This window comes from Myxocyprinus asiaticus, chromosome 6, assembly GCF_019703515.2.
Source record: "Myxocyprinus asiaticus isolate MX2 ecotype Aquarium Trade chromosome 6, UBuf_Myxa_2, whole genome shotgun sequence".
NCBI lineage: Eukaryota > Metazoa > Chordata > Actinopteri > Cypriniformes > Catostomidae > Myxocyprinus > Myxocyprinus asiaticus.
The window spans coordinates 18,301,053-18,445,231 of NC_059349.1; the positions used below are offsets into that span (position 1 = coordinate 18,301,053).

The 144,179-nt window shown below is 38.0% G+C and overlaps 5 protein-coding genes and 2 pseudogenes across 11 annotated transcripts in view; 4 read left to right on the forward strand and 3 right to left on the reverse strand.

Moving 5' to 3' along the window:
• Positions 1-2,092: 2,092 nt before the first annotated feature.
• LOC127442013 (PEX5-related protein-like) lies at positions 2,093-50,482 on the forward strand. Of its 3 annotated transcripts, XM_051699669.1 has the most exons (14): positions 2,093-2,356; positions 12,282-12,374; positions 22,014-22,125; positions 23,001-23,213; positions 24,922-25,051; positions 26,054-26,144; positions 27,781-27,867; positions 35,161-35,280; positions 36,192-36,335; positions 37,552-37,622; positions 43,403-43,621; positions 44,722-44,887; positions 45,691-45,848; positions 48,201-50,482. In XM_051699669.1, the coding sequence occupies exons 1-14, from the start codon at positions 2,336-2,338 to the stop codon at positions 48,388-48,390; spliced, it is 1,815 nt and encodes a 604-aa protein (XP_051555629.1). In that variant the 5' UTR covers positions 2,093-2,335; the 3' UTR covers positions 48,391-50,482. The 3 variants fall into 3 exon arrangements, with proteins under 3 accessions (XP_051555629.1, XP_051555630.1, XP_051555632.1); XM_051699670.1 differs by lacking the exon at positions 27,781-27,867; XM_051699672.1 differs by lacking the exon at positions 12,282-12,374.
• Positions 50,483-54,163: 3,681 nt separating this feature from the next.
• On the forward strand, positions 54,164-86,419 carry LOC127442022 (guanine nucleotide-binding protein subunit beta-4-like). 3 transcript variants are annotated; one of them, XM_051699690.1, is made up of 10 exons: positions 54,164-54,306; positions 56,950-57,058; positions 58,833-58,871; positions 59,375-59,481; positions 77,254-77,317; positions 78,215-78,377; positions 78,534-78,600; positions 80,406-80,607; positions 80,733-80,949; positions 84,925-86,419. In XM_051699690.1, the coding sequence occupies exons 2-10, from the start codon at positions 57,002-57,004 to the stop codon at positions 85,029-85,031; spliced, it is 1,023 nt and encodes a 340-aa protein (XP_051555650.1). In that variant the 5' UTR covers positions 54,164-54,306; positions 56,950-57,001; the 3' UTR covers positions 85,032-86,419. The 3 variants fall into 3 exon arrangements, 2 of the variants coding, with proteins under 2 accessions (XP_051555650.1, XP_051555649.1); XM_051699689.1 differs by lacking the exon at positions 54,164-54,306 and adding an exon at positions 55,269-55,451; XR_007897423.1 differs by lacking the exons at positions 54,164-54,306; positions 56,950-57,058; positions 58,833-58,871; ... (4 more) ...; positions 80,733-80,949; positions 84,925-86,419 and adding an exon at positions 59,697-68,105 and having other exon boundaries at positions 59,387-59,481.
• A 3,470-nt stretch (positions 86,420-89,889) lies between these two features.
• Positions 89,890-113,260, reverse strand: LOC127442248 (mitofusin-1-like; annotated as a pseudogene).
• si:ch1073-184j22.1 (erythroferrone) lies at positions 112,321-126,431 on the forward strand. Its single transcript, XM_051701016.1, has 9 exons — positions 112,321-113,206; positions 113,309-113,543; positions 113,832-113,948; positions 114,557-114,671; positions 117,791-117,918; positions 118,154-118,265; positions 122,214-122,304; positions 122,440-122,518; positions 125,938-126,431. The coding sequence occupies exons 2-9, from the start codon at positions 113,406-113,408 to the stop codon at positions 126,034-126,036; spliced, it is 879 nt and encodes a 292-aa protein (XP_051556976.1). The 5' UTR covers positions 112,321-113,206; positions 113,309-113,405; the 3' UTR covers positions 126,037-126,431.
• Positions 126,432-129,113: 2,682 nt separating this feature from the next.
• On the reverse strand, positions 129,114-129,624 carry LOC127442694 (dual specificity protein phosphatase 14-like; annotated as a pseudogene).
• A 12,163-nt stretch (positions 129,625-141,787) lies between these two features.
• On the forward strand, positions 141,788-143,387 carry sft2d3 (SFT2 domain containing 3). The gene has a single exon (XM_051701026.1). It carries the CDS (start codon positions 141,856-141,858, stop codon positions 142,528-142,530), a length of 675 nt encoding a protein of 224 aa, XP_051556986.1. The 5' UTR covers positions 141,788-141,855; the 3' UTR covers positions 142,531-143,387.
• Positions 143,388-143,529: 142 nt separating this feature from the next.
• LOC127442792 (pre-mRNA 3' end processing protein WDR33-like) overlaps positions 143,530-144,179 on the reverse strand; it is a 24,065-nt gene continuing 23,415 nt past the window's right edge. For all 3 annotated transcript variants that reach the window (XM_051700984.1, XM_051700982.1, XM_051700983.1), the window contains one exon: positions 143,530-144,179. This exon is cut by the window's right edge and continues 500 nt beyond it. The gene's annotated coding sequence lies outside the window, so the exon portion shown is untranslated.

Sequence of the window (144,179 nt, forward strand, 5' to 3'; positions counted from 1 at the left end):
ATTAGGGTTTACAATGTATTCCGATATACACAAATTTATAAGTAGTTTGAGAGTGCAGGGAGACCAATTCGTTTGCATCATTAAGAGTGCGTCATGGGAGTGGGCGGTGGCTTCTGGTCTTATTTCGCGGGCTTTGTTGGCCGCAGTTCTCTGACTGGTGGATCTTTCTCTGCTGGACCATAGGTAATGTAGTTGTTCAACAGGAATTCCGCTATTGAAGATGATTTTTAATCCATGAAGTTGAAATAATGCAGATGGATGGCATCAATGGAAGCATATACCATCGATGAACTATCGTAGGTCTGTCTTTAAAGGTTTATAAGCTAGCACTGAAAATGAATTCGTCTATGGAAGAAATTAATGGGATTTTTACTTTCGGAAAAAGATTGTTGAGCTCTATAGGGAGCCCCTAACCATGTGTGGAATTGACGCCCCCTTTTGGAGTTGGCACAACCCCCTTTTGAAGTAACCACGCCCCTTTCAGAAGTAACCCCGAGATTCCGCCCCCATTTGGCGATATACGACCTGCAGTTATAACTTGAAATTGTATGAAACCATACAAGTTGAGTTTTAGGACAGCCAAACAGGTGACTAACTCGTCTCCTTCTAAAACCCTACACTTACTTTCTTCTGTCATACATAACATGCTCTTTCGGCTTCAAATCATGTTTGGGACTCTACTCTATGGTTAGGTTTATATATGGGTTTTGTTTGGGTAAGGGCATACAATTAAGAAGCATATACACAATGTCGGACACTCGGTACTTTCGCTTACTTTCCGCATTACACATCCGGGGTTTGCACGTCTACAATTCGTACGTAGTCATATGAACGAATTCATCTGACCAAACTCAAGACAGCCACAACAGATTTATTTGGGGTCAACTGCTGATCAAATGAAGGCATATTTTACATTTTTACGATGGGGCAGAGACATTAAACTGGTTAATGGGTTAGACATTTAGTGGATTAAGAAATTGGATAACTAAGTGACTATTTGCACTCCAATAGTCTGGTGGAAAGACAGGATTTTACAACAAACTGCGCCCACATGTGTAGTTGTAGTAGCTTTGGATGTAACGATGGTGTGTGTATGTGATGTCATGCTGGAGGTCTGGGTTCAAATCCCACCCCTTGACATACTTTTTCCCATGTCTCTAATCTTAATATTTCCTATAATACTTGTAGTAATAAATAAAAGAGATTCCTCACAGTGATTTGGTCACAGTGAAGGTCGGGGAGTTGAGAGAAATATTTGATCCAGATAAAATTAATCATGGTTTTACTGTAGTAATATTGTAGTTTGGGTGGAAACTATATAGTTTTGATGTACACCATGGTGTTACTACAGTATCATGTTGTTAATAGTAGATAGTAACCATGTTTAATTTTGTGGTTACTATGATTTTACTAGAAAAATACCATGGTGGTACTATGTTTACTGTAGTAAAACCATGGTTAATTTTATAAGGAAGGGTTAGAGGTAGGGGTTGGTGTAGGGTGTCTGTGGGACTCCAAATAAACACAATAAAAATGCTGCAGTGATGCCATTATACTGTATGTTAGTATTTAAACAGGGGTGTAAGAGTATCTGACACTATTTCCACTACAGTACAAATAGCATCTAATGCTTTTTGCGCTTAGTGCAATGAGGATGCTTTTTGTTGCTTTTTACACTTAATGTAAATAGCCTCTGCCTATTTTTTTTTTTATTATTTTTTTTCCCCCTTGGGTGAACATTAAGCAAGAAATGCGCAAAACAGAATTTATGGATCCCACATTAACCAATAACCCTATTTATTATGTGAATCTGCTTGCGACAAATATGCTTGGTTAGTATTATTACTATGCAATAGGCATATGATGTGAAGTGTAAACAATAATAAAACAGAACATGTCGACTCAGCAGTATTAAGTACATTAATAAAACTCTAGAGTAGCCTAATGACACCCTCCAACAGCAGCAGCAGCACATCTTGAGCGTTGATGTTTTTCATGGGAGGTGGCATTTTGCTCATTGAGGCGTTTCCGCCCTGAAGTGGGCTGGGACAGGAACATTTCCACTAAGGAGTGGAATAACCCGAGGAAAAAAGAAAAAAGACCACACAGCTTTGGCCATATCACACAGTGATCGCTCTGCCTCAACGCTCACGACATGATATGAACGTCAGAAACTCGTATGCGCGGTCTAGTGAAGAGGAATCCTCACGTGGACGCAGCTGGAGCATGAAAACATTTCAGTACCCGAGACTCAGGGACAGCTCCGCACCTCTATATCCCCCTCATTGACAATTTACCAACAGACGGAGGGTGTTTTCAATCACTTGGACTCAATATGTACCAGGGACATTCACAGGTAAGCTCGCGTGCTTCTTTGATCTATTATTGGGCAACGGCGCGTTAAGCATCTATATCGCAACGTGTGCAATGAAAACTAAATAGAGTTTTTACTATTCTCAACTGGAAAATCTCACTCCTTAAGCCGTGTTTTTAGCATATGTGCAAAGGGGGAAATATTAATGACACAAGCAAGAACTGTAAAAGGAGGAGGTGAACTTAAGCAAAGATCATGTTGCAATGCGTTGTTTGTCCCGTTTAAAGCTGTAACTGTCTGAACACTCTGTTCTAGTTGTTTTTGTAGATCTCGTGCATCGAATAAAAACATCGTGACTTATGAGTGGCCTCGAAAACTCAGTAAGTTTTCTAAGTTATGAGACTTGTTATAGCCTGTAATGGTTCTTGACAAAATATCAATATCTGCCTGTATAAATTGCTTTAACCAATAAACAGCTTGTGAAATTGTACTTGGATGTGTTCAGGCCTAAGATCAAGCATGCAATTTAGAATAGAATAGGTCCTAACACATGGTAGGAAACTGTTTTAAGATGCATTGATAACATATTTTTTTTTTTTTTTTTTTTGATGACCATGCATTTTTTCAAAATCATAAGATCTAATACTGGAGTATGGTTAAAACCAAATAAACATGGATGTCATGACCCCTACGTAACTGCCAGCTCAACATATCTCTTTTGCACTTGAAAGGAATTTGACCTTCATAGAGTCAGATGAACTTAGATGTTGCCTGCTGCTGTTCATGTGACTGATGATCCTGCACTTGCACTTCAGGGAACTGCCATCAAGTGTGGTTTGCTTCCAGTTCCTCAAGATAAATATGTCTTCAGTTTACCAAGCTGTAAATCTGAGTGGTACGATATTAGTCCAAAGGTCTGTGTCACATTTCCCATGACTGTACAATGTAAAATGCCTTCGCATTAGTGATTAGGGACCTTTAAAAAGTAATGTACTGTCCTCATGTTTGCTAGTAAGCACGATTTACGACTTTTCCCTTCAGTTCCTGTCTGATGTTCTTGATGCACAGGCAGGAGAAGGCACAGAGGGATATTGTAAAACATGTTTTTTAAGTTTAAAATTGTGTTGTAAAGCTTGCATGGCAATGTTTTATGGATGATACTGAAGCTCCAAACTAAGCACTGCCACTCACTGCACTGCAAGCTTTGAATCTACTCATAAGCCACTGAGAGTGAAGGGGTTCAATGCTTAGTTGATTTTTAGTGCATTTTAATCATTCGACTACTGTGAATTGGCTCTCAATTGTGATGGAAGTACTACATTTAATTCTCAGATGAGAGACGGTAATGCTTCTCACATGCTTTAATGCCCACTTGAAACATTGATGGCAGCAATGTGCAGGCATGCAATATAAGTTGAGGCCATTAGTTCAGCCTTGTGTGGGACTGTGGGAGACTAACAAAGAGAAGCATGAGAAAGCCCTTTGATGTGCTCTTGGCTCTTATCAGCTGAAATTTACCTCCACTAAATCATTATGTTGGGAGTTTTGCGCTTGGAATACTGCCTTTGTCCCATTTATGTCAGCAGACTGAGGTGTGTGAGCTTCAAAGGCAGTCTGTCCAAAAATGTGATCTTTTTTTTTTTTTTTTTTTTTTTAGTAATAGCTTTTGAGATTGGTAGAGATCAGATTCACTTTCATACTTTACCCTTAAATTTGATCTTCAAGAATTTAAGATATTCAAATTTTTCAGTTATATTCTCAGTTGATGCTGCTGTATTTTTCTTCACCCCCCCCCCCCCCAAAAAAAAGAATGAAGCAAATTAAGCACAGTAAAGATTAATTCTGCAAAATGTTAAATGAGTCATTATTAACTCAATAACAGTAATGAATTCTCAAGCAACCGCATACTGAACTTCACCAAACAGTGTCAGTGCAAAAGTTAAATTGAAACCAACTCCTTGTGTGATGCAAGTACATACTGCATATATTATCTATTTGCAGTATATTGTTAATTGTCTTGTTCATTTACATATCAAATATTGTCTCCATATGTAATAAAATAAAGCCCTATGGAATCTGTTTTTTTCTTCTCCAAATTCTGTTTTATTTTCCCCAAATACTGTGTTTTAAAGTTTAAACAAACTGAAACAAAACTGAGTCAAATTAAAACAAAACAATACTTTTCAACATACCATTGTATTATTTTTTTTATCAAATGAAGTGCTTCTATACAGATCCTCACATCACAAACCAAAACATAACATTGGAGTTATTTTGTTTTTGTCAAATACAGTGCTGCACAGCAGAGCATCACAGTATTAATGAAAGCATCAATGAACATTTTTATTGAGTAGAACAGCACTCTTGCTTGTGAGATATTGCTTAAATATAATGCAATTATTCTTTATAAGTATTAGGCCACTATATAGAATAATATATTTTATTATACAGTAGTAATATAATGCTGTTGCATGTTTTTCAATTTCACACGTCTAGTTAAATTGAGCTTTTATTTTGGAGGAAAACCGGATAAAGCACATTCAATTTGTATGTTTTTGATGACAGCTGCACACCTCCGGACAAGCAGTTCACTATATAGCCTAATGTGCTTTTTAAACCACAAGAGGCTGTGATTTCATTCTATATAGTCTGCATATGCTGGGCACTTCATAGTGAATTAGGACTGATTAAATTCTGCTTTCTGTCATTAATTACACAAACAGTATGCTTGATGCTCATGATGCTCAGTGTTTGTGTATGAGCGGCCAACTTCAAACATTTATTTAAAATGCGCAGCACATGCAGACTATTTATTACATTAAATCCCACGCTTTTGTGCTTTAATCATCACATTAGGACATACATTAATTTGATCCCAAATATGTCAAATTCTGTGACATTCTACATTTTATAGTTAATTCCATTTTTATGAATGGATTCTGTGATTCTGTACGTGTTTTCTGTATCGCGGAAATCATAGGGCCCTAGCTAAAGATCTCAGAAAAGGCAGTAATTTAGTGCTATTTAACCTGCCCAGGCACCCATGAAAGGAGGCATAGTCAATAAAAGAACACGTTGTATTTTTCATTCTTTCAAAAAGTCAATCACACTTTGATTGTTTTTTAAATGGAAAAACAAGAACATACTGTTTAGGACTTCATCATGGAAAACCAATGGAGGACTAATGATAATCCAATAAACAACATCAGAATTAAACAACAAGAGATTGAGAAAACATGTTGAAATAAAACTATATTTTGCAGCAATATATAATATATACAATATATTGCAATTGACCATTATAGGGCCTACTAATCCTGATGTTTTTAACCAACTATCAAATTGTCTTTTTCAGTACGTTTTCAGTTAACATAACATAGAAAGCCACACTTTAAATGTACAAAGGCTAGTTGATAGTTGATTAAAAGCATCTGGATTAGTAGATCTTACATTGGAACATTAAAAATCAGAGTACTGCTTTTGAAAGTCAATGAAAGTTAAACCACACGATAAACCACTGATCAACTGACATTGCTTATATGTTTATCTCACAATGTTCCAGAAACCTGAGAGAATTTCCAATTCTCACTCATACTGAGCTCTGTAGAGAACACTGAACATTGAGCTCAGCATATTATCAACATAAAATCAAAATTGACATTGTTTACTTTGTAAATGCATGTTCTAGTGCATCAAAATGTAAAATTCATTAATGCATTATTTGAAATAATAAAATTAATTTCAAGTTATAAATTGATTTGTCTCTGTAACAACTTTTATTTACAGCCGATATCATGAATCCCTATTACTTTTTAACCCCTCCACCATCCACCTGACTCCATTCTGGTATGTAATGGCCACTTTTCACGATCCAATCAATTCTTGATGGATAAAGTCCCACCTTATGCATTTTTCCTTTAAATATCTTCTTTCACTCAGAAATATGTAGGATTATGGAAGTCAAATGGGTTGCGAACTGCATTTCATTTTGACTTTAAATTGTGCTGAGCTCGCCAATTTCAATGTAAACTAATGGATTAGTCCCATTCATGAATTCAGCACAAGATATGTAAATGCCACTGACTCCTTGGAAGACTGAAGACAGGGCACATACGCTCCCTCTGGAATTCATCCCCTCCATGCCTTCAAAAAGTGGGTCAGATGCGAACCCTAAGGCAGGTTGCTCTTCACTGCAGCTTAAACTGCTAATCACTAAAAGCATCTGGATTTGCTCATGCCATTGCAGCTGTTGTGCCACTTTTCCTGAACCAGATCACGCTCCATAGACCACATACTGCCATCTGATACAACTGCCATGGTGGATGGCACAAATATTAAGTAGGTGCAAAATGTAGAGGATTATTGTAAATTGAAAAAAAAAAAAAAGAAAAAAAAAAGAAGCTTGGTGCAAATAGCACAGGCTTTTTTTGTTTGACCTATAAGCGTGCTTCACATGTGCGGATTATACTCACAGTGCCTTTCTCTGTAAAAGCAAATCTCATCGTGCATGGCCTTAAAATAATGTTGTCTCATGCTTTGTGTAATGCTCTAGCCAAACATTTTCCAGTTGTCACTGTGAAGGGATAATTGCTTGGATACTGTATGTATAAAACTGGGGTCTTTTAACTAACTTTGAATATACTGTGGTTGCTGAAGGTATGATTAATGCTAATAAGCCCCTGGTGGGCCTCAGAGGAGCCGACACTGACCTCAAACACAAGCAAAGATTGATGCAGCCTAGGCTGCCTCGCTTTCCAAGGTATTGCTTGGAAGATGTTCAAGGTAAAACAATGTTTTTGTTCCTACTAGAAGCTGCGCTTTGATCATTGCTTGGTATGTGCATAGTACTCTAATAGAAATGTGGAATTATCTTTCAGTGGATTTTTTTTACAGCAGTGGTGCTGTTGTGCATGCATCCATGAGCCTGAAACGCCAGACCCGTATTTACTCATGTCGGTGGAGGAATAGGTTAAAACAACCTTAGAATCATTAATCATAATCATGTTCGCCTTGTCATGTGTGTGTTTATTTACTGGGAGTTTTTGACACTTGAAAGGCTCTGGAAGCCCAGAAAGCTGTAGTAATAACTGTCTCGACTCAGAAAAAAATCAACTCAGAATGAAATGCCTCAACTCAGAAAATTACATGGAGTATTTTTAGTAAACATAAATACATAAATATACAGATAATAAAAACCAGGGGCGATTCTAAGATTTCAATCGTAGTGGGGCTCCCCAATGACACTATAAGATGTGCGCATTTAATGTATTCTACTTTGTTGCATAGATGGTGTTTTGTTTTTTAAACTGTATTTTTACATAATTTAGGCTAACCAGCTATTATTCATTCAGAATATTGTTATTTTCTATAATAAACATTTATAAAGATATAAACATAACCGAAATCGCTTGAAGAATACAGACAAACCATATATTATTGTAACTGACTATTTATTTATTTGTTTCATTTATCCTAATAATTCCTTTTTGTTCTCAATTTATTAACAAAATAATAGAACACGAACAACTTCTGTACTTTAAAGCTATATCAAACACCACAAAAACCCTATTGCTACAATAAATGTCACATTTATTTAGTGGAGTGAATTAACTTTAAATAGATGATGTTGTAATGTATGGTTGCTGAGATGAGACGGGAGACGGTGGATCTAAATGCAGGCTGTCAATGATGATAATAGTGAAACAAATCGACAGGAACTCATAAAAGCAACAAACAGGAACTGACAAAGAAATGCAAAACTAGAGGGTATATATATGTATACATACAAGGGCTAATGAGGGAATGGAAAACAGGTGAGAATGATGGGGAACAGATGGCAGTGATGAGGGCAGTGCATTATGGGAAATGTAGTCCAGGAAGACACTTCAAAATAAGAGTCCTAGGAAATATGAAGGAGACAGTCTGTGACATAACCCCCCCTTTAAGAGGCGACTCCTGGCACCCCAAAGATGGCTGAGGAGGGCAGGAAGATGACCAGGTGGCCAGGGAGGAGACCCCAGGGTAAGGATTGGGTCCGGAGGTCTGGGGGGTGGCCTCAGGGCTGGGATAGTGTCCGGAGGCCTGGGTGGTCGCCACAGGGCTGGGACTGGGTCGGGAGGCCTAGGAGGTGGCCACAGAGCGGGGACAGGGTCAGGAGGCCTGGGAGGTGGCCACAGAGCGTGGACCGGGTCAAGAGGCCTGGGAGGTGGCCACAGGGCCGGGACCGGGTCAGGAGGTGGCCACAGGACAGAGACAGGGTCAGGAGGCCTGGGAGGTTGCCACAGGGCCAAGACAGGGTCAGGAGAACTGGGAGGTGACCACAGAGCAGGGACAGGGTCAGGAGGCCTGGGAGGTGACCACAGAGCAGGGACAGGGTCAGGAGACCTGGGAGGTGGCCACAGAGCAGGGACAGGGTCAGGAGGCCTGGGAGGCGGCCACAGGGCAGGGACTGAGTCAGGTGGTGGAGCCCCTGGAGGGGTGGGTGGAGCCGCTGTAAGAGGAGTCTCTGGGGGAGTGGGCGGAGATGTTGGAGGAGGAGTCTCTGGGGGAGTGGGTGGAGACGCTGGATGAGGATTCTCTGGGGGAGCGGGTGGAGATGCTGGAGGAGGAGTCTCTGGGGAAGCGGGTGGAGCCGTGGAAGACTCTGAGGGCGGAGCCGTGGAAGACTCTGAGGGTGGAGCCATGGAAGGCGGAGCCAGGAGAGGCTCAACGGGCGGAACCGTGGGAGGCTCGAGGGGCGAAGCCGTGGAAGGCTCGACGAGAGCTGGCAGCGACTGGGGAACGACCTCCATGGTCATGAGCACTGGCAGCAACTGGGGACGACCTCCGTGGTCATGAGCACTGGCAGCGACTGGGGACGACCTCCGAGGTCATGAGCACTGGCAGAGACTGGGTAGAAGGTGTCCTAGTCCTTCTCCTTTTCCGGAACGCTGGGAGCGTAGTTATGGGGGCTACGTAACGGTCAAGTAACATTTGAGGCTACAGGCGTGGGCGCTGGCTCATTGGCCATGGGAGGCTTGGAGCTAGGAGCCGTGGGAGGCTTGGAGCTAGGAGCCGTGGGAGGCTCGGAGCTAGGAGCCGCAGGAGGCTTGCTCACCACTACTGGGCGGGTTACTGATGTGATTAAAGGTAAAGCAGGTGTTGTTGTGAATGCGGTCAGATGCAAATGTCTACCACAGTGTGACATCACAATGTGGATGAAGTAGAGAATGAGTCGTTATGACAGCTTGGTTCACCAAAAGCTCTTTTTGCAGTGAGGAGGAAGTTTTGAATTCTGAAACTTACAGTATGTTTTTTCAGTATAATAAAATGACCTCATATCAAAATATCAAGGAAAATTGTATTCCTCATGTCATGACCCCTTTTAATTATTATGAAACAAATTCACGTTTTTAAAAAAACGGCCCATTGCGTCTTACAACTTACAATTTTGACAGAGCGCTTCACATATGGTCCTAACCCTAAACCTAACCTTAACACTAAAATAACAGTTCTGAGACCAAAACAGCATTCTTTCACTTACTTCTTGGAAAATGTAGTATCTTGCTAGCTGGAGATCAAAAGGGATGTGATGTCAAAGGCACAGCATGACGATTTTCGAGAAGGATATAGCTGCAGGCAGAGCTCCAAAACGGGAGGGAGCTCCAAACCGACATTTAAAAATATAGAGAGCCCCTAACCCTTTCCCTAATCATAACCGTGTGTGGAAGTGACAACTTTTTTGGAGTTGGCACAACCCCTTTTAGAGTATCCTGCCCCTTTCTAGAGTAACTCTGCCCTCTTTTGGAGATTACGCCCCATTTGGAGATCTCCATCCTGCAGCTATACTTACTTGCGATTTTCGGGCATGAACATTCACCGCATGGTGGCTCTAGTCTGGAATTCAGCACATTGGGTCCGAATTTAAGTGGGAAAAAATCGGAACTAACACACCAATTTCCTGTGTGATCATTTTGTAAAAACATCTAAACTTCTGGAAAGCAACATTTTTGAAAGTTAATCTGTTTATTATACAGTATTTCTTTTTGAACGTTCTTCTGTTTATTATACAGTATTTCTTTAAAGTATTTCTCTGGTGTTGTGGTGTTGCTGGAACAAGGAGTACTGCATTTGCTGTTCACTTCATTGATCACTATATCACAACATCATTGTTAGATTATGTTTGATTGCTATATGGAGCCAACATGTAGCTGTTCACCTCAGCAACTACACTGGGGTTTAAATAGCAGTCTGCAGTGTTTTTTTTTTTTTTTTTTTTTTTTTTGTTATATACCTTAATTTATAGATAGTGTCAATAGCATCATACAACATACTCTACTGATCTAAAAACAATTGAGACTAAAATTAATAAAATCATGCCATTAAAGCTTTTTTTTTTAATAAAAAGCTATCGCATGAACATTGAACAGTTTTACACCAATTGCATATTTAAATGAACCATGTGAAAAAATACAGTAAATTGTAAATTAATATTTTTTGTTGTTGTTGTGGGAAAATCACTATTTGCACATTTGGACGAATCTCAGTTGCCTCCGTGTCTGAGATCGTCAACACGAGCATCTTATCACGTGGCTTGTTATGTGAAGACATAGCGCGTGTGGAGGCTTCACGCCATCCACTGCGGCATCCACGCACAACTCACCACGTGCCCCACCAAGAGTGAAGCACATTATAGTGACCACGAGGAGGCTACCCCATGTGACTCTACCCACCCTAGCAACCGGGCCAATTTGGTTGCTTAGGAGACCTGGCTGGAGTCACTCAACACACCCTGGATTCGAACTCACGACTCCAGGGTTGGTAGTCAGCGTCTTTACTCACTGAGCTTACCCTGGCCCCAAATTAATACGTTTTTAACATTGATAACACCAATGACATGAAAATTTATTATTTTGTTTAGCTTTTTTTGCACATATGTTAGGCCTTGCAGTAATGCTTTTTATTTTATTTATTTTTTTTATTGATTCCATATAGAAATTTAAACAAACAACACAAGAATACACAGAATCAATTTTTAACAATTATGTGCCCCCACCCCTTCCCACTCGCCACACAACATTCATCCCAGTGGTCAAACATTAAATAACAACAGACACACATATAAACAAACAGTCCAGAGAAAATACTCAATGACATAACAAAAACATATACAATTAACCAACATAAAAGAAAAAGGGTTCCACATATAATTTTAATTAAACTCATCCCTCTCCACTGCTACTCCCTGGCAACCTACTAAGAAGGCCAAATAAGTGCCCCACCTCTTCCCATGTGCTCCCAAACTGCCCAGCTGTCTATGTGACATCTCTTCAAACACCGCAACTCTGCCCAACTCGGTGCACCACTCATGAAATGAGGGCGCATCAGCCGACTTCCATCCCCTTAGCATTACATGCCTGCCAATCATCACGCTAGTAAGGACCCAGTTTTTTATGTTTGCAGTCTGCAGTGTTAAACATTGCCAGTGAATTGCTTCCACTCCAGCTCGCCGTGTCCCAGTGGTGGCTTAAGTGCTTAGATCTGTCTGAATGGGGTGGGGACTGTTAAAAGAACAGTTGTAAGGCCTGTGTTTATGGACAACGTCTATTCTATTGCATCCCTGAATAGAGCAATGCTAGTTTAAATGGTGTACTACTCAGTGTACTTTAGCATGTCCTTAGATCTGCATTGTTTTTGGCGACGATGAGTTGTTTTTGACAATTTATTTTTCTTATATCAAATATAATTTATTTATTTTGTGCTTTAGAACTGATAGATGATGAGCATATTAATTATGCACATTGTTTTGTGTCAGTTGGGTTAATTGCAGTTTTCTTTCAACAAAAATGGCTTTAAAAGTGAGAATTTTAAGCCTCTAAATAATCATGGCTTTATTTGAATTGGTAATATAGTAATATAGAACCCACACAATTCCTGCAAAAATCTGAACACAAACTGACACAATTCACTGTTGATTTCACTGTTGTAGGCGAAAGACTCTAGGGCGGTTGCTATGGTGCTGAAGGAGCTACCAAGTAAGGCATCCTCAGATGGAAAACCCCTGCTCACCGAGACAACCAAGGTGGGCTGAGCACATACACCCACCAACAGGGAGCACCAAGCATCTTTTAAGTGACCGTGTGAATAAGTGATGTAAACCCAAGAGCTTGGTGCACCCTGCTTTGAATATTCGTTAGTGTTACACACTTGAGCCATGTGTGTGGAAGTGCTTACTTGTTTCTAAAGCAAGCTGCTCTATGGGGTTCAGACTAGATGATGTCATAAAGACCCATGATAATGAGAAAGTCCATTGGGACCACTCAGTGTTTCACGACACAAACAAAAGTGGCATTTGCTTTACATGAGAGCTGCACTGTGCTGTCTAATTTACTCCCCATAAGCAGCTGCAGAATGTTTTGTTGCTTTACATTAATTTCTGTTTGTTGTTTTGCCTTTGAATCGCATGCACATGACCTGTTTTATACCAAAGCCAGAGATGCATGTTGATGTTATTTAGTGTTTGTTCTCACGTAGGGAATAATGTGATAGTAGGAAGCAAATTAAATTGGATTTTGTGGATGTTCTGAAATATGGCAATGTTTTCTATGAATGCTTATATATTGTGGCACCACCTTATCATCATAAAATGAAGTGTGGACATCATTTGGCTAATTATAAAAGGTTTAGCCCACTGTTTGAGGATTTTGTGATTTGGAAAGCTTGGTTCTATTCCATTGGGGTCGTGGCAGAGAGCCATGGATTTCTCAATACATAGTGATAAGCTGCTCAGTGGGGAATTTATGCCAGTTACTGCTGAGAGCATGCATTGTGAAAATGGGCTGACGAAGACTTGTTAGCTCATCCTGTACAAAGGAGGAAGTGTAAGTGAAAGTAATTGGTGAACTCTTGGACAATTCAAGCTGGAGTTAGAATACACAAAAGGCAAAATTGTAAGCAATCAACGACCTATTTAAAGGTGAAGTGTGTAATTTTTTCATTGTTAAAGATCCACTCTGTAGTTTTTTTAATTTGTCATCTTGGACTTCCACCAGAGACTATTTAGCAGAGACGGCCACTTCTATTAAAATGAATGGGAGAAATTGGAACATCCAATGGTCAATGGATGTAGAAAGGAAATCCCGCCTTACAGGTAAAAGAGCCAGTCACCTTTTAGATATAGACATCGCCTGTCAATTAACACGAGAACGCATATGCGCATTAGTAATGCAAGCAAACCTTTTTTTATCATAATTTGAGGTATAGAAGCACAATTTACGATTCCAGTGTTGTCAGATTTTACTGCTGATTTGAAACATGTTTTTTGATCGTAATCTTGACTAACCATTTTGGAGATTTCTGTCTTTCCCCGTTCAAGTAGATAGGAGATGCACTTTCATGACTGGAATTAGCTTCCTGTGAGCGTTCCAAAGATGGCTGCCAGTGGACTGACTTGCTTGAAAGACTTTGACTTCCACTGACACCTAGCGGGGTTGATGCAGCATCATTCAGATACAATAGTTTTCAGTTACCAATGCATTGTAGAAATTCAACAATTAATAAGCCATTCGTAGGTTTATTTCCCCCAAAAGTGTAATAACTGTGGCTCTTTTTTGGCATTTCTCTCTACCGAAAAGGAGACTTTCAAAAACGCTCTCCCTAACCGCATACTTTGGGACACGATGATGATGATAGGAAACAAAAAAATTGAGTTTTCAAACAACAACAAATAAGTGTGGTAGTGACCTAAACCAATGGTGTGAGATTGGGACAGGACTATCTGTTTGCTGACCAGTGGCAGAGAGTGGGAGTGTTCAGGAGACCTGTTTGAAAAACAGTCCTTATTTTTGCACATCCATTTGGTGATGTTAGAAATTACACACTTCAACTATAAAGCAATTAAGAGGTGACTTTCAGGTAGGAAAAATAAAATTAGCTGTGTTTCCACTATCGGGCAAAATGAGGGCATGCTAGTGTGTGCCAGTTGCATTCCCACTGTCACTTCCGGGGCTTCATTGTGCCTCCTCGGGGCTTCCTCTGGGCAAATGGCCTTTGTCCCACCAACTACCCTTGGGCCAAAGAAGGCCAACTGGGGATTGAGGCAGGGCCAATGTCAAAGGCAGAGTTTAGCCGAGTCAGGACAGAGGTTTCAGCACCAAGATACTCATTCCCCAATTTTTCATATCTAGCTATCAGCTTACCTCAACAGATCAATGGAGACTAGAGGATCATCGGTACTGGTCAGTAGACAAAATCAGGGCTCTTCTGAATATTTGGACCGATGAAAATGTGCAACATCAGATCGACGGCATTTGCCAAAGCGAAGATGTGATTAAATATATTACAAACAATAAAAAGTACAAATCCATGTTCATTTCGAGGGCTAGCTAGTCTTCAAAGTCTGATACCTCAGCTTGAGCTTCCCTCTTGATGGTAAAATAGGTGGGGTGTGTGACGTTGGCACTAGGGCGCGGATTAAGGATGGGTTTTAGGGCAACACTGTAGGGCTATTGGTCCGATGGTGGGAATGCAGATCGAATTTGGTCTCGCGGCTCGAGATCAGAGACTATTGGCCCCCGCTGACCAGTTGATAGACCTGGCTCACACTGGCCCGATAGTGGAAACGTGGCTATTGTTTATTGTTATTGTGTTTGGAGTGTTTAGATGGATTTGGTACCTACAAGACCTAAGCAAGATGAACCTCATGTGTTCTTTACACATTGCCTTGAGACTGTTACAAAACACATGGCTGATAGATTAATTCTCTTGTGTACCCTCTATTTATTGATGATTTATGACCTCCATTATGAAGTGAGGGGCACTCGCGGTGCTGACCTGAGTCAAAGGCAATTCTTTTCTAATTTTGCAATTCTTGACAGCCACATATTTTACCATTGTATTATTTCTTATTGCCAGATGCACAGAAATTTGTGTCATAACTTGCCAGACCACAGAGTGATTCATTATATATATTGGTATTTGAAATAATATCTGCAACAAGAGATCTTTCTGAGTCTTTCTGAGTCTTTGAATGCAGTAACTGAAATCAAAACAATATATTTATGGCAGTATATTTATCAGAAGTCAAAGAGTTACTGCATTACTGTATCACTTCACCTCGAGATAAGGATGGGTGGAGTTCTGATACTGATTTTGTATCAAGAATATCGATCCTCACATAAAAATATAGATTCAAATTTTTTTTTTTGTAATGCATATCATAAGCTTCGAAGTGAAAAAATAAATTTTATTAGCATATACACTACCGGTCAAAATTTTCAAACACTTATTCTTTATTATAATTTTTTTCTTCACATTTTAGAATAATAGTAAAGTCATCAAAAATGTGGAATAACATAAATGGAACTATGAGAATTATGTTGTGACTAAACAAAATCCGAAATAAATCCAAACTCTGTTATATTTTAGCATCTTCAAAGTAGTCACTCTTTGCCTAGAATTTGCAGAAATGTACTCTTGACATTTTCTCAACTAACTTCTTGAGGTATCACACTGGGATGCTTTTTAAACAGTATTGAAGGAGTTCCCATCTATGTTGGGCACTTATTGGCTGCTTTTCTTTATTATTTGGTCCAAGTCATCAATTTCCAAAAAAAAAAAAAAAATGTTAATTAAATTTTAGATTTATAATGAAATAAATTAATATGGTGGCACAATTATATTTTTGTCTTCAAACATTAAAGCATACGCCTTCAGATCAAAAGATTTTTAAGATCATGAGAAACATTTCAGTCAAGTGTTTCAAAACTTTTGACCGGTAGTGTAGTTACGTAGAATAGGAACAATTTCTTCTTTCTGATTTCTTCAAAAACTTAGAAATGCTGAAAGACACTAGCAGACATAGTCAGCTTTCACACCACTAAGTCACAAAGACAAAAAAACAGCGTCTTGAGTTAATTCACACTAAATGACAGATCTAAACATGGCATTTATTATAATGGGTTTGTGTGACATTTATGATGTGTCAAAACAATAACAATGTTCTATAATTGTTGTTAATAAATTATACCCTTTTACTATAGTAATATTGTTGTAACCATGACTGTAGTAACCATGTTTTTGGTGGAAACTATGGTTTTACTATAGTAAATTGTAGTATCCATATAGTAACCATGGTTTTACAATAATAATATTATAGTAAACATGACTGTAGTAACCATGGTTTTACTAAAAATACCAAGGTTAAACTATGGTTCTTGTAGTAAAACAATGGTTAATTTTTTATAAAGGTAAACAACACAAGTCTAAAATTAGTCTTTTTAGGCCTGTAAGTGTAAAAAAATGGCTTTTAAAAATAATTTAAAAAAAATTACCCATTACTGTATATCCCATGAATAAAATAAATAAATAAAAACATAAAAACATTTAAAGAGGTATTGGTATCTGCGATATTGGCCTTGATAGTACTTGGTTATGGCTCGAAAAGAAATAAGTGGTATCGCCCATTCCTACCTGGAGATGCATTACACCTGACTGTATACATCTTAAGTTTGTACATCTGAATCCATGGTTATTATTTTATCTACCACTACAATCCCTTCATACAGTGATGGTTCTCTGATTTTTAATCATGCTGTTCATGCATATGTCAATAAACATTTAAAAATGTTCATCTCAAAGAATAAATCCATAATGCAATAAATGTTCACAGGTTAAAGGACCATAGATGACTCTAGACCTTGGAAGGTTTACTTTAAAGAATAACAATCCCAGTGCCAATTGTTTCATATTCTCACTGGAATAGACATATAATATGATGTAGCTTTTGTGGAGATAATCATTTATAGCAAACAATGCTAGGCAAAACAAAGGAAACATAAAGTCTATAAATACATACAAACAGTACTGGGTAAGCTATTTTGAAACTGCAGTTTGCCAGGATACAAGCTGCTTATAATTAAAAATAATTCAACTACAGACAATCTAGTCTCACGTAGCCAGACCTTTGATTAAAATGGCTAAAGGTCTGGGGCGAATTGCTGCTTATTGTGGCCCAGAATCGCCCACTAATGAAGAAAGCATGAGTTGTCTAAATCAGTGGTTCTCAACCTTTTTGAATCCAAGGCCCCACATTGTCTAAGAAAATATTTGAAGGCCCCCCATGTAGGCTATTAGATATTTATATTATAAGATATATCTATTGTAAGATATTTCCTTAAAACTTGTGATTCCAGAAATGTCTAGAACTGTATATTCTTCATAAAAAGCAAGCTGTTGAAGGGAGTTATTACATTTTTTAGCATTTTCAGTAAGTTGAATTATAATAATTATATAAAAATTATAATAATCTATCATATTTTAAAGAATTTTAAGAGATCTTTAGACCCCCCCCTGGAAGTGTGCTGAGGCCCCTTAGTGGGTCCCAACCCCCTGGTTGAGAACCACTGGAATAAATGACATGTAAAGTGATCAATCACAGTTGGTTTTGTTATTATATGCCATGCCCATGTAGTGGTAGAATTATCTAAAATATATTATACCATATAAAAGACTGTTGTGGGAAAAATTTGTTTAATGATGTCGCTGCAGTCTCCGTAAGCGATTGCACAGAAAACAAATGGAAAAATTGCTGAAAGTGTGTAGAATGTCTAAGTACAGCACAGAAGACACAAGTACACACTATTTCAAAGACAAAACTAAATAAACAAAGAAGAATATGCAGAGGCATGTTGCACGAAGCTGGTTTCAGTAGCTACTAAGGTAAGTTTGAGTTTAGTTTGAGCAAACTCTGGTTTTTCGGGCTCAAGAAGAGTTTTTACCAGTGTTCATCGTCATAGCAACTTACGCCACATGGCTTATTCTGGGTTACAGATCACTAACTGATGCTGAACCAATCAGCTGTGAGTAAAGTGACATCTCTGACGCAAAAAGTCACTCCCCCTGAATCTCTTGCTCCAAATTAAAGAGTGCTTCACAGGGAAATATATACATTAAATGAATTTAGATTTACATATTATGATTTAATATATTATACCTACATATTAAAATATTATAAGATGGTTTATTTGAGAGATCGGACAACCTTCGTCACTCATTCATGTGCACGAGCTTCATTGTTAACCCCGAACTCGGGATCAATCTCTGAGTTGACAGAGAACGTTTGTACTGAGCTTCCTGAGATCAATTAACCCATTCTACAGTACTGTGCAAAAGTCTTAGGCACCTAAGATGCTTCACAAAAACATTTGTCTTAAGATGGTTATTTATATCTTCAGCTTTAGTGTTTCAATAGGAAATATACATTTTATACTCCCAAACATTACTTTTGTAAGTAGAATAGATTAGAATAGAAGAACAGGGAGCCCTACAACAGATGTCATGGTCCCCACAAAGCCCCCCACTGAATTTTGAATCACTCTTGGATTACAAGTAGAGACAGAAGCAATTGAGACAGCCGAAACAGATAGAAGAACTGTGGCGAATTCTCCAAGAAGCTTGGAACATCCTATCTGCCAACAACCAAGAAAAACTGTGTCCAGGTGTACCTAGGAGAATTGGGGCTATTTTGAAGGCAAAGGTGGTCACACCAAATATTGATTTAGCTTTTTTATGTTTACAGGACTTTGTATGATGTTAACTGATAAATGAAAACTATTTATGGCATTATTTTTGAAGACATCCTTACTATGCAGCATTTTTCCCAAGTGCCTAAAAGTACTAAAAGTACTGTAAACCGGTTTGGCTCTGTCTGATTTTGTCAACCTGAAACTCTATTCAACTAGCTGTGTAGCCTAAGCAGGGCCACAGCAAGGTAATCTGGGCCCCTTTCCTATTAAAACTTACAGTTTAGAATTTGTTGTGGGGCCCCCTGGACCTTTTGGCCCCTAGAATTGTTACCACCTTTCACCTCACTAGCTACAGCCCTGAGCGTAAGTTATTATGGCAATGAACACTGATAAAAATGAACCCGCCTTCTTGAGTTTGCTCAAACTAAACTCAAACTTACCCGGGTAGCCACTGAAACCAGCTTTGTGCAACAAGCCTCTGTACCATGAAGCTAGATTAGGAGGCTAGCTAAGTAAGTTTTAGTGTAGTTGCGTCAACTCTGGGTTTTAGGTACCATGGAAGTGGGTATTTTCTTTAAAAACACTTGTGTTGTTTTCATTTACCTACTCAAGCCATAACAAATATTAAAAAAAAAAAAAAATAAACATAACATAAAATTCTGCTATCTATAAAACAGCTAGAAAGATGGATTAATATAATACCTACAAATAATGATTGATTTTTTTTTTTTCCCCAATTTGGAATGCCCAATTCCCAATGCGCTCTAAGTCCTCGTGGTGGGGTAGTGACACGCCTCAATCTGGGTGGTAGAGGACAAACCTCAGTTGCCTCCACATCTGAGATGTCAATCCACACATCTTATCACATGGCTTGTTGAGCGCGTTACCACGGAGACGTAGCGTGTGTGGAGGCTTCACGCTATTCTCCGCGGCATCCACGCACAACTCACCACGTGCCCCACCGAGAGTGAGAACCACATTATAGCGACCACAAGGAGGTTACTCCATGTGACTCTACCATCCCTAGAAACCGGGCCAATTTGGTTGCTTAGGAGACCTGGCTGGAGTCAGTCAGCACGCAATAATGATCGATTCTTAAATATGAAAAGCTTAATCACTCCACAACATGGTTATAGGAAGGGACGAATGACTCCAAAACCACTTCTTTTATAGACTAGAAATGAACACTTCAAGTTCAATACAAGTAAAAAATAACAAATATGTCTTATTATTGCACACTAATTATTGCATACAGTATTCCTAGTGCTTACTTTTTTATTCAATAGTAGCGTATATTAATTTGTAATAGTATTCAATTATATTAAGCTTTCAATTTAAATGAATACAAAATCTTTTATATTTTAAATTAATAAGTCTGTTTTGTTTTCTTGCTGTAGGCCTATATGAATTGACTTACACATTGATATAACAGCTGTTTTATATTTTTATCACATTCAGAATTTTTGTTTCCAGCAGTCCTCTTGAGCTCACGCATCAGCTGTGGTGTTTCGTCTTGCTGTACTTTAATTTCTTCATATTTGTACATTGATCCCTTTTGCTGTGTAAATCATGTGTTTTAATTCTTCATGATTTCATGTTGATCTATTCTGCAGTGTAAATGCGTTTTAATTTTACATATTTTTATAAAAATCTCTTGTTGTGCTGTTTAAATGTATTTAAATTCTGCATTTTGATGAGCAGCACCAATTAAGCCTGATTGGATTTGTTTGGTTTTGTCAACTCGAAACTAATCCTCTAAGCCTGAGTTTGTTCAACTAGCTCATTGGTGTCCAAAGTCCAGCCTGTGGGCCATCTGCGGCCCTTAGACTGCTCTGATGCGGTGCATGAGAGATTCATTTAGAAATAGCACAAACTATGGCCCTCTATGGAGAAATTATATTCTGGACACTGGATGTTGCAATGACATATAACCACTATTAAAAAATGTAAATAAGTGAGTATAATAATTTGTAAAGACACATCACTGTTCCATTAAAAGTGTTTTTGGTTAGGGCCTGGGAAGCTCAGTGAGTAAAGATGCTGATTACCACCCCTGGAGTCGTGAGTTTGAATCCATGGCGTGCTGAGTGACTCCAGCCAGGTCTCCTAAGCAACCAAATTGGCCCGGTTGCTAGGGTGGGTAGAATCACATGAGGTAACCTCCTCGTTGTCGCTATAATGCGGTTCTCACTCTCAGTGGGGCGCCTGGTGTGTTGTGCGTGGATGCCGTGGAGAATAGCGTGAAGCCTCCACACGCACTATGTCTCCGCGGTAACGTGCTCAACAAGCCACGTGATAAGATGTGTGGATTGACGGTCTCAGACGCAGAGGCAACTGAGATTCCTCCTCTGCCACCCAGATTGAGGCGAGTCACTACGCCACCACGAGGACTTAGAGCACATTGGGAATTGGGCATTGCAAATTGGGGAGAAAAAGGGGAGAGAAAAAAAGTGTTTTTGGTCAGTGAAATAGCCTATCCTTTATTTACATGTAGGGCCTTTACAAGCATACCATAGAGCAAAAATTATGATTAAAATCTGCATTATATTAAGTGTACAACATAAAATGCATAGTGGCAATCTTGTAGCATCTAGCCCTTTTTTAATTATTACAGAGATGCGGCCTGCAGCACCTAATTTATTTCTGCATTTCGCCCCCAACTGAAAAAGTTTGGAGACCCCTGAACTAGCTTCATGTTACAGGCCCTAGGAAGCTGGAGCAATCCTGACAACTAAACTGGCAATCTTTACCAAATCCAGTCACTGTTTCATCCTCAAAAACCCAGAAGCTTGTGAATGCAACTCTGTTTCCAGGTGGACTGATAAAAAATCCTGTGTGCTTTTACCCACAGAAGTTCCATCAAACCAGCCAATCAGATTAGGACTTACTAATTTGAGAAAGCGTTTCCAGTTTTGTGTGCAAAATTCATCAGTGCACGGACTGTCAACCTACAAATTGCTTATAGTTGTCTCTGCATATTCAGCTAGAAAGGAGATTTTAACACCAAAAAAATGCCACACGTGAACTTAAACATTTTCTTAACTTCAAATCAGGGGACAGGGAACATGGACATGACAAGAACTAGAAACAAGAACTTCAACATAAAAAGAGATCTCCATAAATGTTAAAGCAGAGTAAGATGAATACAGTGTAATGGCTGTACTCTAAATGAAGTATGTTTGGTTTGTGTGTTATAGTTGTGTAGTGAGCAGCAAGAGAGCCGTCCTTTACTGAGTCCTTCCATTGATGACTTCCAGAGTGAGAACAAGAGTGATGGAGCAGCTCGGCCAGTCACCTCCAATACAGCAGGTTCCTCATTTCATTACTAATTTGTCATCTGTTCCTCCTCTCTTTCTCATTCATCTTCCCAATCATCTGCTTCTCTTCTGTCCCTTTGCTGTGAATGTGCTAAGCTTTCTATCCAAGAATGCAGGGCTACTTTCATCACATAATATAGTTATTAATTTATATTTGCTGAGTGTAAAAATGTAGATGCTCCTTAGAATTTCATTCAGTTCAAAACTATTATATGTAAAGTATCAATTTAAAGGGATACTTCATTCAAAAAATGAAAATTCTCTCATAATTTACTCACCCTCAGGCCATCCCAGATATGTAGGACTTTCTTTCTTCTACTGAACACAATTAAAGATTTTTAGAAGAATATCTCACCTCTGTTGTATGGACATACAATGCAAGTGAATGGTGACCAGACCTTTCATGCTCCAAAAAGCACATAAATGCAGCATAAAAGTAATGCATAAGACATAATGTCTTCATTATCTGAGCTGGCACCTAATGATGAGAGAATTTTAATTTTTGGGTGAACTATCCCTCTAATATTTGTGACTATTGCACATACTTGTGGTTAGGGGTTTGTTCCAAACTTTTCTAAGTGATCAGACATAAGATTTTTGCCTTGCGGATAATAAAACAGGTGAAACAAATCAAATAGTCTTACACTGAAGCAGGGACCTGAGCCAGATCTAGGGACCACAATAACATAGGTAGGCTCATTTGACTAATGCTTAGCAACATAAGCCCACTTAGCAACCATCCAGAACACCCTAGCAACCACAAAGCAACACCTTGACAACAAAAACAAGGGCTGGGTAAGCACCACTCACATTTTCCTCAGAAAATGTAAATGTCTAGTTGTTAATGCTTTGTTCCATGTCCTCTAGTCTTGTCAACAACACTAGACCTGGTGGACTTGAGTGAACCATGTGAGAGGAGGTGGAACTGGGACAGACGGAGCCCCCGTGGGTCTCTAAGGAATGGTTTCTCTAAGAGCAGCCTCCGCAGGAAGAAGACTGAAGAGACAGAGCTGATCCAAGTGGAGACAGAGCCATCATCTCCCAGCCCCTCCAACCCTGAAAGAGCTGATTTAGATTCAGGTATAGCTCTTTGTTAAATATATTCAGTTTAGTTGTACATTATAGCAAGGTACCCAGGACTTCTTTTCATTGTATACTCATAATTACAGAAAAACAAGTGTAAGTGGGGTAGATGTAAAGAGTAATGATAGCAGCAAACAGAAAAATAATATTTGTGCATTATCATGGTTATTGTATTTTGCAAAAATAATGACTATTCCTGCCCCAAACTCAATTGGCCCAGTTGCTCAAACAAAGAGATTGCAATTCTGTTTGGTTTGGAAGTTTCTTAAAGTTGTCATTTAACGGAAGTTGCGTTGTATTGTTATCTATTTTTGAGTGAAACGGCTTATCAAACAAGAAAAAATGTAAGGCAGGGACTTGATTTTATCTAGCGGTTGTTGATTTGATTGTGAAAAGTGGGCGTTGCATACCGGAATAGAGGCAGATCTGAATGCGAGTTTGCAGTTGACACAAACACACACCCCTTCCACCGTGCTGCTCGAGCCAGAGCCGGTTACTGGAGAAATTACCGGGAAAAGCAGCAATCTCAACATCAGTAATTTATTGAGATGCACCTGTATATACACTTAATTTTTAATCTTTGAATTAGCTGCTTTGACAGCAGGTTTGTGTACTCTTGATGGGCAGGGTTAAAACTGACCAACCCTTACATACATCAGCAGAGAAGAGTCAGTTATTTCACTGGAGGATCAAGTTATGACATTTTGATTAAAGATTCAATTTTTCAAAAAAAGTCAATTTATTTTTATAAAATAGCAAATATGCATAGATTAATCATTTAGACCAGTTACATGCATTAATAAAATATATAGGATCAATTTTGATTTCATACAGTGCTCTCAATGCTGACTCACTTGTTTCCCCATTTGATAGGATGGTATTTGCTTTAATATCTACCTACATTAACCTAGATACCCTCAATATCTGCTGTATTTCCCTACCACGAACAAAATGGGTAATTCATAAAACCCTGCAACCCATTTTAATAAATAATCTATGAAAAAGCCTTAATTTTTAAAATTGCTTCAAGTGTAGAGTTCTTTTAATCAATTTAAGAGGTGCATATGATTAAACTTACAGCTGATTTAATTCAGGCTCTCAGTGTAATTAGATTTTTATGCTTTGTTGTCTATTTTTTTCTATGTCATTGACCACTTAGTCAGGAAGCAGTTACTTTAGCATCAGCACTCAAGTTTAGCATATTATTTAATTAAATTTAGTGGATCTGAAATGTTGGAAAATTATGCAAATTGATAAATAATAGCACAAAACTGTGGCTTTCATGACACTGCTGCTCCACAGTAGAAATGTGTGCATTTTAGCTCTGTTGTTTGTCTGAAGCTTACACTAGAAGTGGTTTTAAATAAAACACTACGCTGGTTTATCTTAATCCTCTGGAAAGTATTAAACAACTTGAACTGTAAAGATAATTTCCAGTTGATTGCGCCTTAAACTACTGTAAGCTAAACTCATTGGCGTGTTTTCCCTGTTGAACTGAATTTATCATTGAGCAGCCCAACTGCTTTAATTACATGTGAGCTTCAGGCTGGTTGAGATAGGCTTGCCATATAAGCTATATCCTTATCTGCTGCTGGGTGGCTTTAATCTAACTTTTGAAATGTTGTTTCATTAAATAGCATAGAATTGATGACAGTCTGCCGATTTTATTTCCCGTCATGCTGCACGCTAACCGTACTGTCTTTAGAGAGCAGCTCACCCCTGGAGAAATGGGAGGAGGTTAACCTTCACCCAGACAGTGCCTTGAATGGAGGAAGGAAGTGGAGATCGGAAAAGAAGAGGTGCAATTCCAACCATTCATCCAGTGAGCTTCTGTGGTAAGTTCAGCTTTGTCCCAATATTACATTTGTGTTTCTATTGGATAAGGGCGCTAACGCACTACAGAAAGCTCTGGCAGAGCATGTGACAGATATGAATTTTGTGAATTGGAACTGGACCTGCCTTTCTGAAGTTGACTACATCAAATTGGTCAACCTGGTCAATCAGCATAATTTTTCTGGTAAAGTTGGTTGACCAAGGAGCTCTTGCGGGTTAAGCTAGTTAAGAAGCCTTTTGGGGTCGTGGGACAAACAGGATCCAAAAACCTTTTCAACGGGGTCTAGTGTGTAGGTGCCCTAAGATGTGGCCAGCCTAATTGCATAAGTCAACATATCACTTTTAACCACTTGTATGCCATCTGGTTAGGTAGGGTGCTTTCACACTTGGTTCAATTGCTTAGATCGAACCCGAGTTCGTTTCCTCTCCCCTCCCCGTACTTCCGCTGGTCTCTGTTTACATCATATTGCAAGAGATGTGACGAATGTGAGCTGCGATTTATTTGGACACAAGCAGGTATGAAAAATGCATTATACCACAATAATCGGTAGCCTGCAAAGATGCAAATCATACGTCATCACTAATGGTTCACTTCCGCGATTTGGTACGATTGCGCTCATATCAACAGCAAACCATACCAGAGTTTACATGAACCATACCCCAGACCATATTTTCAAGCACACCCGCAAACCGCACCCGAGTTTGGATAACAGCATTCACATCATCCAAATGAACTGAACTTTGATGTCATTCGAACCTGGGTGCGCATCAAAAGTGCTAGTGTGAAAGCACCCTAAGTTTAGGGGGGAATCTATGTGATTCCAGCAGTGGAGTTAACGCATACATTGCTATAACAGTCCAATTTTAAGAGCATCATAATTCATCATGGATGTCAGATTTGGATTATTTATTTCAGTTTATTAATTCAGTTTTCTATTGTGCATCAATGTCATTATTGCAGACATAACTAACATTGGCCATCCATGGCATCTCTCCCTCTTCAGGTCTGCAGATTTTAAGACAGGTTTCTCTAACAGACATAGTGCCCTGGAGCTGAGCATTAGCACAGAGTCAGACCCCGGACCCGCCCCTCAGGTACAGTAACACACTAATGATACTTAAATCTCATAAATCACGGTGAAAAAGACTACAGCAGTGTTCAATATTGATCAACATCTTCCTCACACTCTCAGAAAAATGTACCTGAGTATACTTAAAATGGCACAAACCCTTGTCACTGTGGTCTTTTGTGGGAACAGAATTGTTCCATTAGATAAAGAAACAAATACTTGGGACTCCAAATAGTTAGGAGAGGTAGGCTTCCTCTGGAGAGGCACATTTTTTGTAACCTGCCAGATACAGTGTTACTAAAAGGCCTTCCATGTTTCTAAGGTGCAGTTGGAAAGGTACAAATTTGTTCTTTGAAGTAGAATTCAAAGGATTTGTTCCCTTTTTGTGGGAGTGCACCAAAAATAAGTTTTTATTTGTCTGATTTCAGCATTAACTTTCTTTTTGTGCACGATGGGCTGGGCTTGTTTCTCAGATATATTAGTGAATATTAAAATGTAGCAATACTATATTAGTAATACAAAATATTTAATATTGCCCACAACTTTAAAGCTGCATATACTAGACAAAGTACTGTATCAAGTACAGGAATAATATGCATTGGCCCCAAAATGTAGCTATTTAGAAACCTATGCCACACCTAAAAATGTTGTGAATGCCATATTGCTGAACTACTGACAAATACCATCCCCCAGACATTTTTCGCATCAATTTGAACCTTTCCCTGTGGCGGTACTGATAATCACAGGCGTAATAGGAGTGGGACGGGTGGGACATGTTTTCCTTATTACTTCCTGAAACAAACATATAATATAGACAATGACATGTTGTAACTTACAGCAGACTATCTCGATTCAAATGAGCCCAAACACAACATAATATGATAAGGAGATCTTGAAATATTCCTCAAAGAGTGTACATGGAAAGACGATGCACTAAAGGGCACACAACACACGTAGTGTGTGTGTGTGTGTGTATGTGTGTGCGCGCACATGCACGAGGACTTTGGATGTGCAAACAGATATCCACATATGTACTCATCTAAAGGATTTGGATGGTCCTGAGCACTTAATATTTCTGTAATTTGTAGTCTAATCCATTCATTTCCATTGGCTGGTCACTTTAGCCTGGGAACACCACAGCTGTAACAAAGTGAAATAAAACCATTAACATTTTATGAAAATGATCTAAAAAATTTTTGAGTTCAAATGCCGTGTGAACAAAGTCATGGAATTTTATTCCAACTGGATGAAATAATCAGTCAATTTTGACTGGAACACAATATAAGGGTTAAAGTGAACTGACTTAATATGTCCACTAGCCTTGGGATCAGTTAGTTAAAAGTACTGGTAATTCCAAAATGGCTAAGAAAAGTGAAGTTATTTCTGAGAAAAGGTTTAGAATTATTTGTTTGCAGATGCCTCTTGTTTTGGTATTCTGCAATTAAATTCATACATTTAAAAAGTGACTAAATCAAAATACTTTTAGTAGGTACACATGCTAAAATTTTTTATTATTGCCCATAACTTTAAAGTTGCCAATTCAGCATGATCTGAGGACAAATCAGTGTTACCGAGTGGCTGTTTGACCTTGTCTGTGTGTGTGTGTGTGTGTGTGTGTGTGGGTGTGTGTTGTGTGTGTGTGTGGCCATCTGTGTGCACAGCGGCAAAGGCCCCAGCTGGGCAGCGCTTTACTGGGTAGACAACGATCATTAGAGGAGGAGTTTGTGCGAGCCAAGGCTGCTGTGGAGGTGAGAGTCCCTACAACACACACCCACACACAAACACACACACACAAACACACACACACACACACACACACACACACAAACACACACACACAAACACACACATATTGGTGCAGCTATCATTATGATGACTCTCCATAGACATAATAATTTATATACTGTACGAACTATAGATTCTATCCCCTAACCCTAACCCTACCCCTAAACCTAACCCTCACAAAAAACTTTCTGCATTTTTACATTTTCAATAAAACATTGCTTAGTATGTTTTTTTAAGCGATTTGAATTATGGGGTCACTAGAAATGTCCTCATAAACCACATTTATAGCATAATACCCTTGTAATTACCAGTTTGTAACCTAAAGTCCTCGTAAACCATTTAACCCCCCCCCCCCCCACACACACACACACAGACACACACATACACACAAACACAAGAAAATCTCAGTTATTTATTCATTTGAAAAGTTTGGAGAAAGCTTTCTCTGCTGTCAAACAAATCTTCCTACCTAAGGGCTTATTCACAATGTATCTGCCCACCTGGGAAGTGCAGTTTCTTGCATCTCATAAGGCCAGTCTCACCCTGTATGTTTAGACTGCATAATTGGTGTATTTTTAGCCAAAGAGTGCAGCATCAACACAAATGACATCTCAAAGAGGCTGCATTGTGATGATGTCAGCTCTCACCTCCCTAGCCTCACATCCAGAAATGCTTATTGGGCAGTAATATTCATAAGACATCCATTTTAAAGTGATTTGCTCAATAAAGGAAAGCGATAAAAGCCAGAGCAGCTTTTGGAGCTATATTTAACAGTGACACTGAGATCCAGTCAATATTCTGATGTAAACTGTCTGAAGTTTCCTACTATCAAATATTAGTTTGTTCTTCCAGCAACTATCAAAGTAACTGGTACAATGTAACTTTCATAACACGGCTTCTAAGGCATCAGATTCCTTAAAATAGTAAAGTTTAATATAAAAGAGGAATTCTTTATTTTATTTTGCATGTAGATGATGCAGTGGAAATTTGTCACCTGCGCCATGAGGGGGAGAAGTCATATATTTCTGATCTGCCCATGTCGCCCATGCCTAAATCTGCCACTGCCTGCAGTTGTTACTTTAAGGAGCTTTCTAGGAGATTTCTACTCAATCTTTCATTAAAATTAGTTTTGTCGGTGTAACCTAATGTATTCAGATTGATTCAGTGATGTTAAATAATATTTTTGTCTTTAATTTAAATGTTTGCACATGAAGCACATTTTTTGGGTTAACGTTTTTTTTCAGTGTATGCATGCATGCAGACATTTTTATTTGAACAGATGTAAATGTGCCACATAGTATCAATGATAATATAGATTAATTTATTGGTTACTGTAATAAATTGATTTTAATGACTTCTAATAAAGTAGGAATCCATACAAAGTACAAAAAGGAGGGATGCAGGTGGTGTAAAGTTTAACAGCAATATAATATTACACAAGCACACAACGTTTTTAATATTATATTGCAGTTAAACTTCAAGTAATTATTGATTTATTGCTTCCCCTTCTGAAACAGCTAAAAAACATCTTAAACCAGCCTTATCTGATTTGCTGGTTTCAACTTCTTTACGATTGTCTAGCTCTCCCATCCTGACCAGCTGAAAAGTACCTCAATCCCCTCTAAACCAGAAAGCAGACCAGTCTGACCAGGTTGGGAGACTAGCTAAAAGGGTGTTTGTGTGTGTGTGTGTATGTGTGTCTTTTTTTTTGTTTTTTGAATGAATAAAGCTTATGCCTGGTGCTTATTACAAACTGAAGCAAAGATAAGATACTTTCATTGAATAAGAAACAGATAATTTCACACATAATAATGTACAGTATGTATGTACAGTATGTTTGAATCTGTACAGTATGTATGTAGGCTGTCCGTGCTACTAGGTGATTATTAATGTATAGATGAATGAGGTCCCGTGTGGTGTTTCATCTGCACAGCTCCTCATCATCATGGTGACAGAAATGCTTGAAGGAAATGCAGACAATCTAGGAAAAGATTGCTCATCCATATTCTATTAGGCTGATAACAGAGCTGTGGCAGACAAGCCTCTTGTTAATCATAAAGGAAGAAGTGGGAACCAGGTTACCTAACAAAAAGACTTTTAATAATCAAAACACAACATAAAACTGCTTTTCATCATAACACAAAACATTGACGCACCCACACACAGTGGCTACGTATGCCTCTCTCTCTCTCGAACTGGCATCCCCAGCTCCGCTTTATCTCTTTCCCGGCTGATTGGGCTGCTTCAGCGACAGGGATCCATCGTTATGGCCCAGCCACGCCCTCCTCCTCATCACATATCCCCAAAGCCCGATTCTTACTCCCCCCCTCCCTTCCTGGAGGGGAGGTGTTGCCCTTTCAGCCGTCCTTCCGCTGGCTGGTCTTCCCCGCTTCTTGGGAATCTGAGTAGGATGAGGGGAGGGAGAGGGGGAGAGAGAGAGAGAGAGCGGGAGAGCCCGAGAGAGAGAGAGAGAGAAGGGAGAGAGGAAAAAGAAAAAAAAACTCCTCCACCTCCTGGCGGACGGCAGCGACTCAGCCGCCTCCTGACGGATGGCAACGAGCTCCTTCACCCCCTGGTGGATGGCAGCGGCTCCTCCACCCCCTGGTGAGGTTAATGTTGGGGTGTTCCTCCTAAAGTCCACTATCATCTCCACTGTTTTAAGCTTGTTCAGCTCCAGGTTGTTTTGACAGCACCAGATGGCCAGCTGTTCAACCTCCCTTCTGTATGCAGACTCATTGTCATCTTGGATGAGACCGATGACTGTAGTGTCATCTGCGAACTTCAGGAGCTTGACAGAGGGGTCCTTGGTGGTGCAGTCATTTGTGTAGAGGGAGAAGAGTAGTCTGAAGAGCACACATCCCTGGGGGGCACCAGTGTTGATTGTAAATGTGCTGGAGGTGAATTTCCCCATTCTCACTAGCTGCTGCCTGTCTGTCAGAAAGCTGGTGATCCACTGACAGATAGAGCCGGGACCAGAGAGCTGGGTTAATTTAGTCCATAGGAGAGCAGGGTTGATGGTGTTAAAAGCCGAACTGAAGTCAATAAATAGTATCCTTGCATATGTCCCTGGTCTGTCTAGATGTTGAAGTATGTAATGCAGACCCATATTGACTGCATAATCCACAGACCTCTTTGCTCTATAAGCAAATTGAAGGGGATCCAGAAAGGGTTCAGTGATGTCCTTCAGGTGGGCCAACACCAGTCTCACAAATGACTTCATGACCACAGACATCAGAGTGATAGGTCTGTAGTCATTAAGTCCTTTGAGACGGGGATGATTGTGGAGCATTTCAAGCAGTAGGGAACTTCACACTGCCCCAGTGATGTGTTGAAAATCTGTGTGAAGATGGGGACCAGCTGGTCAGCACAGGATTTTAGACAAGTGGGTGAAATACCATCTGGCCCTGTGCTTTTCTTGTCTTCTGTTTCCAGAAGACCTGGCACACATCATCTTCACAGATCTTAAGTGCATGTTGAGTAGCAGGAGAGGGGAGGAGGGTGGTGGCAGGAGGTGTAAATGTTTGTGTGCTGTGAAGGTTGGAGCGGGTGTGGGTTGTGTGACTGGGCTTTTCAAATCTACAGTAAAACACATTCAGGTCGTTAGCCAGTTGTTGATTCCCTTCAGTGTTGGGGTATCTTATAGTTGGTAAAATCTTTCAGGCCTCTCCATACTGATGCAGGGCCATTAGCTGAAAACTGTTTTTTCAGCTTTTCAGAATAGCTTCTTTTAGCCACTTTAATCTCCTTTGTCAGTCTGTATTTGGCCTGATTGTACAAGATTTTATCCCCAAGCATCCTCTTTGGCCTGACGAAGCTGCCTGAGTTTTGCTGTAAACCATGGTTTGTCATTGTTGTATGTTAAATAAGTCCTAGTAGGAATGCACATGTTGTCACAGAAACTGGTATATGATGTCACAGTATCTGTGAGCTCATCCAGGTCTGTGGCTGCAGCTTCAAAAACACTCCAGTCAGTGCAGTCAAAGCAGGCTTGTAGTTCCAGTTCTGCTTTATTGGTCTATCTTTTTACAGTCTTTACAGTTTTAGTTTCTGCCTGTAGGTTGGAAGAAGATGAACCAGACAGTGATCAAAAAGTCCTAAAGCTGCTCGTGGGACAGAGCAATATGCATCCTTTATTGTTGTGTGGCAATGATCCAGTGTATTTCTGTCTCTGGTGGGGAATGTAATGTGCTGTCTGTATTTGGGCAGTTCATGTGTGAGATTTGCCTTGTTAAAATCTCCAATAATAATAATAAGTGAGTCCGGGTGTTGTTGCTCCGTGTCTGTGAATACATGAGGAAAACACCCGTGGCAAGTAGAAAGACTTACAGTTTATGAATAGCACCTCTAAATTAGGACAGCACATCTTCTTCAGCGTTGTTACATCTGTACACCAACATTTGTTGATGTAAAAACACATTCCACCACCTCTTGGTTTCCCCTTTAACTCCTTGAAGCACAATGCAGCAGAATTTGCAAAGTCCTTATTTTTGTGGGTGAGGAAAAGTAATTTGTCCGTTTTGTTAGGAAGAGAGCGGAGATTCGCTAGATGGATGCTTGTCGGAGCTTGACCAGCACGCCGACTCCACGTTTGCGTCTTTTACCGCGCTTGTACAGCACCGCATCTCCTCCGACTAAAATATCCAACAGAACATCTGAATAATCAAAAAATGTTAAAAGATTGTCTGTCGTGTGCTGCCGAATATTCAGCTGCTCATCTCTGATAATACTGATTGGAAATAAATTACTAAACACAGGACAAACAAACAAAAACAGCAAAAGAACTGCAGAGCTCCATACCGAGGTGGCCATCCGTGGCACCATTTTAGATGTTAAACCTGATGTTATTCTGATAATGTAAAAATTTTGAGTGAAGAAAGCTGATTGCACTTGTTCATTCAGGTGATTTTTCATTTGTCAAGATCAGTGTAGCCTTTGAGGAATTTAGACAGTCTACAGATCTACTGACATTACTGGCCATTACTGTCTCCATGTCAGATTATATGAGATTATGGTGATTAATTTCACTCACATGGGAAACGGCTAACTGTTACTCATACTATACCTTTATTGCACGGCTCTCAGGAATACATGATTCTGATCAGTCAGTCGTGTCATTCTGTGATCATATATTTTCTATAATTGTCCGTTGCCTCAGACAGCTGCTTTCTTTCATAGCTATGCTAGTTTCATAACTCCTGTCCAGTGGCGGTTCTAGCTTGTATGGCGCCCTGGGCGAAACCACTGTGTGGGTGCCTCATGCCGCCCCACCGCAAGATGCCGCCCCCCCCCTCCACAAGATGCCGCCCTGGGTAACAGCACATGTCACCCATGGTTAAATCCGCTACCGATCCTGTCACTATTCGGTCTCTTTCTTCTTACATGATAAATCAATTTAACTCAAATGGACATTTCATCTCCATTTTTATTTATTTATTTTGTAAGTAGCTGTGTAAAAAGCAGGATAATTACAGTCAGTTGGTCAGTAAGCAAAATAACCTCTTTAGGATGATATCAGGGTGACCTCCTCTTCGCAGTGGGGTCCTTATCATTCTGTCAGGATTATTTTTAAACGATGACCTTCAGATAGCTTATTATACCTTATTTTACTATCTAAATTATCCAAACAAGTTTAAGACAAAACTACACACTGATATACACTGAGCACTTTAGGAGTACCTGTACACCTACTTATTCATGCTGTTATCTAATCATGTGGCAGCAGTGCATTGCATAAAATCAGCCAGATATGGGTCAAGAGCTTCAGTTAATGTTCACATCAACCATCAGAATGGGGAAAAAATGTGATCTCAGTTATTTTGACCGTGGCATGATGGTTGGTGCCAGACGGGCTGGTTTGAGTATTTCTGTAACTGCTGATCTCCTGGGATTTTCACACACAACAGTCTCTGGAGTTCAAAAAACATCCAGTGAGTGGCAGTTCTATGGATGGAAACAGCTTGTTGATGAGAGAGGTCAATGGAGAATGGCCAGACCAGTTCGAGCTGACAAAGTCTACGGTAACTCAGATAACCACTCTGTACAATTGTAGTGAGCAGAATAGTATCTCAGAATGCACAGCATGTTGAATCTTGAGGTGGATGTGCTACAACAGCAGAAGACCACATCGGGCACTTTATTAGACCATAGTGTTCCTAATAAAGTGCTCAGTGAATGTACATTTGTGTACATTTATGATAATACTTTCCCCTTGAGGTCTACTGTCAATGATGTACTGTAACTGGAATCTGCTTAGACTTAGAGCTATAATAAACATCTGATCTGACACGTAGAACTCAGTGAATAAATTCAGACACACACTATATACTGATAATGCTGACCTGTCAGATTGATATGTATTAGATACTGTATGAAATCTGAGAGGTGTGTCATTGTAATCCAATTATAAATGTGCATATGACATTCAAGTAGATCCATAACAAGTTAAATATGGCTCTGACCTTTTGATCTTGCGGCTCCATTGCAGCTTTTATAAATAAAAAAACAATATGTCCTCATAAAAATGGAGCACTTAATTAAAATGGAAAAACACAAATCCAGCAGTTTAAATGCTGTAAAGTGGATCCTCAGTTTTCCAAGCTGGGTGGGTTATGGTATTATTAAAGCAGCATTTTATAAATGTTTATACATTTATAAATCAAGCATCTCTTTATATTGGAAAAAAGAAAACTAAATGAAAACATTTTATTTAACTAACTAACTAAAAAAAACAAAAAAACAGTTCATTTCATTCAATTAATTTGCATGATTCCAAAATGAACTAAAATCAAATAAAAATGACTTTCAAATAACATTAGTTTAGAATACACAATATATTTTTTGAAAACTGGAAACTTTACAACATGCCTTCTTTAAACATAAAAATGCTACTAGTTAGCGATAACATTTAATGCTGTAAATATTTCAATGATATCTGTTGCCTACTCTTTGGCAGTCCTTAAAAAACTAAATTAAAACTAGAATAAAAAGTAAATATATTGAAAAAATCTGTATATTTATACTGAACCATATATATGATATAATAGACTATATATATATATATATATATATATATATATATATATATATATATATATATATATATATATATATATATATATATATAAACTGTATACACAACTAAATTGAAAGGACAAATTGCAAATAAAATAGAAATAAAAGCTAAATTGTGGGCCTCATTTTGTGTTATATGTCAATATTGTTTGTTTTCTAAAGGGCTGTGTAACTGTCTCCCACAGTCAGACACTGAGTTCTGGGATAAAATGCAGGCTGAGTGGGAGGAGCTAGTTAGACGGAACTGGCTGGACAACGCTGACAGTGAAGGACTGGTTCCACTTAACTTCTCACAGACTGAGAAGGTATCTTATCCAATCAGAACACTCTACATTATGCTGCGGTCAGTCAGAAGAATTAATGCTTTGACAGTATTATGTGAGTCAAGACACTATAATATGAAAAGAGATTATGTTAATCATTAAGGAGAGGGTTAGCAGAATGTCACCCAATCAGAAAACGCTCTGAATATTGTTAACCAATCAAAGGTTGAATATTGTTTCATAACGACTGCTTTCAGATTCTCAGTATTGCATTTTCTATGACGGCAGAAGTGATAAAGTGGTAGATTATCACTTCAAAGGTTATGGACTCCAGATTATGTGCTCTCATATTCCATAATTGTGTGGTTCCAAATGGATAGCAGAGAACATGCAGATAAAAATGACTTCTAAAGCCGATGATGTAGTTCTATCAGAAAAACAGCCTGATTAATCAAAACCTGTTAGCACTGACATTGATTAGCACATTTTTGTACATGCAGTTTGTTATGTGATCAATGTTTGGAACCACTCAAAAACTGCCCTCAGTCATTAATGCTCAGACTCTTCATTTGAGAACAGAGTGGGTGTTTATGTAGATTTTTACATTTTCACAAGAAAATGTAAGTGTTCCTTGCCTCCACAAGTTTTGCGGTGGTGTTCTGGATGGTTTCCAGGGCCTTGCTATGATTGCTAGGGTATTGCTAGGTAGTTTCTAGGATGTTCTGGGTGGTTGCTTGCTGGTTCAAGTAAAATGAGCTCACCTCTCTATGATATTCTGGTCCCTAGATATGTCTCAGATCTCTCCTTTAGTGCAAGTCTATGGGAGGTTTTCATTAGAAAGTCCCTCACTTAAGTACTCGCTTAAAAAATACATTATATTTACTCAGGGTTTTGATTGTCTTCTTTCAGCTTGACTCATGGCTGTGTTTGTTCTTTGGTTCTGTTGCTTGCAGGGTTACTACTTCCACACCAATAACCCCTATAAAGAGTCTGTCAATGCCTTTGAGGAGGGACTGCAGAGGTGCGGAGATGGGGATCTGAACAGCGCTGTATTGCTGCTGGAGGCAGCCATCTTACAGGACCCTCAGGATTCAGAGGTAAAAACCTCCACAACAAAACTCACACACACTCTTTCCTCCAGTTTCTTGCCAGCCCATTTATTGAGCATTTGTGTGTTCTTTGCTGCCTTACACTTTAGCTCTGTTCTAAAACCTAGTGAGCTGCCTATCTCAGGGTTCACATGGTCATGGAAAACCTGGAAATATCAAGGAATTTTAAAACTGTGATTTCCAGGCCTGGAAAAGTCATTGAAATTGAGTTGAATCTTAAGTAATCTAATTTTGTATTTTATTTTATTTTATTGCCATTTTTAAATGTATTAATCTTACTAATCATTAAATGTATTATTAAAAAAAAGGTTGGAGGTATCCTTTTGTGGGAATGGCAATGTAATAACAAATATTTTACCCAATATTTATGTGTGCTGTGTGTTTGTATATTTATTAAAGTATTGTGTTGTTAGCTTAGCAACATGCTAATGTTGCAATTGTGAGTAGAGCACTGAAATTTATGGATAAAAAAATGATCAATTTAATTACAAATTTACTATTTTATCCAATATTTATGTGTGCTATGTATTTGTGTACTTATTAGTATTTTGTTGTTTAAAATCTATTGGGTGGGACGTCATTTATTAGGGTTCCATCTCAATAAGGATGTTGCATTAGAAGACAGCTGCCTATGTAAGCAGTAGACAGCAAAGCATCTCACTAGGTTTTGGAAAAGAGCTATTAATTCCTGTTCAACTCAGTTTACTCAGTATCTTATATTTCCTCACCTCCTTATGATAGATAAGGAAACAGATTATATAAGTGACCGACTTATTTTCTTTATCGCTTAAAGCCATGGCAAATCAATTTTCTTCCTATCCAGCCTTCGCTATATCTCATTATTGTCCAGTCATCACTGTCGAAAATTTAATGAAATTTCCCATGTTTTATGAGCCAAGGTGGTGGCAGACAGATGGCGTACACCTCTGGGATGGCTTATGAATATGATCCTGTTTAACTCTAATCAAAACCATAGTAGAGTCCATTGTCAACATCCCCTGAGTGACATGCCATAAATCGCACTGGCCAAGCACATTAAGTGAGGGAACAACAATATGTTTCATACAGCTGGCAGCCCCAGTAATTGCAAGTCGTTTTTATGGGGCCCTTCGAGCTATTTATGCTCAGCCTTTTCATTTCTGTTTTGCTCTTATAACTCGAATGTTTGTTTCAAATTGTTGTATTTTTTTTTTCTTGTTCAAAGGCTTGGCTGGTTTTGGGGACCACACAGGCAGAGAATGAGAATGAGCAGGCAGCTATTGTTTGTCTTCAGAGGTGAGTAGACATTCATGAGGGTATTGTGATTTATGCTGGTGTCTGATGTTTGCCAGAGGAGCATTAATGCTCTGTTCTATGAGCGTGAATGATGTTGCAAATACAGCATTTTAATGCCCTTTCGTGGGGGGATTACACGTCTTACAGACTCTCAGATAAATCTGAAGCATCTTAACAAGGACAGCGCTTTTCTCACAAAATCCACTTATCAATGAAACATCTGCTGGTTGAAAGACCGTACAAATAGTCACATTGTGTTTAACACAAAAAAGTGTCTATATAATGAATGGATTCATTTTAGAAATAATAAATCCACTATGCTTGATTCTATACTGAAAACCATCCTGACGCAGTGACACAATTTCCAGTCTGCACAGTTGAAAAAGTATTCAGCCCCAACCCCTTTTCACAATGATTTCCAGATATTATTTTTTTCCAGAGAACCTGAGATTTTGACTAATTAACTTTTGCAAGGCGTGTTGCGAGTGCAAGCTGCAAGGCGATCGTCTGTGTTCTGCGACTGCTATCAGGTTGTTGAATAACGTTGAATAACTCCAGTGGAGTTTCTGGTGCCCCCCCCCCAGGGAGCTAGTGCCCTACACAGACTCCGTAATATGCGTATAGGAAGCGGTGACACAATGTGTAACCAACTTCGCAAAAAACTATTTCAGTTGCACTAAATATTTACACAATGAAAACCCTTAAGTTGACTTTACTCGATTGATTGAGTAAACTTGTTCCCTCAATTGAATTGAGTAATGGCATCACCAAAACTTGTGTAATTATGTTCACTAAACTTGGTGTTTATTCATTTACAATGAACTTATCTATTTAAGTTAAAGGAGCACTCTGTAATTTTTTCCTCATTAAAAAAGTTTAAGCCTTGCCATCCGTCTAAAAACCACCATGACCAGAGGTGAAGTAAAACAAGGATAAATATTAGAGATGCCTTTGGAAGATGGAGACAGCTTAAAGCCCAGAAATCCTTTAAAACGGATGCTGAGTTGGCTAATTTGCATGTCCTCATTCTGGCAAGCCGCATGAGCTTCTAGTCTGGGGTGAGGCTGACATCTCTCCAATATTTTGAATTTGGACTGCAGTACCCATTTCAAACACTTGTTGTCAGTCTTACATATAGCACTTTTAAGCTGTACCAGGTTAATTAAGTCAGTATACAGTATATATCATATATATATATATATATATATATATATATATATATATATATATATATATATATATATATATATATCGTTTTAAGTCTAAGTGCATAATACACATGTAATTGTTGTGCTTTTACTTTAAAATAAAACTGTGTATATAATTGTGAAGAAGCACAAATCTGGGGAAGTTTACAAGATAATTTCAATGGCACTGAACAAATCTCATATATATATATATATATATATATATATATATATATATATATATATATATATATATATATATATATATATATATATACTATTTAAATGTTTATGTATTACAGTGGAAAGAAAACCTCAATTAATCTTCAAAAAAGCTCAAGTTTTAGCTTTATTTCTTTTCTTTTTTTTATGTTTCTTTCAATTTGTCATAGTGTAAAATACAGCAGCTAGAAAACAGTAATATAATATAATATAATCAGGGTTGGGAGTGTTACTTTTGAAATGTATTCCACTACAGATTACAGAATAAATGCTATAAAATTTAATTTGTAACATATTCCATTAGATTACTCAAGGACAGTAACGTATTCAAAATACTTTGGATTACTTCTTCAGCACTGGTAGATTTTTTCACTTGTTTTGACTATAAAAACTCTGCCAGTACAGTACGACAAAATACATGTTAAAAATACATTCTCTGAAAAACCTAAATATCTTATGCAGTGTTGTTTCTCAAACAAGATTAATCTAATTGATCTTTTTTCAAGGATTTTTAGACATTTTTACAGGAAAACAATACAAAAATTATTATCAAGAATATGATTTTTGCCCTAATATCAAAGATCTTACTAGAAAAAAGAAATTATGATCCAACGTGAATTTTCTTGATAAAAAAAATATGATCGTGTCTGGTAACGTGCATGTAAAATAACTAGAAATAGCATTTTATCTTAGCGTAAAGCTGACAATTTACACAAGATTTATTTCTATTTCTTGTGCTCCAAATGTACTTCAAACTTACTTCTCTGTCTGCTCATATGAATGTAACACATCATAAGAAAGTGTTTCACCGCTGTTCAAATGCACTTTTGATCACATCATTTATATGTATAAATGTTTTCCATCTGAAAGGACTAAATATTAAATGAAACAAATGACAATAAAATGCAAAGTAATCTCTTCAGTAATCAAAATACTTTTTGAATGCAACTGTATTCTGATTACTAATGATTTAAACTGTAACTGTAGTGGAATACAGTTACTTATATTTTGTATTTTAAATACGTAATCCCGTTACATGTATTCCGTTACTCCCCAACCCTGAATATAATATAATATAATATAATATAATATATAAGTAAGGAATAATTGCTGACGCTGCGCATCGTGACCGTTACACCTTGGGTGTGCATCATTTTTCAATAATTCAATGGGCCAGAGTCAATTATCCGAATCAGAATCAGCTTTATTGCCAAGTGTTCACATGTACACAAGGAAAAACATTTTTGGTGATAGGAGAGACAAGTGCACACAGAACATTACAGTGAGACACAGAATAAAAAACAAGGTATGAGTATAAATAGACATACAAATAATAGGACAGATAACAGAATGGCGTAGGTACATGTGCAAGTGGTAATGTATGTGCAAGGTAGGGGTTCGTACACTTATTGAATTAAATATGTGAATTTACATATATACATGAGATATGTATTTACATTATTGCGCTTATACCATGGTTACCACACATTTAGACATCGTTCAGGGTTTTATCTCAAGACATTTTCTGGTTTTCGTCCCTAAAATGCTCTTTTGAGTGGAACTACTTTCTTCTGCCACGGATTCAGCATCTTGCTCTGATGCAGCTCAAGTCTTCGTTGCTAGTTCGAAAACGTCACTTTAGAACTAGCAACGGGGGATAGCGAGGCTCGCGCTGCTTTACTGGAGCACTTACTGGAGTAATAAGGTAGTGCGTTTGTGCGTGTGTGTATGTGTGTGTGTGTGTGTGTGTTTGTGTGAGTTTGTGTTTGAGAGATCGAAAGAGAGAAACTCAGAAACTGAGAGAGAGAAACTTTTTTGTTGCAGCTCTCGTCAGAAGTCACATCGCTTCAAAATCACCAAGATGTAAGTTTAAGCTCTTCTCAGCAGCAGCGAGTGTCGCCATATTTCCGTTGTAAAACTTAACAACTGTTTTCAACTCCATTGAGATGCAGTAGTGCGCTGACATGACGGCTCTGTTTTTCGCATTGTGCATTGATATGTATGTGTGTCCACGTGTGTGTGAGAGAGCTTAAGAGAGGGGGAGGTGGAGCATGAGGGTGTTTCCCACAGATATTTCAGATAATTAAGAAACTGTTGTATTGATCAAGTGTATCTAGCTTTGATACAGTTCAAGCCTTTGTTGCTAGTTCGAAAACATCACTTTAGAACTAGCAACGGAGGATGCACTGCTTTTCGGCATTGGAGTAACAAGGTAGTGTGTGTGTGTGTGTGTGTGTGTGTGTGTGTGTGTGTGTGTAAGTTTGGGTGAGACGAGGGCATTTTTCAACCGAAATTGAAATAAATGTAGGACATTATGGACATTTCTTGATATTCTTAACCGATTTACTTTAACCAATGTCTTTGTTTATATGGTTATTTTGCTGTGGTAGCATGTACGGTTTGTGTGTGTGTGTGTGGGTGAGACGAGAGCGAAAGAGAGAGAGAAAGAGAGGAAGCCAAAGGACACTTTTCAATCGAAATTGAAATAAATTTAGGGTATTATAGACATTGTTTGTCATTCTGATCTGATGTTCTTAACCACTGTCTTTGTTTTATTTGGTTATTTTATTGTGGTAGCCTGTAGGGCTCTTTGAAATAACTGAAATAGTTTGGCGAAGTGATATGGAATCGTTATTCAGTCAAGACCTGGAACTACTTTATAGCTGTGCGTTTCCTTGAAAAATAATTGCACACCTTAGAACGTCTGTCAACCAAATAGAAACAAGCATTCAACAGACCCGTGGAATAATATAATTTAATCTAAAATAATGTAATGTAGTGTAATATAATTATACTATAATAAATTTTCAATGTGGAATCTGAGATTGTGAAAACAATATTGGGTGTTGAATACTTTTTCAAGGCACTGTATTTCCTAACAATCAACACTGTCAGGCTCATTAAAGGAATATTCTGAGTTCAATACAAATTAAGCTTAACTTACAGCATTTGTGGCATAATGCTGATTACCACGAAAATTAATTCTGAATTCCCTCTTTTTCTTTAAAAATAGCGAAAATCTGGGCCCGTACTCACAAAGATTTTTATCTTACCACTAAGAGTTCTCCAAAGAGTTCCTAGTTAGGAGTTTTTGTTTAAAACCCATTCACAAAACTGCTAAGAGCAAGTCTTACTAAAGAAATCTTAAGATAAGAGTAAGGCGGAGTTGTTGCTATGGATGACGTCACGTTTTATTAGCAAGCTCTTTTAAATCGCCCTCAGTGATTGGTAGACAGGGAACTGCTATTTGTCAGCTAAGACAGACAACGATATAATACATTATTATAATATATTACTATAGTATATATACATACATTATACATTATAATGTTATATTATTAAAATACAATCTGGATTGATGGCAGCAGTCATGCTTTGGATTGTTTGTGAGTCACTCTTAGGGAGTTAGAAGTCCTCAGGATATTAGGAGTGACACGCCCCTAATTTTTAAGAGTTGCTCCTAAATTTCCATGTTAGGAGCTACTTTTAGCCATAAGATTTGTGAATACAGGCCCTGGTTTCCAGTGAGGCACTTACAATGGAAGTCAATGGGGGCCAATCTGTAAACTGTTTCAAAAGTATATCCACAAGCCGTTATCAATATGAGTGTTAGCATGATTTTAGTTATCCAATTTTACAACTTCGTTGGCATGACGGCATAATTCTTTAAACCCTAAAACCCTAAAAGGACCATAAAAACTATGATTTAAACAACTATACAGCTCAAATAATACACAAGTTTTAACAGAAGAATTAATGTAAGTGGTTTTATAAACATTTTAAGCTTCAGATTTCTGCCTTTAAACCCTCCAAAAATTGGCCCCATTTTCTTCCATTGTAAGTGCGTCACTGTAACCTCGTTTTTTGCATTTTTTTTTTTTTTTAATGTTTTTTTTTTTTTTGTGGTAATCAATATTATTCCACAAAATGCTGTCGATTGAGCTTAACTTGTATTGAACCCGGAATAGTCTTCATTAAAGCTGAAGTATGTAATTTCTGCAACACTAGCACCACCGAATAGAATTGCAAAAATAAACAGTGTTTTCAAAACAGTTTTCTGAATACACCCCTCATCTGCTGTTGTTCAACAGTCAGATAGCCAGATATAAGTGGGTTGCTCAAAAGAAAAACAGGAATTTTTATAGCGCAGTGTTTACAGTTTTTGAGAAAATGAATCTATGAATGGCTTACTTACTGTATAGTTGTCTCTGCATATTAATCTGGGATAGAAGAAAGTATTATATCACTGAAAAAGTGACATACTTCAGCTTTAACTGTCACTCATTCATTAATTGTCTTAGTCTCATTGTCCTTCACCTTTCTCGCTCACTTTGTTTTGCATGTTGTGTCCATCTGTCCTTGTTCAAACAGATGTTTGGAGCTGCACCCAAATAATCTGAAGGCACTGATGGCTCTGGCGGTGAGCCTGACCAACACAGGACAGCATCCTGAAGCCTGTGAGGCTCTCCACCGCTGGATCAGATACAACCCCAGATATAGACATCTGTTGCAAGACCGCAGCCCTCTAGACGGCTCCCCGCTACCCTGCCGTAGAGGCTCCTCCAACTCCCCTATCTCCACTCTCGGATGGTACAGTCCAATTTGCTTATATGAATCAATGTCCTCATCCAGCATATATAACGCAACAAAGTAAAAATGGCATCTATGTGGTTTTAACTAAGACGGTGGTATCTCGTATCGAAAGGTTGTAGTTTCAAACTCTGTAAGGGGTGATCCCTGATCTATCACCATTGTGTCCATAAGCCAAACACTTTGGGGCCTACACATTAGACAAACTTTTGACGGAGCGTTTGATAAATAGAAATACTTAAGATGCACCCAGTCAGCTTTTTACATCCTTAAATGCATCTTACGCATTTCTATCCGTCAAGCGCTCTGTCAAAATTTGGTCAAAAGTCAAGCGGGAATACAGTGAATGGGATTTCTGAAAGAACATCTGGACCTGTCTGTCTGAAACTCTCATTGATTTGTGGATGCCGAAGTCAGAATGCATTGCAGTAAAATGAACAATTTTCTCAACTTTTGGTCACTTGACACACAGTATTGTCCCTTTTGCAAAAATTTGTCTGTGATATACTATAAAGCAGGAGTTCTTGTTTTCTTGTCATTATTGCATAGAATCAGTAACACATTGCTCCACCTGTTGGTTGGTTTACACTTTTGTTTTTTGTACTTCTGACTTCTGAGTCAGGCAGAGCTGATATATATATAACCTTTCAGCCTCTGAGAGTTTTTTCTTTTTTTTTTTGGTGATTTTTTCCCCTTTTTCACCCAATTTGGAATGCCCAATTCCCAGTGCGCTTTTAAGTCCTCGTGGTTGCGTAGTGAATCGCCTCAATCCGGGTGGTGGAGGATGAATCCCAGTTGCCTCCACGTCTGAGACCATCAACCCGCACATCTTATCACGTGGCTTGTTGAGTGCGTTGCCACGGAGACATAGTGCGTGTGGAGGCTTCACGCCATCCACCGCGGCATCCGCGCTCAACTCACCACGCGCCCCACTGAGAACGAACCACATAATTATGCTGTTCTATGGCTCTCATGTTTCATGCTTGAAAAACTGCATCAGGACACAATCAGATAATCAAAGACAAGATATTATGTTCCTTGATGTTGTTTGGATGTTAACATAACATGTTGGGTGTTATCCTTATGGTGTTTGTGTGTAGCTCTCAGCTGGTAGAGGTGTTGGAACTGTATCAGGAAGCAGTGCTGCAGAACGCAGAGAGAGTGGACCCTGATCTTCAGACAGGTCTTGGTGTGCTCTTCAACCTCAGCTCAGAATTCGACAAAGCTGTAGACGCTTTCAACGCTGCACTGTCTGTCCGACCCGAGGTGAGAGAAAAGGTCATGTGAACACACTTCATCACACCTATTTTTAAACTAATTTACAGGCAGCCTAACAGCACTGTGTGCAATTGTATGCTTGTTCTGTAATGTGCATTGATTTTCTAATCTAGTTCATGCATATAAACGGCATTAGACTGAAACCAACCTTCAGGCCTTAATGATGTAAACTACGCTACCGGTCAAAAGTTTTGAAACATTTATTCTTTATTATAATTTTTTTCTTCACATTTTAGAATAATAGTAAAGTCATCAAAAATATGGAATAACATAAATGGATCTATGGGAATTATGTTGTGACTAAACAAAATCCGAAATAAATCCAAACTGTGTTGTATTTGAGCATCTTCAAAGTAGTCACACTTTACCTAGAATTTGCAGACATGTACTCTTGACATTTTCTCAACCAACTTCTTGAGGTATCACCCTGGGATGCTTTTTAAACAGTATTGAAGGAGTTCCCATCTATGTTGGGCACTTATTGGCTGCTTTTCTTTATCATTTGGTCCAAGTCATCAATTTAAAAAAAAAAAAATATTTTGTATTAAATTTTAGTTTTATAATGAAATAAATTAATATGGTAGCACAATTATATTTTTGTCTACAAAACTAATTTCAAACATTTAAGCATACGCCTTCAGATCAAAAGATTTTTAAGATCATGAGAAACATTTCAGTCAAGTGTTTCAAAACTTTTGACCGGTAGTGTATACTAGGATCTGAAAGATATCAGTGGTGCCCTACGCTGCCTTTAACTGTACTTATATGTGCTCATACGTGTGTTTCTGCAGGACTATCTGCTGTGGAACCGGCTCGGGGCGACGCTGGCTAATGGGGACCGCAGTGAGGAGGCGGTGGAGGCCTACACAAGAGCTCTGGAGCTTCAGCCAGGCTTCATCCGCTCCAGATACAACCTTGGCATCAGCTGCATCAACCTGGGGGCACATCGGTAAAGAACCCAAGCACTGAACAGGGTTATTGGGACATGGACCATGTTTCCTTACTGTATATTTTAATAGACTAAAGCAGAAGATAGCAGAGAATAATGCACATGCCAAATCTGATAATCTACGTGGAGATGGTTTAAGTTTGGATTTGTTATGTTATTTGTTATTACATTGTATTATAATTAATAAAAGCTATGTATGAATCTTTGATGCTATTAGAAGATAATAATAAATATTCCACAGGCATTTGGTGCATCACCACTTTCGCCAACCAGGTTGACACAAATAAAAAAAACATTCACACAGTCATACAGTATAAAAAGGACAATCATATAGAGTTATGAGGTAAAAGGGTTCAAGGCAATCTGCCATGGTGGTTTGGATGTAACATCACCCTAATGATTAAAACGGGCTTTTTAAAGATATGTCCATTGTAGTGGACACTATGCACCAAAGGGTTAACAGATAGGAGAGACCAGGGCAAGTTGTCACTGTGGCTATATCAGTAATTATAAGATTTGAAGTCAAAAGTCCAGTAGTGCAAATTGTTGTTTTGTCTAGCAGTGGTTTTGTATGTTGGTTTCAAACACCCAGTAAAAAACCCACTTACGTTCCAAATACATTTTTACTATCATCCTATTTGGTAACACTTTAAAATAAGGTTACATTTTTGTTTTACATTATTTAACAATATAAGTTAACATGAACTAACAAAGAACAATACTTTTACAGCATTTAATAAGCTTGGTTAATGTTCTTTTCAGCATATACTTGTACATTTTTCAAATCAAAAGTTGTATTTGTTAACATTCAATAATGCACTATGAATTAACATGAACTAACAATGAACAATTGTATTTTTATTAACTTACATTAAGAAAGATTAATAAATGCTGTAAAAACATTATTTTTCATTGTTTGTTCATGATACCTAATGCATTTATTTATGTTAATGAATGGAATGTTATTATAAAGTGTTACCTCATATTTTTGCTATAGCTCTTGAGTAAACAAGCAAACATAATCAAACCACACTGGCATACATTAAGGCAAGGATTAACTATAATATGAAGGCAGATTTTTATCGAAAGGTTTAAATTTGTTCCTAGGACAAATATATTATTTTTTATGAAAGTCAGGTCAAGGCATGTTGTAAAAATTTTTGAGGCAGGTTTAATGTAAGAAATATTTCAACTACAATATTTACTGGCCAAAATCTTTCCATCTTTGTCATTAATTGTTCTGTGCCTCATAATTGTTTTACTTTTCAAATTATGCTGAAAAGCCTTTAATAGGCTGTTTAATGCAGGCGTAGATTTAATGAGAGACACAGATTTTGTTTTGGTGGTGGGTAATGGGATAACGTAGGCCCCCATTCCAAATTTGTTCACATGAAACCTATGCCACTAGTTTAATGACAGGATCTTTTTTTTCAGGGCAGTAATGTTGAAAATATTTAATAGCTTTTTTCTGTAGCCAAGACTTTAAGGTTATACTAAAGACTTTAAGATATGTCTCTCCTATACTTTTGGGATAGTTCACCCAAAAATGAAAATTCTCTCATCATTTACTCACCCTCATGCTATCCCAGATGTGTATGACTTTCTTTCTTCTGCAGAACACAAACAAAGATTTTTAGAAGAATATTTCAGCTCTGTAGGTCCATACAATGCAAGTGAATGGTGGCCAGAATTTTGAAGCTCTAAAAATCACATAAAGGCAGCATAAAAGTAATCCATAAGACTCCAGTGGATAAATCCATATCTTAAGAAGGGATATAATAGTTGTGGGTGAAAAACAGATCAATATTTAAGTCCTTTTTTATTATAAATGATCCTCCATGCCCAGTAGGTGATGATATGGATAAAGAATCTGAATCACCAAAAACAAAAGTAGAATGTGAAAGTGGAGTTTATAGTAAAAAAGGACTTAAATGTTGATCATATTTCTTCTGAATATATAGATTTAACCACTGGAGCCATATTGACTACTTTTATGCTGCCTTTATGTGATTTTTGGAGCTTCAAAGTTCTGGCTACCATTCACTTGCATTGTATGGACCTACAGAGCTGAAATGTTCTTCTAAAAATCTTAATTTGTGTTCAGCAGAAGAAAGAAAGTCATACACATCTGGGATGGCATGAATAAATGAAGAGAGAATTTAAAATTTTGGGTGAACTATTCCTTTAAGAACAGAGCCATAAATTATTATTATTATGTTGTTTTTTTTTTTGTTGTTTTTTTTTTTATTGTTTTCAAATATATTTATTCATAACGTATATTGTATATAATATATATACTGTTTGTGGATTTGTTTTCAAATAATCACAGTGATCTCTTTTTTTCTCTCACAGGGAAGCAGTGAGCAACTTCCTGATGGCTCTGCACCAGCAGAGGAAGAGCAGAAGTCATCAAGTGATGTCTGGCAACATCTGGGCAGCTCTGCGCATCGCCCTCTCCCTCATGGACCAGCCAGAGCTTTTCCAGGCAGCCAGCGTGGAAGATCTGGACCTCCTAATGAGGGCCTTCAACATGGACATGTGATCACACTTTGAGCTGTGAAATCTGTCATTCACAAACAATAGGCACAAAGCTAGGCTTGAGTGAATGAGGGGTGTAATCTATTATGCAGTGTGTGCACAGATATTTATTACTGTATTTATGGGCTACTGGGCAGCCTTTACTAGGGCATTTATTCTGTAGAGCACAAACAAATAAAGAGAAATTAAGGGATTTGAGACTAGAGGAATAAAGGACAAAGAGGGAGAGCAAAAGCACTTTTCAAATTCTTGATGGTAGTTCTATTTTATTGAAAAATAATTTTTCAGCTTATTTGAAAACTTTGTATTCTTGTGAAAATGAACCAGACTTCTTTGGGAATGTAGGAAATATTTTTGTTTAGTTTATGGATTAGCAGTGAATATTAATCCTCTCAAAAATCCAATTCAAATAGTGAACAATTCCTTCTGTCAATTCCTCTTCATCACCACAACGTGGCACTGTTGTCCCAGAGAAAAAAAACAGAAAAAAAAAAAAAAAACCCACCCATTAATCCAGTCATTGCATCCTCTACTAAACACCCTGACACCATGTGCAGTGTGATGAATGACGTTAGCTGAATTTCACTTTAGGACACAACACACTCTCAGGGTGATCTGTGCCCAGGTGTGCGGGCAGGGTGTGTTCCCCAGGCCATCTGTCTTCCAGCAAGCTCCTTTTAATGCTGTGTGCTCCGGGGCACTCTGGATCAGGGCTCGGTGGGAAGCGACTTCAAAGACTTTGCATGAAAGGTCACAGCAAATGCAGTATCATGTTGAAAGTGAGCGACTTTATGTGAGATTATTTGCCCAAAATGTTTAAAATGAATGGAATAGATATATACTAAATGAACATCTTGGTCATACATTTCAGACGTTGGGACTGATAAGTTTAAGTGCATTTCCTGTGACTGAAAACCCTTTATTCTGTAGAAATATAACCGTTTATGGAGGTTAAATCAATGTGTTAGCACAGTTATGATTTCAGACCCTTTCTGTAGTATTAGGCTGGACATTTTTTTGAAGACAACTATGCAAACCAGAATAGTTGGTTGTTTTTGGCTTAACTTACCAAAAATCTTAGTGGGTCTTGACTTTATTCAGATTTTTCTTTAGAATTTTACCACTACGCATTATTAGTGAAGTCAATATAGCAGAAGCAAGTCTGCTGAGGAAATTGAACTGCACTGAATGAGACACACTGATATATAAACATATGTTGGCCAATGAGAGAAGAGACAGCTTCATTAGATGCACTCACAATTTAAATATTACAGATGATTTTGGAGAATTTGGGCAAATCTGAAATGATGATTGCATGTACAGCTTTTTCTCTCCATTTCACTATATTTTAACAATAGGATGAATGTAACTACTAGTGAATGTAACTACTAATGTACATTTTTTTAATTTAAAAACGCTGGAATTGCCATAGAGCAAAATTGAAATGCCAACAAAATATATACAACAATATTTAAAACCATATGCCATATCTATGGGCACAGTATGCGGGCATTAATGACACTTACAGTATCTAGTAGTGAATCACACTAGTTTTGCAATGACCAGAGCTGTTAACGATGTAACTATGAATATAATTAGAAATAACTGTAGTATAGCAGAATGAAATGCATTTTATTTTTTACTAATGTAAAATAGGTTATTCCATGGAATGAACTGCTATAAAATGTATGCATGTCTACCCATTATGTATCATCTTTCAGTCTCAACTACGTTAACAGGTAATCAACCCAAGATGCATTTATAACCAATTTATTAAAACTGTATTTTAGAAGAACTGGAATATGATGGCATCGCTTCTTTGTTTCATTTAAAACTAAGAGCACATGGTGATCCCTGACCTTTCAATGATTTTGAAATCATGATGCCGGAGCACCCCTAACAGGCACACACACAGCACTGCTTTCCTTCCTTCCAAAGTATTGAAATGGCACAAATAGCACTTTTAACCTCTCTGTCTTTGAATGGCATTGTTGCCAGATACAGGTGCATCTCAATAAATTAGAATGTCGTGGAAAAGTTCATTTATTTCAGTAATTCAACTCAAATTGTGAAACTCGTGTATTAAATAAATTCAATGCCCACAGACTGAAGTAGTTTAAGTCTTTGGTTCTTTTAATTGTGATGATTTTGGCTCACATTTAACAAAAACCCACCAATTCACTATCTCAAAAAATTAGAATACATCATAAGACCAATAAAAAAAAAAACATTTTTAGTGAATTGTTGGCCTTCTGGAAAGTATGTTCATTTACTGTATATGTACTCAATACTTGGTAGGGGCTCCTTTTGCTTTAATTACTGCCTCAATTCGGCGTGGCATGGAGGTGATCAGTTTGTGGCACTGCTGAGGTGGTATGGAAGCCCAGGTTTCTTTGACAGTGGCCTTCAGCTCATCTGCATTTTTTGGTCTCTCGTTTCTCATTTTCCTCTTCACAATACCCCATAGATTCTCTATGGGGTTCAGGTCTGGTGAGTTTGCTGGCCAGTCAAGCACACCAACACCATGGTCATTTAACCAACTTTTGGTGCTTTTGGCAGTGTGGGCAGGTACCAAATCCTGCTGGAAAATGAAATCAGCATCTTTAAAAAGCTGGTCAGCAGAAGGAAGCATGAAGTGCTCCAAAAATTCTTGGTAAATGGGTGCAGTGACTTTGGTTTTCAAAAAACACAATGGACCAACACCAGCAGATGACATTGCATCCCAAATCATCACAGACTGTGGAAACTTAACACTGGACTTCCAGCAACTTGGGCTATGAGCTTCTCCACCCTTCCTCCAGACTCTAGGACCTTGGTTTCCAAATGAAATACAAAACTTGCTCTCATCTGAAAAGAGGACTTTGGACCACTGGGCAACAGTCCAGTTCTTCTTCTCCTTAGCCCAGGTAAGACGCCTCTGACGTTGTCTGTGGTTCAGGAGTGGCTTAACAAGAGGAATATGACAACTGTAGCCAAATTCCTTGACACATCTGTGTGTGGTGGCTCTTGATGCCTTGACCCCAGCCTCAGTCCATTCCTTGTGAAGTTCACCCAAATTCTTGAATCGATTTTGCTTGACAATCCTCATAAGGCTGCGGTTCTCTCGGTTGGTTGTGCATCTTTTTCTTCCACAATTTTCCTTCCACTCAACTTTCTGTTAACATGCTTGGATACAGCACTCTGTGAACAGCCAGCTTCTTTGGCAATGAATGTTTGTGGCTTACCCTCCTTGTGAAGGGTGTCAATGATTGTCTTCTGGACAACTGTCAGATCAGCAGTCTTCCCCATGATTGTGTAGCCTAGTGAACCAAACTGAGAGACCACTTTGAAGGCTCAGGAAACCTTTGCAGGTGTTTTGAGTTGATTAGCTGATTGGCATGTCACCATATTCTAATTTTTTGAGATAGTGAATTGGTGGGTTTTTGTTAAATGTTAGCCAAAATCATCACAATTAAAAGAACCAAAGACTTAAACTACTTCAGTCTGTGGGCATTGAATTTATTTAATACACGAGTTTCACAATTTGAGTTGAATTACTGAAATAAATGAACTTTTCCACGACATTCTAATTTATTGAGATGCACCTGTAATTACTAGGAACTAGATGATCCATTATTAGTAATGCATTTAAGTCAAAAATGTATGATAGTGAATGACATAATCATCCACGCAGATGGTTACAGATTTCCATTTACAAAAGACCTTCCTAAACATTATGAAATGATTGAGTGTGCACTGCAAACTTTCAAGGAGATATGGTATTATGGAAATGTTTATTCTTTATTAATTTATCCACAAAAGGACCTCATGTTAAAGGGTCTTTAAGATACGTCTTCCCTATACTAAAAGGAATAGTTCAAATTCTCTCATGATTTACTCACCCTCATGCGATCTCAGATGTGTATGACTTTCTTTTTCAGTAGAACACAAACAAAGATTTTTAGAAGAATATTTCAGCTCTTTGGGTACATACAATGCAAGTGAATGGTGGACAGAACTCTGAAGCTTAGAAAGCACATAAAAGCAGCATAAAAGTAATCCATAAGACTCCAGTGATTTAATCCATGTCTTCTGAAGTGATACAATCCAATTTGGGTGAGAAACAGATAAATATTTAAGTCATTTTTTACTATAAATCTCCACTTTCACATTCTTCTTTTGTTTTTGGTGATTCAAATTCTCCATGCATATCGCCACCTACTGGGCAGAGAGGAGAATTTATAGGAAAAAGGGACTTAAGCTACACTATGTAACTTTTGGCCCTCTAGCGGTTGAAGCATAAAACTGCAAGTTTTGCAAGAGTCATGACGAGCTATTTTCATGTTGATATAATATTATTCGCTTAAAAATGTATTACCGATATATTACTTACTTTGAGGAAGGATTCTAAAAGGATAAAATGGCAAGTGTCCATACATGGATTTATTGCTCCAAAAATACTTTATTGGCTTACGCTTGCTAGGAAAGTTTAGACCAAAAAAATCTTACATAGTGCAGCTTTAAATATTGATCTGTTTCTCACCCACACTTATCATATCTCTTCTGAAGATATGGATTTAACCACTGGAATTTTATGATTACTTTTATGCTGCCTTTATGTGCTTTTTGGAGCTTTATAGTTCTGATCACCATTCACTAGCATTGTGAGGACCAACAGAGCTGAGATATTCTTCTAAAAATCTTAATTTGTGTTCAGCAGAAGAAAGAAAGTCATACACATCTGGGATGGAATGAGGGTGAGTGAATGATGAGAGAATTTTCATTTTTGGGTGAACTGTCCCTTTAAAGACTTTTTGTAATGACATAAATGTGTATTAATGGAGCACACCAAGCTCCTTAATCAAGCAAGAATCATGCACCTGCTAAACTCAATGAAATCAACACATAACCTTGGATGGACTTATATAAGCATTAGATTTGATATGGATTATACAGCCTCACTCTTTCCTTTCACAATGAGAAATTTTAGACAACTACATCAACAAGGACCTTAAAATATAGCTCCCTGGTTCAAAATGAGAATGGCTTAAATTAGCTTAGGTGGATGTCTCAGCAGGGTCATATTTCATGACCTACAGTATCGTATCATCCTCAGCTATATGGTGACTCAAAATACTTCCTTTGTAACTGGAATCACTTCAGTGCTGCCAGTTCATTTGGGTGGTTACATGAAAGAAAATGTACAGCCTGCAATTTGACAATGTGACTGTCAAGGTTGATTTGCTTTTTTTTAAGCTTTGCCGTTTTAAACCGATTTTGACTCTTTGGTATCAAATGATCAATTGTGATAAATTAATGTGAATGCGATGTTCATCCAGTGGAGCTGTGGTGTAAAATCAAGCTTAATTAAACAAGCTAGGGGGCATGGGCGCAAATTTGTCTGCGAATATTAACGTAATTAAAGGCAAGCAGTTCATTGAAGCACTTCGAATGAAAGTGTTGACAATGCACTACATAGAAAAGCTTTCCTTTTTAGTAAATTATTGAGAGCCTTTCATTACGTACTGATCTTATATTCTGGAATCCTTCTTACATTTTTAGAGCTGATAATCTTAACAAACAGTAACTAATTAAATGCACGGAACAATCCTTATTTATTTTGACATTTACTCAGTTGTTACACTGTTGGCATTTACTCAGCTGTGACACTGACAAAATGAACAGACAATGCCACAACTACTGTCTCTTTAAGACCTCATCTTCCCACTTTCACTAAACAACCTCCTCCATCCAGCCCCACCTTGTCACCACTATGAGCAGCTCTCAGTGTAGATGTGCTGGTCATTAACTAAAGTCCCCACTGCCTATCCTATAGTGACAGCACTCTGATCACCACGGGCACACACACTACTGAGGGAGCCTGTGGGATTATACTAACCAGCTTCTCACTCAAAGCTATAGGTGGACTTCAACACACTAGGTAAGACTTTAAGTCATTTAATAATGGTTTTGCTACTTCATTACACTGTTCTTTATCTGAATACTCTGGATATGGTTTATAGATCAGCAAGTGTGAGATGAAGTGTGATGGTGGTGTTTCTTAACCCGCTGCATGCCACAAATGCTTCAGTTATTGGTATATGTTTAATATTGATGCATTACTTGTATATTACCCATATAATCTTTCATAATAATTGACAAATGCAGAATAACTCTCAGTAGCAAAAGTAATAATTGCGTCTTAAATTATTGATGCATAGTAACAGTATATTGCCCATATGATCTTTCATAATAATTGATAAATGTAAAATAACTCTTTTTTTTTTTTTTTTTTTTTTACTGTTTTTTTAACCAGTTGCCACTGAAATTGAAAGTAAGAAATGGCAAGCTGGCAGCCTCTCATTATACAGGGGATGTGGCTTGAAATAGGTGGAAAAAAGTGAGTTTATGTTGTGACAGGTTCACCACCTCAAAATCAATTAATGAAACTTTGCTGTACAACTAACATCATAGGACCACCTGCCAGGGTGCATTACAAAGATGAAAACATTTCCACAGTTATGGAAAGTACCAAATTGTATCATATTAGTGTTTTTAAACTATATTCGTCCTTTAAAAACGGTAGAACGTGCAATTCTCGTGTATACTTTCCAAAGGCCTGTGAGACTGCATCCAAATGTATCAAACTACTTCAGTCATTTTGATAATTGAGGAAGCTGATAGCCAGAACCATTTCCAGCGCGGGTAGGACGTCGGGTTTTACTTAGTTATATATCAAACTCTTTTAATAAAGATGCCAGTGTGCCATTATAATATACAAAAACAGTCATTAAGAGACGCATTGTACTCATTTCTTAACAGCTACCCTCAGTATCTTCCTTTTAAAAACACAAGAATATTTCTACCCTCCCACCCCACCTCACCAATTGTTGCCATGCTCTCAATATCAGTATGGGTGTGGTAATCGCACTGTGAATTGACTTGAATCTTGTAAATTTGGCGCCCGAGGCTCTGTTTTGGATTAAAATAAGACGAAATGAGCGAAATAATATTTTGACATTTTTAGTCTGCACACTGAGGCACCTGTCCAGGCTGCAGGAGGAATTTGTAGTGTTGTTACAGCAGGTAATGTGTGCCAGTGTTTGTGTGGTGCTCTCGAGTATCTGTCATGATACATTCACAGCTCGCTAGCCACTCTGCTAACCAAAACTACCTTCATATAACTCGCTAATTAGCTTGACAGATGACAAATCTGCACGTAGATACTTTTGTATCTTTTATCGCGTTAATAGTGGGTTATATAGGGGTTTCTGTGTTGTGCAACATGTGGTATTGAACCTGTTGTCACAGTTTGGCTAGCCTCTGATAACACGGACTGTAACGTTAACATCAGCGTTAACGGCACATTTGTCTTATTTAAACTGTTGTCGACTAAATATATCCATTAACAGGCAAACTATTCCAGTCAGTGTGGGAATTTTTATTTTCTAGTGTATTTCCTCTTATTTATCGCGGCAGTTTTAACTTGCTGTAAATGTTATAGGTTAAATTAGGGATTAGCACATCGGGATTAAGGAGGTTTCAATCAGATTATAAAATCCCGGGTGTACAGATTAAATATTGGATTAGAAATGTATGTCATATGCTCGGACTAGCAGATTTGACATAAATTTTTCACAAGACGCTCTATTATTTAAGCAAATTTGAGTTTACTGAAATGACTTTTGTGTGTTATTATTATTAATATTATGCTTTCAGTGTGATTAAAAATGCACACTGGTCACTGCTTGCTTTTCCTGTAGTTTGGCTTGGTAGGGTTGGGGCCAACAGTCTTCCTGTTTTTACCAACATTGCTTGTGGTCATGCTACTGTGGTTCCCTAAAAATAAAAATAAAATTGTATTGAATTGCTGAAATGTACAGATTTCAAATATGCTTTACAAAAGTCAGGGTAGTCCTGAGCTATCTTTAGGGGTATTCCCATTTTGTGTCAAAGCTTTAATGTGTCAGTGCCAAGTCATTGCCCAACCTTTAGTAAAGTTGCTAAGATCACACAATATTTGCAGTCAAACTGCAATACCACTGAAGGTTATTGACCATGTAACTGAATTGGAGTAATTTAGATCTGCACATGTGCGTTGTTGTCTTTCTCTTGCTTTGCTGTTGTGTCAGACAGCATATAACATCTCACAGCTTTAATCATTTGAACTTTTCGAAGTAGTGATGGCTGTTTTTAGGGAAGTCAACTTTTAGGCAGTGCCAAGCAGTGCTGCCCCTCATTAAACAAAAGAGCCCAGCGTGCCCATCTCCTCAGTTGGCAGTGCTATAGCTGAAGTGTTTGGATGATCCTTGGTTCCATTCAACATAGTGAAAACATTGATGCTGATGCATACACTTATAACACTTTCTCTGTTCCCAACAAACTGTATCCAAAGGGCCTGTCATGTCTATGAGACCTCTGACAAAACCTTCAAATTAAAAAATGGAAATTGATCATTTTATGTATCATGATTTGTTATTTGAAAGGTTGCCTTAAATTATAAATTAATCATGAGTTCTCTGTTGTTCTACCTGTATTGATGACTGTAACATTATGTATGACTTTATGCTTGTGTGTTCTGCAGGACTTCATCAGTATTCTCAAATTTGAGAAGGGAGTGAAACGCTCAGAGGATCATGAGTGAGCTGGAGCAGTTGCGGCAGGAGGCCGAGCAGCTGCGCAATCAGATCAGAGTAAGATCCCATACCCTTTTTCTGCTCCACCAATCATATCAAAGGAACTCACTGCTCCTCTATTTAGATCAGATATCCTAGGTCATGGACTTGACATATTCACACTTCATCACCAAAATAATTCTAATCACATAGTTTGCTACATTCAGATTGGTGTATATGCATTACGAAACGGAAATGAAAGACCACTATATTACGGTTTTGAGATCGGTTTCGTTCCAATAACTGCACCCATTTGGCCCTTGTGCCTGTTCCAAAATCTACTAGCAGCCATGGATAATAAACTAAGGCTGGGTGAAGATATTGATATTCCTATAAATTGCGATCTTCGTTTGAACAATCCCAATATTGATTCTTAACATCCCAAAGTTGATCTTTTACTTTAAAGTTGACTTTGGTTTTGGTTGTGTTGATTCTTTGATCTGTTAAATAAATAGCAATTGAACTGTATAGCTTGGGCCCTGTTGTCAGTTTTTTTTAAATACAATTATTTGTAATGTACTAAGTTTGAAGATTTCCTGTGTAATTAACAATATTCGCTTAGAGGGAATAGAGCGCAACAGTCTGTTTCCGGAAGTAAAAATCCCATTCATTTTTTCCATAGACAAATTGATTTTCAACTATAACTGTTAAACCTTTAAAGACAGACCTACCGTGAGCTACGAGGTTGTTCATCAATGGTATATGCTTCCATTAAAGCCATCCGTCTGCATTCAACTTCATTGTTTAAAAATTGTGTTTGATAGCGGAATTCATGGTAAACAACTAATTACACATGGTACAGCAGAGCAAGATCCACCAATCAGAGAACCGCAGCCAACCAGCTCGTGAAACTTGCCATGGAGCGACTGCACTCTCCCGTGATGCACTGTGAATGATGTAATCGATTTGGTGTCTCTTCACCCTTAAACAACGTATCTGTTTGTACATATAAGAATATTTTGCAATAATCGTAACGTATATTGTTTCTATACTTACAAACAACTACCTAAAATCAATAGTTTTATATATTCCCATCGTTTTTTATTCAATGACACCATTCGCAATGCTTCATTGAATTGTAGTCTGTGCACAGTCTTGTACCATTGTTTTTTTGTCCGATTTTCAAATTGTTTTTTGCCTCAAAACAAAGTTTGTGATGTTGTTGTTCACCTCGGAGCTGGTGTGTTTGGTTCATGGCTTACAACTCTTTTATGAAGGATTATATAAAAAGTCTATGGGAAAAGTGAATGGGAAAACTACATCTGGAACAGAGATGGCTGAAAAAGTGGATGAGCACTGTTGCGCTCTATTTCTTTCATGTAATAAAAATGTGACATTATAACTGAAATATACCCAAATGAATTGGAATCAATTCATAATCAAATTAAGAGCTTGTGAGTTGGAATTGAATCAAATCAGGAAATCTGTATCAATACCCACCCTTTCTGTTTTCAGTTTGTTATATAATATTGTGTATAAAAAAAAAAAAAAAGTGTTCCACTAATTTTTTTAATTTTGTGTATGTCTCATTTACCATCATTAATTATGTACATATCTGGATTATATAAAATCTTTAGATATCTGCGTCCACATCAGTCATGGAAAAACGTTCACACAAACCTCATTCAGGTTTCAGCTTTGTAAAAATGTTTATTCAATACATACTTCATGTAAAACTGACTGCCAGGAAATAGATGTTCTCATTCAGCATACATGCACTCAAACGCTGCATTTTCCTTGGCTGTATTCAATAGAATGACTGCACTTTGACATGCTGCTGTTCCCATTGCAGGATGCCCGGAAAGCATGCAGCGACTCCAGCCTGTCCCAGGTAAGCCAGTCTGCAACCACCCCTGCTGTGTCTCCCTCCTCACAAGAGCCACGCTGGTCTAACCAAGCTTATGATGAGGAGCGTCTATGGAGGTTCCCACTCTCCTGTGCTCCGATCTCTGCACAGACATGCAAATCGGCCACTGACGTACATGCTGAACATGCTCTTTATTGCACTGAAATATTAAATACCCCCTTACATGCAAAGGCCTCCATCAAAATTTAAACATCAACCCACATCCTGGTGAATTTGTGACTTCTATGATTTCATAATTGGGGGTTTGGGAGTTGTTGTTTTTTTTTCTCTTTTTGCTCTTGTCACTTTTAAGCAGTTTAATTTAATACTTTTCTCTACTTTTAATTTTACGGTAGATGATCAGTTTAATTCATGGACCGTCCAATCAACTAATAGAACCCATTCTACACTTGAGTGTTCAACAGCATGAAATGTCTCCTGCTTGCTTTATAATGTCATTGTGTAAATTAAGACTTCTGTGTGCTTAGATTACAGCTGGTCTGGATTCAGTGGGAAGGATCCAGATGAGAACGAGGCGGACCCTCCGAGGCCATTTAGCCAAAATCTACGCCATGCACTGGGCCACAGATTCCAGGTCAGTTTTTAGAGAACGAGAGAGAGCAGGAGGGAGCTGGAGGATGGGCCCTCTCAGAGGAACCCTGCAGCTCTGTCAGTGTACACTCAATGAATAATACAGCAGGCCTCTCACAACTCAGGGGTGTGCTGGGATTATGCAGGCTACCTCCGGCTCCAGTGTCTCTTTTCCTCCCTCTATCATTCACTCTTTCTCCATCTGTGTATCCCATTTAGGGCTTGTGGGAGAAGACACAATTGTTTGATGGAGCGGGTGTACAGTGTGTTTGTGTAAATTGTGATTTAAATGAAGGATTTAAATGCTACAGTACATGCTGAACATATGCTGTTCAGTCACAACTGTTATCCACCCTCACCCTCTTTCAAACTTATTTGTTTAATCTGTTATAGGGCTTAGCGATATGGCTACAAAAATTACATTTTTATATTTTTAATCTTATTGATGACATTCTACAGTTGAAGTCAGAAGTTTACATACACCTTAACCAAATACATTTAAACTCCGTTTTTCATAATTCCTGACATTTAATCGTAGAAAACATTCTCTGTCTTAGGTCAGTTAGGATCACTACTTTATTTTAAGAATGTGAAATGTCAGAATAATAGTAGAGAGAATGATTTCAGCTTTTATTTATTTCATCACATTCCCAGTGGGTCAGAAGTTTACATACACTGTTAGTATTTGGTAGCATTGCCTTTAAATTGTTTAACTTGGGTCAAACCTTTTGGGTAGCCTTCCACAAGCTTCTCATAATAAGTTGCTGTAATTTTGGCCCATTCCTCCAGACAGAACAGGTGTAACTGAGTCAGGTTTGTAGGCCTCCTTGCTTGCACATGCTTTTTCAGTTCTGCCCACAAATTTTATATTTGATTGAGGTCAGGACTTTGTGATGGCCACTCCAGTGCCTTGACTTTGTTGTCCTTAAGCCATTTTGCCACAACTTTGGAGGTATGCTTGGGGGTCATTGTCCATTTGGAAGACCTATTTGCGACTGAGCTTTAACTTACTGGCTGATGTCTTGAGACGTTGCTTCAATATATCCACGTAATTTTCCGACCTCATGATGCCATCTGTTTTGTGAAGTGCACCAGTCCCTCCTGCAGCAAAGCACCCCCACAACATGATGCCGCCACCCCCATGCTTCACGGATGGGATGGTGTTCTTCGGCTTGCAAGCCTCACCCTTTTGGAGCAGTGGCTTCTTCCTTGCTGAGCAGCCTTTCAGGTTATTTTGATATAGGTCATGTTTTACTGTGGATATAGATACTTGTCTGCCTGTTTCCTCCAGCATCTTCACAAGGTCCTTTGCTGTTGTTCTGGGATTGATTTGCACTTTTCGCACCAAACTATGTTCATCTCTAGGAGACAGAATGTGTCTCCTTCCTGAGCGGTATGATGGCTGTGTGGTCCCATGGTGTTTGATGAGCGTGGTACCTGTTTAGGCGTTTGGAAATTGCTGAAGTCTTGGCTGATTCCTTTTGATTTTCCCATGATGTCAAGCAAAGAGGCACTGAGTTTGAAGGTAGGCCTTAAAATACATCCACAGGTACACCTCCAATTCAGTACACCTCCTATCAGAAGCTAATTGTCTAAAAGTTTGACATCATTTTCTTGAATTTTCCAAGCTGCTTAAAGGTGCAGTTAACTTAGTGTATGTAAACATCTGACCCACTGGAATTGTGATATAGTCAATTACAAGTGAAACAATCTGTCTGTAAACAATTGTTGGAAAAATGATTCGTGTCATGCACAAAGTAGATGTCCTAAATGACTTGCCGAAACTATAGTTTGCTAATATGAAATCTGTGGAGTGGTTAAAAAATGAGTTTTAATGACTTCAGCCTAAGTGTATGTAAACTTCAACTGTATATCTCGATAATTATGGATTTGCCCCGAAATGACATTAAAAGTGACTTTTTATTTTTAATCAGAGGAACCATCATTTTAACCAAATGGCCACTGTAGCCAAGTAGATTTTAATGCATGAAATAAAAATATAAAATTAATGAATGTTTTTCACAGATTTTCACTAAATTAACACAAGAATGATATTTAATCATTTTCATTTTAGATGAGCCAATACAACAATACAGATTTTCCTACATTTGTACTATGTAGTGCCACCTAGATAGGCATGTTCGGGGGGCTCTGTAGCACATCCCTTTTGAGCTACAGTCACCAAACTTTGAATATATATAGATCTCATCAAGCCGGATAACTTTCACGCTGACAGTCATAAGGTCAGGTCAACAGGAAGTTGGCCATTTTGGATTCTTTGAAAATGCATGCTCTGGAATTTGAGATACTCCTCCTAGGGATTTCATGTTACAGGTACCAAATGTGCGCAATATCATGCCAAGACATTGACGATGCTAAATTGTGAAATTATTTTTGATATATCGAATGGTGTTGCCATGGTGACACGATAAATTAACATCCAAAAATGGGAAAAAGGAAGTGTCTTATATCTTATGCATGCATCGTGTGATTTATATCAAAATTGAGTTGTATGTTTGGCCTTGCAGGCTGATCACATTGATGTGGCTACTGTGGGTCATGGTCAAGGAAGTGTGGCACGTTTAACAGACTTTGAAATATCCCTCTTATATTTACCTGAATTGCTTCATATTTTTTTACAATAATGTCAAGAGAGTGCAGATTTAAAATTCTGAAAGGATTCTTGATATCTTACACAGTGTTGCCATGGCAATGCATTAAAGTCATTTTTCCTTTTTATGTGTATTCACATGTTTTTGAGGTACTTGGAATGCTTGAATTTTCATAATATTTTGCACACACATCAGAGTTGTCAGCCATTAGCCCTGGGCAAAAGTTAACACATGGGCGTGGCTGGGGAGCTCTGTAGTGCCACCTTTTGAAAAAAGTGGTGGGGTCAGTTTCTTTTATGGTCACTAAACTTGCTACATGTTTTTCTCATCAAGCCGAACAACTTTCAAAATTACAGTCATTAGCTCCACCTAACAGGAAGTTGGCTATTTTGGATTGAATGTGTATTTTATTTAAAATTGCAGGCCCTGAACTTTTGAATACTCCATCTAGGGGATTCATGTGATTTGTCACCAAATTTAGGCAATATTATGCCCAGACATTGAAGATGCTAAGTTGCAAACTGTTTTTTTGATATATTGAACGGTGTTGCCATGGCAAGGCATTAAATTAAGGGCAAAAATGTGATAGCTCCTTATATCTGCTGTGTCCATTGTATGATTATGATGAAAATTCAGCTGTATGTTTGGTAATGGGGGCTGATCACATTTATATGGCTATTATGTGTCACATTATTACAATGTTGCATTTTCTTCTTTGTTCGGTTCGCTTTCACAAAGTTGTTTTGGTGCGGATCCGAGTGCGATTGCCGCGTTCATATGCCTAAACGAACCGAGCCAAGGTAGAAAATGCGGCAGTTTCCAAAACAAACGCTCCAAACGAGCCAGGTGTGAAAACGCCCTCACATGCGCGTGTGCTCCAAGATTGCACGTGCCTAAAAGGTCAAATACATGTCAAAAAATTCACCAAAATGCCGGTCTTGGCAAGGTGTTCATGTAAACACAGAGTGATGTCTAAAGGTAAACATTAGGAGAAAAGCTGATTTTTATAGAAATGTATGACTTGTAAGTTTAAATGTAATCTAATAGACTTGCCGCTGTCTAGTGTATCCTTAATGTTAATCAAACAACAACAAGAAAATGACAAAACCACTCACTGCTCTTGGCTGAATAACTTTACTAGTATAACTCTAGTATAAAAGTATTAAAGTATTATTCGCACAGGGAAGATCAGTAGTGATTTTATGTCAAGATCATTCTGAATGTTTAATTGAATACTTGATACTGTTTATTTTTTTAAAGCTGTTAAAAAGCTCTGTTTTCTTTTGTATTGTTGTTTGGTCTCTAGTGTTTTTTCATTTTTTTTTTCATTGCTTTTCTTTTGTTATTACTGAATAATAACTTGAGAGCTTTATTTTATAATTAAGTTAATTTTTATTAGGCTATTATTTGTTGTGGTATTGAAGCTGGTATAAAAAATCATCACATTTCACTAAAGACTACTGAAATTTTGGTATTTAGATAAATGTATATATTGTGTATGGTATCTTGCTGCAATAACATGATGGAAAAATAGATATCATTCCTTAGAAGTGTGAGTACACCTGCTGTTAATGATGGTGATGAAGGGTTTCCTTTATTTGACTACCGTGCGTACACATAACATAAAATAACCTCCTCTACCCAGAGCAGTTTACATTTCTGTCCCAGATAATCTAGTTGGTTGCATAGGTATAATACTATTAGGTTGGCCATGTAGTAATTTTAGAAAACATACAACAGAAACTCTGACATGATACTTGAGCATGAAACCAATACATGTCCTTTTTTTTTTTTTTTTTCTCTGGACAAGTAATGTTTTACTTGGACAAGTGAATGACCAATATACTTGTCCGAAGAACAAGCACATCACAATGCTTACTGTTGAGCCCTGCATGTCATCTGTACAGAATGCCATAAACAGGTTGCATTCAAAAATGGAAGTACTTCAGATCTCTTCCATTTACAACAGCGCCATAAACTGCAGTATGAAGAGTGTTAAACGTTGTGCTGCTGCAACCCGAAAAGTCTTCTGCCCCGAAACAAAGCGCGATGCAAGCTTCATTTACCATCTCACATGTGGCTTTGACTTACAACTGAACATTTAGCTCACTTTGTAGAAAAACCGAGATATATATCATGCATCACCATTCAGCCTAAAAATACAGAGATATGAATTTTGTCTATATCGCCCAGCCCTATTACAATGTAAGTGCTGTTAGCAGTTGGAGCCAGCAACTATTTTCATTTTCAACAAACATATTTGTAACAGTAAAAGGACGGGCAAGCAGGAGGCAGGAACTGGCTGAACGGTAAATGTAAGTTTAATGTAAAAACTCAAACTTAAAACAACATAAAACAAACACAGCCACACATGCAACTTGGCCACGTGTGTCTCTCTCTCTCTCTCTCTCTCGAACTGGAGCCTCCGGCTCCCCTTTATCAGCTGATTCAGCACCGGCCGTGAACCTTACTACACGAATGCATGCGCCCACCATTCTTTGTTTTCCTAGAGCCACCAGGTGGCAATGGCGCCGTAGTGCTTGGGCCCGTCATCACTGCTTGCAGCTATATTCTTGTTTTTCTTATTGGGGGCCAACCAGCAAAGATTACCCTATTGTAATTGTACTGATTTTCTTTTCTTTTTTTCTGCCCTAAAAGTGTCTGGGCGTCAGAGACCGTAAGTCGTGGAGACACCAAACTTGGCAGGATGATCCCAAATCCCCCACACTACTCAGGTGCACAAACGCACACGCATCTGACCCTAGGTGGTGCTATAATAAACACTTTTATTTTTTGGCTCATATCTCTGCAACCGTAAGGGCTAAAATAGAAATTCATTTTTCCTCCGATTCCTTGAGTCAAGCCCTACAAAATGTATATCTCTGATTTCATTTCCATGTATAATTTTTTTTCCGCCATTTTTGAATTTTTTTGAAAAACCTATTTTTTCGAACTTCTCCTAGACCGTTAGTCCAATCAGCATGCAATTTGGTATACATCTACAGACCCTCCTGACAAAAAGTTATCAAAAGAATTTCGATACGTGAAATCGTTCCAAAGATATTAACGATACAGTTCCTTTGGTTTAATGCAATTTGAGTAATTGATCACTGTCTACTCATCGCAAACTCCAAATGTAACCAAACTCGGTGCACATAGTCAACAGGACGTTTAGAAGATGTCAGCAAAGTTTCATACAATTCTGCCCCTAGGGGGCGCTACAAAACAAAAAAAAAACTGTCATAACTTTTCAGCCTTTTGAGCAACAAAGTTCAAATTAAATATGCATCTTCGCTGGTTCAAATGCTAGGATATTCTTAAAAAATCGATTTGACAAATTAACAAAAATAGCTGCCAACGGCCAATCACATTTTAGCACCTTATAACTCATATTGGGAATGGCTGAGGGTTATGGAAATTACTATACACAAGCAGGGTTTAGCCGCATATAAAATTGTGACAATCGGCCACACGGTGGCGGTATAATTAGCTAATTCACGTTTTTGCTCATAACTCCGGAACCGTATAGGCTACAATACAAATTTGTAGCTTCTCTGAATCCACCAGTGCCCCACAATGATATGGTCACTTATTTTCCATTTCTGCAAGAAATTTTTTTCACAATTTTAATTTATTCGAAAATATACTTTTTCGAACTCGTCATAGGCTGTTTGCCCGATTCTCATGAAACTTGGTATACATCTTCTACAGAACCTCCTGACAAAATTCATTCCAAAGATATAAGCAAATATGTTTTGGGCGTGGTTTGTAATGACTAATTAGCCTGTATATTGTGAGTGCAATTTTAAAACTTAGCAAAACTTAAAAATAAAAACATGGAAAAGGGACATTTCTGAGGTCACTCGCAAAATTACAGCAATTTGGCTAGAACAATAACAGAAGAAATAGCTATTTTTACAACTGCATTTTTAAATAATTAGAAATGTTGTGAAAGACAATCTGTTTTACTGTTTGTCCACCAGAGAGAGCCACACAACAAGAAATGTCTTGTTTTTGATTGCACTATTTTAAGCAACACATTAATCTCGCAGTAACACAGTAATGTAATTATTGATGTATTGCAGCTCGTTACAGATATAGGTGAGTCCAGGGGTTATGTTAACCGAAAAGTCTGTCATTTTTCACTGTACTGGTGAGTTTGTCAGGTTTGTTCTGTGTGTGTGTTCAGGTGTCACTTGTTGAGCAACTTGGTTGCTCGGTGATCAGCAATTCTTTGGAGAAGTTGAACACGCGGCTAATTGATTATCAGCGCACCTGTCTTTCATTTTCTCTCCCTATCCACAATATTCTCAGCGAGTCCACTATATTTCGCAAGGTGGGTGGAATTTCTGGATGGCTAGCAGAAGTGTGATTGGTTGCCGTTTTGTGTGTAGCCGGTCACTGCTTGCTTGCGTGTCATGCGGATAGATTCTTGCTTGTTGTAAGATGTCTTATAAATTTCCCGGATCATGTGTGCAGTTAATGATTATTCTGTTAATTAAGCGAAACTAAAGTTTAGTCTAAAACAGCAATGTTATTTTCAGAAACCACTCTCAAAACACAGCACTCCAGTTCCAGATACTGACTCTGTCATCGGCTGCCTACAGAAGGATTGACTTAGAAACATCTGTTTGAAAAAAGCTTGGAATAATTTGTTTGTGTGCTCTTTTCACTTTATTGGCAAGAAGTCAACAGTGGGGGTTACTTACATTATCCACTGTTACGGTCCGGCTACGATAGACGACCAGAAACGGAGCGCAATGAATTACATAAACTATAGCATTATTGTGCTAACAGATGTGTGTACATGTGCTGAAAGTTCATTAGAAATTTTGAGAGTTTGTTCATTTCTATTCAGTGTTTGCCTTTGTGAATGTTTCATGTGTTTTGAAATGGCATTATTTCGGAGTATAAAAAGGATTTTTTTTTTTACAGTGTTTTTCCTGACTTGTGACTATGTTTTCAACTGTTTTCATGCTGTGATGCTAAATGGATAAATTCTACAGGTGAAGAACATCATTATTAGATGAGACATGTACAGTAGTGAGATGTTTTATTACGTTTGAAATTAATTGCATTATGATTTTCCTTCTTCCTGCATTTTTCCTGCCTGCAGTTTACTTTCTTTTGAGTGTCTTTGCAGAATGTGCATGTCTTTGTGCATGCACATTAATTCATTATCAATTAAAGTTATTTGTACAGTGCTTTTAATAATACATACTCAAGTTGCTTTACAGTGAACATTGAACTTTTGTGTACAATGTTTATAGTGTATGTCCAAATAAATGTTTATTTGTATTGCATGTAGTTCTTTTTGTACAGTACAGTTTATTGTGTGACCGCTAAGACATTGTTATTTCCTACACAAGAACAATAAATTCAATCTATCAACAGGATCAGTTGTTTAGTCAACACTAAAACATTTCATGTAGGTTAAAGCATTTCGATACAGATATTATGTAAGTAAACTTAGAATTATAAAGCTAGATTGAGCTTACTACACAGTCATCTCCCACAAAATAATTGTATTTTATCTGAAAAACAGCAGCATGACAGTCTCATCGCTGTCCTGTAATACACGAGCATCCTGCTGTCTGGACCTCCCCTGATTTTTGAACTCATCCTAGGCTGTTTGCCCTATTCGCACAAAACTTTGTATACATTATCTACAGACATTTACTGACAAAATGTTATCAAAATAATTTTGATATAAGGTAAATCGTTCAGAAGATATTAGCCGATAGGTTTTTGGGTATGGCCTATTATGACTAATTGACACATTTAGTGAGCACATATTTTAAACTTAACAAAACTTAGTATACATGCACAAAACAACATTCTGAGGTAACATGCAAAATGTCATCAATCTGGCATGGCTGTAACATAAATACCTAATTTCTCAACTGTATTTAAAGCCTTCATAGGCATTAAAGGCAGTACTGTTTGTCCACCAGAGGGTGCCACATAAATATAAATCATTCAAAGAGTATTTAAAGATATACTAAGGGTGGGTTTCACCAACCAGGATTAATCTTAAACTAAACTGCAAAGAATTTCTTACTTGTTATATCCAACTATCCGTTTACAAGTCTAGTTTGTAATTGTCACTAGTCCAAAAGTGCTGAAGATATAGACAATATAAAGGGTATGAAAACACATTTATTTAAAGGGATGTGTTTGGCATGTTATTCACCCAAATAAATAGTTCTGTGTGCAGTATTCATGTACAAAAATATAAAACTTGTACCCAGTTGAGCAGTTAATGTAGTTTTGCTTGGTACTAGCTTCAGAGCTATAAACAACATTGCACATTAGAGATTAAACACAACAGTACAACACAACAAGTTAGAGGGTCACATATATTCAAAAAGGAAATACATGTTGATGTGTTTTAAAAAAAAAGTTATTCAGATACTTGAAGAGGTACTACTTTTTTAACTATAACTGATAGTCACATTCTTTGAAATAGACCATGACCTGCAAATGGCAGACTGCCATCTAAATATAAGTGTTTCACATGAGTCAACATATACTATGAAATTGTACAGGGAAAGTGTTCAATGATCATACATGTCATAATAGCAACATTTTTACAGAGTATATATATATATATATATATATATATATATATATAGATACACACACACACACACACACACATATATATATATATATATATATATATATATATATACAGGTGCATCTCAATAAATTAGAATGTCGTGGAAAAGTTCATTTATTTCAGTAATTCAACTCAAATTGTGAAACTTGTGTATTGAATAAATTTAATCCACACAGACTGAAGTAGTTTAAGTCTTTGGTTCTTTTAATTGTGATGATTTTGGCTCACATTTAACAAAAACCCACCAATTCACTATCTCAAAAAATTAGAATACATCATAAGACCAATAAAAAAAAACATTTTTAGTGAATTGTTGGCCTTCTGGAAAGTATGTTCATTTACTGTATATGTACTCAATACTTGGTAGGGGCTCCTTTTGCTTTAATTACTGCCTCAATTCGGCGTGGCATGGAGGTGATCAGTTTGTGGCACTGCTGAGGTGGTATGGAAGCCCAGGTTTCTTTGACAGTGGCCTTCAGCTCATCTGCATTTTTTGGTCTCTTGTTTCTCATTTTCCTCTTGACAATACCCCATAGATTCTCTATGGGGTTCAGGTCTGCTGGCCAGTCAAGCACACCAACACCATGGTCATTTAACCAACTTTTGGTGCTTTTGGCAGTGTGGGCAGGTGCCAAATCCTGCTGGAAAATGAAATCAGCATCTTTAAAAAGCTGGTCAGCAGAAGGAAGCATGAAGTGCTCCAAAATTTCTTGGTAAACGGGTGCAGTGACTTTGGTTTTCAAAAAACACAATGGACCAACACCAGCAGATGACATTGCACCCCAAATCATCACAGACTGTGGAAATTTAACACTGGACTTCAAGCAACTTGGGCTATGAGCTTCTCCACCCTTCCTCCAGACTCTAGGACCTTGGTTTCCAAATGAAATACAAAACTTGCTCTCATCTGAAAAGAGGACTTTGGAACACTGGGCAACATTCCAGTTCTTCTTCTCCTTAGCCCAGGTAAGACGCCTCTGACGTTGTCTGTGGTTCAGGAGTGGCTTAACAAGAGGAATACGACAACTGTAGCCAAATTCCTTGACATGTCTGTGTGTGGTGGCTCTTGATGCCTTGACCCCAGCCTCAGTCCATTCCTTGTGAAGTTCACCCAAATTCTTGAATCGATTTTGCTTGACAATCGTAAGGCTGCGGTTCTCTCGGTTGGTTGTGCATCTTTTTCTTCCACACTTTTTCCTTCCACTCAACTTTCTGTTAACATGCTTGGATACAGCACTCTGTGAACAGCCAGCTTCTTTGGCAATGAATGTTTGTGGCTTACCCTCCTTGTGAAGGGTGTCAATGATTGTCTTCTGGACAACTGTCAGATCAGCAGTCTTCCCCATGATTGTGTAGCCTAGTGAACCAAACTGAGAGACCATTTTGAAGGCTCAGGAAACCTTTGCAGGTGTTTTGAGTTGATTAGCTGATTGGCATGTCACCATATTCTAATTTTTTGAGATAGTGAATTGGTGGGTTTTTGTTAAATGTGAGCCAAAATCATCACAATTAAAAGAACCAAAGACTTAAACTACTTCAGTCTGTGTGCACTGAATTTATTTAATACACGAGTTTCACAATTTGAGTTGAATTACTGAAATAAATGAACTTTTCCATGACATTCTAATTTATTGAGATGCACCTGTATATATATATACACACACACACATATAAATAAATATTGGATCAGACATTTATTTCAGTCTTACAGGACAGCATGTTTTCTTTATGAAGTTAATTGTTTCTACTGAGAGCACCATGTATTTTTGTAAACTGTGTAAACTGAGTAAAGTGTTTGAGGGGAGCAGGTATACAGGATTTGTTTACTTCCAAGTCTTCTTGAACTAAGTCTTGTTGTAAGGAATTGAGTTTGGTAGGTGCCATGCAGGCCGGTTGTATGCTGGAAATAGGTTTATGTAGATATTATCTGGGGACACAGGAAAGAATAGTTAATAAGTATAAAATATTGTGTAATGTATGAGTTTTCTCAAGAGTCCAGGTAACATTGTTAGGCACATTGGCAAAAATTACCTGATTGCAATATAAATATTAGTCAATTAAGTGAAAATTTTGTTTAATGCGTAAACAGAGGACATATTGCGACATAGTGACTTCATGATCGGAATCGACAAGACAATCTGAATAAACAAGACACTTAATAATAATAATAATTATTAATATAATTATTATACAACTATTATTAACAATATTATTTTATTCTCTTTTTACCAGATCAAGCTGAATTTGTAGGCTACATTAATTGTGGAATATGTTGTTAACTGTGGTTTCTCCTGGTATTTCTTATTGTAATTGTACAGATTTTTAGGGGGCCAAGCAGCGAAGCTCCTGGAACCGTATTGTAATTGTACTGATTTTCTTTTTCTTAGCATCCATAGGATCTTTTCTGTCAAATTTGATTATTTTGGTCATCTCGCCATATGTGCTTGGCCCCCAACAATTGTGGCTTGTGGCTATATTTAGGGGCCAAGCACCAAAGGTGCATAGACACATTGTGTTTGTTAGTGTTCTTCTGTATATGGTTCCTATGGCAGCCCATATAACCGTTTGTGGGAAAGTTATGAACTTTTGCACACAGGTAGAGGACAGTCTGAAGTGAAACCATAGCAAATTTGGAGTCTTTATCTCAAACCTTATAGTGCCACCAACAGTTCAAAATTTCACTCATGTTTATGCTAATAACTTTTGAACCATAAGTCCTAGAGACAAAATCCTTTTTTCCCCTGATTTCTGAGCTCATGCCAAATTTCCAGAAAAAAAGCATACCATGGTTTCACATTCCCCCTGACAAGATTTTCCGCCATTTTGAATTTTCAGAAAAACCTACTTTTTCGAACTCGTCCCAGGTCGTACTTCCGATTTGCACGGAAATTGGCGTGTGTCATCTGGAGACACTAAGGACAAAAAGTTATTAAAATAATTTTGATAGACCAAACCGTTTTTGAATGGCGCTTCAACAAATTCAACAAAGAACACGCCAAATTGAATTTGAGGCTGTATCTTCACAACACTTTTACGGATTGTGACGAAACATGGTATGTATCATACCCATCATGCACTTCGGCACAGTGCCCCCTACGGGTCAGGAGATATAAAAAAATGGCTCTTTTTGCTTTTAACTTCTGAACGGTTTGTCCTAAAATCACGAAACTGGACTCTTTAGATTCTGTGGGGCATACCGTGTTGAATGATACCAATTGTATGACACTGGTCTTGATAGATTCCTTGGGTCAAGCTGAGTTTAACGATACCACATTTGTCATTGTCGGCCAAACTTCCTGTTGGCCATTAGTAATTGAAAACCTACTTTTTCTAACTCCTCCCACAGCGATAATTGAATTTTCACCAAATTTTGCTCAGATCATCTTCAGACCATGCTAATCAAATGTTTTGTGAGCTTGCAGTCTAAACTGAATGTAACACCAAAAAAACATGTGCCACCAAATAATACCAAAAAACACTTCTTTCTTGTTGTCATTTTCACTCATTCCACTAAATGTACTCAAATTTAAAGAATTACACTATAGCATCGCCTCTTTAAATAATTCACTCTTACTCACATACTTGCATGTTGATTCAGTCTGATAAATCATTCAACTGAACGAATGGAATCACCCAGGGCTGTGTTAAACAAAAGCATTGTTAGCCTAAGTTACTCGTAAAGACCATTGGTGCCTATGGTACCTACGATCAACTCACACTAATGATGCTTTTGAGAAACACAGCCCAAAACAGCTAATAAATGAACATCTGACTCGCTGCATTTTTTTTACTCTCATCTCTGATTTCAAAATAACAAATGTTCGGTATACTATCCCCTTAACTGGCACTTCCCTTTTTTAGCATTTACCAGAAAATTACATTTTCAACTTTAAATGGTTGTTACTCTTGAATGCTTGGGACTAGAGACCTAATTTTGGTCTCTTTTTAAAGAAGACACTTGGGAGATTATTGTGAAAGTGAAATCAGTTAAGTTAATTTTAAAAATGTTATAGTTTATTGAAATGAATATGCAATGCAGTAAAATTGTATTTAATTTATAAAAAAAAAATGTGTAAGAAATTTATGGTGGCCAAAAAATATATATAATAGTTTGTTTACACCACTAAATAAAATAATAAATGATCCAAAGAGCCCATTCATTCACACTGATCAGCACCTCTGCATTTAGCTTTAGCCCTATAGCTGCTATGAATCCAAACACAGAATATGCGCTCCTACTGGTTTGGTGTTTATTCCTCCTCAAAACTGTGTGGAATTTATTCCAAAGTACTCAAATCTAGCTAGATTGTAGTATTTTTGCATAGATCCATTGAAAGAAGTAGCAAAAATGTTAGATTTCAGCTCCGATCGGTCATCAGAAATGGAAGAAAGCTCAGAACTTAATGGTGGCCTTCGGTTCTCTATCCAAACAAACACTAGGATGACGTCACTGTTTTGGAATGAAAAAGGCCAACCCCTGTAACCATAGAAACATCATACCAATGGCTACATGACCTGTCAATCAAATCTTGACTAGCAATCCATTGGCTGGATCTATTCACTGAAACAGCCAATGCACATTTTGGAGAGGCAATGGAGCCTTTGATCTGGTTTGATTGACAGCTCCGCCTGTGAATCACAGAGAGACTCGTGGGTGGGCTCAAACAATGCAGAAGTTTCACCAGAATAGCGGAGACCTCAAGAACTCGATGCTGATTTATAAAATAAGTTTTATAATCAATATTTTATTAATGATAGACATTTTAATTTACATGATGATGCAAGCAAAGGATGATCAGTCATTTTTTTTCCTCAATTTTCGCTATAAGTAATACCGCTCACATGTTGCATGTTTCAAAATCCACTCTTTCAGTATTTTAATGCATTTCTGTAATGACGTCATTCAGATCGCAAAACAGTGGGCATATATTGAAGTTAGAGACTTGTAGCTTTCAAACGATATAAGGTTTGTCAAGATTAAAGTCGGATATGAAGGTAATATAGTCCAATAAACATAAAAATGCTAAAAAGCCAGTTAACATGCTAAACTAGCTCTTCGGTATACATACTGTCTGATTGTTCATATGACAACTAAAGAAGAAAACATTTGCAACATTTTTAAAAGTTTATTTAAATTTTAACTTATTGTATTTAAATGTTTTATCAATTTTATTATGAAATGAAAAAGGTCACATCTATTTTTGTATTTTGATAAAATAATTGAAATACAATAAGATTTATCATGTTGCATCAAGACTTTTTTATAATCAAATCATAATGATGATTCTAAAAATGCTAAAAGCTTTTGATACTTTTAGTCTATCGTCATTGATAGACTCCTTGGCTGATGCCAAGAACTATGTATATTACATTACAAGTGATTCTATTCATTGCTTTTCGAGCAGTTTGCCTAAAGTCTTCACAAAAATGATATTTTCACTCATTTTTGCCATTCCTGTGCTTGGTCCCAATAATTGCTGCTTACAGCTATATTTATTATTATTATTCTGTATGTAGTTCCTATGGCAGCCCATAGAACTGTTAGTGTGAAAATGAAATGTTGCACACATGTAGAGGACAGTCTGAAGTGATATCATAGCAAATTTGTCTTTATCTCAAACCCTCTAGCGCCACCAACAGTCCAAAGTTTCACTCATGTTTATGCTAATAACTTTTAAGCGGTAAGTTCTAGAGACAAAATAATTTTCCCCCCTGATTCCTGAGCTCATGCCGAGTCGAAAGCATACCATGGTTTCAAAAATGCCATTTTGAAAAACCTACTTTTCTTAACTCGTCCTAGGCTGTTTGTCTGATTTGCACGGAAATTGGCGTGTGTCGTCTGGGGACACTCAGGACTTAAATTTATTAAAAGAATTTTGATAGACCAAACAGTTTTTGAATGGCACTTCAACAAATTCAATGAAGAACGTGCCAAATTGGGTTTGAGGCTGTATCTCCACAACGCTTTGACAGATTGTGATGAAACTTGGTATGTGTCATAGCCATCATGCCCTGAGGTGACCTGCAGTGTTGATGGCACAGTGCCCCCTATGGGTCAGGAGATATAAAAAATGGTTATTTTTTCTTATAACTTTTGAACAGAGTGGCCGAAAATCACAAAACTTGTCTCTTTACATTCAGTGCTACGTACCGAGTCGAACTATACCCATTTTTCGGCCATTTTTGGCGTCGGCCATTTTGAATTTCATCGTAAAATGCTGTATTTTACAAACGCATTGGCCTATTGTTACGAAACTTTGCATGTGTCATCAGCACTATGCCCTGAAGGTGTCTAAGGAGTTTGGGTCCGGTGCCACCTAGTGGCCAAAAAATTAAATAATATAACTTTGTGAGCTTACAACTTTTAATGGTGCTGGTCTGTTTTCATGAGACTGGTCTCGTTATGTTCCTGAGGACTTGCTGAGCGCAACAATTCCAAATTTGGAATGGTTCACCTTATGGCCTGTTGCCATTTTAAAATTAGTTCCGAAACTATTTTAGCGAATTGCTTCTAGGCCGTTTGAACAGAATGAAACCACCACCAGTATGATAGCTGTAAGCAAGTTCTTTGATATAGGGAGGAGCATGGCAAAATGTAGATTCTAAGGGCCAAAAACAGGCCAACGATGTTAAAAGTTGTCTCCGCTTTTATGTAAATGGATATAACTCATAAACGGAATGAGAGATTTTCACCAAATTTGACACACTTCTGCTCAATCTGAGAACACAGAAAAAGTTGCAGGGCTTGGCCATTTGATGGCGCTATAACAGGAAACAACGTGACTAAGTGGCTGTAACTACGGAACCGTTGGTCCGATTGACTTCAAAATTTGCATGCCGTGTCTTTGTGGGAGTTGCCATCATTGACCATGAGGACAGTCGCATATATGCATATATATATATATATATATATATATATATATATATATATATATATACACACACACGAACTTGGCCGCCATTGGCCAATCATCAATGAATTTGATGGCAAGCACGCAAAACAAGGCTGTATCTTGGTTATGCTTTGGCCTATTAAGAAACTTGGTGCATGTGATAGCTATCATACCCTGATGGTACCTGAGCAGTTTCGGAACAATGCCACCTATTGGTCAAGAAATATGAAAAATTGCTTTCATTGCTCATAACTACTCAATAGTGTGGCCTAAAATCATGAATAGTTTGGCCTATAATCGAATAATTTGGCCTATGTTCATGAGACTGGTCTCATCCAGTTTCTTGTGTTATGGTTATGACAATGATGCCATATTTCCCATGGTCTGCCCTATTGCCTGTCCACCATTTTTAATTTCATTGAAATTATACTTTTTCTTACTCCTCCTACAGATTTCATCTGATCTTGAATTGAAACTTATCATCATGCTTCTTTGTTTGCTCAAGCTGCCGATGATGGACTTGACCCCGGTATTGCTGCTTGCGGAACATGGCTGCCATTGGCCACCAACATGGCCAATTCAGCTATTAGACAAGGTTAACAAAGGCCGATCGGAATGAAACGCGGTGGACATATTTGACTCTTTGCCCGAGAGGTTTATAAAAAATTTGACAATTAAATTGGCTACCGGTTGATGCAGTTACATTTTACGTGCATGTTAATGGTTTTGTATAGTGCAGTGTTTCACAAAAACACAAGTAATTCATATCTTATGATAGCTGTCCTCATTTTGAGCAACTTTGCCTCAAGAACCATTGGTGTCAGTCTAATCATTCATTAAATATTTGAGATTACTTAAAGTCTACATTTGCGAACTAGTCTTAGGCTGTTCATCAGACCTTTACCAAATGTGGCCTACTTCATCATTACACCATGCTTGCAAAAAGTTATCAAAAGCTTTCTGGTAGACCAAACAGTTCTCCTATAATGCAACAACAAATTTTAACACTTTGGTTAATCGACATGAAACTTTATATTGTGCCAATATAACCACTGCCTGACAATACCATATCAATTTGGACACAATACCACCTGTTGGTCAAAAGTAAAATGAAATTCTATTACATTACAAGTAATTTGGTTCATGGATTATAAAGCGCTTTGAATATAGCATTCAAATGTTGATTTTCGGCAGTCACATTTTCTGCCATTGGTCTGCTTGGCCCCGGAATTGCTGCTTGCAGCTATTTTTGAGGATTATATTTGTTTTGTACAATAATAATAAATTGTTTTGTCATATTAACTTTACCTTCCCCTGGAGCTTTGAATTAAATCGCAGCCTTTTGCGGTTTAATAATCTCACATAACAATACTGAGACTTTGATGTTATTTTGATTAATTGTGCAGCCCAGAAGGATCATGAAATTAGTCTCATGACATGCTCTTTTGGAAAACAGTGGCCAAATAAAAAGTGCACTACAATCATCGCAATATTCGCGATATTGCTTAATTTTATATCGCCAGAAAAACATTGTGATAACATTGTGAATATTCAATATATCACCCAGCCCTAATCTGTTTAAAAAAATGTTGTTTTCTATAGTGAACACTGCTTTGCTCTTTAACCTTTTTCTGTTTTCAAACATTTAGGTTACTAGTTAGTGCCTCACAAGATGGCAAACTCATCATTTGGGACAGCTACACCACAAACAAGGTGAGTCCAGCCCAACAAGTGACTATATACTGTATATGCCTGGTTATTATGATATCATAGTTTAAGTTTATTAATGGGTCTTTTAATACTTTATTTATAAAAAATAAACCTTTTTTAGGACTCGCACTATGGGACATTTAGTATCATGATTTCAACTTGCCATACATTATCTTATGCTTAAGGGTGTAATTCTTTCACTGTTAAAATGCTTTCTCCTTACCCAGCTTAATATGCAGAGACAGCTATAAAGCAGGATTCACACATACTTTGTGAGCAAGGCGTGAGCAACGCGTTGCGTTTGGGGTTTCACATTGGCTACGTCTCTTTTCTAGGTTCCTACGGCAATAGCGGGCAGTCACGTGCACTTATTTATCAGTGTACTTGGTCGTGATTGGTTAATATATCAAAGTCCCTTTCAAGGCAAGTCAGTCCACTCGGCAGTCATATTTGGAACACTTTCGGGCAGGCTGGGAAGCTTTTTCTTTGTAAACAAGCTACATAAAAGAACAGCTCCCATCTACTTGAATGGGGAAAGACTGAAATTTCAAAGAAGGTTGGACAAGTTGGTTCGGTTTAAATATTGTTTATTTGTTTTTGCGTCTTTTCTGGAATCTGGAGCTCATTGTGAGCCGTGCGGCAAAAATAGGCTCTGCGCCGAAACTATCCACCCACTGCAGCATCTGGAATGCTTCTGGGACGCTTCACCTCGTGACTCATGCTCGCAATATGAAGGGTGTAATCTGTTAACATGGGCGCCAAAACAAAAATGCGCTGCTCACGTTTTTTTGTCTCTTGAGGAACACAAATGGGAGACATTAAGCAGAATTTTAAAGCTGCTCTTCTTCATAACAAAAGTAAATAGTAACAGCAAACGTTTTCGGGTGGGGTTCTTTCCAGATTCACGCCATTCCTTTACGGTCATCATGGGTGATGACTTGTGCCTACGCTCCCTCAGGGAACTATGTAGCCTGTGGAGGCTTGGACAACATATGCTCCATCTACAGCCTTAAAACCCGTGAGGGCAATGTCAGAGTCACCAGAGAACTGCCTGGACACACAGGTAAATTCGGACTACAACAGGGCTATTGAGGTGATTGCACATACATTGCTGATCTGAACATCTTTGATTCTGGAAAAGCATCAGTAGGCGTTAGCCAGTTGGATGTAAGTGGAAGATGCAATCGGGTGAAGTCTTGTTTTCTTTCTCTCTCATCAGGTTATTTGTCATGTTGTCGCTTTTTTGACGATAGCCAGATTGTCACCAGCTCTGGAGATACCACATGGTGAGACCATCACAGCTTGATGGACTGTTTTAATCCATTGCCCCACATTACACAACATGAATGATTAAATCGTGCTGTAACGGTGAGCTAAAGACAATTAGAATTAAAGCGTTTTATAGATGGTCAGTAATTGACACTGTTTAACGATAGTTCAGGAGCTAATTTGTGATAATTTGCGCTAAGCTCTGCAAAGCATTGTGTTTTCTCAGCTGCTCGTCTTTTCCAGTATTTGCCAGTAATGTGATTTTGTGCACTGTATTTCAAGTCACTTTTTTACATTTAATCATTTGGCAGATGCTCTTATCCAAAGCAATATAGAGTTCATTGAAGAAATATATTTCATTAGTATGTGTGTTACATTGGAATCGAACCTTTGGTTTTGCTGGGGTCATGCCCGATCAGTCGAGCTACAAGAACATAAATATATTGTTAACTGCTATTAAATCAATATCACACAAGCAAGAGTGCTGTTATGGCTGTATATCAGCATGGCTGTGATTTGGTGGCAGGTAATCACACATCAGACCAAATCCCATGATTACGAGTGTGACATTGCTTTTATACAACAGTTACAGTGTACAGCGGCGCTGCTGAATTCTGTAGGAAACACCAACAGAGAAGTAAATTAAATAATTAAGGGAAAACCAAGAAGCATCCCAAAACTCTCTTGTGTGTGGAACTACTTTATTACGCCACGGATCAGGATCTGCCGTTGCTCATTGCTAGAAAGATGTGCCCAAGATACTTATTCGAAAGCGTAACTTTAGAACTTGTAACGACTGCTTGGGCTGTTTCTAACAAGTTATTGGAGTAACATGGACGTGTGTGTGAGAGAGCGACTGAGCATGTGATTACCTGTGTCTGTTATAGTGATGAACAGTAATGCCGATGTTGTGAGTTTAACTCTATTCCTCACCTGTGGTGTGGTAGTAATCTGCTCCCAGCGATTGTGAAGTGATGCTGCCATGAGAATTATCCTACTTCCCACTTCTGAAGCTCCAATAACGAGTACTGGATGTCTTGTTCAAGTGTTTTGTTGTCAGAGAGAAAACATGGAGGCCAGTTTTATTCTTGTATATTTCTTGGGACACTTATTTTGACACCATCACAGACACAGTACTCTCCTCCGCCATGTTGAAATTTATGGCTGAGTTTGGAAAGCCATACTACCCATACTACTCTAACTACTACTTCCATGTCTGTCTTTGGCAGAAATAGTAAGAGTAGTATAAAATGCAATTCCAAACTCAGCCTATGTCTCCTCACATCTGGCAAACACGGATATCAGATTGAACTCCTAATTAGTTTCCTAATTGCAATTATGAATTGAGGGGGCATTTATGTGTATCTTCCAAGTAAACTTGTATGATAATTCCGATAGCACATGAAGGCAGCATTAGAGAAAATGACGATGTTCTTACTGAGTAGATCCGCTCACTGACAGACAAGGCATCTCTCTCTCACTCTTAACACAAAAAATGATTATTTGTCGCCATCTCTTGGCATAATTGTGTAATTTCACAGGGATGACTCAAATTCTCTCTCATTATTCTGGTTTAAAATGTCACAAACGCAAGCGGAGTGATGCAAACACTAAAGCAACCTAGTACTGGTATGACTCCTTTTATCAGCACTCTTGTAACACCTCTTGTCCAATCAGAATTGAGGAATAGAACTGTAATATTTGTATAAAGTGGGTTAAACTTTATCCAGTTTAGCGTTTGTACTTAATGTGACTGAATTGTGCAGTAATATATATTTTTTTTATGTATTGAATGTGACCCAGCTCTCTTTCTTCCCTGCAGTGCTCTGTGGGACATTGAGACTGGTCAGCAAACCACCACGTTCACAGGGCACAGTGGAGACGTGATGAGCCTATCCCTCAGCCCAGACTCCAGGACCTTCGTGTCGGGTGCCTGTGATGCGTCCTCCAAACTGTGGGATGTCCGAGACGGAATGTGCAGACAGTCTTTTACCGGGCATGTGTCTGATATAAACGCTGTCTGTGTGAGTGTCACAGAGTAAAGTCATTATCACTGGCTTAGTATTTAGCCTGTGTTACGATTTCAATACACTTATTCAGAGTTGTGTTTGTTTGAAAACATGCATCAAATGTTGTAATTTTTCCTCAGTTCTTCCCTAACGGTAACGCGTTCACCACGGGATCTGACGATGCCACGTGTCGGCTGTTTGACCTTCGTGCGGACCAGGAGCTGATGATGTACTCTCATGACAACATCATCTGTGGCATCACCTCCGTGTCCTTTTCTAAGAGTGGCCGTCTGCTACTCGCTGGTTACGATGATTTCAACTGCAACGTATGGGACACACTAAAGGGAGAGCGTGCAGGTCTGTACCTTACACAACATAACTGTGACCATACCCAGCAATTTTTCTGTTTTTTTAAAAGTGAAATGTGTAATCTATGTGCCACTAGCATCACCAAGGAGAATAGTATAAATGGACCCACTTTATACTAGATGTCTTTAACTACCAAGTAATTAATTATTTGATACAGTGTACTTTTTATGTGCAAACGTGATGTTGCAGTGTACTTTTAATGTACCTGCATTTAATTACATATGTAGTTACACTGTTGACCTTACCCCAATTTCCTAAACCTAACCCTTTCCCAGCCCTTACCCTAAACCCTAGCCCTAATCTAAACCCTACCCCTAAACCTACCCATACCTCAAACTCCGTAGCAGCAAATGTAAATCTTGTGAGAATTTATCTGAACAACATGTAGTTACACAATAAATACATTTGTATTGTATGTATTTTAATGTTAGTACATAGTAGTTAAAGACACCTAAAATAAAATATAAAGTAAGGATAGTACCACCCCAAACTCTATTGCTATGTTGGGCTGAACAGGATGTTTAAACAAACAGAGCAATGTTTTGATAGTGCCACAGTGTTTTCACTTTTCTTTGAAATAAACAAATTAATGCCTTAAAGTTGTCTCTGAATATCAAGCCAGGATAGTAGAAAGTAATTTAACTAGTGCTGTCAGTCGATTAAAATGTGAAATCTCAATTAATCTGACAATTTTTTTTAGTTAATTGTGATTAATCGCAGATTTTGAAAATGCTGAAATTTGACACTATTCCCTGTCAAAATGCATGTATTTCAATCCTAGTGAAGAAAACTAAACAATATGTAACAATATAATGTTTTATTAACATTTCCAAACAAAGCCTTCCACAGTATAAAGATAGAAATGCCCTGAAATAGCACCAATTCAAGCAACATTTAACATTTCGCAAAGTCTAATTGGAAGGTTGACTAATTGAAAGAACTAGTCCCCACATACAGTTGAAGTCAGAAGTTTACATACACCTTAACCAAATACATTTAAACTCAGTTTTTCACAATTCTTAACATTTAATTGTAGAAAACATTCCCTGTCTTAGATCAGTTAGGATCACTTCTTTATTTTAAGAATGTGAAATGTCAGAATAATAGTAGAGAGAATGATTTCAGCTTTTATTTCTTTCATCGCATACCCAGTGGGTCAGAAGTTTACATACACTTTGTTAGTATTTGGTAGCATTGCCTTTAAATTGTTTAACTTGGGTCAAACATTTTGGGTAGCCTTCCACAAGCTTCTCACAATAAGTTGCTGTAATTTTGTCCCATTCCTCCAGACAGAACTGGTGTAACTGAGTCAGGTTTGTAGGCCTCCTTGCTCGCACACGTTTTTTCAGTTCTGCCCACAAATGTTCTATCAGATTGAGGTCAGGGCTTTGTGATGGCCACTCCAATACCTTGACTTTGTTGTCCTTAAGCCATTTTGCCACAACTTTGGAGGTATGCTTTGGGTCATTGTCCTTTTGGAAGACCCATTTGCAACCGAGCTTTAACTTCCTGGCTGATGTCTTGATGTTGCTTCAATATATCCACAAAATTTTCCTTCCTCATAATGCCATCTATTTTGTGAAGTGCACCAGTCCCCATGTGCACTTGTAAACTGTAGTCTGGCTTTTTTATGGTGGTTTTGGAGCAGTGGCTTCTTCCTTGCCAAGCAGCCTTTCAGGTTATGTCGATATAGGACTCATTTTACTGTGGATATAGATACTTGTCTACCTGTTTCCTCCAGCATCTTCACAAGGTCCTTTGCTGTTGTTCTGGGATTGATTTGCACTTGTCGCACCAAACTACGTTCATCTCTAGGAGACAGAATGCGTCTCCTTCCTGAGCGGTATGATGGCTGCGTGGTCCCATGGTGTTTATACTTGCATACTATTGTTTGTATAGATGAACGTTTTACCTTCAGGCATTTGGAAATTGCCAGACATGTAGAGGTCCACAATTTTTTTTTCTGAGGTCTTGGCTGATTTCTTTTGATTTTCCCATGATGTCAAGAAAAGAGGCACTGAGTTTGAAGGTAGGCTTTAAAATACATTCACAGGTACACCTCCAGTTCAGTACACCTCCTATTAGACGCTAATTGGTTAATTGTCTAAAGGCTTGACATAATTTTCTGGAATTTTCCAAGCTGCTTAAAGGCACAGTTAACTTAGTGTATGTAAACATCTGACCTACTGGAATTGTGATAGTCAATTAAAAGTGAAACAATCTGTAAACAATTGTTGGAAAATTTACTCATGTCATGCACAAAGTAGATGTCCTAAACGACTTGCCAAAACTATAGTTTGCTAATATGAAATCTGTGGAGTGGTTAAAAAATGAGTTTTAATGACTTCAGCCTAAGTGTATGTAAACTTCTGACTTCAACTGTAGGTGGCATTTTCATTGTAATAGGCATTTAATCTCTTAAACTCATCCACAATATTAATCTGCTGTTAGACTGTGGCTATCTGCTTTCCTACAGCAATCGTGAAGCCACGTTCATTATTCGCATCAGAATGTCAACACCAGTGTCAAGCATCGCTTTGATATGGTGGCCGATGTAGTTGATTTTTGAGCTGGAATGAAAACAGACCTCTTCTATGTGGATTGTGCACCGATTTTGCACCGATATGACTATGCAAAGGTGCTCAGAAGGCTGCTTTCTTAAATATTTTTACATAGAATATTTGACATTTATTATACATAGTCAGCAAGTTCTAGAAATGAACACTGAAAAAATAAAAAATAAATAAAAACACAATAAATAGCTTAAAACATCAGTACCGTATGTTCAGTATCAGTCATTTGCTGACCATTTAAATAAAGAATAAATAAAAATACAATAAATAGCTAAATAAAAATCAGTACTGTTTTAGTATCAATCAAATGCTGACCATTAAAATAAAGAATAAATTCAAATAAAATAAATAGCTTAAAAAACATCAGTACTGTATGTTTAGTATCAGTCAATTGCTGACCATTAAAATAAATAAATACAAATACAATAAGTAGTTAAATAAACATCAGTATTGTTTATTTAGTATCAGTCAAATGCTGACCATTAAAATAAAGAATACATTTAAATAAAATAAATAGCTTAAAAAACATCAGTACTGTATGTTTAGTATCAGTCAAATGCTGACTATTTTAATACTGCCAGTCAATTAGGGGCAGATTGTAAAAAAAAAAAAAAAAAGAAGCATTTAAACCTGCCGAGACGAGATAAACAGCGGTGTTACACCATATTCTGTGTGAAATCAACACTCAGCAGACACAATCCACCACCGCACCGTTGTCTGCTGAGCTGCAAAAAGATGCTCTGATGTTTACCTTTCAATCTGCTACATTACTTACTGCACTGACAAACTATAGCTGGCTAACAGCAAACAGATGTGTTAAACATGAGTGACATGGTTGTCAGGGACAGGGTTAATGTTATATTAGTTATATTGAAAAGGGAATATGATGGGGTCATTGTTTATTAACTTTCCAGTATGTATTTCACAAACTAGTTAGCAGCTTACCGAAAAGTCACCGCTCAACTCTACCCTGTCTGCAGAGCCACCGTCAGCTCAGAGTCAGCTCTGTAAACAATGGAGACGGCGCGTGCTCTGCTGGACAAACTGCGTAATGACACCAATTCTAAAGTATTGTTTTCTGCATTATATGTTGTGAAAAAAAGTTTTCATATCTGTTCATATTGATAAACATATATGCCGATACCAATATATTGGTCAGGCACTAATCCTTTTATAGAGCGGTTTTGTGAACCACCACGCAAATGCTTGGGGCCCTGGAGGTTTGGGGGCCCCCCTCCTGGCTGCAAGTGATTGAATTAATTAATGCATTCTACACATCTCAAACCTGCCCTTTCTTATGTACAGTGTTATTGAAGCCAATGCAAGTCAATGTTATTTATTCTGTATTGTCATGATATTTAGCTCTGCTACATTGTTGCTCTTTTTGCAGGTGTTTTAGCTGGGCATGACAACAGGGTCAGCTGTTTGGGGGTGACCATTGATGGCATGGCTGTAGCCACTGGTTCTTGGGACAGTTTCCTCAGGATATGGAACTGACCTCACTGGACGGGAGCCACTCCTTCCAATCACAGTCACTGTAGAGCACCACTGCCACACGCCCCCCCCCCCCCTTACGGATGACCACATTTTCTTCTCTTTCTTAGACCACACTATCCCTCCATCCTGCAGTCAGTCAAAGAGGCGAGGACCAGCAGTGAAGACCTTCCACTGAATCTCTGTCTGTCTCTAGGGCTTCATGTCTGACTAGAGTGGTGGGGGACAGACTGTGTTGTATATATCTGCCATTCTTTGTGCTTGTACATGTAACATATGCACTTCTGACAGTGTTTGGATGTTATAGTGTGTGGATACTTGTGGTGGTGTCTTGAGTGTCTCCATTTTCTTTTCTTGCTTATTTTCTTTTCTTGCTTAAAGATTTTTTTTCGTCCCCAATCACAGTGATTTTTGTCACACCCAAAGGCCAATATCATGAACTGAAGGATGATGTCATGAACTGAAGGTGGATGGATCACCATTCATTTCCATTGCATCTTTTTTCCATACAATGAAAGTGAATGGAGACTATCCTTCTGCTTAATATCTCTATTTTATTTTCCACTGAAGAACTCCAAGGTTTTGGAATTACATGAGTTGAGTCAATGACAGAATTTGTATTTTTGGGTGAACTGTCGCTTTAAGGTTAATTTAATTGCATTGGCTATGTTGATCTGTTCCATCATAAATGGTGCAGTCTCAGGTTGTTAGAGTGTAGTGTTGAGTTAAACACTGTTACAACTAAGCTCGTATTTGCTATCCTCTAAGCCTGACAACAGTATTTGGCTTAGAATGTATTACTGACTGCAGAGAAGGATTTACCGCCAGCCTGCCTGTCCCATCTGTCCTCAGTGGTTTCCACCTTTGTGATCTGTCTTTACTGTCACTAGACGTGGTCTCATATTGGCTGCTTTCCAGATTGATCCAGCTGAACATACTGTATGTATTACACATTTATAGCTAAGGTTCAGTTCAGCATTTTGTTTGAATCCAAAAACCAAGCCTGGCCTTGATGCTCTGTTACACTCTTGGCCATTAGTGAGCAGGCAGGAGGTGCCGCATAATATGTAACAAGAGGCTTTGGCCACTGCCAATCTGACTTTCAGCAGTGTTTGCCTTCCCACACATTCTATGAACACCTGCCCCTTTTGAGATGGAGGACGTAGCAAGGACTGTATGCTTTTGCACTAGAAGATCACGTAACTTGGCACACACTGATGTTTCTGCACATATTTGAATTCATGTAGTGCTTCAGCTCTGTGGCAAAAAAGCTGAAAAAAAAAAAAAAATCGTTTTATAAGACCACAAGCTATTTTTTTCATTTGCGTATTTTTCACAAATCTGTGTATTGAAGGTGTAGAGCCCTCTGCTTGTGTAAGACTCAAAAAAGCAAGCCTTAACTGTCATAGTTCACTGAAATTACCTTATTAACTTTGTGCCAATCGATATGAATGGAAAAACTGTATTAATTAATTGTTTTTGCTTTTAATCGTGGCCATTGGACTAAACCGTTTTGGGCATTGTTGTTGTTGTTGTTGTTGTTTTTTTAATATTCAGAATGCTTGCATAATTAACTTTTCATTTATTATTCCAGATTTCATTCTGTGTTTAAATGGATTTGTTTTATATCATGCATTTTGTTTTATGATATTTGTTTACTGTTCACCAGATAAATCTTTTCAGCACTCGTTTCAATACTTCAGTTGAATCATGCAGTTGGTTATGCTATGAATGGACATCCAAACAAATGTGAAAATTTAGTGATGTTCTTAAATTCTTCAAAGTCGTTTTAAGTGCTTACAACACTTAGAATGAAGTATTTAAGGGATAGTTCACCCAAAAATTGTAATTCTCTCATTTACTCACCCTCATGCCATCCCAGATATGAATGACTTTTCTGTCTTCTGCAGAACACAAAGATTTTTAGAAGAATATCTCAGCTCTGTAGGTCTTTACAGTGCAAGTGAATGATGGCTAGAACTTTGAAGGTCCAAAAATCATATAAAGGCAACATGAAAGTAATCCATAAGACTCCAGTGGTTAAATCCATATCTTCAGAAGTGATATGATAGGTGTGGGTGAGAAACATATATAAGTCATTAGATATGTCGTTTTTTACTATAAATCTCCACCTTCACTTTCATATTCTGAAAGTGAAAGTGAAGATTTATTGTAGAAAACAGGAAATATTGATCTGTTTCTCACTAAATGGATTGCATCACTTCAGAAGACATATATTAAACCACTGTAGTCTTATGGATTACTTTTATGCTGCCTTTATGTGATTTTTTGAAGCTTAAAAGGTCTGCTCACCATTCACTTGTATTGTACTGACCTACAGAACTGAAATATTCTTCTAAAAATCTTAGTTTGTGTTCAGCAGAAGAAAAAGTCATACACATCTGGGATGGCATGAGGGTGAGTAAATGAGTTTTCATTTTTGGGTGAACTATCCCTTTAAGGTACATGAAGTTGAATTTGCGTATTTTAACCTGAAATGATTCAGTATAAGCAACAAAGTATCATGTGATATTTTAGTAATCAAAAATAGCCTTTTATTTTGTAATTGACCAGTTAAACATTCTTTAAAGTTCAGCCTGAAGGAGCAAGCTACATACTATCCTATGGATATTTCAGCTAGCTAACTGAGCCTTATCCTATGGATAAGATCAAACACTGTGCTAGCGAGGCCAGAGTCCACTGACTTCGAAGAAATCAGCTTGCTCCCTTAATGCGGTTTACAAAAAAAAAAACACCCTCAATGCTTTTCATTTCACTGCAATTCACTATTTTTGGGATAGTTCACCCAAAAATGCAAATTCTGTTTTCATTTACTCATGTTTTTCCAAACCTGTATGACCGACTTTCTTCCATGGAACACAATAAGAGATGTTAGGCAGAATATTAGACTAACCATTCACTTATCATTGTGTCTTCTTTCCATAAAGTGACAGTTGTGTTCCACAGAAGAAAAAACATATGTGTTTGGAGTAACATGAGGGTGAGTAAATGATAGAAGTTTAATATTTTGGGTGAACTAAAGAACCCTCAAAGTATGAAAACTGCTCAGCAGCCTAGACTTTATGAAGCTAAATCTTAACAAGAAACTGAAATGATGTGAACAAATGTAACAACTGTGAAAAAGTGTTAGAATGATTATATTTCAATGATGATGCTTTGGGAATATCCAAATCTTTATCAATCAGCATTGTTTTTGTTTTGTTTTTTGTTGTTTTTTACAGTAGACACTCAGCATAATCTATGACATGAGCTCTGAAGATTAATATTTTCTAAAACTTTCATTTTCCAAAGGTGCAGGCCTCATTGTTAGAGGAAGTTGAGCGAAAGCTTCATTTTTCTGAATCAGAACTAGGCCATGGTTATTTTTGCTGAGGTGGTTATGCTTCCAAACATATTGAAATTAATGCAACTGAAACCTTGAGGCAGATTTCCTCATTGCAGTGAAACAATTCACATCAATCATGTGATCGCAATACTACAAAGACATGCCCATCCTTCAGCTCTAAAAATGAAAGTACACCAGAGATGTTATCCTATGTTGGCACTCAAAGCAAAGTACCACCTTAAATGTTGTTTGTGTGTTTGCATTGTTACAATTTGAGCACAGCAGGTACGGTTATCATTTTGGACTTAACATACATATGAACAGCACTCAGATAACCCAAGTGCAATCTTTCAATCATTTTAATGATTTTCACTCAACCCTCAACTACAATTGTGGTTTACCAAAAAGCAAGCGTGTGTAATTAATTGATCGTGGTTTTGATGTATTTTATATAGATTCCAGCGATAAACTCACTTTTAAAAGAATGGATATTTAGTTCAGTGTGCCTGTAAATTACAAAAATTATCTTTGCTGGTTTAACAATGGACAAAAGCATCTGGATGGTCCTACATATGCTGTAACTGTGATTAAAGACCAATGACTTTTTTTGATTCATGTATTCAGTATTTAGTTTTTTTGTTTTTGTTTTTTTGGTGGTTCTGTCCCACACTGAGATGTGGACTTGGACAAAATCAGAACACATAACTGCCTCTTGACTCTAACACACATTCCTTTTAATTTACTTTTTAAAAAAAGATTTGTATTATTTCATAATGTTGGTTCAGAAAACAATGATCACTTGCTTTGGGAAATTTTTAAGTCTTTTTTTAACACCAGAATTTATTTGTATTTGTACAGTGGCAGTGACACCTGTTACTATTTGTTCTCATAACCAATAAAGGCTTTTCAGCAGAGATTCTTTGCTTGAACAATACTAATTTCTGAAAATAGTCATAAGTTTTTAGTCCATGTAGTCTCCTATTAATATGAAGTCTTGGAAGCTGCACTAATTATAAAATAATTAGTAAAATGCTGTTTCAAATAGTTTAAGTCTACATCATGAGTCGCGAGTTCAAATCCAGGGTGTGCTGAGTGACTCCAGTCAGGTCTCCTAAGCAACCAAATTGGCCCGGTTGCTATGGAGGGTAGAGTCACATGGGGTAACCTCCTCATGGTCACAATAATGTGGTTCTCGCTCTCAGTGGGGCGCGTGGTGGGTTGTGCGTGGATGCCACCGAGAATAGTGTGAGCCTCCACACACGCTACGTCTCTGCAGTAACGCGCTCAACAAGCCACGTGATAAGATGTGTGGATTGACGGTCTCAGACGCAGAGGCAACTGAGATTCGTCCTCCATTACCCGGATTGAGGCGAGTCACTACGCCACCAAGAGGACTTAGAGTGCATTGGGAATTGGGCATTCCAAATTGGGGAGAAAAGAGGAGAAAAAAAAAAAACAGTATGGGACAGTCTTAATCCAGCGCTCAGTAAATTGTTTCTTTCAGCTCTCTTGTTGTTAATGTTGAATCTGTAGATACTGTGCTGAGAAATACTCCAGTTTTGACTCTAGATCTGTGGCATTGTGTCTGTGAATAAAACAAGACCCATATTATCAGCTGAGACCACTTAAAGTGTGCTATTTCTGTGCCATTAGTATAACCAAATGGAATAGGGAAAAAAAATAAAAATAATTCAAAGCACAAAGCATTTTAACACAACAAAATTGCCCATATTAACCCCCCCCCCCCACCCCCCAAAAAAATCTGATGAACTTTAATGCAATGAAGGTTTACTGTGTCGCCCAACCTTTCAAGTGCTTACCCTAGAAGAGAACTACTTAAGGATTTTCTTTCAATTAAGAGTAATCATCTCTAGTACGAGCTGTCAATTCATTAATTCTCAATATTTCTCTCTTAATCTCTCTCACGCACATGGCGACTGTTATAGCTGAGAGTTTTGGAGTGTCTCTGGACGCTCTCCAGCCGCTGGATTCTGGCACTGAGTCTGCGGATCTCCGTTTCAAGCTCCATCTCGCTCATGTCAACCTGTTGGCACATGCGGGTGAAGACGGCCACCATCTCCCTGCAAGAATGCAGAGACACATATCATTCACACTTCACCCGCACACCCTCATGCTATGGATCTTTCAATCCAATACTTCAAATGTCTTATTTTCATCAAATCCATGTTGTTTTTAGGTCATTCAAGTGCACCACGGTCTTTTCTCTTCAGTTGTCATCAGCTCATAGATTAAATAATGAGAGATTCATAATAATGCCTGCCATGATTATTAAAGGGATAGTTCACCCAAAAATGAAAATTCTCTCATCATTTATAGTAAAAAAGGATTGAAATATTAATCTGTTTCTCACCCACACCTATCGTATCACTTCTGAAGGTATAGATATAACCACTGGAGTCTTATGGATTACTTTTATGCTGCCTTTATGTGCTTTTGGATCTTTAAAATTTTGGTCACCATTCACTTGCATTGTATGGACCAACAGAGCTGAGATATTCTTCTTAAAATCTTTGTTTGTGTTCATGAAAGTCATACACATCTGGGATGGCATGAGGGTGAGTAAATAATGACAGCATTTTCATTTTTGGGTGAACTATCCCTTTAAGTATTGGGAAAGGCAGGTGATGTTTCACATAAACTACCCTTTTATTTAGTCCATGGGTCGTCTTTAGTTAGCTAGGACACAATCTAATTTTTGTCAGACTCTGTTAAGCAGATTTTAATTTGAAGAGCTGGACAACAGATCAAGTTCATTATTTTAAGCTAAACGTACAGTAAAAAAATGTAATAGTTTGTTGTTTAGTTTCCTTGGTGTGGATAACTTTTGATTCAATTGGAAAATCAAAATGGACAGATATGTACAGTATACATTATCTACTATCTAGTATATACAGGTGCATCTCAATAAATTAGAATGTCATGGAAAAGTTCATTTATTTCAGTAATTCAACTCAAATTGTGAAACTTGTGTATTAAATAAATTCAATGCACACAGACTGAAGTAGTTTAAGTCTTTGGTTCTTTTAATTGTGATGATTTTGGCTCACATTTAACAAAAACCCACCAATTCACTATCTCAAAAAATTAGAATATGGTGACATGCCATTCAGCTAATCAACTCAAAACACCTGCAAAGGTTTCCTGAGCCTTCAGAATGGTCTCTCAGTTTGGTTCACTAGGCTACACAATCATGGGGAAGACTGCTGATCTGACAGTTGTCCAGAAGACAATCATTGACACCCTTCACAAGGAGGGTAAGCCACAAATATTCATTGCCAAAGAAGCTGGCTGTTCACAGAGTGCTGTATCCAAGCATGTTAACAGAAAGTTGAGTGGAAGGAAAAAGTGTGGAAGAAAAAGATGCACAACCAACCGAGAGAACCGCAGCCTTATGATTGTCAAGCAAAATCGATTCAAGAATTTGGGTGAACTTCACAAGGAATGGACTGAGGCTGGGGTCAAGGCATCAAGAGCCACCACACACAGACTTGTCAAGGAATTTGGCTACAGTTGTCGTATTCCTCTTGTTAAGCCACTCCTGAACCACAGACAACGTCAGAGGCATCTTACCTGGGCTAAGGAGAAGAAGAACTGGACTGTTGCCCAGTGTTCCAAAGTCCTCTTTTCAGATGAGAGCAAGTTTTGTATTTCATTTGGAAACCAAGGTCCTAGAGTCTGGAGGAAGGGTGGAGAAGCTCATAGCCCAAGTTGCTGGAAGTCCAGTGTTAAGTTTCCACAGTCTGTGATGATTTGGGGTGCAATGTCATCTGCTGGTGTTGGTCCATTGTGTTTTTTGAAAACCAAAGTCACTGCACCCATTTACCAAGAAATTTTGGAGCACTTCATGCTTCCTTCTGCTGACCAGCTTTTTAAAGATGCTGATTTCATTTTCCAGCAGGATTTGGCACCTGCCCACACTGCCAAAAGCACCAAAAGTTGGTTAAATGACCATGGTGTTGGTGTGCTTGACTGGCCAGCAAACTCACCAGACCTGAACCCCATAGAGAATCTATGGGGTATTGTCAAGAGGAAAATGAGAAACAAGAGACCAAAAAATGCAGATGAGCTGAAGGCCACTGTCAAAGAAACCTGGGCTTCCATACCACCTCAGCAGTGCCACAAACTGATCACCTCCATGCCACGCCGAATTGAGGCAGTAATTAAAGCAAAAGGAGCCCCTACCAAGTATTGAGTACATATACAGTAAATGAACATACTTTCCAGAAGGCCAACAATTCACTAAAAATGTTTTTTTTATTGGTCTTATGATGTATTCTAATTTTTTGAGATAGTGAATTGGTGGGTTTTTGTTAAATGTGAGCCAAAATCATCACAGTTAAAAGAACCAAAGACTTAAACTACTTCAGTCTGTGTGCATTGAATTTATTTAATACACGAGTTTCACAATTTGAGTTGAATTACTGAAATAAATGAACTTTTCCACGACATTCTAATTTATTGAGATGCACCTGTATATATACACCGATCAGCCACAACATTAAAACCACCTGCCTAATATTGTGTAGGTCCCCCTCGTGCCGCCAAAACAGCACCAACCCGCATCTCAGAATAGCATTCAGATATGATATTCTTCTCACCACAATTGTACAGAGCGGTTATCTGAGTTACCATAGACTTTGTCAGTTCAAACCAATCTGGCCATTCTCTGCTGACCTCTCTCATCAACAAGGCGTTTCCGTCCACAGAACTGCCGCTCACTGGATGTTTTTGGCACCATTCGGAGTAAATTCTAGAGACTGTTGTGCGTGAAAATCCCAGGAGATCAGCAGTTACAGAAATACTCAAACCAGCCCGTCTGGCACCAACAATCATCCATGCGATTATAAGCCAATCAAGTGGCAGCAGTGCAGTGCATAAAATCATGCAGATACGGGTCAGGAGCTTCAGTTAATGTTCACATCAACCATCAGAATGGGGGAAAATGATCTCAGTGATTTGGACCGTGGCATGATTGTTTGTGCCAGATTGTGCATTTCAAGCACAACAGTCTCTAGAATTTACTCAGAATGGTGTCAAAAACAAAAAACATCCAGTGAGCAGCAGTTCTGTGGACGGAAACGCCTTGTTGATGAGAGAGGTCAACAGAGAATGGCCAGATTGGTTCAAACTGACAAAGTCTACGGTAACTCAGATAACCACTCTGTACAATTGTGGTGAAAAGAATATCATGCAGCTTGGTGCTGTTTTGGCGGCACGAGGGGGACCTACACAATATTAGTTAGGTGGTTTTAATGTTGTGGCTGATCGGTGTGTATATATACATATATGCATATAGACTCACCATCCACTTTATAAGGAATACCTATACATCTACTTATTCATGCGATTATCTAATCAGCCAATCGTGTAGCAGCAGTGCAGTGCATAAAATCATGCAGATACTGGTCAGGAGCTTCAGTTAATGTTCATATCAACCATCAGAAAGGGGAAAAAAAATTTATCTCAGTGATTTCGTCTGTGGCATGATTGTTGGTGCCAGATGGGCTGGTTTGAGTATTTCTGTAACTGTATTTCGGGAAGGATAAATAAATAAATAAAATATATTCAATGTAGGGATGCCGGGGTGTGAGTTTTTGACGGTGAGACTACCATATGATAAAAAATAATAAAAATTTGTTTTTTTTTATAAATCGCGGTTAACCGGTTTTACAATTATTTGCACATTTGCTTATTATGCAACAGTACTGATGCAAAAAACGCATATCACATAATTGTCTAAACGTCTAAGTGGACGTATTCCTGGGGGTTATGTGGATGCTAAGGGAAGCCCTATAATAAGAAACCTGGTAAACACACACACACACACACACACACAAAAAGAAAAAATTAGAGGTAATTAGAGACACTCCAATGTAGGGCATTATGTGCATCCTGAGCTCAATGATGTGCTTCAATGTAACCAGAGTGCTTCAAAAGAAGAAAAAATTAGTTCATGGGATCCAACAGTTTTTTCTTCTGCAACAGTTTATTAAAGCAATATGCTGTCTGTCAGAAACCCCAACATAAAGAATTGGCTACAGACTCCATAAAAATACTGAACTGAAGAATACATAAAAATGGCTGCCCTTAGCATCACAAATAAACCTGTGGACTACGCATAATAACCAGTGCATTGCTTACAGCAGGCGATTTAAAATCCAATCAATACTTAAATTGATATTTATTGTTGAATGCGGTGAATTTGTACAGAAGCAATGCTTTAAATAATGAGGACGATTTAAGATGCAATGCAAGCAATGCCTCACACGCTGTCAGCATGCTTAAACATTACAAAAAGTTGCATGTTTTAATTCATCACTTTAAAATCACCACAGCTAAAAATATAAAACTTACTAGTTTGTTGTTGGACGATTAGTAGAGCATCCTGTCCCATTTGTAGGATGTTTCTTTCTATGACTTCTGTCTGCTTGTTTTACATCTGTCATCTTCAGTCAGTCATTTAAATGCTCCTAAACAGCCAATTTATCTCGCTTTTTTGATGGATATGAGTCTGGTATATCGAATTCCTCTGTTATATTTTGGATTCATAGCAACAGCTCCAGTAGGCACAAGAGTTTTCACATTTAGTCTTACAAAATCTTATGAAAAACTCTTTTATAGTATATATTTATACATTATATCTAATATTTTGCCACGTGATTCTAAATTCTTACAGTTAAATTAACTGTATAATCGTGTTCCAGTGCATACTCTTAAATATTTATACACTGTATCATATCAAACATTCAGAAAAACCATTAGGGTTAAGGTTTCAGAAAATAATTTTCCTGTTCAGAAAATTTAAATTCTTACCTGCTCATCTGAAATGCCTGTCTGCGTTCCTCACCATGAAAAACGACTGATAATTACTATGGACATCTTTAACATCTTCACATACTCCACATATGACTTATGTGATGTATTTCATGTTTTCTAAATTTATACAAAAGTTTTGTGTGGGTTACAGAAATTGCACATTGTCAGCCACAGACTGTTTTGGTTGTTTTATTCCTGCAGGGGGCGCTTGACGTTTCAAAACTGAATCCTCCATTCAACTGCATTTAAATCTAAGAACGCTTTATATCCATTTGGAGACATTTTACACTGGATAGTTATTTTATTAAAAACTGACAGTTGCAAGGATTCATACCTGTGAATGAAAATCCACCTCAGCATTATCTATAAAAGCATTTTTAAAAATCCTCATCCAGTAATAATAAACGACTGAGTTTACGCATTCTGGCCAGCACTGAGAAAAGCAACAGGTACCAGGTGACTCCTCCGCCTAGTTGGGCGATACCAACTCGTTCAGCGGAGGGAGGACTTCAGTTTTTTTGTCTCAATATGACAGAATGACAAATCACCGCCCTCACAGCATTGGGGAGGACGTGTGCCCCCCGTCTCCCCCAATTCTATGCTTAAGGGCTTTCTTTTTAGAGCAGTTGGTCCAGGTGAGCCTTTCACACAGGTAGAGCAAACTTTACAGACTCACAGAGAGAACGATGACCCTCCATCCCACAGAACGCCATACCGGTCCACACATGGCACCACAAATATCTGTTTGACTCTCGTAAATGTATACGCAATATATTTTGAATGTTTTTATAACTCAAAGATGTTGGCATCTGAAGTGGTTCCTGGTATAAAGAGATTTTTAATTAGGTATTTCTTACCACTCCAGCAATGACCAACATGCCCATAGATGCTCTGGAAGTAAGAGAGACCAGCCATGTTGCCCTGGAGATGGCCAGATGCTTCTGGGCCTGGGTACCCCAAGGAGGAAGGGATGAGGTGGCCTGTGCACAGACACAAATCAAATCACTTCATTGTAGGACCAAAATCCTGACAATTTGTTTTTCTGGAGGTTCACTATTTAGAAATTAATTCATGACATAATTCTTGTCCCATTTGAGCAATTAAAGGAGCAATATGTAACATTGACATCAAGTGTTTAAAATGGGTACTGCAGTCCAAATTAAAAATATTGGAGAGAGTTGTCTCCCCCGCCCCCTCCTCCCCAGACTCCAAGCTCACGCCGGTTGCCAGGTTGAGGACACGCAACAGGAACGAGCAAACTGACAATGGCAAGCAACGAGCCTAACACTGTAAATTATAAACCAGCTCATGTGGATTTTTATAACTCTTGTCAATGTTAGCTAGATGTATTGCTGGCTTCCATGGCTGCAGCGCGCTGAGTTTGCCCGCTAACGTGTTTCAGATCTGGCAACCTGGGGTATCGAAATACTATTGGGAAATGGGCACTGGGCCGGATCACACAGGCCAAAACACAAACAGAAAATCCGGCCAGGAACGGACATTTCAAAGTAGAAAATACTGACTGTAGCATTGTTTTCAGAGAAGCCCGTATTTCAACTTAGCATGTTTCCTAAATCTCTGATAACATATTATGATCATTTTATGCTTTAGTACAGTAAATATATTATATATTGCTCCTTTAAAGTTAATTAAAAACAGACATACACAAAAGAATAACAGGCAAGTTACTTTCAAATTCTGGTCCAAAAGGCTCAAAGCGTGTCTTGCTTTAGCAGTCCCCAGGAAACAGTTCACCAAGGATGTAAGACCCAGTGAACTGAAACTTGATGTCCTCCTGGAAATCTGTGCAGAGGTTGGGAAAGTTCAGGTCATAGGTCATGTTAAACTTCCTGTTGTGGAGGTGGAGTTGACCTCGGGCAGCAGAGGGCAGCAGAGGACGTATGGTGTCTAGACATGGGAATGAAAGGATACAATACATACTGAAAACCGTTTTACTTTGGCCTGGGAAATCTTAGATACAGGGGGCTGTCTTAAGTGTTCCAGTAAGTAAAATTTTACATGAGATGTATGATTTTGTAAGGATTAGTGTGTAGTGTGTGACTGTGTGTGTACCAATGATGTCTCTCTGAGATGACAACACACAGCCGTTTATACTGCTTGAGCAGCAGCGGTTCAAATTCCTGGCCATTTGCTCCTCAATGTAGGCTATGAGTTTCTGCAAAATGCACACACATTATTATAGCATATTTGCCCAACTCTTCATAAATACAGCACTCTGCACCGCAAAAAACACCATTCTTGATCAGTATCTTTGTCTTACTGTTTGAGTACAAATATCTAAACATGCTAAAACAAGATAAATTAGGCTAATAACACAAGGTTGCAGAAAATATTACAACTGGTTTCAGCGAATGTGTCTTAAATATGTGTATTTTGAAATTTCAAAACACATTCATGTGAATTCACTAAATTTATCATTAGCTGAATAACTTAATGCAAGGCAGTGTCACAGTAAAGCTTTTAATTGTTGAACGTTTTTTTTTCTCATGTCTTTTGGTTTCTTTGGTATATGTTAGACTGTATTATATAATTCTCCATTATTCTTACTAAGCTGTTGATTTAAAAAAATATAAGAACTGGGATGTCAGTTACTGTTATTTGATAGAGAGCGTTATCAAAACGTACAGTTTTGTATAGGGCTAAAGCATACGGGCAGGGCTAAAATCAGAGCAGAATTCATCCGCAAGAACAGACAGGCCACGTATCTCTTCTGCCAGGGCACTAGACACCTAGAAGAGCAGCGCTGAGAAAGTCACTTAATTGAGCCTTTTCAAAACAGTATAGAAATCAAGGTTCAAATATCAGGAGACATTTTTTCCACATTCTGACTGTTGATATGAACAGTAACTGAAGCTCCTGACCCATATCTGCATGATTTTATGCATTGCACTGCTGCCATACGGTTGGATGATTAGCTGATTAGATAATCACATGAATAAGTAGGTTTGTGGGTGTTCCTAATAAAGTGGTCAGTGAGTGTATTTCCCTCTTATGCTACTGATAGCACTTTGCACGACAACCTCCGAGACATGGGTTTTGGTCCCATGAATAGGAATTCCTGTTGACTCTATTACATCATTTAGAACTAAAAATACAACTCATTTTTGGCGCCACTCTGTGGACATTTCACCTGGAAACTGGTCAACAACACTTCCAGCTTGTGCCACTGAGGGCAGTGATTCAGATTTCGGTAAGCACTGACCAATTTCTACAGCAGAACTTTGACCCAGTGTTGTCGAATAAACAGTGATGCTTGCCATCTGTTGATCACAATGATCTAATTTGCGATGCTAAAGCATTTTTGTAAGTCACTCTGGATCTGGAATGTCTGCAAAATCCATTATATGTAAAATGTATATGTATTTTGGTGGAAAATATGATTACCATGGTATATTTTTGTAAGGAGTGATGATGTACAGTAGGTTACCTTGGCAGCCACATTGTCGGTGATGGCCTTTATCTTGTCTTTGATGTACTCGGTCAGGAAGTTAAGCTGATTTTGTACAAACTCCAACCGGTCCATGAGAGCTTCTCGCTCTTCTATTTTGAACACTCTATGGATTTACAGATTCAAACAACAGAAAAGCCTCAGCTTTTTACTACAAAAAAGCATTTTGATACAACAATGGCTTTAATGTAGAATACTTTTTTTAATGGAATGGTTAAAAGAGCATCTCTTTTTGTGTTCCACAAAGTTAAAAAGTTTGAAACAAAATGAAGGTGAGTAAATGAGGACAGAAGGTTCATTTTTGGGTGAACTATCCTTTAAGAAACAAGTGGTTGTGATCAGACTGAGAGACTCTGAGAGTCTCGTTTCAATAGTGTCACCAAATACTGTGTTTGGGAGCTTGGAGAGAATAAAGCTGAGAAAGTTCGGGAACTCACTTCTTTTCTGCTGAAGAAATATTGATGGCATCCATGATAGCCTTGACTGACTCTGTGGTCTGCCAGGCTCTGATTGTGTACTGCTCAAACTTGGTCTTCACGGCAGACTGTGAGATAAATTCCTGTGGAATCCATGAAGCATGTTCTTGAGCCAGCATTGTGATACAATTATCAGCGATCTCATTACAGTTAAAACATTAAATCAAAACAAGATTTCAACAGTAAGATTGTATCAACAACTCATCAACAAGGGTGACATGTTTTGCTGCTTTCCACTCTCAAGTTGTTTAATCATTGGGTGTTTGCTAGACTGAATCACAACAGACCCATCTGTTGGTGGCATCATAGATTACTGTGAATTTTCATCCCAGGATCCAAAGAATGTGAGAGGACATAGGGATAGAGTGAGGTACACTCACCTATTCAAATCCACAAACTTGGCTCAGGGATGTTCCACTACGGGAAAAGCAGCCTGGAATCTATGAGGAAGGCCAAGTATCTCACACATCTACACTGCAAAAAATTATTTTCAACACAAGTATTTTTGTCTTGTTTTCCAGTAAAAATATCTAAACATTCTTAAAACGTGAAACGTGAACTTAAAAAAAAATGTTATGCTTAAAAAAAGAAAAAACTGTTTGCCATTGAGGTAATAAAAATCAACTTTTTTTTTCTTGTTTTAAGTCTAAAGTTCACTAAATTTTGTCAGATTTATCTTAAACCAAGACTTAATATCTTATCCGATTTTGCTTGACAAGTAAATAACTCACGTTTTAAAACTGTTTAGATAATTTTACAGGAAAACAAGACAAAAATACTTATCGTGAAAATCATTTTTTGCCAGCAGCAGTTTGCTTGAGAGGACCATCATCACGCCACACTGTTTTTGGGTAAAGCCGTCATAAATTCTCTTCTAGTCTAAACATAATACAGACAGAACTAAGACTCATTTTCCGAATTGCTACTTTTCCGAGCTCCGTTTAATCGTCATTGTTTTCTAGCCTCATTGTCAGACGATGATATTTCTGGAGCCAGTGACCACAGTTTGAGTGCATTCCCACCTCAAATGTTCTCTCAAAAGTCTGGAATTCTCTCAGTCTCTCCTGGAATCCTTCAGCCAAAGCGTGCCTGTAAATAAAAGCATATGCCCCATTTCGTTCCCATAATACCAGCCAATAGTATAGGAAATAAGAAATGAAGCATGTGCAATTGAGCATTGATTTTTCAACACTTTATGGCAATACCTTAAGCATCATTCTCAAAATGATTGTATCAACTCAAAAGGCCACTCTAAGATATATTAGCATCTGCCTCCGAGGGTTTTATGGTTGTTTTACCCTCATTTTTAACTTGGCTAGGCCTAGTTTTTTTTTGGTCTTCCTCCAGAACAATGTCAGAAACATAATGCATGGTGCTGTGCAACCCAAAGCAGAGGAGCCTACCAGTCTCTGGCATTCCCTGGGTGCACTGGATCCTGGCACTCAGCACCTCTTTGGCAGAGACAAAGAAGATGCAGTCAGGTGCTTTGTTATGATCCACTACCTTCAGAAACTGACGCAGCGGTCCATATGCTGCTTTCGCACCTGAAATACAATAAATTTAGTGAACATAATCAGTAATACTTCAGAATAACTTTCATTAATATCATTAACAAACACTATTACATGATATAATGCTTAACCAATCATTAGCTAATGTACATTTGTTTTAATTTATATTTGAAATATTTCTTTGTCATTCCTGTCTTAAAAATCTTTTTCAGATTTGTTGTTTATAAGGAAATGATTAAAAGTCATGAAACTACATGGTGCAAACTGATAGGTCCTTTGAACATGTAATTTGTTAGCCAATGGGCTTACATACTCCATAATCAAGCTGATAGGTCCTGTGTCATGTAAACTGTTAAAATATCAACGTGCATACTCTCTCTTTGTTTAACATTAACATTGCCTCTGTTGTTTGCAGGTAAGTCGGTTTGACCACAGCATGGTATGAGAGCTTTTTCTCTGAAAACCTCCTCCTCCCCAGCACCACTTGTCTAGATCTGCTTAAAAGGGATTGTATGTAGTTTGACTTTGGCAACACAAACTGGTACAATGTATACCCTGAATGCACTGTAAGTCAATTTTGATAAAAGCATAGATTTGCCAAATACATATTGTAAATGCTGAATCAACATGTAAATCAAAGAAGACTTATATAGGGATAGTTCACCCAAAAATGAAAATTCTCTCACCCTCATGCCATCCCAGATGTGTATGACTTTATTTCTTCTGCTGAACAAAAATGAAGATTTTTAGAAAAATATCTCAGCTCTGTAGGTCCATGCATTGCAAGTGAATGGGTACCAAAATTTTGAAACTCCACAAAAGCACATAAAGGCAGCGTAAAAGTAATCCATAATACTCAAGTGGTTAAATCCATATCTTCAGAAGTGATATGATAGTTGTGGCTGAGAAACAGACCAATATTTAATTCCTTTTTTTACTATAAATTCTCCTCCCTGCCCAGTAGGTGGCTATATGCTGAAGAATGCGAACTGCCAAAAACAGAAGATTTGAAAGTGAAGTTGAAGATTGATCGTAAAAAAGGGATTAAAATATTGATCTGTTTCTCATCCACACCTATCATATTGCTCTTGAAGACATGGATTTAACCACTGGAGTCATATGGATTACTTTTACTCTGCTTTTATGTGCTCTTTGGACCTTAAGAATGTTGGTACCCATTCACTTGCATTGTATGGACCTACAGAGCTGAAATATTCTTCTAAAAATCTTTGTTTGTGTTCTGCAGAAGAAAGAAAGTCATACACATCTGGGATGGCATGAGGGTGAGTAAATGATGAGAGAATTTTCATTTTTGGGTGAACTATCCCTTGAAAGACCTGTTACTGAAAATTATTATAAAGTGTTAGCAAATAATCTCATGTCCTTAAATCTATAAACAATACATTTTTGTTATTGACAAAGAAATGTGCAATATACAAAATCTCAATTTAAGAAGTTTATTTTTTTTAATTTTTTTTTATTTTTTAAAAAAAATTTATGGTGAATCACTAGTCATATGTTGTGTCATTTGTATTAAAACTTACAGTTTCTAGATACTCTGGCTCTAAGACAGATGCATCCCAGTAATTATTTAGGATGAAAATGTTTGGCTTTGATATGCACTCTTTCAGTTTGTGGAAGAAGTGCTTTTCTTTTCAAAGCAGAGTGAAACATTCAAGTAAACCAAGCAATAACATTAAGGAAAAAGATAAGAATGAGAATCTGCAGAAAAAATGAAAATTATACAGGTTTATATGTTTTGTCTAGTGAAAAAAAAAAAAAAAAGCAGTAAAACTGTGTTGTTTTTATATGGAGTGCATACTGTGATTAGTTACTTATCTTAACATTACATGATTTGCCTACTCACAGTGTTTATAATGGTCAACTCAGAGTTGGCCACAAGCACAAAGACATCTAAACAGAACATGTCAATCCAACTGTCCAGTTCTAATGTTACATCAGTGCCCGGGCTGAGAGGTGAAGAAGATATGGGCCATTTCTGTTTAATTAAAATACAGATCACATTTTGTTCATAATCAGTGATCTGAGACCAGATCTTTTCAGCAAACAGTAACCAGCAGAGTGGCAATTGTTATTGATTGTGATTTTGTAACTGGTAACATATGCACGTTTTTTTTTCATCAAGGCATTTTTTCATCCTGGTTAATGTCAGTTTATAGATCATATAAATATACTATTGTTCATTGTAGGTCATGTTAGTTCTTAATGCTGTAACATCACTTGATATTAATTTTGGCATTAAAAATATTTTAGTATATGTAGAAATTAACAAAAGCCAAGATTTTAAAATGCTGTAAAAGTATTGTTCATTCTTAATTCATGTTAACTATTGTGTTATGTTAATGTATACACAACATTATTGAAAAGTGTCATCAATACATTGAATAAACAGCAATCTTGCACTTTCTCAACTACTCCTAAACTAACTTTTGTTCACTGAATAATACAAATTGCATTCTTTGTTCTATTACACTGGCTCATGGTGTCTTCATTGATGATTGAAATCTAGGCAAAAAAGGACTAGTATTTGGTAGAATTATCACTCATGTTGTTTAATTTGCTATCATTATAGGGCTTATTTGAACTTCACTTTCTCATGGATCAAACATAGTGCTTTTATGACTAAGGGTGTTGTTTCTTACAACACTACCATCAGAAAATGTAACCCTCCTATTCTGATCAATTAGGGCTGCTTTGCTGTTTGTGGTCATTTTTGACAGGACACATTACGTGTAACTTTTTTTTTTTTTTTTTAAAGAAATGATATCATTTCTTCTTTCCTGAAGTAAAAACAATAAAATTATGCACTTATTTTGGGATTTTATGATTTTTTATTTTTTTATTTTATTTACATATACACTATATTGCCAAAAGTATTCGCTCACCCATCCAAATAATTGAATTCAGGTGTTCCAGTCACTTCCATGGCCACAGGTGTATAAAATGAAGCACCTAGGCATGCAGACTGCTTCTACAAACATTTGTGAAAGAATGGGCCGCTCTCAGGAGCTCAGTGAATTCCAGCGTGGTACTGTGATAGGATGCCACCTGAGCAACAAGTCCAGTCATGAAATTTCCTCGCTACTAAATATTCCACAGTCAACTGTCAGTGTTATCATAACAAAGTGGAAACGATTGGGAATGACAGCAACTCAGCCACGTAAAATGACAGAGCGGGGTCAGCGGATGCTGAGGCGCATAGTGCGCAGAGGTCGCCAACTTTCTGCAGAGTCAATCGCTACAGACCTCCAAAGTTCATGTGGCCTTCAGATTAGCTCAAGAACAGTGCGTAGAGAGCTTCATGGAATGGGTTTCCATGGCCGAGCAGCTGCATCCAAGCCATACATCACCAAGTGCAATGCAAAGCGTCGGATGCAGTGGTGTAAAGCACGCCGCCACTGGACTCTAGAGCAGTGGAGACGCGTTCTCTGGAGTGACGAATCACGCTTCTCCATCTGGCAATCTGATGGACGAGTCTGGGTTTGGCAGTTGCCAGGAGAATGGTATTTGTCTGACTGCATTGTGCCAACTGTGAAGTTTGGTGGAGGGGGGATTATGGTGTGGGGTTGTTTTTTAGGAGCTGGGCTTGGCCCCTTAGTTCCAGTGAAAGGAACTCTGAATGCTTCAGCATACCAAGAGATTTTGGACAATTCCATGCTCCCAACTTTGTGGGAACAGTTTGGGGATGGCCCCTTCCTGTTCCAACATGACTGTGCACCAGTGCACAAAGCAAGGTCCATAAAGACATGGATGAGCGAGTTTGGTGTGGAAGAACTTGACTGGCCTGCACAGAGTCCTGACCTCATCCCGATAGAGCACTTTTGGGATGAATTAGAGCGAAGACTGCGAGCCAGGCCTTCTCGTCCAACATCAGTGTCTGACCTCACAAATGCGCTTCTGGAAGAATGGTCAAAAATTCCCATAAACACACTCCTAAACCTTGTGGAAAGCCTTCCCAGAAGAGTTGAAGCTGTTATAGCTGCAAAGGGTGGGCCAACGTCATATTAAACCCTATGGATTAAGAATGGGATGTCACTTAAGTTCATATGCGTCTAAAGGCAGATGAGCGAATACTTTTGGCAATATAGTGTATATTTCTTGATTTATACTAGACATTATCAAACTATTATTTGTCAAAGTTTAGCATTTGTTTGAGTTTAGTTTTTGACTGGTTTGAAGTGTCAGTTTTTGCAATAATGTCACATTATGCGTACAATCGAACCAGTTCTGCACTATGCATGTACTAAAGTCTCCCCTTCATTTCTGTGTATGTTTTTTCTGCATTGTGGCTGATTTATTATTATTTATGTATTGTATTTGACAAATAAAAAAGCTCTTTTTTTTTTTTTTTTTTTTTTTTTTTTTTTTGTCTTTCCCATTCATGTTCGGTAAATTTTGACCTCGAACAGCAAAGGTGTCGCAACCCCAGTTCCGAAAAAGTTGGGACAGTATGAAAAATTATAATAAAAACAAAAAGGAGTGATTTGTAAATTATATTCACCCTTTGCTATATTGAAAGCTCTACAACTACATATTATATGATATTTTACCTTGTGAATTTCATAGTTTTTTTCAAGTTTTTCAAATCAGATGATTGCAACATGCTCCCAAAAATGTGAGACGGGCAATTTAAGACTAATAACAATTTGACGAGTTAAAATAAGGCAATGTGAAACAGGAGATGCTAAACAGGTGAGGCAATCGTGTCATAGTCCTTCAAGAGCAAGGATCATTCGAGACTTGTCAATTTACCAACAGATGACATATTGGAAGGATTTTGGCCATTTCACCCTCTACAGTGCACAATATAGGTAAAAGATTCAAGGAATCTGATCAAATCTTAGTGCATAAAGGGCAAGACGAAAACCCACTTCTGAATGCACGTAATCTCTGATCCCTCAGACGTCACTGTCTTAAAAAACATCATTCATCTGTATTCGTAATCATAATGAGCTTTATTGCCAAGTATGCTTACACATACAAGGAATATGTCTTGGTGACAGGAGCTTCCAGTACACAACAATACAAAACAGCAACAAGACAGAGATAATAAAACAAATAATAATAAAAAAATAAATAAATAGAATAAAAATAAAAATTTTATAGAAAATTAAGTATATATAGAATACAAAATAAGACAATATATATATATATACACATACACACACACACGCACACACACACACAGTGTTGGGGAGTAACGGAATACATGTAACGGGATTACGTATTTAAAATACAAAATATTAGTAACTGTATTCCACTACAGATACAATTTAAATCATTGGTATTTAGAATACAGTTACATTCAAAAAGTATTTTGATTACTGAAGAGATTACTTTGCATTTTATTATCATTTGTTTCATTTCATATTTAGTCCTTTCAGATGGAAAACATTTATACATATAAATGATGTGATCCAAAGTGCATTTGAACAGCAGTGAAACACCTTCTTATGATGTGTTACATTCATACAAGTTCATACTGTTGTGAGTGAAAAGGTCGATATGATGTCATTGAGGAGTTTTCCCTTGGGAGCGTAATAGAGGAGCTACATCACGTTTCTACAGCTTAATAAGAAAACAATTAGAAACGCTTTGACAGATGAAACATAAATTCCATAAAATACATGATTACATGCCTTGTCAATGTTTTTTATGAGGTTAGGGTATTTTTTACAAGAAATGTTAACCAATGTAGCCTTTAACATCATATAGAAAGCTACAACCAATATATCAATGATGAAAATGCACGTTGGAGCAAAACTTTTTTTCTCTAGTAAGACCTTTGATATTAGAGCAAAGATGTACTGCAAAAATCTTATTCTTAATGAGAATTTAAATATTGTTTTTCTGTAAAATATCAAAATATCCTTAAAGCAAGATAAATTTAAGTTAATTTTCTTACTTTATTTACTTGTTTATGGTCAAAACAAGTGAAAAAAATCTACCAGTGCTGAAGAAGTACTCCAAAGTATTTAGAATACATTACTGACCTTGTGTAATCTAATGGAATACATTACAAATTAAATTTTACAGCATGTATTCTGTAATCTGTAGTGGAATACATTTCAAAAGTAACCCTCACAACCCTGTATATATATATATATATACACATACACACACACATATTATAATTTTTTTTTCACATTTTAGAATAATAGTAAAGTCATCAAAACTATGGAATAACATAAATGGAAATATGGGAATTATGTTGTGACTAAACAAAATCCAAAATAAATCAAAACTGTGTTATATTTTAACATCTTCAAAGTAGTCACCCTTTGCCTAGAATTTGCAGACATGTACTCTTGACATTTTCTCAACTAACTTCTTGAGGTATCACCCTGGGATGCTTTTGAAACAGTATTGAAGGAGTTCCCATCTATGTTGGACACTTAGTGGCTGCTTTTCTTTATTATTTGGTCCAAGTCATCAATTTCAAAAACTTTATTTTTATAATGAAATAAATTAATATGGTAGCACAATTATATTTTTGTCTGCAAAACTCATTTCAAACATTTAAGCATACGCCTTCAGATCAAAAAATTTTTAAGATCATGAGAAACATTTCAGTCAAGTGTTTCAAAACTTTTGACCGGTAGTCAAAATATGTGTATATATATATATATATATATATATATATATATATATATATATATATATATATATATATATATATATATATATACACACACACACACACAGTATATATATAATATATTGTCTTATTGTGTATTCTATATATACTTTATTTTAATGGATATCATGAACATGGGCTTGGGATTACTTTAGTAACCACAGATGCAAGTTAAGACTTTGCTATGCAAAGCAGAAGCCCTACATCAACACTGTCCAGAAGCGCTGCTGACTTCTCTGGACTCGGTCTCATCTTAGATGGAAAGTAGATCAGTGGAACAGTGTTTTGTGGTCCGACGAGTCCACATTTCAAATAGTTTTTGAAAAACACAGCCGTCGTGTTCTCCGGGCCAAAGAGGAAAAGGACCATCCAAGCTGTTATCAGTGTCAGGTCCAACAGCCAGTGTCTGTATGGGCTAGGGGTGTGTCAGTGCCTTTAATGCAGACAGATATGTACAACTTTTGGAGCAACATATACTGCCATCCAGCTCTGTTTTTTCCAGGGACATCCCTACATTTTCCAGCAGGACAACTTCAGACCACATACTGCCTGGATTACAAGTGCATGGCTGTGTAAACAGAGATTATGGGTGCTGGACTGGCCTGCCTGCGGTCCTGACCTGCCTCCAATTGAGAATGTGTGCCGCATTATGAAGCACACAATATGGATATTGTGCAGCTGAAGACCTGTATAATGGTTGAATGGAGGTAAATTCCACTTTTTAAACTTAACAAACTTGTGTCTTCAGTGCCCAAATGCTTAATAAGTGTTATTAGAACAAATGGTGATGTTTCACAGTGGTAAACACTCAACTGTCCCAACTTTTTTGGAGTGTGTTGCAATGATCTGATTTGAAATTACTGCACATAAAAAACAATGAAATTCACAAGGTAAAACATCATATAATGTGTAGTTGTAGTGCTTTCAATATAGCAAAGGGTGAATATAATTTACAAATCACTCCTTTTTGTTTTTATTAGCATTTTTCATACTGTCCCAACTTTTTAAGAATTGGGGTTGTACCACTCAGATAAACAAAACCATTTTTATTACATCAGAAAAACGGATTTAGGTCCAAAATGACCAAACAGAATGGGAAGGTTAACAAAAAAAAATGTAATTCCTTAATACATTTTTATAATTTATTTATTTATGTCAAACATTTTATAACACACCTCTACATGACGTGAGGGTCTTTCTTTCTACTGGCCAAAGATGATTCTACTAGAAAACGCATTTGCGATCTATTATTGCTATAGTAACAAAAGCAACTTTCACACGCATCTGGTTAATAGCAAAAGGTGCTCTCTTATTTCAGTTTTGTTGTTAATTTTTTGGTTATTTTTAATTGTTTCAAGAGACACCATGCTTCATACATGTTGTTGACTCAAGTGATGTGAAACAAACTATCTTGGACTCCAGCTTTAGAAGATATGACTTTACTGACAACCATATACACCACACTTGAGGGCCAAGCTGTATAAACATACAAATACAATGATGTCACACATACTGATGTACCACACATGTGAAGTCAATACACTAAACAGGCTGCTAGCCTACCGCCATGATACATCTAGGGCAGCACAAATCCATTAGTGCTTTCACCCACCACCCCCCATTCATAACACGTCAAACCTTGTAAAGTTTCATGTAGAAGTCCATTTATCTGCCAAGGATGCAAAGAGTATGCCAGCAATTGTCCTTTAAGCCAGGTCTGTTGTTTCTGTGCCAAACCCTCCCCGACAGAACCTTAATCCAGCTCTGACAACTCTAGCTCGCCGTGGAGTGGTCTATACCTTTCCATCAAGACCAGATCATCTCTCAACAGGGCACACTTAGTTTTGGGCCAAAACACTCGGACTAAACAACCAGAATCTAGATTCCTGTCCATGTGCAGAGCGTGAGTCAACTAACTGACTGTCTGTATAGTGATCAAATAAAAAACGTGGAGCTTCAACAAAATAGAGGATGACACAAAGTATTCAAATCATGCCACAATACTGAAAGACCTGTACCTGATGTTATATATCTTTTAAAATACCACATACACTATATAAGGAGTTTTCCTGTGGAGCTTGGTGAAACTTTGTGTATTATGTGTTTAAAATAGAACTGTTCAATCTGTAGTGCTAAAAACTAGCATTTCTGAGCCATTATAACATATTATGTACCGTATTTAACATTAAAATTAGTGTTATAAAGCTGTTCAGTCAAAATGATCATACATGAAATCTGCGTGTTAGTTCCAGTTTTTTTTCACCTAAAGTGTGCCCAATGTGCCAAAAGCCATCACAATGCGATGAATATTCACGCCCTCAAAATCTCCTATGCTGTGCCTTTGATGTCATATCCCTTTTTTTTTTTTTTTTTTAGCCACCAAGATACTACATTTGCAAAGAAGTTAGTTAAAAGACTGCTGTTTTGGTCCCAGTACTGTTATGGTTAAGTTTAGGGTTTGGTTTAGAAGTAGATTAATGTAATTACTACTCAAATGTTACCAAAAATTGTTTCCTGTGCCTTTCATGTCACATCATTTACACGACTGTCGTTCCAGCTTCGGCCACTGGGGGCAGTTCAGAAATTTGGAAAGTAAGGACCAAGTTTAGCAGACAAAAAAAAAAAAATCGATTTATGTGGTAGGACAAAACGGTAAAGTCTTTTCTATTAATGTTAACCACAAACCTTATTTAACTTAGGCTATAAATTGAAAACTGCCATTCTAAAAACCCACTCGAAAATATTGTGGGAAACCATGGTAAATTAACCTTCTAAGTTGGCCTACAAATTGACGTCATGACTGAACAGCTCTATAATGCTAGTTATTATATCAAATATATCATAGTAATTATCTCAAACGCCAGTATATTTGCTTCATACTTCGATACTTTTCCTCTCTTCAGTCCTCAGTGGTAAGATAGGCATGTTCCCTGTCTGTGCCCTCCACACTCAGGAAGCAGTTGGTGGTGTGGCCGATTCCACTGGGCAGAACCCGCTCCCTTAGCATGGCATTAATTACTGTACTCTTTCCATTACTGGTCCTGAGAAATAACATTTAACATCCATAAACAGTCTATTTATCTTCTTTGATTTAATAGTAGCTCAAACATTGAATCAAAACATGCTTAGTTACAAAATGGCTGAAAAAAGATGCTGAAAAAAAGCCCCCCTCAGAGTAACGTTCAGTTTTCGCTGCCTCATTTATGGTTTATTGTCTTACAAAACAAAACATTTATTTATTTGGATTGAACACCAAAAGAACAAGAGCAAATACATTAATGACTCATCTTATTCTTCTGGCCTGTTGTCACCATATGGTTTACATACCAGTGAGCTTAGATCAGTCATTACTGTTGGTTTACCTGCCAAAGAAGGCCACCTTCATATGTCTGCGGGATTACACATCTTTGATGACGGTGAGTTTCCTGGAGCAGGCCTGGATCTGCAGACACTGGTCCTCCTCTGCAACACGCTCTAGATCTTTGCTCTTCCATGTCTCTGGCTACCACACACATATACACAGCTTACGTCAAATACCACCTCAGAGCAAAGAACACGACCAGCAGTTCTTCTCCAAAGACTTGCCTTAGGTGAGAGATATAGTCTTGAAGAAAGTAATAACAACTCTATCAAAAAAGTACTTTGGAGGTAACATGATACAGTAATGATATCAGATGGAATTAATATAGTAATTAGATATATACCATGGTAGTAAATGATAAAACCATATTCGTATACCATAGTATAAATCACAAAAATCACTATAAATCACATAGTATGTCACTTCTCTAAAAATAATGGAATTACCATGGTATATGGTACAAACAAAATAAAACATGTTAACACCATGGTCAGTTTCTGTAAGATAGACAAACTAAATACAGATAGTAAAACAACATACTGTCAAATATACTGCATGTATAACAATAACATAAACAATGAAAAAACAAAATATTTATTATAGTAATTAGAAATAGGACAATTGTGTTAGTTGATCCAACAAACCCTCTACAAAATCTGATCCTTCTCTAACAAACTCCACCATCTGGTCAAACAGCACTGATCGTCCTCTTTGCCACCACAAAGTGCTGCAGTGGTGAAATATTATCCTGGCAGTAAAATTCACAGTTTAGATGACTAAACACAGGGTGAGAAAAAGTTATATAATCCAAGCCTATATATTGGGTCATTGGTACTCTTTTTGCCAACAGAATGTGCAGTTTTTCAAATGAGGTCAAAAAGTATCTTCATTATAAGGGTATAAATCCTTTCCCAAAACACCTGTTTTAGGCTTGATTGTTACTTTGTGTATTCAAAACTCCTGTAACCATTAGAGAAGTCTGCCTGTGTACAGTATGTTGAGGCTGTCTGATCAGATTTATCAATACTGATCAAGTCTGTGCAGAGCCTCACTAGTGACCTCAAATCCTCTTATCCAGGACTTAATTAAGTGGACAGCTTCCTATCACCTGTTCTCTAACCACAAAATGCCATTTATAACATCAGTTAGAGTTTTAGTATTATCTCTGTGCCTCTGGGAAGGGGCTTCTCTCATGTACCTTTGGAAGCTCAGCAGATGTCAAGACTTGGAATATGACACACAAGCTGCATGGACTACTTTTTATGATACTTTGGGGTCCTTTTTTAAAGAGTCAGTACCAATTACCATTGTAGTAAAAGACAGACCAGGATATTAATTAAAACATCTCCTTTTGTGTTTCGCATAAGAAAGTCATATGGGTTTGGAATTACATAAGGATGAGTAAATAACAACATAATTTTTATTTTGGGGTACACAATTTCGATCAAATCTTGTAGATTTTTGTATTTAATCTGAAAGGAACATCTCAGACTCTGAGCAAAGTAAACCCCATTACTACTGTAGTTCCACTTTTTAAAACTACAAAGGCACTAGGACCCTGCAGCTGGTGATAATGGGGAGAGAGTAAGGGATGGCAGGAACAGAGGAATGAGCCAAACACAAGACAAACGAGGGAAGGGGACCCAGGAACACACTGTTAGAGACAGACAGGGGCTAATATAAGAGACAGGAGGCTGAAGAGAGACAGAGGAGTGGACAAACTAGAGGAGGAGGTGGAGTCTGGACTGAGAGGACGCTAAAAAGAGTGGATCACGAAAAGGAGCCTTCAAAACAGAGAAATCTTGCTGAGTGGGCCACTGACACAGAAGGTGAGACACAGGCTGGATGTGGAATAAACTGGAGCCTGGCAAGAGTTCAACTGGTGAACTAAATTATCATCACTGAAGGAATTACTAAAAACATAAACAGACAGAACTGTCAAAATGCACCGGGGAGAGCAGAAGACAATCCAACATTATTAAAAACCAAAAGAAGAAGGTGAGATACCACCCACAGAGAGAGAGACTGAGTATACCACACACAGGCTTTATCACAGCCAATCATACCGCAACTGAGCAACAAACACTAACAATTAACAAACACATTAACAAAGCCACACAGAGAGTATTTATAGAATACACACCTTCGCACAGTGCGTGACTATAACACATACGCTAAATGCCCATAACTCAAGCTTACAGTTTAGACTATGGTCAGGGAGCATAGAGAATCTTGGATGACACAGAAGGGCAGACTGACTGACTGAGAAGCAGAAGATTGGTGAGGCTTCACAGACAACTCTCACGGCACTTAACACTATGAACACTTCATGTGGAGGACAACAAAAACACTACAAACTGATCTGAACCAAATTTTGGATTGTCTTCTCCACTTCAAAAACCACCTTGGAAATCAAAGAAGACCATCTCCAAACCATTGACCAGAGCATCTTCTTCAAGTCAAGATCCTAAGAACCATCATCAGCCTAAGGTCAACCTGAAACTGTGGACTCTTCCAAAAGTAAGGTCACAACTGTCTTCACACTTTGAACCTGCATGGATTCCGCACCGCCATTCTTGGATCTCCTTCTTTATTAAGGAATAATTGCATTGTAACCCACAGGACGTCTGGTCACCTCCCCATGAAGGGATGGAAGCTGTGTACTGAGCTGCCTACAAGGAGTTGAGTGAAGTGGACGTTCACCTACTGAGACTGCAGCATGAAGCTCAGGCATGGGGCAAGAGGGGCACTGCTGTCCTTATTGATAAGCTTATTGCTGACTACATGCAAAACACATGAGAGTGACGAGAGTCTTGAGCTCCAGGAGGAGAACAATACTGTCAGCACTGAGAGCCCTGTAAGTAATATTCCATATACACACCTGCTGTTCACCTGTCAAGGCCTAAATGGAGCACACATTGCCACTGTGGGAAATCTCATAAATCAGGGTGAAATTGCTAGGGGTGTGTCTACCATTATACATGAGGGAAAGTATGGTAATGGCCACTGTAAACCTTGTGGAGAAAGTGATCTTATTCTTAATTGCTGATGCCTTTCTGCAGAAAGAATTTGCATATTTGCTGTAATGGTAGCTTTAAAGATCTTGCAGTATCCAAAGCCCTGAAATGCTTAATATCTTTTACAGGAGACTGTATCCTCTGACATAGCCTTCGTGAGCCCCCACAGGACATGGATAGTTTTTAGGGACAACTCCAACAAGGGTGGAAATAAGAAACCAAGAGGAAACAAAAGACTCTCCAAGGTAATCTGTGATTCAACATATAAGCCTAGAGAGAAAATGTTTGAATAATTGCACTGCTAAACAAGAATGATCTTGATACATAGAGTAAAAACTACATTGAATATTCAGTAAAGGTTTAAGGAAGTCTTCTAAAACTGAATTAAAATAGATTCACCGATCTGTCAAAAAATATGCCAAAAATGTACCTTTAGTGTTACAACAGCTTTCCACTGAGGCAGTACACTCAATATACACACACTGTACACACTTTTCACCCTTAGGTAATAGAAGACACTTAAGGTACTAAAATGTACCCTTTAAAGACAGATAATAAGACACTTAAAGTACTAATATGTACCAATATGTTACAAATACATTCCAACTGACATGTAAAGGGTGCAATGGGTGTACCTTTGTGGGTACTGCCCCAGTGACAAGCTGCAGTTCCCCTAAAGGTACAATGTTTGCAGTGTTTTCCTGACAGTGCACAGTATGCACAGAGAGCCCCAATGGGGCCGATACAACAACATGTCTACTCTGAGAAAGTGACTAATCCTTCACCTTTGGATGGATTTCCCTTTGGTTTTTATGTAATGTTAAGGTAACTTAAAAAATTTTTACACTTCCAGCATGGCCTTCCAGGTCCACCAGGCCCTCCTGGTCCCCAGGGGCCTCCTGGTCCTCCGGGCCCCCTACTGCCACATCATGAAGAATTGATACAGGACTTTCAAGTCAAACTGAAAGGTATACTGGAATTTTTGAATGCAGACCGTTCACACACCATTACCTATCATGCCAGAGTGAAAATAGAGACTGTATCTCATGATTGTATGAGGTAAGGTTTTCACAAAATGTGACTGTCGATTTATTTATAGTCCATCTGACAGACCTGAGCAACTATCGATTTATTTATAGTCCATCTGACAGACCTGAGCAAGACTTACTCTTTTAAAGTAAAGAACAAGCTGTTAAAGTGCCATTACACACTCTTGGGGCTTGTGTGAATTTGTAGGTTGCCATTTGGCTTACATTGTGCTCCATCTAAAGATTTAGTTTATTTGTGCTGAGGCAGTGATGGATGTACATTACACAAAGACACCAGATAAGCACACAATAGAGCTGGGTGATTACTCAAATTTTATTTTCAATTATGATTTTGGCTTCCAATGATTATGAAAACAAGATAATCGAGATAAAAGATTATTGTGTCGCATTTCGTTTCACAATGAAACACCCTGCCGTTATATCTTTAAAGCATCCTTTATTAAAGTTCAGATAATAATGAAACGGGATATGAAAATAAACTCAGAAACTAGCATTTCTCTGTGCAGTCAGCGCCACGTCTATGAGTTGCGTGAAGTGACCGGGGAAGAGATTGAATCTTCTACCGGCTGATGAACACTCTGGCGCGGGACGTGCGTTTGCCACAGCTAGATTATAACGTGACGTAGTGAATCATAATATATGTGTCACGTTCACTGTGTGTATCTTATCATGAAGAAAATCGGCAATACGAAGCTCTGTTAAGAAGAGAAAGTTTGTTTTTTGTGAGTAAAGATGGATCGAAGTGAACATAAATGTGAGCGAGTGTAGTCTTATCCCACTATACACTGGAACAAAATACGTTTTTGATTAGTCTTTTTTGGCTTGTTTTCCAAAATAATATCTAAAACTAATTTAAAACAATGTACATTTACTTTAGGAGCTATACTGCAGAAGAACAAATTGTTATTGGAGAATTTTGAATACAACATTTAATCAGGGCTCGACATTAACGCTTGTTAAAAGTGGATTTTTTAAGGGGCAAGTGAAAGAGAATTACTTGCCCGACCGGACAAACAGACTGATTAAAACGTCAATAATGAAAAAATAACTGGCTATATTTGTGATAGCCTAGGCCTGTGTCACTTATTAGAAAGTTAATATTCTTATTCTGCTGTTGAAAGTAATCCAGAGCACGTAATTTTATAATTCGCAAGCGATCTAGTAACAGCTGCGCCCTGTTTGATTGACAGGCGGCGTATGTGTGTGTGCTGAACATGCTCACGCTAATGCGCACCTGAACGGTCAAATACATTTCAAAATTCTCAAATTGGTGAGATATTCATATAAATACAGAGAGTGATGTCTAAAGTGAATGTAAACAACGGAGAAAACAGTAGATTTGTATAAATGTAAGCTAATAGACCTGCTGCTATCAAGTGTGCCATTATAATAATCAAACAATCACAACATGAAAACGAGAAAACACTCACTGCTCTTGACTGAGTAGCTTTAGTAGCTTTAAAAAGTATTAATGTATTATAATCATACAGAAAAGACCAGTTGTAGTTTTATGTTGCATTTCATTCTGAATGTTTACTTGAATACTTGATAGCCTAATGCTGTTCAAAAGTATTAAATCTGTTAAAAAAAGCACTGAATTTTCTTAATTTTTATTTTTTGTTCTATTATTTTTAATATATTTCTATTCTTTGCTGTTTTTTAATTTTATTTTATTACTGACTGTTTACTAGTCTTAAATAATTACTTAAGAACATGAAAACCTTCTTCCATAATTAACATAATAGTTATTATGTGTTATTATTTGTTGTGGTTTTGAAGCGGGTATTGAGAATCATCAAATTTCACGACCAACTCCTGAAAATTTGGTATTGTGATAATGTATAGCCTTTATTATACATGGTAGATCTTTCTGCAATAACATGATGAAAAAGTAGATCTCATTCCACAGAAGTATGAGCACCCCTGCTGTTAATGATGGCGATGGAGGCTTTCCTTTATTTCACTATCATACATAACATAATATAATTATCATATGACAAAAGCCTCCTCCCCTACCCAGTTCAGTTTACATTTCAAGTTCAAGGAAATTTTTTAATTTTTTAAAGTTCAATAAATGCATGATGTTTCCAAAGTCAATGAGTAATCGTGTTAAATAATCGTGATCTCAATATTGACCAAAATAATCGTGATTATGATTTTTGCCATAATTGAGCAGCCCTAGTGCACAATTTAGTTAAATTAGTGTTAAGTAACTGCATTGTCATTAAAACCTTTCAAAGAGTTTGTTAAATACAATTGAATATGCCATCAAAGGTGTAGCACAATCAAATTGTTATTAGTAACACTGTGTGGTTCTATGGCTGCATGTGTTTTTGTTTGGGCTAGGTCACTTTCAGCGTTGCTTGATGTTTGGGATGTGTGTTGTCACGCTCATTTGTTTAGGAGGCTGCCTGTCTGATTGTGGGCTGGGCTGATCTCTTAATAGGTGTAATTTTCCAGGACGTGGATTTCACTTGGCCTGTCTAAAGAATTCCATAGATTCCAGAATGCGTGTGTGTGTTTGTGTGAGTGTGTGTGTGTGTGTGTGTGAGTGTGTGTGAGCGTGATTGTGTGTTGGAGCATTTCCAGGAAAGCAGACACAGGTCTGTTTGTGCTCTGCTGCAGTGAGCTGCGGGCTGTTCTGACAGCAATATAAAACATAAAGGCTCTTATTCACACAGTGAAGTGCAGTGGCGCCGCACGCTCATACACTTCAGCATTCTCTTCCCCTCACACTTCCATCCACTCTGTCTGCTCATACACACACTCACACACTCCAAATATTTACATCTCCTATTCACTGTGAGATTGTTTAATGACTTTATATGCAGCCAAGTGTCAGTCAAAGACAATCCCAAACATTTTCCACTGGCTGTATTTGAGTGTTATTGAGTCTGAGAGGCTGCATAGTCTGCTGCATTCTGCCCATATGCCACGGCATTTAAAACAGTGCAGCCAGATGTAGTAAGATCAATGGACATTAACTTTTGGTAAGAAGTTAACTTCCTTTAAAATCCTGCCATTCTCTTTCCACTCAGAGATGGTAAGAACCCACTGTCTGCTCTGTGATCAGCCCCCTCGTGTGGCGACGGCTTTCCGCTGCCGACTGCACCACAACATGCTGGTCCATCGTCGCAGTCTGCAGGAGCTCCAGCCCTTCAACGCTGTGAGTGGAAAAACAATTCCATCCCAACTAGAAACTCCAGAGCTTTGAAATTAAAATTTAACTCTAGGCTTTGGCCTGTCAGAAGTAGCCCTAACTGCATTAGGTACATTGGTTTAGCAGCGATGTTAGCTTTGGCTGATGGTGAAACAGATTGGCAAGCAAAGGAGAAGTGGTGGTAATGGAATAGAGTGGCAGTGGCATGTTCAATAATTCAATTTTTCTGTGTTTTCCAAAGCCGTCAAACACAGAGCAGTTCCATCAGAGAGGACAGGGCTTCAACACCAGCAGTGGCCGATACACAGCTCCCATGTCTGGGTTCTACCAGCTCACAGCTAGTCTGCAACTGGGTACGTGGTTGAGAGTTGCTTGTTCCAGGGCCTGTGTCATTAATTGAGTCTCCCCGAATTCCATCTCGGGCGTTTCGCAGCTAAAATACGGGGCAATACAGGACGTACCGCTTAAAATATGGGACAGTTGGCAACTCTAGCATGATAGTAAATACTACAATAGACAGGGTTGTGAGGGTTACTTTTGAAATGTATACCACTACAGATTACAGAATACATGCTGTAAAATGTAATTTGTAACGTATTCTGTTAGATTACTCAAGGTCAGTAACGTATTCAAAATACTTTGGATTACTTCTTCAGCACTGGTAGATTTTTTCACTTGTTTTGTTACTATAAAAACTCTGCCAGTACAGTAAGACAAAATACACATGTTAAAAATACATTCTCTGAAAAACCGAAATATCTTATGCAGTGTTGTTTCTAAAACAAGATTAATCTAAATGATCTTGTTTTAAGGATTTTTAGATATTTTTACAGGAAAACAATACAAAAATTATTATCAAGAATATGATTTTTGCCCTAATATCAAAGGTCTTACTAGAAAAAAAGAAATTATGATCCAACGTGAATTTTCTTGATAAAAAAATATGATCGTGCCTGGTAACGTGCATGTAAAATGGCTAGAAATAGCATTTTAGCTTAGCGTAAAGATGACAATTTACACAAGGATTATTTCTATTTCTTCTACTCCAAACTTACTTCAAACTTACTTCTCTGTCTGCTCGTATGAATGTAACACATCATAAGAAAGTGTTTCACTGCTGTTCAAATGCACTTTGGATCGCATCATTTATATGTATAAATGTTTTCCATCTGAAAGGACTAAATATTAAATGAAACAAATGAAAATAAAATGCAAAGTAATCTCTTCAGTAATCAAAATACTTTTTGAATGTAACTGTATTCTAATTACCAATGATTTAAATTGTAACTGTAGTGGAATACAGTTACTTATATTTTGTATTTTAAATACGATTTCCCGTTACATGTATTCCAATAGATAGTACTCCGATGATGTCACGACATAGCGCCATCACCATATTGTGGGGAGACAGATCTAAACAGTTCATCTGGTGGGACAGTGAGAGAAAGAATATTACCAAATACCATATAAAGTTTAATACTGGACATAAACTGGACAGTTTTGATTTTGAAATTGTAACCACTTGTTTTGTATATTTGCTATAATCTGATCAGCGTGTGAAGGAACACAAAGGAGTGAAAATCAGAGCACTCAGGCTACATAGTTAGCCAGGATGAATGGAAGAAAAAAAAAAACTTTCAGCGTGTATTCTGATCATGTCTTTTAAGGTAAATCTAGGAGAGGTAAGGATATATCTCCTGTTTTTACTGGAGTAATGCAGATGCCAGCTAAAGGCTACAGTACAGTCTTATGGTAGACTATAGTTTACCTGGCTGTTTTTGGCTCTGTTGTAAGTGTTCTGTTGAAGTCTTGGCCCTTTAGACAAAAATTTTAAGATAAATACTTGTTCACCTGTATACAGGGCTGGACAAATTGATGCCCTACGCTGACGTTCGCAATTGTCGGATGGATTGGGGGATGGTGCGGAAGTATGAGCGTGAGGCAATTGTCTGTGTTACGCGACTGCTATTGGGACATGAATAACGTATATCGTTCGAGTAAGGGCAGCCAGTGGAGTTTCTGGTGTGGGGAGCACCAGAAACTCCAGACCCTAGGGGGTAGTGTAAGATGGTGCCCCCCTAGAGAGTTGATGCCCTACGCAGACTGCATAATATGCAAATAGGGAGCTGCGTAACTGCCTATAAAAATGCTGAATGATGATAAATTGAACATTGAACCCACAAAACTAGATTCTATGCCATGTTTACATAAAGCAGTCAGGACTCGCAACAGTTAGCATTAGCATGCAAGCTTGCTTTCATATCTTGTTGTGTGTAGGCTCTTATTTATTAAGTATTCCTGTATTAATGTTTGACTGCGTCTAATTTATTCATTTATTTTCAAGTAGACAATGCAATACAAGGTAATACAAAACTTGGCTGGGTCTCGTCTCTAAAGTCGGGAGTAAACACTCTCATTGTACATGCAGCAGGTATCAGTGAGTCTAATTGAACTAATAGACTTTGAATAAAGAGACCCTTTTTGATTTATGAATATGATATGCTTTGAATGCGTAAAATGACAAACAGAAAAGCAATAATTACACAAGAAGCCTGTTTTACTTATATTGTTTGAACACAGTTAATGAAGTGAGCTAACAGTGGACAGAAGAGCTAAATCTATACATAATAAAAAAATAAAAATATAGCACATTACAATGGAGGGGAATCCCATGGCAGACGTTGAATTTGACAAACAGATAAGTGATATTTCAATAGAAATATTCGACCAATATTTTGATCTCAATGACTTCTGGTAAACAAATACATAGGCCAGACCCAATAACATCTTCTGTGTCTTTATTTGTACAAAGTATAATTTGCATATATAAAGCTTTATTATTTAATACTTGTGTTACAATGTGTTTTTATTAAATTACCCTTGTGGTGGCAATAATGTGGTCATCATCTCGATTGTTCTTTACCACTGGTAAACTTGTAATGTCCAGTGCCTATCCATAGATGAAATAATACATGATTTTAGAGACTTAAATATCTTTCCTGACTCATGTAAGCACTATCAGTGTGCATTTAGCATTTAGGATTTCACAGCACGTGGGTACTTTGAGAACCAGAAGCATTTTTTCTTACAATTTGGAAGGATCCAATCCAGCAATTATGTTTCTTCATATTCATCTTCTCATAACACCTTCATGAAATATTATACAACGTTTTTATATACACTTTCATGGTTTTCACGATCGCACTGTTTCGAATTTCTTCGAATATCTTGTTTGTACTGGAGAAACGCAGTGCTTTGTTTACCACTGTTTCCACCCATTATGGGGCGGGGGCGTGTTTGATGGCGTAATCGAATACTATCCACATCGCTTGAATATTTATTGTCTTAATAAGGAAAATCAATATATTGGGTAAACTTTATGACATATCACATATAACTAAAGCAAGAAATGTTCAAATTAAATGTTTCTCTTTGTGTTTTAAATGAGCATGCTTACTGATTAGTTTGCTATGCTACCATTGCATCATGAATTCCCTACAGTTCCCTTATCCTACTAAGCTAACATATTCAGCGCAAGTACTTTACGTAATAATATCAAAATGTTGAATTTAGTGCTATAAGTCAAAATAAATGTTTGTAGTAATTAACATTATGCTACAAATGCTGCTAATAGAGTTTAACTTGTATTAACCCAAAATATTCCTTTAATCATAACATACAGTCTGCATTAATATTGTGCTCCAAGTGTTCTGGGATAGGGAACTCACCCTCTCCAGCACCACTTCAGCTTCAGTGAGTCTTGAGACTATGGATATACATGTACTGTATCTGTATATTGGAATACCAACCAAAGCAACTATATATGCACTAGCAGGTAATTGAGCTGTTAGATCAAGGCTTTTCAACTCCCTTCCTGGTGAGCCTATATGTCCTAGTACGTTTAACTCCAGCCGTAATCAAACACACCTGAACAAGCAAATCAAGGTCTTACTTGAAAATTAAGGCAGGTGTGTAAGAGCACGTTTCTCAATAAACTCTGCAAGATGGTGGTCTATCAGGATTGGAGTTGAAGAACCCTGGCTTAAACTATTAAAACCCTGAAAGATATGTTTTATTGCATCATGCTGCAAGTTGAAGCACATGCAATGCCTTATTCCTGATTGCATCATGTCATTTTTCAGAGAGTTTGGGGCAGAATGGGCCTATCCTACATTCTGTCCCTCAGATAAAGCTCAGTGGAACAGGGGTGGGGTCATTGTACAGAACACTGTCTCTGCCTACCACAATCCTTCTAACTTGTGAAAACACTTGTGTATCTGTGTTTGTGTGTTTTCTCTCAGAATCCAATGAGCCTCAGAAGAAGCCTCAGGCCAGGCAGAGGGACAGTGTCAAGGCGTCCATATGTATAGAGTCTCTTTGTCAGAGTAATGTGTAAGTGGTAACGATCCATGTTCATGTCCAGTAACTTCTTAATTGCACTGACTGTCTAAACTGTTTTTCTAACACCACACAGTCAGTCAAGTATATGAGTTCCAAACCATAATTAATGTGTTTATAATAATGCAGGTCTCTGGAGACAGTGACTGGAGTAAGTGCTACAGGGGGAGTATTCAGTATTCTCCTCACAGGAACTCTTTACCTACAGGTACGACCAACTGACAAGCAGAACACAAGCAAATATAAAACGTATTTTAAATATAAATTTGCAGTGAAGTGCCTTGACGAGCACAGTTCTATTTGGTATTCTGACATACTTTCTACTGAAACAGGAAGTAGGCTAGGGACATGTCGAATGGCTCGTCCCTTTTTAAAACAATATCCAGTAGGCTTTAGGGTACATCACAGCACACACACAGCAATTTTGCAGATTTTAAACAAACACAAACTGCAATCCTCTGTGCCAACATTGATGAGAGAAATCTACGGCCTGGGAAAGACTGCAAAAATCCAGTTTCTATTATTTTGGTCTTGTTTTACAGTACAAATATCTAAACACCATGAAACAAGATAAATTTACTATATTTAAGATATTTTGACTGGTATTGTTTCTTATTTTTTCATAAACAAGTGGCAAAAAAATTAAAACAAAGTAAATTTGTCTTATTTTAATGGTTTTTAGATGTTTTTTATTGGAAAACAAGTACAAAAATGTTTATATATATATATATATATATATATATATATATATATATATATATATATATATATATATACACACACACACACACACACACACACAGTTGAAGTTAGAAATTTACATACACTTAGGTTGAAGTCATTAAAACTCATTTTTTTAAACACCACAGATTTAATATTAGCAAACAATAGTTTTGGCAAGTCGTTTAGGACATCTACTTTGTGCATGACATGAGTAATTTTTCCAACAATTGTTTATAGACAGATTGTTTAACTTTTAATTGACTATATCACAATTCCAGAAGTTTACATACACTAAGTTAACTGTGCCTTTAAACAGCTTGGAAAATTCCAGAAAATGATGTCAAGCCTTTAAATAATTAGCCAATTAGCTTCTAATAGGAGGTGTACTGAATTGGAGGTGTACCTGTAGATGTATTTTAAAGCCTACCTTCAAACTCAGTGCCTCTTTTCTTGACATCATGGGAAAATCAAAATAAATCAGCCAAGACCTCAGAAAAAAAAATTGTGGACCTCCACAAGTCTGGTTCATCCTTGGGAGAAATTTCCAAATGCCTGAAGGTAAAACGTTCATCTATACAAACAATAGTATGCAAGTATAAACACCATGGGACCACGCAGCCATCATACCGCTCAGGAAGGAGACACATTCTGTCTCCTAGAGATGAACGTAGTTTGGTGTGAAAAGTGCAAATCAATCCCAGAACAACAGCAAATGACCTTATGAAGATGCTGGAGGAAACAGGTAGACAAGTATCTATATCCACAGTAAAATGAGTCCTATATCGACATAACCTGAAAGACTGCTCAGCAAGAAAGAAGTCACTGCTCCAAAACTGCCAGTGGCGATTTCTCAGGGCCAGCAAAGCCTTCTCTGCTGGTGTAAGATGCCTAATAAATACATATTTTTTCATCCTTTCATTCTCATTGATCTTTTTGCTTATGTATTTATTCCTTGATGCTTACAAGCAAAGTGTGACAACTGGTTCACAAATCGCATGCCCGAAGCAGCACGTGAGTTTGTGCTCCACCCCGTCAGGCCTTCAGAATTTCCACAGAATCCCTCAACAGTGTAAGTGAATAGACATCTAAAGTTAGATTGTCAGATTCAACAGCCAATCAGATTGATTTATTTGTTGTTGGTAGGTGTGGTCTTTAGGATATGTTCCAGTCCAGGCCTTCTAGCTGGCCTTGAGTGACGCAATCATGCTTTAAATGATGTACGTAATTTGAAAACGAAGAGCGCGAGATCTCTGTCATCGCTGTCTCATCTTGAGAAAGAGATCCTTATGGATTTAAAAACCTAAGATGTTCTACATGATCATGCGATTGATTAATTAAACAGGAAAGGAGGTCTGATTTTCACTTCAAGCAAATTGGTAAGTGCTTTTTGCATTGTTATAGCAACATCATGAGTTTTCTAAGTGTAAATTAGGCTGCTTGAGCATTCAGTGTCAGATCAGGTTTTGAAAAGTAACCGTGTACCCTGATGAAACTAAATTTATTGCAAGCAAAATTGAAATTGCAAATATTATTAGAGAGCTTTTTCTTGGTATTAGACCTCCTTGGTTCTGGCTATCGTGCGTGGACGTGTTTTTAAAATGTCAATTAGTATTATTTGTTGACTGCCACGTAATGTATGATAGGCATACGGTGTATTATACACTGTGAAACTGTGTTTTGAAGGCCTAGACTTAAAATGCATGGGCCGCGGCTGAAATCCGCCATTAAAAAAAAGCCAGAATACAGTTTGCAAGTGTACATGGGGACAAAGATCTTACTTTTTGGAGAAATTTCCTCTGGTCTAATGAAACAAAAATGTAACTGTTTGGCCATAATGACCATCATTATGTTTGGAGGAAAAAGGGTGAGGCTTGCAAGCTGAAGAACACCATCCCAACCATGAAGCATGGGGGTGGCAGCATCATGTTGTGGGGGTGCTTTGCTGCAGGAGGGACTGGTGCACTTCACAAAACAGATGGCATCACGAGGAAAGAAAATTATGTGGATATATTGAAGTAACATCTTAAGACATAAGCCAGGAAGTTAAAGCTCGGTCACAAATGGGTCTTCCAAATGAACAATGACCCCAAGCATACCTCCAAAGTTGTGGCAAAATGGCTTAAGGACAACAAAGGACAACAAAGTCAAGGCATTGGAGTGGCCATCACAAAGCCCTGACCTCAATCTGATAGAAAATTTGTGGGCAGAACTGAAAAAGCATGTGCGAGCAAGGAGGCCTACAAACCTGACTCAGTTACACCAGTTCTGTCTGGAGGAATGGGCCAAAATTACAGCAACTTATTATGAGAAGCTTGTGGAAGGCTACCCAAAAGGTTTGACCCAAGTTAAACAATTTAAAGGCAATGCTAGCAAATACTAACAAAGTGTATGTAAACTTCTGACCCACTGGGAATGTGATGAAAGAAATAAAAGCTGAAATAAATCATTCTCTCTACTATTATTGTGATATATAACATTCTTAAAATAAAGTAGTGATCCTAACTGACCTAAGACAGGGAATGTTTTCTATGATTAAATGTCAGGAACTGTGAAAAACTGAGTTTAAATGTATTTGGCTAAAGTGTATGTACATTTCTGACTTCAACTGTATATATATATATATATATATATATATATATATATATATATATATATATATATCTTTTTTTTTTTTTTTTTTCAGTAAAACCCTTCATATATGGGCCCCTTTTTTAATTTGATCTGTCATTGCAGGGGCCTGTTATGCTTCAGGGGCCTTGACAATGTTGTCACTCCCTGTTGGAATCCTTGTGCTATGCAAAGACAGAGTCATTTCAAATACTAGTTTGTTCTCTCTCTCTCATACTCTCTCTTGCAAACAAACAAACAAAAACTTCCTCAATGTATTTGGTTTGTATTTCACAGGCTGGAGAGTATGTGTCTATTCTAATCGACAATGGAACAGGCTCCGCCCTCACAATTCTCCAAGACAGTCTGTTTTCTGGCATCCTTATTGGAGTATGAGGACACAAACAGAAACCAATGACTACCAATAATCCAGCAATAATCACCCAACAAAATACACATCTTTATTTAGGTAAGGGTATTGAGGACATAGTTGAATAATAATTGCATAAGAGGGAGGACTCTTTTCAAGCACTTAAAAGAGAATCTAAGCAGCTTCAGTAATTATCTTAACATTGTTGCCAGGGCAGCAGGATAGCACTGCTATTTCTTTCCAAAATAATGGCAACACCTAAATGCTGTTCATAAAGATGTATGTAATTTTGCCATGTGGTATGTTAATACTGTATATTCCATTCTCACAGGGTTGAAGTTGTATTTATTTGTATTTGCTTTTGAAACAATTGCTGATATTTGTGTATGTTTGTAATAAAACACTTCTATAACTGTTGAAACATGCTCTGGGAATTACTTTCAGTGAAGTTTAGTGATTTACATAAATGGCGCCTCAGGAAAGTGTTTCAATGTGTATTTAAAGCTTTGGCTTGATGCACAGCTGCTGCTATATGAAACATTGTTATGTGATTTATTCATTTAAAATATTCATTTATGGGTGAATTACAATTCATAACTGAATAGTTTTAGAAAACAGACACCTTTTTGTTATGTCTTCTGAGACCTTGTGTTATTTACATGTTAAATTCTAAAGCAACTACCACCACAAAAACAGTAGTAGTTTATGGAGCACTCATTTCCACAGCATTCTAGTAATGCATGGGAACAAAGTCTTATTTAAAAGGGCAGGAGTTTGGGAGGATATAATGCAAATTTAAAGCAAAATGTACACAATTATTTACACAAAAGATTAATGTTGGTTAATGGTAATGCTGGTGAATTTAAGTGTAAGCAGACCAAGATCCAAATACTCAGAAATAATGTTGAATGTAGACGATATGTTCTAGTAGTGGATAGGATGAGGTCATCACGCTGGAAGAGTGGCGCCTGGTGTTTGGCACTGTGCCCCCCCCCCCCCCCCCCACACACACACACTCTCTCTCTCTTTCTCTTACACACTCACATAAAAACCATCTAAATGAATGCTCTGCTATACTTTCCAGGAAAACATCTAACATAAAATTTGAGGTCAAGCTGCATTACCTTACAAGGATGGTTTGCTGTCAAATAATGTGCAGAAAGATAAATGAGTGCATGATAATGACATGGTTATGTATCCCATGATGGGCTTACTGAAAGCAGTCTCTCATTAAACACACACACACACACACACACACACACACACACAGAGAGAGACTGGCACACACAAACATACTTCACTTTATCCAATACATGGTCACATACAACAGTTCACTTTATCCCAATACATAGTTTGCCAGCTTGTTTTCTGTTAATTGCACAAGATGGCAGGCTTTCAGCCAAAAATAAATTATATTTATATTAATTATATTTATTTTTCGGGATAAATTTGTGTCTTTTTTCCAAGACATTTCAACACTCACCTCTGCTTGCTGACTCTCTCAGCTGTCAGCACATTCCCTCACCCCCTCAAAAGAAGCATGTCTAAAACTTCTCTCTACTCACTCAGCACCAACAAAACATTGCCAAAAGCACTAAACAAACATTACTAAATGGAGATAGTGAGGATTAAACATGAATTAAAAAGGTGATGAGAGATAATCTGAGATTTTTTTCTCTCTCTCTCTCTCTCTCTCTCTCTCTGTGTGAAATCCTCACCTTGTGCACTGGGTCAAATCCATGATGTAGAAATTATTATTTTTTACATTTTTGTATTTAAAAATCAGCATTAGACGGTTTTAAATATGCTTCTAAAAACTGCCCAAGACAATTGCTCAAAGTCCTTGTCTGCAGCACAGTAGAACAATCAAGCAATTTTTTATTATATTTAACCTAAAAATGTGCCTCATGTGGTAACATCTCAATTAACTGGTTTTATTCAAGTCAAAATTATTATTTAACATCTCTACATCAACCTGAATACATTAGGTTACACCAACAACACTCATCAAACAGGTAGAAATAGCTCCTTAAAGTGACAGTTCACCAAAAAAGACAATTCTCTCATCATTTACTCACTCTAAATGCCATCCCAGGTGTGTAAGATTTTTTTCTTCTTCTGCTAAACACAAACAAAGATTTTTAGTAGAATATCTCAGCTCTGTAGGTCCATACAATACAAGTGAATGGTGACCAGAACATTGAAGATGCAAAAAGCACATAAAGGAAACACAGAAGTAATCCACTCGACTCCAGTCATTAAATCTATATCTTCAGAAACAATATGATAAGTGTGGGTGAAAAACAGATCAATATATAAGTCCTTTTTTACTATCAATCTCCACTTTCACTTTCACATTATTCTTTTTTTGTTCTTCTTTTATTCGATCTTCTATCATATCGCTTCTGAAGATATAGATTTAACCACTGGAGTCATATGGGTTACTTTAATGCTGCCTTAATGTGCTTTTTGGACCTTCAAAGTTCTTGCCACCATTTCCTTGCATTGTATGGACTTACAGAGCTGAAATATTCTTCTAAAAATCTTTGTGTCCAGGAGAAGAAAAAATAAATAAATACACAACTGAGATGGCATGAGGGTGAGTAAATTATGAAAGATTTTTCATTTTTAGGTGAACTATCCGTTTAAGGAAACAATAGCAGGTTTCCCCTTTTTACAGCATACATGGTGTGAGTTTGATGCTCCAACAGTGTCCTCTGTTGGTTACACAATGCAACATACTAAGTTTTAATATTGCATTTATTATATCCTGGAATTCCAGGCAGACCACATAAAACTGAACAAACAATATTATGAAAAATCATGCTTGAAAGTGAATTGCATTAGAAACCAAATTAGCCTATATGTGGCAAAAATGGCTCTTTAAAATCAAACACCGTAGGTAAACAAAACAGTTGGACCTGTTGAGGAACTTATATGGCCTGCTTCACTGCATAGCTCTCTCTTTCATTGTACCAAAGTGACGGTAGATAAAGATGACTGTTCACTGCCCTCACACAAATACAACATTTCTACTTTTGGCTAAAACATCCTAAGTTCAGCTTTTTTTTAATATATATATTATTATTTTATAATTTTTTTATTAAAGAGCAAAAGATGTGTGTTTTCTAAGCCATCCAAGCCTTGGAGATGGAAGACACTGTTTCATGCTATACTATGCTAACAGTTTTGGTGTTTTGGGCACTAGCAGTGGATGGTTCAGCCACTTTTACAATATTCTTACCATACAGTTTCTTCTCATAGTCTAGAATTTGGGCCCAGAAACCTGTATTAATGTGAATATAGGGTTGACTCTCTTTAACCCAGTTATGTGCCTACCGTATACTCATGCCCGCAGCACAGTGCACTAGGGTTCCCCCAGCCCTATTGTTGTGGATTCGAGCAGCCACATTGTCAAAATGATCACCCAGATGGGCATTGGGGAGGTCGGACATGGCAACACATACACACTCCATGCCCAAGTAGATGGGGCAGCTGTGGGACAGGGTCACAATCACAGTGAGCGTAATACCCTTGCGGGTTATGAGTGCCTGATTCAAAGGAGCATCAGACCCGCTCAGGAAGAGAGTTGGTGTTATCTGTGATATCAACATAGGGCTGCATGGTAAGGAGAGAGATACAGACCTTTTTTCACACTCCAGGTTTTGGAACATGGAATTAAACGTTTGCAGGGTAAACTTCGACAGCGGTGAATGGGAGTGAATGGAAGATCACAGCAAATATTATTTTCACTTACCCATTTGCTCCAAGACCAAAATAAAAAATCCACTCTTACGTTTTAATGATTTTCCAGAAGAGGAAAAAAATAGAGAGCGGTGGATTAAGACAATATAGATGGGAGAAGATGCCAAATTTACTGTCACTCTCTCAGCAGCTGTAACCGAAACCCCCTCACAGCTGTAGTAATTTGTTTTGTAAAACTAATTCCAGGGTAATATAACACAAAACATGATGTTATAAATTTACACTCAATATTTTTTAAATGTATAAAATAATCTTTTTTTTTTTTTTAGATTTACGCTGCTAAATAAGGAAACGCGTCATCACATTCAGTGAAAGGTCTATTGTCAGTTTTGTGAATCATATTTTGAATTTAACATTAAAGCACTAAACGCTGTAAGAAAAAGAAAAGAGGGTAAACTGCAAAGGAGCAGGGATATATGTAAATGTAAACAGACAATATATTGTTATACACAGATGAGGCAAAATATTATAACCACCTGCCTAATATGCTGTTGGTCCTGAAGGGGTGGATTTACGATTTACCCATCCCTTCAGCCTATTTATGAATACATTTACTAGTAATTGTTATAATCAAAAGGTAATCAATCAAAGCATTTTTAGTCATTTGCATTTATTCCGGTTATAATTATAAATGTTGCAGGTCATTTGTGGATTGTCCTCTGAGGTGTGACTGAGGGTCTGATTATATCAGGAATGCAATAATAGTGATTATTCATTTAGACTGGCTCACAGAGCACCGATACACATGAGTTGCAACTACATCATTAATCACTTATTAAGTTTAAGTAAGAGTTTCATTGTGTTTAAGGTCATTAATTGCTGACACATATACATTCTAATTTATTCACAAAAACCTATGTCTGTTATAATTATTATATGATTAATCAGCTATTCTACAACCATTTGATTCTATTTTAATTTAATCACTATTAATTGAAAGAGAGAGAGAGAGAGAGAGAGAGAGAGAGAGAGAGAAAGAGAGAGAGAGATTTTAGTTATGATGTGATTTTATTGTCAAATTAGTTGACTATGCGCAATAGTAGGCTGTAACAGTTTCAGGATGTGCAAGGAGGAGGCGGAAACCAGCAGAACAGTCAACATAACTTTAATGATGTAAAAGAACTGATACACAATTTAAAACACAGCAGCCACGTGTCTCTCTCTCTCTCTCAAACTGGCACCCCTGGCTCGTCTTTATCCCCACCCGGCTGATAAGGTGACTCAGCGCAGCCATGCATTCTCATGGCCCGGCCATGCCCTCCTCCTCTTCACGCTCCTCCACCGCCCGATTCAAGCCAGGGAAATCTCCAGCATGACGAACTCTCCTCCCTCCCTGGAGGGGAGGTGTAGCCCTTCCAGCCATCCTTCTGCCGGCAGGTCTTCCCCACCTCTCTGGAGCCCTAGGAGTGACGAAGTGAGGGAGAGGGAAAGAGCGAAGGGGAGAGACAGAGAGAGAGAGAAAAACCTCGCACGACGGTCCCCAGACACGCCGTCGCCTGGTCTTCAGCCACTTCTCAGCCCTCGGGTGGACGACAGCCGCTCCTCCCTTGGCAGACGGCAGCGAGTCCTCTGACCCCTGGTGGACGGAATGGCTCCTCCCCTTCCTGGCGGACAGCAGTGGCGAGGACTCCTCCTTCCCGGGTTTTGGCACCAGTGTAACGGGTTCAGGATGGGCAAGGAGGTGGGGGGAACTGGTAGAACAGTCAACATAACTTTAATGACGTAAAATAACTGAAACATAACAGCTGCGTGTGTCTCTCTCTCTCTCTCTAACTGGCGCCCCCGGCTTGTCTTTATCCCACTCCCGGCTGATTAGGTGACTCAGCACTGGCCGTGCACCCTCACGGCCCGGCCACGCCCTCCTCCTCGTCACACAGGCCTTGTGGGTATGTTCTTTGTCGTGCTCGGTCTTAATTTTATGCAGATGGTGAAAAGAAAAACTGCATTCCACCAAAGTTGGGGAAACGACCTTCAGTCCTGGGAAATAGATAACGCCAACCCATTGCAATGTCTAATTCATTCAGTGTTTGGATTGTTTATGGTGACTCTGCCATAGTCAAAAACCTCAAAGAATTTTAATTTCTCTCCTTGGTACCTTCTTGATGTAGAGAGGAGTAGTCATAACTGATAGCTAACACATGACATCTGCACATAAGTTCTGTAAAAAACAATGAGGGAACTTGATTAATGTTATGGCTAACTAATTATTGTTTGCACGAAGGTGAAATCAGAGCATATTTGTAAAGTGTTAGGATGTCTGAAGTGACCGATCAGAATCTTAGAAAGTGTTGTACTGTGACACCTCTAATTCAATTTACATATGACTATAATTGCTTGTGAATGTATTTGAATGGTTACAATTTTTACTTTCCTTTTTGTCTTGTGTTTCTTTCTCTTTAAGCTTCTTTTTTATTCCATCTTTCTGAACTACTGGATTCCACTGACTTGAAGCAAATTTGTACTGCAGAGAACAATCAGTAAATTGTCTCTCAATTGATTGCAAACCTGAGTTTGAGTTTTTATTCCTCAATATTCATATTGGGGACCCAACTATTACCCCCAACAGTCCTCCTTGTCCCGCCAAAACAGCGCTGACCCACCGAGGCATGGACTCTTCAAGACCCCAGAAGGTGTCCTGTGGTATCTGGCACCAAGACATTAGTAGCAGATCCTTCAAGTCCTGAAAGTTGTGAGGTGGAGCCGCCGTGGATCGGACTTGTTGGTCCAGCACATTCCACAGATTCTCAATTGGATTGAGATCTGGGGAATTTGGAGGCCAATTCAACACCTTGAACTCTTCATCATGTTCCTCAAACCAATTCCCGAACAATGTGTGCAGTGTGGAAGGGCGCATTATCCTGCTGAAAGAGGCCACAGCCATCAGCGAATACCATTTCCATTTAGGGGTGTGGCTGGTCTGCAACAATGTTTAGGTAGGTGGCACATGTCAAATTGACGTCCACATGAATGGCAGGACCCAGGGTTTCCCAGCAGAACATTGCCCAGAGCATCACACTGTCGCTTTCCCACAGTGCATCCTGGTACCATCACTTCCCCAGGTAGACAGCGCACATGTACACGGCCATCCACGTGAGGTAAAAGAAAACAGGACTCACTGGACCACGTGACATTCTTCCACTGCTCCAAGGTCCAGTTCTGATGCTCGCGTGCCCTTTGTATCTTTCAATTCTTTTACATCATTAAAGTTATGTTGACTGTTCTGCCGGTTTCCGCCTCCTCCTTGCACATCCTGAACTCGCGTGCCACCTCACAACTTTCAGGACTTGAAGGATCTGCTACTAATGTCTTGGTGCCAGATACCACAGGACACCTGGGCACTCTGACCGGTCTGCGACTACGCTGCCCCATACGCAGCAGGGTGCAATGCACTGTGTGTTGTGACCAGTGATGTAGTGGTAAAAATAAAGGTGGGTAAACTATGAATTTCTCCGGATAATTTTGATACAACAAATCATTCATCAATATAATCGAATACGTATTAAATTTTTAAACAGTATCAATTAATTGCATTTGATGCAATTCTACTAAAAAGGAAGGCCTAGTGTAGGTAATTAATCAGGTTATTAATCTAAAAAAAAAAAAAATTATCTGGACTGAACGCACATTCCACCAAACATATGATTTGCAAATGTTGATATTAAAATATTTTTATTCACATTAATAATTATCTGATATGAGCTACACTGCAAATACAGTAAGTATTTTGAAGCGCTAAAGAGCACTAGTGTGGATACAAATTGTATAATAAACAATGTATTAATGTACAATACATAACTTTTACACATGAAACTGGTGGCAACTAATATTTGCAGTTTCTCACATTTGCTTGCAGACCTCATTGTCTGAACACTTGCTGGAAAACCAAATAAAACGAATCATTTTGACTAACTTAAGTCAGTATGATGGCCACATTCAAAATTCTTGTCTGCATGTGTGTGTGTTTTTAATCACAGATTAAATGGCAATGACAAGAACAACTATTAGTTCCTCTTTAGGACAACAATGCCCAGAGTGCATCTTTGTCCACATCCAGAGGTATTGGCTTACATGTACGTAACCGCGCATAAGAGGTTGGGTAGTTCTACATCGTCAGTGTATAGCGTGCACACAGATGAGCGGAATTTTCTGTTGGATAGATGAATCAGTGCACGCTTGCAAATCGAGCATGCGCAGGTGAACATAATGAGCATACTTCGCCTGCCTAAGCAATGCTGGGAACGCGGTAATAAGTAGGTAAACGATAATTAATTAAATGAAAATGTGAGTAAACGCTATTTCACAAATAAAAAGGTGTGTAAACGGTGTTTACCCTCCACTACAACCCTGGTTGTGACACATTCCTCCTGTAACCTTCATTAAAATTTTCTGTGACTTGTGCCACAGTAGACCTTCTGTCAGTTTGGACCAGACAGGATAACCTTTGTTGCCTTCACGCATCGAAGAGCCTTGGGCGCCCAACGCCCTGTCGCCAGTTTGAGGTTTGTCCCTCCTCGGACCACTGTCGGTAGGTACTTACCACTGCTGACCGGAAACACCACAGAAGCCTTGCCGTTTCAGAGATGCTCTGACCCAGTCATCTGGCAATAACTATCTGGCCCTTGTCAAAGTTGCACAGGTCTTTACTCTTGCCCATATCTCCTGCATTCAACACGTTGACTACGAGAACTGATTGTTCGCTTACCAGGTAATCTACCCACACCTTGACATATGACCTTGTTAGGAGATGATCCATGTTATTCGCTTCACCTGAGAGTTGTCATAATGTTTGGCTCATCAGTGTATGTTGGGATATATCTATAGGTAATATTGTGAATATGAGAAAAATTATATATTAAAACACAGAACACACAAAAAAGTAAAAAAAAAAAAAAAAAGGAATAAAGGAAATAAAGGAATGTGTCTGAACATTGACATTTATTGTAATATAATACATTTGAGCAAAATGACATAAGGCAACAACAGAAAAAAAAAAAAAAAACCTACCTGCAGGCAACTTAACTGAATGGACACGTGTGAAAATCTAAATAAAGACATGTAAGCAGTGGTTTTCAGTTTCATTTGAGCTTTCCAGTACTATGGGGAACATTGCCAATTGTGTCTCAATCACATGCTTGCTAAGAGAACTATTTATGAATAAACAGTCAGAACACTTTGAGGTTCAGTTTACATTTCTACTGTATTGTTTGTACACTATATAAGTATATTTTAACTAGTAGCTAATCAGTGTTTACAATGTACTTTATTGTGTCCAGTGTGTTTTAAAGTTTCTTTTCAGTAACTGACATGGTCCCTTGGTGTGGTCTCTCTCTCACATTTGAGATCTACTCTAGAGTGCAGGGGAGATCCCCTGTTGGCATGTTCAAACCCTAAAAAGGCTTTGAAGACAACTGACCAATGGAGAGAGAGATTAATTTTAAAATGGCTCAGAAGATGTTGATAAAGTCTATGGGGGTTTTAGCCTCTCGTCCTCATGATGGATGCAAATAAGCCAAACTGATTGATTTTTTCATATAAATATGTATTTTAGGTACCAGACTTCACAATTAAAATATCTAATGGTAACTGCCTGGCCATGAATGAGTATTAAAAAGGCATTAATACAATTGCCTAAATGTGACTTTGAGAACCATATTACAGCCCTCAGCCAAATGGTGGCAGTAACTCCTTACTCTAAGAAAACAGTTTAAGTTACATAACTATTCACCTTTCAAATTACATTTATTGTATGGATTGAGAAAAATTTGAATATAGAGCTTTATGGTTCTCTTTTGCCCTTTTCCAAGCTTGACAGTTATTGCTAAATGGAAAAAAGAATGCTGGATATTCTGCTAGAAACCTTATTTTGTGTTCTAAGGAGATAAACGTACAGGTCTTGAATGACATGAATAGATGATGACAGAATTGTCACTTTTGATTGAACTATTCCTTAATTTATATGGGGTTTTCATTAAATGCTATGTTGTAGAGTTGGGGTACTCGAGTTCAGACTCGGACTCAAGGCCGAGTCAGGAGTCCAATTTTAATGGACTTGGACTTGTCACAGACTCTGATGCATTTTACTCGGACTTGATTCAGACTTGAGACTTTGAGACTCTGGATTTTTTCTAGTCCAGCTGAGTCCATGGCATTTGATTTGTGATGCAATGAACAAATTAAATAAATAAAAATAATGGTGCAGAAATTAATGGACAGTTGTAGTTGTTTTACTGTGTTGAGCAAACACACCTGCAGAGCGGCACTCAGTCAACCAATACTGAATGTTACTACTGAGACTGCTGTATAACATCAATTACCGAGGTGGTATGTAGCCAATGTACTAGAAACTACAAGGCAGTTTCGCACGGCATTGGACATGACAACTGGTAAAATCGCATGCTGCGTTTGTGCAGCCAAGACGGTGCTCGCATCGCGGTTTCATCGTGGTTAAGAACTTCATTACGTCAAGTCACCCACATCATGTCTCTCACAGTTTACTAAAAACTACATATCAAAATAAAAAATACATAAAAATATATATTTTTTTCTTTCTCCCCTTTTCTCCCCAATTTGGAATGCCCAATTCCCAATGCGCTCTAAGTCCTCGTGGTGGCGTAGTGACTCGCCTCAATTCGGACGGCGGAGGATTAATCTCAGTTGCCTCCGCCTCTGAGACGTCAATCTGCCCATTTTATCATGTGGCTTGTTGAGCGTGTTACTGCGGAGACGTAGCACGTGTGGAGGCTTCACGCTATTCTCCACGGCATCCTTGCACAACTCACCACACGCCCCACCGAGAGTGAGAACCACATTATAGTGACCAGGAGGAGGTTACCCCATGTGACTCCACCCTCCCTAGCAACTGAGCCAATTTTTTTGCTTAGGAGACCTGGCTGGAGTCACTCAGCACACCCATCGTCAATACTCGCTGAGCTACCCAGGGCCTCTACATAAAAATATTATTAATAATGGGCTATTAAGTCTTTTTAGGTGTAATGTATCCACACATGTAGGCATCTGTAGTCTCTTGTGGTCGACTCAGTGTTGTCAATTTAAACTGGTCATTGATGAATTAACTGTAACTTTATAAATAGTCTGGGAACATTTTTTTTTTATTGCTAAAGTAGACAGCAACTCTGAAAAACAGATGAACAGCACCTATTTATTGTTTTTCTATTTTAAAAGCATTGATGAGCGCAATGAAATATGAAGGTATTTTGGGCAATGAAATGTTTTGTTTATAATTTAATTATATATCGGGTGACCAGACATCCCGGTTTATTACACAGGACAGTCCAGGTGTTGTATTGAATTGTGTTTCCTGTCGGAATCTGTTTCCCTCTAGCCCCGATAGGGTATGGGGTTATGGTTAGGGTAGGGTAGGGAAGTGTTAAGGTAGGTAGGGTATGGTAGGGTAGGGTTAGGCTTAGGTTTGTGTGCATGGGGGAATACATTCTGACAGCGGAGAATGTTACAGTCAGATACTGTTCCCCCCATACAGATCTGCTGGGGAGAAACAGATCCTTACAGGGAAAGAGGGTTCGACACAACACCTGTTTTTGGTAGGGTCACAGATTTTTATCTTCTTAAATTAAACCTCCTCATTGTCCCTCTCGCTATTGTCTCTGGTATCGTTTGCAGAGAAGAAAATCAATTATACATTCATTTTAGTCTTCAGCAAATCAGCTGAAATGTGTCTGGTTACCATGGCAATGACATCACGTGCTCTATGTCGTCCTGTCAGTCAGCGCAAATGCCCCAAATAATGCAAAAATGCGTTTTCAACGAGCTGAAAGAAGCCGATCCATGTCTCAACACGTGAAAATGTAAGAGAGGTGTTTTCTGAATGTTCATTTTCCCCACAAGCACAGAGATAAATCAGACAAGTGTCACATTCAGACAGCTAAACTGCACTTTTTACATAGTACAAGCACTTAAAGGAATATTCCGGGTTCAATACAAGTTAAGATCAATCAACAGCATTTGTGGTATAATATTGATTACCGCAAAAATGAATTTCAACTCGTCCCTCCTTTAAAAAGAGCAAAAATCTGGGTTACAGTGAGGCACTTAAAATGAAAGTGAATGGGGACAATTTGTGAACATTAAAATACTCACTTTTTTCAAAAGTATAGCCACAAGACATAAAGGATATGTGTGTTAACATGATTTTAGTGATAAAATCACTTACTAACCGCATCTGTGTAAAGTTATAGACAATTTTACAACTTCTTTGCCATGACAATGTAATGTCAACAAACCCTAAAACCCTATAACCACTGTAAAAATGACAATTTAAACAACTATACAGCTAAAAAAAAATACATGAGTTTTAAAAGAAAAATGAGTGTATGTGCTTTTATAAAATTATAAGTTTCACGTTTCTTTGTTTAAACCCTCCAAAAATTGGGCCACATTCACTTTCATTTTCCCCATTCACTTCCATTGTAAGTGCCTCACTGTAACACAGATTTTTGCTTTTTTTTTTTTTAAGAAAAGGAGGGACGAGTCGAAATGAATTTTTGTGGTAATCAATATTATGCCACAAATGCTGTTGATTGAGCTTAATTTGTATTGAACCCGGAACATTCCTTTAAACGTTGAGATGTGGGGATTTTATTTGAATTTTAGGTTCCAATGTTGTGAATTTTGTGTTAAAATGTGTACCTGACATGACAAGTCTACTCATAATTACACATGCAATATGAAATTATATGGATAGAATAGGCTACGAGGAATTTGTAAATATAAAAATGCTCAAATGTGGTTAAATAGTGAAAAACAAAATATAAAATAAAATATACATTTTCACAAACTATATATTGCAGAAGTTTGCATACCTCCTTTTTTTTAGGCCTATACATTTTCACACCCCTTTCAGAATGTGTATAAGAGATAAAAGATTATATATTTCATGTTGTACTGCAAATTAAAACGCTACATTACACAAAATGTACTGTAATTTACACAAATCATCCCGTTCATAAGTTTGTATCCCACTGGTTCTTGTGTTGCCTTCTTGAGCATCAATGAATGTTTGCACATTTTGTAATAGTTGTGTATGTGTCCATCAGTTGTCCTAAGTGTCAAAAGCTGTTGGGAAGAACAAAAATAGCAGAAGAGTTTCAGTGAAGAATTTCACTTAATAATACATCAGATTTCGGTTTGTTTCTCACCAAATCTTATCGTATTCCTTCAGAACAATACATGAGTCGCATACAATAATTTGTTAGACTTCTGAACTATACTTTTGCATTCTTCGAAGCTTGAAGAAGAGGTCACCATAAACTGCAATTGTGTGACATCACTGAGCACAATTTTTTTTTCTTCACAGTTTCTCCCTTTTTGTTAAAAAAAAAAAGAAAGAAAATCATATGGAGTTATAACAACACAAGGGTGAGTAAACAATTACTGAATTTTCATTTTGGGTGAACTAATCCTTTCAGTGTAAACTTTTGAACTGGGTCATTTGTTTAAATTCAATTACTATTTTTGTCATGTGTAATATATGAGAGTATCTGTTGTCAGACAGCTTCTTCAAGGTAGTACTAAATACATTTTTATGATACCTCTTATTTTTTTTAAACGATAACACACGGATGCATCAGGGTTTTAGGTGCACAAGCAGTGCGTAGAACTGCCCCGTGTTTTCCACGAATTAACAATCATGTCCGTGTTAAATGGCACTAATATTAGCAGTGGGCTTTACCAGTGTTTTCGGATGTAACATTTGTAGTCAAGTCATGAGATGTAACTTCTCAGCGAGTGCTAATTACTAGTGTTGACTCATAATTTTCCCAAACCAGTCGGCAGATAGAGACAAAAAAGAAATCTCAGTATATATTATTTCTTTAGATAGGGATCATTTTTAGATAAAAGTAAACTAAATTGAAAGGACAAATTGAAAATGAAGTAGAAATAAAAAACAAAATTAAAATTCGAAACAATAATAACCTTGGTTGTAAAGACTAACGCAGTTTTCACTTTCTTTAGTCTATGTTTGGGTGGAGGAGAAAAGCAACAAATAACTGAAATGTCAACAGAATAAGAAGTGTGTTGAAGGACAGTTTTGTCTTCATACACCTAAAGCATATGCTTTCATTCTGAAACAACTTTGAAGTTTGTTCAGCAGGAAACTAATCATCGTGTTTTTGTTACATTTATATTGACAATTGTGTTTTCTTAGTTGTGAAAGTTAAAATAAGCTTAAAATATTGATGTTGAGTTTACAATTTGAATTCAGATTCATGAACAGGACTCTGACTCGACTCGGACTGTTATGGACTCGGTCCCTTTTGGACTCAGACTCGGCCTGTTATGGACTCGGTCTTGAGTCCGACTCAGCCCCTTTTTGGACTCTGCCTGTTATGGACTCTGCCTTGAGTCCGACTCAGCCCCTTTTGGACTCGGTCTTGAGTCTGACTCAGCCCCTTTTGGACTCGGCCTGTTATGGACTTTGCCTTGAGATCGACTCAGCCGCTTTTGGACTCGGCTTGTTATGGACTCGGCCTTGAGTCCGACTCAGCCCCTTTTGGACTCGGTCTTGAGTCCGACTCGGCCCCTTTTGGACTCTGCCTGTTATGGACTCGGCCTCAAGTCCGACTCCGCCCCTTTTGGACTCGGCCTGTTATGGACTCTGCCTTGAGTTCGACTCAGCCCCTTTTGGACTCGGCCTTGAGTCCGACTCAGCCTGTTATGGACCATTCATTTAGTCTATGGCTGAGTCGAACTCAAGGCCGAGTCCTTAACAGGCCGAGTCCAAAAGGGACTGAGTCGGACTCAAGACCGAGTCCATAACAGACCGAGTCCAAGTCGAGTCTGAATCCAAAAGGGACCGAGTCCATAACAGTCCGAGTCGAGTCAAGAGTCCTGTTCACGAATCTGAATTCAAATTGTAAACTCAACATCAATGATGATTTGCAAAGACGCTGACTACCACCCCTGGAGTCTTGAGTTCTAATCCAGGGTGTGCTGAGTGAGTCACGTGGGTTACCTTCCTCATGGTCACTATATGGTGGCTCTCCCTATCGCCACCCGGATTGAGGTGAGTGACTGCACCACCACAAAGAATTTGAGAGTTCTGGGAATTGGGCATGACAAATTGGGGAGAAAAAGTGGTAAAATAAAAAAATAAATAAAAAGATTTGCAGAAAAAATATCTAAGTATCTGTTCGTTCCTCACACAAAGCTATCGTATGTCTTCAGACGACTTGTAATATAGTGCACAAGTTGTATGGACTTTTTAATTATTTTTTTTAACAGAGATTTGTCAGAGATTTTGTTGGAAAAGAGCATCTTGGACATTATGCAAACTATTTAATTTCATTTAATATTAGTTATCCACAGAGGGAAACAGTCAAACAGGTTTGGATCAATATGAGGGTGAGTAAATGACCATTTTTGTTTTTGAGTGAACTTTATAACTTTACTATTGACATATTTCAGCAATAGGCTGAACATTAGACGAACAAGAACACAATTCAGATCAAGTACTGGATAGAGGGACTTTATTAGAAATGTTGCTAGTATATGAATGAAATCTGCCATTATTTAATTTTAAAATTTAATTGGTGAATTCAGTTAAATTGCCCAATTGAGCAATAACTATGTGCAATACACAGTTTAGTCTTTTTTTATATTTTTCCAACACATCCAACCTCTTCTGCCATTTCATTCCTCTCTGTGTGTGTGTGTGTGTGTGTGTGTGTGTGTGTGAGAGAGAGAGAGAGAGAGAGAGAGAGAGAGAGAGAGAGAAACATTTGCACTGTACATAACAGATAACAGCTTTGTATTAGATTGCACTACGTATGTGTATGTGTGTATGTATGTATGTGTGTGTCCGTGTGTGTATGTACGTATGTGTATAACTATTTTTTATTATAATCTATGTCTTGCTGCTGTTTTTGTATTGTTGTACACTGGAAGCTCCTGTCACCAAGACAAATTCCTTGTATGTTTAAGCATACTTGGCAATAAAGCCGATTCTGATTCAACTTCCGTCGTGTACTACAACGTCATTGCAAGACGTCATCACATTGCCACAACTTCCTGTTTGCGTTCCAACAACTCCTGACTGAGTAATAATGGCTGAATTAAACCGACAACTCCAGGAATATTTGGCCCAGTCTAAAAGCGGTGCGAAGACGATATCACAGTCCAGCTCCAGCACCACCATAGACATCGATGGGCCCGCGACGGTACCGGGGAGCTGGTTCGGCCAGTGGTCGAGTCCGTTCTCTGGCTCCAGCAGTCGTGGAGCTTCATCAGGCCAGGGATCAAGCAGCGGCTTCTCCTGGCCTTGGTCATCAGAACCGGACCCGTGTTTGCCGGGCATGAGTCGATCCCAGCGACTAATCGCGTTTGGGACGTGTATCTTCTTCTCGGCTCTGTGCTTCGGACTGTCAGCGCTGTACGCTCCTTTGCTCCTGCTGAAAGCGCGCAAGTTCGCCCTTCTCTGGTCGCTCGGCTCCGTGTTCGCGCTGCTTGGTGCGGCCATCCTCCGCGGACCGAGTAAACTCATCGCGACTCCCACACCGGGAGCAGCCGTGTATTTGTGCTCTCTGGCGGGCACCCTGTACGCGGCGCTGAGCCTTCACAGCACGCTGCTCACCGCTCTCGGAGCCTGCCTTCAGATCGCTGCTATTGTGGGTTATATCGTGGCTTTGGTGCCAGGTGGGAGTACTGGCATGAGATTTGTGGGTGGCATGGCTGCATCGGCTATCAAAAGAACTGTGAGCGGCAAGACTATGCCGATATGAGCGCGGACTTTACGGACTGTACAAGTGCTGCTCCGTGGAAATGTTTGTTTACACACTTTTAGAGTGACTTGTACTACCACGTTTGACTCTTGCTGTGGACAGAACCAAGCAGCATTCATATGGATGGGGAGATCCAAACTTTGTAACTTGCACTGTGACAGTTACCACACACTGAACTTATTCTGTGTAAATACATCAAATGCAACTAAATGCCCCCCCCCCCGTTAATAAACAATATGAAGATTAATTCTGTGCTCACTCAGCTGACTAAGTCAAGCCCTATGAGGTATGTTGACAGATCAATGCCAAGGATGTAACCAAAATTATTCGATTTTGTGGGACCAAATAATACAGTTGAATCCATCATTGAAAGATTCACAGTGATACACTAGAGATTGGGATCTGTCGCTTTCAGGACAGATCACTTTTGCACCTGCTGACTGCCTTTTAATCACAAGAGATTTCTTGGATAAAATGGATCATTCACCCAAAAATGACAATTCTGTCATAATTTACTCACCCTCATCACATTCCAAACCTGTATGGCTAATGCAAAAACAGAAGGACTCGGTCTGCCTTTTAAAACAGACAGCAGTCGCTAGTGCCTTAATTTAAAGCTTAAAAAGTAAAGACGGACTGCGATAATCATTACAACATCTCATTTTGTGTTCTGCACAAGTCAGTCATACGGGTTTAGAATGACATGAGCGTGAGTACATTATGACAGAACTGTCATATTTGGGTGAGCTGTTCCTTTAAGACTGGTCTTAATATAAATTCATCCTACATGAATTTTCCTCTTGGAATCAATAAAGTCGTTTAAAAACACTTTTGGTTTAAATTCAAATTGATCTTTTTTAGCACTTCAATGCATTCTGTAGACATAAGGAAAAACAACTGAATGGTGTATGAAGTGTGTACCTTTAAAAAGTACCACTGTCAGTAAAAGCTCAAAACCTGGAACAGGTGTACTCAAAGAAATGACAAGAGCAAAGACGGTTTACATAAACTTTGCTCAAATTCTATTTTGGTTTCATACAAAAAGGACAAAACAATATGACAATTTTGTGACAAACTGTACATGTAGAAACAAAATATGCAGCCTCTTCACTCAGAATAGCCTGGTAATGTTACAGAGAGATTATTTCCATTATTTTACATAAAAATGAAATTAAATAAATGGGAACAAAACTTTCAATAAGAGTCCAGTTTTCTCTAATAATAGACATAGTCTTCAAGATAATGCCTGTTCTGCATTGCCCCTGACTGATTTGCATTTGCTTGATGATGGGATCTGACTCTGAGGTTCAAAATGATACACAATACATTTTTTTTTTTTTTTTTAACATCTTAATCATTAAGCCAAAAAAGACAAGACAGAAGAGGCTTAGTTGTTGGTACAAATTCAGTTACGGTTGGCTTTGCTCAGTGCAGTGGTGATGTTTGGAAAGGGGCGTCTCTAGAGCTTCTACAGAGAGTTGTACCATGCATCACAAATACGTTTTCCAGACCACAAACATAAGTCCATTACAAGAGATGTTTCTTCACACCATCATGAGCCACTCTTACATCACTGCGTAAAATCCAGACATGTGAGGTGAGAACTAGTCCCATGTACCATGAGTACATGCATAATGATGTCCAAAATC

Excerpts from the sequence above, each read along its gene's own strand:
- LOC127442013 (XM_051699669.1), top strand. The coding sequence starts at position 2,336 with ATGTACCAGGGACATTCACAG. Across the intron at positions 23,214-24,921 it reads AAGAGCTGATTTAGATTCAG|AGAGCAGCTCACCCCTGGAG; the intron begins GTATAGCTCTTT and ends TACTGTCTTTAG. Across the intron at positions 43,622-44,721 it reads CCTATCTCCACTCTCGGATG|CTCTCAGCTGGTAGAGGTGT; the intron begins GTACAGTCCAAT and ends GTTTGTGTGTAG.
- sft2d3 (XM_051701026.1), top strand. The coding sequence starts at position 141,856 with ATGGCTGAATTAAACCGACAACTCCAGGAATATTTGGCCCAGTCTAAA.
- LOC127442022 (XM_051699690.1), top strand. The coding sequence starts at position 57,002 with ATGAGTGAGCTGGAGCAGTTGCGGCAGGAGGCCGAGCAGCTGCGCAAT. Across the intron at positions 77,318-78,214 it reads ACAGCTACACCACAAACAAG|ATTCACGCCATTCCTTTACG; the intron begins GTGAGTCCAGCC and ends GGTTCTTTCCAG. Across the intron at positions 80,950-84,924 it reads ACTAAAGGGAGAGCGTGCAG|GTGTTTTAGCTGGGCATGAC; the intron begins GTCTGTACCTTA and ends CTCTTTTTGCAG.
- si:ch1073-184j22.1 (XM_051701016.1), top strand. The coding sequence starts at position 113,406 with ATGAAGCTCAGGCATGGGGCAAGAGGGGCACTGCTGTCCTTATTGATA. Across the intron at positions 113,544-113,831 it reads CTGTCAGCACTGAGAGCCCT|GAGACTGTATCCTCTGACAT; the intron begins GTAAGTAATATT and ends TATCTTTTACAG. Across the intron at positions 122,305-122,439 it reads TCTCTTTGTCAGAGTAATGT|GTCTCTGGAGACAGTGACTG; the intron begins GTAAGTGGTAAC and ends ATAATAATGCAG.